The sequence below is a fragment of the Onychomys torridus genome, chromosome X (genome assembly GCF_903995425.1).
Source record: "Onychomys torridus chromosome X, mOncTor1.1, whole genome shotgun sequence".
In the NCBI taxonomy this organism is placed as follows: Eukaryota; Metazoa; Chordata; class Mammalia; order Rodentia; family Cricetidae; genus Onychomys; species Onychomys torridus.
Window position 1 is genome coordinate 124,436,511 of NC_050466.1, and position 144,179 is coordinate 124,580,689.

At 39.8% G+C, this 144,179-nt stretch overlaps 2 protein-coding genes across 8 annotated transcripts; both read right to left on the minus strand.

The window, feature by feature from the left end:
• Positions 1-408: 408 nt before the first annotated feature.
• On the minus strand, positions 409-2,567 carry LOC118574074 (protein phosphatase 1A-like). The gene has a single exon (XM_036174710.1). The coding sequence runs from the start codon at positions 2,379-2,381 to the stop codon at positions 1,239-1,241; it is 1,143 nt and encodes a 380-aa protein (XP_036030603.1). The 5' UTR covers positions 2,382-2,567; the 3' UTR covers positions 409-1,238.
• Positions 2,568-9,351: 6,784 nt separating this feature from the next.
• Acsl4 (acyl-CoA synthetase long chain family member 4) lies at positions 9,352-83,726 on the minus strand. 7 transcript variants are annotated; one of them, XM_036174475.1, is made up of 17 exons: positions 83,458-83,726; positions 73,866-73,897; positions 50,052-50,104; positions 40,359-40,598; positions 39,930-40,107; positions 38,060-38,169; positions 35,531-35,669; positions 33,778-33,928; positions 33,553-33,676; positions 32,018-32,089; positions 28,162-28,301; positions 27,800-27,972; positions 23,055-23,129; positions 21,666-21,857; positions 19,059-19,173; positions 18,127-18,284; positions 9,352-12,216 (listed from the first exon to the last, which is right to left on the minus strand). In XM_036174475.1, the coding sequence occupies exons 4-17, from the start codon at positions 40,584-40,586 to the stop codon at positions 12,059-12,061; spliced, it is 2,013 nt and encodes a 670-aa protein (XP_036030368.1). In that variant the 5' UTR covers positions 40,587-40,598; positions 50,052-50,104; positions 73,866-73,897; positions 83,458-83,726; the 3' UTR covers positions 9,352-12,058. The 7 variants fall into 7 exon arrangements, with proteins under 7 accessions (XP_036030368.1, XP_036030364.1, XP_036030365.1 ...); XM_036174471.1 differs by having other exon boundaries at positions 40,359-40,886; XM_036174472.1 differs by having other exon boundaries at positions 40,359-40,886; positions 50,048-50,104.
• Between the last annotated feature and the right edge of the window lie 60,453 nt (positions 83,727-144,179).

The window sequence follows — 144,179 nt, forward strand, 5'->3', positions numbered from 1 at the left end:
TATAACTCTCCCAGCTACTTTTTTGTGTGAATTGGAGACAAACAGGGAGTGGCAGGATGTGGTGCTGGATGAGCAGTGGACAAGACACCCAGACAGAATTCCTTTGACTGAAACTCTAAGCACTAGAGTGCATAGCCTTGTCTGAAGAAGCCTCCAGGCGGTCTCAGCTTGCTGTCTGCATCTTACCCTGCAGGCTCCTAACAGTACCATTTTGAGGGTCTGACCTGCCACAAGCCATCCAGTTTGTCAAGTCCTATATTGGTGATACCCATTCCTCATTACCCATCCCTCCACCAATGTTCCGTCATCTGATATCAGTACAATGTAAGCACTTGGCTCATATCTCAGTATTTACTCATTGTTTTTTCACCTTTTGAAATAAAATACACACAACCAACTATATAAATACTAATTGTACTCTTTTTTTCTTGTTTGTTAAACCAAGCTTTATTGATAACATGGAATTCAATATATAACTAGGAACAGCAGCAGGCCCAGCCAATCATGATAGGGAAAAAATGTGGCAGTCTCCTGTGTAGGAAGCTGCTGCTTACCAATTAGTAACTGAATGTAAGGACTCATAAAGAGGTGCAAAGAATCAAGGCATCTTAGTCCAAAACTAATACTCTCATGAATATATGGTCTCACCTGCAATGCTCTTGGCTGCAAGGAGAGAATTTCCTAGAGACAGGTAAGAAGGAATGGCTGTATCAATCCCTTGCCAGAACACAGCTTTCCCTAACTCCCTGGATAGTGAGCTCTGTAAGATTTTGGAAGTCTTCATTGCCGTGTGCACATGAACATCTAGCTATGTGGCTGCTGCTTTCCCTATCCGAACCCCAAGTCCAAACACAGCATGACTGACTATATCTGTTGTGTTACACAACAAGCCAAACATTTCCTTTATCATTGATAGTGATTTTAAAGCAGTTCATAATCAAATATGAGCACTTTGAACAAGGACCATTACACTTTACAAAGAAACAAAATCATACAACAAAAATTGCTGGAGTCTGTGATTGAAAATATGAATTACAGCTGGAAATCACGGTTACATAAGTCTCAAATTCACAATTAAAAAAAATCCGTTCGGGGTAGCTGTCCCACTGTTTGAAGCTCTGGTGTAGTCCTTCACCTATGTTGTTCCCCTTCCTTAAAGTTGGTGACAGATGTTAAAAGGTTGAGCTCTACTTTCCTTTGGGGGTGAAGACAAGTCCATTGCTAGGTGCGCAGCTTTACTACATATCATCAATTGTAGAATCAGTGTCATCACTTTTGTAAGAATTCAGTCTATTGTAAACAGCTTCAATTAGATTCCGCTTGCTTGCCAATTCACCCCCTGGTGGGAGGTTGGGGATGTTCTCACTTGCTAACACTCGCATCACATGGGCTAAGTCAGGGACATCTTCCCCCTGCTTCTTTATGATTTCCTCTACTCTGCCTTCCAGGAACTTGTCCAGCTCCACCTCCTTCTTCACCGCTTCCTCTGTGACTTTAGGTGCCTTGGGAAAACAGATCAAAATCACACTCATGTTGTCTCGACTTCCCTTGTACAAACAGGTGTCGACTATTTCATTGCAAACTTTCTTAAGGTCATCACTGACTTCAAGTCTGGATCTCACAAAGTCACAGAGCTCTTCGTTTCCCATGACGTCCCAGATACCATCACATGCAAGAATAATAAACTCATCATTCTCTTCAGACCTTTCAATATCATGGACTTCTGGCTCGGGTGAGACAAGCTGCTCCGTGGGGCCTTTTCCGTGGACACACTTGTAATCGAAATCCCCAAGGGCCCTTGACACAGCCAGAGCGCCGTTCACACGCTGAATCATCACAGAGCCCCCAGCATTCTGAATTCGTTCTTTTTCCAGCGGATTGCTTGGTTTGTGATCTTGTGTGAAGAAGTGAACTTTCCTGTTCCTACAAAGTAAACCTCTCGAGTCTCCACAGTTAATGAAATAAATATGTTGCGGAGAAATTAAGACCCCCACAGCTGTCGACCCACTTCTATCTGCACCATGTTTCTTCTCTGACATAATTCTCATGTGTTCATCAATCTGCAGAAAACCTGTTCTGATTCCATTCTTTACATTCTCCACAGAAGGTGCTCCTGCAGAGCCTTTAAAATCCTTATTATTGGTGATGTGATCTAACAAATGCTCACAGCAGTATTTGGCAACCTGAGAACCAGCATGCCCATCATACACAGCAAAGAATGACCATGTCTCAAGTCCACTTGGCAAACGAGTTACAGCTGTATGCGCATCCTCCATTTCGACTCGCCAACCTTGCATGCTGCTTAGGCCATATCGCAACCCATTTCCCTGTCCCGAGGCATTATGCTTTTCCATCTTTGGCTTGTCTAAAAACGCTCCCATTATGACTTGATCTTCTAGGTCCAGAGCAGCGGCGGACGGGTGGGTCCCTTGGTCGGCCCGGGCGGGGGCGGGGGCGGCGGCGGCGGCGGCGACGGCGACGGCGATGGCAGCCGGGCACGGGGTCCCGCGGCAGCAACCGGGCCCGGGTGAAGGAGGGGAGGAGCCCGGCTGGGCCCTGGGCTCTCGGAGCCCTCGCAGCTCAGATCATCCAGGCGTGGGAGCCGGAGGCAGAGAGAGGGACCCGCGGGAGGTGGAGGAGGCGCCCGGGACTCATCGCTCGCCGCCCGACCTGCCTGGGGCCCCCTTTCCCCAGCCCCAGCCACACGATCGCGAGCTGTCGACCCGGCCGGCGCTGAGACCGCGGCGTTCTTAATTGTATATTTTTTAAAAAACCTGACAAATGTGAACATGTCATGACCATCACTCCAAGTTCCTCTTTGTGCCTTCCTAAGCACTTTTCTCCTTCATCCAGAGGCAAATATTTTGTAAAGTTTCTCCATTGTTGATTAGTCTTGCCTGTTAATGGCGGGTCATAATAAGTAGAATCTTACAGCCTGAGTTCTTTTAGGTAAGCCTTAATATTCTAAGATGGCTACTGAGCACAGACTTAGAAACACAAACACTGTGTGTGAATGGGCCCAACATGTACACATGCCCGGTATCCCCTCCGGACTAGATAGACCCCCCAGCTTTTCCCCACCCAGGCTGTTCCCACCCGGTATCTTGCTGCTCTCTCCAGCTGTGTAGCAGAAGCTCCTAAAGCCCTGGCTCCCTTGACAGAAACGGAAAACACAGGCTCAATAAATGAAAACAAATTGTAGATTCCACTTTAGTGTTTAGTGGTTCCTGATAAAAACAAATCGTCTTGCTATACATTGCATTATTATTGAATACTTTTGAAGAGATGGACGATATAACAACACTCAACATGCACATATTTTAGTCAATGAAAATTTTATTGAGCACTTGCTAATAAGTGCCAGGCATGCTAAGACTGGAGCGTAGTTGCCAAAGTCCCTGTACTATATATATTAGAGCCAGAAGAGACACATCACACATGAGTATATGGGGGGGGGGGGTTGCTAAGTTATATGAAGAACAATAAAACAGATAAAAAACAATTTCATATACATATTATATATAAACACTTCTTTTGTGCATGTGCATGTATGTGTTTGTGTGTATGCAGATGCTCGTGCATATGTATGTGTGTGTACCACACCTAGCTTGTTTGTGGATCCTGGGAATGAACTATGGTCCTCACACTTACAAGGCAAGTGCTTTACTGAATGAACCATCTTCCTAGCTGAAAAATACTTAAAAAACATTAAATGATCCTAATTGTATGTACTGAAGGCATTTAGTGTGGTATTTCCACACTGCACATAGTGGACATTGATCACATCCATTCCTTTTTTTTTTTTCATTCTTAATTCCACCACCCTGCTCCAGTAAACATTATTCTAATTTTGAGGTCACCTTTCAGGCTCTACATGAGCAAGGGCAAGCAATACTTGTCCTTGTGTCTGCCTTCTTTGCTTTCATATGCAGTTCTCCAGTTCCACCCACGTTGCTAAAATGGCCTGATTTCACCCTTCTGAATGACCGAGTAGTAGTAAGTACTATACTGTGTGTGGCGGTGGTTTGAATAAGGATGGACCCCATAGGCTCATAGATTTGAAATGTAGGTTTCCAGTTGGTGGACTGTTAAGGAATTTGGAGAGACGGCCTTATTGGAGGAGGTTGTCACTGTGGGTGGGCTTTGAGGTTTCAAAACCCTTTAGACCCATTCTCTCTGGCTCTCTCTGCCTCTAACTTGCCAATAAGATGTAAGCTAGCAGCTATGGCTTCAGCACCATGTCTGCCGCCTGTCTGCTGCCTGTCTGCTGCCATGCTGCCCCACCATGACGATATGAATTCACCCTCTGAAGTGCTTCCTTCTATAAGTTGCCTTCATTATAGTGTCTCTTCACAGCAATAGAGTAGTAGCTAATAGTGTGCATACAGCATATTTTCTTTATGCACTCATTTGTTGATAGGCATGTAGGCTCGTTCCATATCTTAGCTGTAGTGAATAGCATAGATATGGGCAAATGGGTATCTCTTTTGCACACTGACTTCTATCCTTTGGCTACATATGCAGGAGTGGGATCATTGAATCATATGGTCATTATACATTTAGGTTTTTCCCCCCAAGTACCCCCAACTCATTTTCCACAGTGGTGGCACTAAGTTGCATTCCCACCAACAATGTATATAGTACTCTCTTTTAAGGATAAGACTTCTTTTATTCAGCTAAGTGTTTTCAACAGTCATCAATGCTCTTGCAAATATCTGCAGTCTGTTTCTTAGCATTGTTGAGCAGGACTTATTTGCTGGATTCCATGATTTTTTTTAAATTCATTTTTTTTACTGATGCACACATAGATTGTTTATATTTTCTGGCTATTAGAGACACACTACTGTGGATGGTATTATAGAAATCCTCATCAGGATATACGTATCCCTTTTCTTTAGACAAATATCTAGGGGTAGAAATTCTCAGTTGTAGCAAAGATGTGGTTTAGTTTTATAAGCAACTGCCAATCTGTTTTTGAAGTTTTATGCTCCCCCAAGTAATGTATGAGGAATTCAATCACATGTGACTACTTTTGCAGTCCTCTGCTTCATTCATATACACAACCTTGTCTTGCATTTATGACATGGATTTGCCTCTGTACTTCTAAGAAGGGAAAGTCTGATTTTAGGTCTTAGCTGCCCCCAAGTTTGATGATCACTACCTGGACAACCACACAAATTACCAAACTGTGAGCACCAGCCCTGTGGAGTAATCACTTTTATTGAAGTGTACATGTTCTATCACTGTGTTAAGCACTTTCCATGGAGAATCTTGGTCCATCCTTAATGATAACTCTATGCAGTAGGCACAGCACCACTCCCATTATATAGGTGAAGACAGTGAAGCCCAACAGGTGAGGAAACTGAGATGTTAAGTATCTTGCCCCAAATCACATGGGTGGCCAATCTGAAATTTGAACCAAATCTTCAGAATCCTGTTATTCTCTGTACCCAAAGGACAGCAAGGGGGAAGTGTTTCCAAGTAGGATGTCTCATCAGCCTTCGTATTTTACATATACTGAGAAGATGAAGGTAGACATAGGAGAAGAGACTTAGTTAATAGGAAAGCTACCAGAATCCAAATATGCCATCTCCCAGGCAGGAAATGTTTCCATTCCACTGCTCAACTTCTTTTCACGCTTTGGGTAAATCCTGATTGTACTTCTAGCATTTTAATGATGCCAAGGATCTACAAAGCACTTGGAGATATTTGAAAAGAGTCCATGCATCTAAAAGAATGAAGTAGGTTAACCTTCCCTTTGGGGCCAAGACATAGTTCATGAAATGAAATTTGTTATATTTGTGCCAATTTCTGCCTGGACATTATCTAGAAAATGTCTCCCCTACCAACTCAGTCTTCTCTGAACAAGAGAAGAAAACGATGTGCTGCTACCCTACTTTGGAACATTCAGTGGGAAAGGTGTGGGAACAGAAAGTGTGAGGGGCACTTAGACTCCCACAGCGCCATCTGGTGGCAGACTGGAGTTTTCACATTTCTTCAGGACTTTTGCAACTAGTAACTACTTCTAGTGGTTGGGGCCCAGAGAGAGGACCCTTCCTGGCTGAGGTGGAGCTAAAATTCCCAAGAGGGCAAAGGAATGACTGGTGCTAGCCAGACCATTATAACTGAGGGGTGCTGAAAGCACTGGCAGAGGTCAGTAGCAAGTCACAGTGCTTAAGAATAAATAGCAGATCCAAGGGCTGGAGAGATGGCTCAGCAGTTAAAAGCACTGACTGCCCTTCCAGAGGACCTGGGTTCAATTCCCAGCACCCACATGGCAGCTCACACGTCAGGAGCCTGCCGACAGTCAGCTTGGTATCTGGGTAAAGGCGAGCAGATTGAAGAGACAATGAAGAAGACAAAAAAGAGTCGAGAGGTCTGCCAGTCAATGCCAGACAGCCCCGGGTTTACTTCACAGCCAGCTTATATACAGTCTTGAAGGACAGAGGTAGAACAATGCACAGCACAGGCATTCAGCCACTATCTACTCCGCTTTGTGTCAAGGAGCAGGCAGTTTCATTTTCTATCTCAGTGTGCCTCCAGCTGGTGTTAACAGCCTGGGTCTAAATAGAAAGGGTGTTCCTTCTTATGGGTTAATCAGGACTTTCTCACAGCCTTCAAGGAGACTCTGTGGGCTCATCAGGACTTTCTCACAGCCCTGGAGCAAGCAAGCCTGAACTGTATTGACTCAGAATAGACTTCAGATTCAAAGTGGGAAACTGAGTCAGTTGTGGGCTCCCACACTCATAACTAACTGCAACTCCAGTTGCAGAGGATCTGACACTTTCACATGGACATACATGCAGGCAAAACATCAACACTATGAAATACATTGATTAATTAAAAATAGCAGATCCAGCTGGGTGGGGTTGATGCACGCCTTTAATCCCAGCACTGGAGGAGGCAGAGGCAAGATGATCTTTGAGTTCCATCCTGGTCTACCAGGAAAGCTAGAGCTACACCGAGAAACCGTGTCTTGAAAAACCAGGGGGAAAAATGAGCAGACCCAGTCTCATTGCAAACCTTTGAACCTGCGCCTGAGGTGCATCTTGGCCACCTGAAGATGCCACTCCAGTTTGCCTATCCATACAATGGCGAGGAACAACTGTTTACCATAGGAGTTGTGACAAAGGATAGGAAAATGCTTGTACTTAGCACACACATGCAGCCGTGGTTCTTCCTTTCTTAGCAGTAAGGTTGTGGTGCTATGGAGCCAACCAGGAGAGATGCTTTTTTCCCCTAATGTTTTATTAAGAAATTTGTTATTCATTTTACATACCAATCACAGATTTCCCCCTCTTCCCCCTCCTACCCTTCGAACCCCCCCCCATTCCCTCCTACAAGATAAGACCTCCCATGGGGAGTCAGCAGAGCCTGGTACATTCAGTAGAGGCAGGTCCAAGCCCCCCTTACCTTCTTGTAGGAGGGAATGGGGTGTGTGTGTGGGGGGGGAGGCTGGAAGGAGAGAAAAGGAGGATTGTAGTGGGTAGCCATTCCAGCTTTGATCTGGAAGTTCCAACCCCCATTGAGGATTCAGTAACTGTCACACCTACAAGGGAGGGCCCAGAGACGACCCTGGATGCTGGAGGTAGACGGAGCAGAGTTCTCCTGAGAACACCGCTGCACTGCAATACACCTTTCCCAGACCGTTACCTATCCCTTCACTTCTAAGTTACCCCACAAAATAAACCCCCCTTTTAACTATGAGGAGTTGCCTTAATATTTTAACCAATGGAGGATCTGTGATTGGTATGTAAAATGAATTAAAAAATTCTTAATAAATGCCTCCTGGTGGTCTAGTGGTTAGATCAGGAGAGGCTTTTAACTGAACCTGGGAAACACAGAGCATACTTTCCCTGAAAGTATAATGCCTTAGATGAACTTTGAGCTTTAACAGTCTCCCCTCTTTGTGCCTGAGGAATGCTGTATTTAACACATTCAAGGAACAAGCAGGGCTCACTTCCTTCACTTGTACATCAGTGGGGAAGGTCTCCATGTTGGGGTAGCGGGAATCTTGGTGAGTGCTTCTGCATTGGAAAATGATACGGGAACATTTAGGAATTAGTGAAATCAGGCCCCAGACCATGAAAGAAACTGTTCCCACAGTGAGTAGACAGAGCCTGCCCTGAAATTCAGTGCTGAGAGAAAAATGAAGACCAGTTGTGTCGACTGCCATCTGTCTGAAGTTTGACTTTGTTCTTGGACAGCAATGTGGCTCATGATTCATCCAGCAATATGTTAAATATGTGATGGAATCTGATGGTTTCCCATTGCCTCAAAGCATAAGCAATTGTGGGTGCCTCTGCTGCTCTCCAAACTTTCTGGGACACAGCATGAGCAGATCTGACTGTTGTCCTATTGTTCACCTCCCCTGCAAATCCTACTTCTTCCTCATATACGCTGTAGCCGGCACAGATGTGATGAAGACTAGCATAGCGCCTATTTGTGAAGAGCCTATGACAGACTGCCTGCGACAACAGAGAAGAAAACACCAGGTCGGGTGTTACCATGCTAAGAACAGAAGTCTATCTAAGAGTGCTTTGCAACTGTTTTCACTGCTCAGTAGATTTGATAATAAAAATTGATCCCCTGGGGAAAGTGGATAAGAATAAAAATGCAACCTGCCAGGACTTTGGGCCACCCTGAAGGCAGAGGGCATCAGTTATCTCAGGCACACATGGAATCTCATGGAAGAATCTCAATCTCTCTCTCTCTCTCTCTCTCTCTCTCTCTCTCTCTCTCTCTCTCTCAGATATTGAAAAAGGCCCTGGCCTTTTCTAAGTTCCTACAGAGGGAGACTCTTCAGCTCACAGTTGTGCTTCTAAGACACACTGTGTTACATGTGATGAGAGCACAAGACATCTTGTCTTCTGTAGCATCTGGCAGGACCAGACAAAGCTCAGGTTCACTTCCTAATTGATGTGATCTAAGACAGAGGGAATCTAATAGGATCGGCCTTGCCAGGACTTTAAAGCTGAAATGGTTTTGCTATCTGAAGGCAGCCCACTACTGCACTGGGCTTGTCTTTAAAAATGTCTAGGTGTATGTGGTGGTGCACATCTGTCTGTGTATCCCCATATAACTCACATATTTCTACATAAACATCAGCCTAAAGTTAATGATTATTTATTAGAATTTACCAATAACTCATGCACCATAACTATATTCTGTCCCACAGTTTTAGTATCACAAGATATTCTACTCTGGGTTCAAATAAACCAAACTAATGGGTAGGATTTATGTAAGCTAGGCTAACCACTTAATGCAACTCCACATACCCAAACATACTACTTAAAAGGCCTAGGAATTGTATGGATTTTTATGTCGACATGTAAGTAAGAACAAATTGGCTTGATAACAGGGGTGGATTTATTTCATAAGATTCAAGTGCAAACTTAAAAATAAGAATAAACAAAGCTTTTCAAGAGTAAACACAAAAAATCTAGGTAACAATCCTACAATCGTGCATTTAAACAGAAAGTACAAATATGAATACAAAATTTATAACTACATTCAAAATTAAAATTATTTCTCTCCAGTTCCCCAATGTCACACAATCTTTAACCTGTTCTCAGCTTGTCACTGTAGAAACATTTGTCATATGCTACCTGGAAACTATAGGCAAAGATTACTAATCAGTCTCTAGGAACAAAGAAAAAGGACTCTCCCTCAGTTCAGACTACATGAATCATTCACTTGTATTTCAGTTCTCAAAGGTCATACAATCATACCTTCAGTCTAAATAAAAAAGAATGAGTACAAATAAAGGAAACAAGACCCTTTCATGTAATTAAAGCAAAAATCATGAGTGTTCAACTTAGAAATGCTCACACTTATAATCAATATTAAGTACAACTTTATTTGATGGCTGACATGTAATAATAACTGTGAACAGTTGAAATAGGTATAAAAATGGAGATCAAAATCTTTAGGCTCAAATACTTAAAAAGTCACTATGAATATGGAAAATATTTCTGTTTACATAAACATGTATATTTCTGATGAAAAGTTAGGGGGCAGTGGCATCTCCCTGGTCCCTTAACATGTTTGGATTTTCATGAAGAATTAGCAGCACCCAACCTTAAGTGTTGTGTTAATTACGTGATTCTTAAGGACCTGGTCAACAGATTAGTTGGCAGTGTTCCAGCTTTTGGGAGATGGGGTGGGTGGGGTGCAAGTATCTGAAGTAACATAGTATGTATGCACTCACATTGAAAACCACCATTCCAAAGGGAAACACAGGTTGGAAAAGCCAAAGAAAACTGCCATTAAAAGGTTAACAGGGGGCAGGAGGAAATATAGAAGCTGAATAGTAGTCTACTTGATAATGTCTTTTCACGCTTCAAAGGCAAGCTGAGAAGCATGAGAATACTCACATATATCTTCAGGGAAAACTTGCCTCCAATTTTAGTTTGCAGAACACTGAAAAGAAACATTTTTATAAAAACCTTCGCTGTTGCTTATAATACCAGATGATTTTTTCCATATTACCACCATATACATAACATTTAAATAATTTCTTTATAAATATTTTAGAGCACAAAGAACTCATTTTGTTGCAGTGGTGGCCCACATCTGTACAATGCAATGTAAGCAACATATATATATATATGTATATATATATACACATGTGTGTGTATAAAATGATTACGAAAAAGTGCAAAGAATAACAGTATTAAGAATTTTTGCTTTTTACAGTAACTATGGTTCAAGTGTGAAGATCTATCAAGAATATATAATCCCAGACTATACTGAAGATTTAAAAAGAAACCCACACCCCAAGTTACTGCACAGACAGTCCTTAATCAAATAACTCTGCCTTCCTCCCCAATCTAGCATTTCCAGTCTCTGACTGTCCACAAACAGGAAAAGTGGTAACAGTGTTTTCTTCCCTTTTACTTCCCCAGGCTCATCCAAGACAATTAATCACCCGTACATAGGTTGGAATGAGATTCTGAGGAAGTAACTTATCATAACCCGCTTTGCTGAAATTAAAGCAAAATGAAAGGCCCTCTGAAATGCACACTACTGATCAAGAATCATCAAATCAGCGACAGCAAACAGACCATAAATTACAAATGTAATTTAATACAAGCACGTTTTAAAATCAAGCCCCCTTATCAAAGAGAAATTCAGAGTCTAAATCTCTTTTTCCCAGGTTCAGTGCTATGCCAGTATTCTATCTAATTCCGAATCTTTAGGATTCCACGAGCTTTCTAACAGAAAAACAATGTATCTTGCGGAATTTTGATGGACTCTGTGTCATTTTCCTCTTGGTCTCTGTCTTTCACTAGATCACACACAGAAAGGACACCTTTACGATGTGTACTTTCCTCTTAGGACATTCAGACAATTACAGTTGCTGATTTTAGTTCTCAGGCATCCAAAGGACAAGTTGAGCTTCCTTTCAAACATGTTACTAGATAGATATTTTTGGTATGTGTATGTTGTTTTATTCTTAACTTCAGGCACTGTAATTATTCACAATATTGCAATGATTCTACATCTAACCTATATGACAATTATGATCTTAAAATAATACCTTCTAGATGCTGATTTTTTTTCCCCTTCAAGGTAAATGGTTGGAAGAGAATTTTAAAGTCCCGCGGCACTTCTGCTTCGAGTAGTGTTAATACATAATTTTGTCATGATTACTATTGAAACTTCTCAACTAGGAAGACAATAGACACTGGAAGCTGTAATTTCCCTCAACTATATCTACTCCAACTCCAATTTATTGACTTTAGCATGAAGTATCTTCTCTTTCTAAAAACAAGTGTCTCTAAGGCTAATTTTTAAAAACAGAATTTCTGCTCTAAAATTAATAACACAGCTAAAGGGAAATGTCTTTTCAATTTCCGCTTCACTAGAACTATGCAAAACTAAGGTAAAGTAGTCGCAGCTATGTTAACCACTTCTGGTTGTTGTTGTTGTGTGTGTGTGTGTGTGTCTTTAGAAGATACACCTTACATTCTAACAGATCAACAAAGGCTTAAACTCTAGAACCGAAAAACCAGCAGGCCACCTCCTGGGCAAATGAAAGGATGAGAGCAAGATTTTATTTGCCCCCATACATCCGCTCAATGTCCTTGAGATAATGATTCTTCAATTCCTTCCTTTTCAGCTTGAAGGCATCTGTTACCAAACCAGTTTCAGGGGTCCATGGCTCTGGGCTTAACCGAACCTTGATCGGAATTTCAAATCGCTCCAATTTCACTGAAATAAAAAGAGAGAAGGGTAGGAGAGAGGCAAGGAGGACAGAAAGGAAGAGGAAGGGAGGAGAAAGGAAGATAAAAACAATGAATAAAACATAAATTTTTCAGAATTGACAGCCTAGAAGTTGCAATAAAAGAGAAAATTTATTTGTTGGTATGTCAGACAGTTATTAACAATATGACTACCTTTCTCAAGGTTTGTACAGGCAGTTTTGTTCACACAAACACACACCACATATTTCTCTTCACAGCCTTCATACTGGTGTTCCTTTTCCTGGGACAGATTTCTATCCAGATGTCCATTAACATCCAAAATTCCTCTAACTACTTGTAACAAGAAGACTAGATATTTCTGCCCCCCCCATACATCATATATCTATATATGTGTGTGTTAACGTATGTATTCTCATATTATGACTATACTTAGTTCAATGCCTGTATTTCTCTTTAAAGATATATTTGTCTCAACTAATACAGTGCAAGCTCCATGAAATAAGACCTTTGTTTTATTAACCAGACCTATAGACTAGGCCAAGAGCTCTCAATAAATATATACTAATCTATTAAATCATTAAATAAAAAGTTAAACCTCTAGAAAATTATTCCTTATGTTATGTTATATATTCAAATGGTATTTATTTGGTACAATGTTAGTATTTAAATGGTGTAAGACCAGACACAGTACATGTGCATATTTTGTAAGAGCTATACAACTCAATACATGTTTGGAGAAGTATAAGAAATCGAGAACATAGAAATAGATGGGTTTGACATATACCTCTAATCCCAGAACTCAGGAGGCAGCAGCAGGTGGATCTTTGTGAGTTCCAGGTCAGACAGGGCTACACAGTGAGACTCTGTTACATACAAATTAAAATATCAATAATAAGAGCTTGATTTACTTTATGGAATGACTTAAAAATAACACTTGTACATATTTACAAAGCAGCCGTGGTGACATTAAAAACCAAGAATATAATGTTGAATATGAAATAATCTCTCACATATTACTTAGCATAATGTTACTCCAAGTAAAGCCTAAGCAGGTAGCAAAAGACCATAAAACTTGCTTGAGTTAACAATGTCTATGCTACTCTTATATTGTGGCTCAGTTACAGAAAAGTACCTGCTGCCTGGCTCATATCTAGATCTCAAAGGAAATTTCAACTATAGATTTGGTTCCAAAAACTTCCATTTCCTTTTACTTTCACTACTCAAAAAGGTCTAATTCCAAAAACACTGACAAAATTGGTACACCATTTCAGTTGTAGACAAGGCAATGAATGCACGTTGTTAAATGTTCCTCCTATATTTCATCATTAGCTAAATTGCCATTTAAAGTATAACAAAAAGGGATGCTTCCAGGAGTTTCCCAGTCATTGTTTTATATTAAGGCGGGAAATGGACAATCACAGCTTCCCACGAGAAGAATGAAAGGACTGTCAGCAAATGAGGAAAGAGAAAGGAAGAAGAAATAATTTTACACGTGCATTTTCTCCGAATCACCTGCAGGTGGCAGCATATAAATGAGAGACAGAGAGAGAGAGAGAGAGAGAGAGAGAGAGAGAGAGAGAGAGAGAGAGAGAGAGCGAGAGAGCGCGAGCGAGCTAGAAAGAAACACATGTAGGCCAGTGAAAGGAACTGGCTTCCCTGGAGCTAGAGCTACAGGCTCATGATATCATTCAGTATCGAAATCACATATGATTTATTACATTATCTCACTCCAAGAACAGGAACGTTATGAAGGACTAGTGGGCCCTGGGGTTTTTCTTCTGCTTTCTATATACAATGCAGCTTTGTATTCCCTAGTTAACTTCATGCAGTTAACCACACAGTGATTTAAGTTACCTTCTACTTCATTAGAAGACTCACTGGAGGGACACCTGTAGTGGGCAGGCAATTGGTTGAAATAGTTTATGAAATATTATATTGAAATAAAAATCAAAAATCAAAATGTGTTATCAAAGGTTCTCGAAGCCCGGTGGTAATAAATATAAAATTTATTTTATAAAAAGGCAATAAAACTACCTTGAAGAAAGCATCAAGGCACATTATATACTTAAGCTCCTTTACAACATGACTGTTTTAATAGGAAACAGTTATTTAAATTTTTATAGTGCTCAGGGTTCAGAAAGTTCTTGGGAGAAAATAGATATATGGAGGTTAAAAAAAGCTATTATTATGAACTATGTTTTAAAACCAAAATGAAATCGAAGTTGCCTTTTACAATAAAGAGAAATGTGGCAGCACTACTAAAGAATATCTGACAGAAATAAAAGCCAATGGAGCAGTCAGGCATGGTGGCACACGCCTTTCATCCCAGCACTCCGGAGGCAGAGGCAGGCGGATCTCTGAGTTCGAGGCCAGCCTAGTCTATAGAATGAGTTCTAGGACAGCCAGGGATGTTACACAGAGAAACACTGTCTCCAACATTCCCCACCCCCAAAAGCTAGTGGGAGCTTTCCTGATTGATACAGAGACCACCTCAGTAACGAGGGAAAAAAAAAAAAAAAAAAAAAAAAAAAACCTCCTTTTGACTCCAGAAAACCTTTTGACTCAAAAAAAAAACCCCTTTCCTTTTGACTCCAAAATTCCAGTCTAGGAATTTACACCAAGAAAACAGTCTCACATATACAGGCTGAGAATATGGCTCAGTTGCTAAAGTGCTTGTCTCATAAGCGTGAAGGCCTGAGTCTGATCCCTAATACCTTATTGTTAAAGTATGTGCACTAGAAGGCAATCAGCCAGGGGACTTCTACTTACCTCCTTATAATTTTCTGTATTATCCAATATTTCACAATTACAGCTAACTGATGATTAGGAAAGTTACTTTTATCTTTTAATTAAAATAACAGATTAAAAATAAGTAAATAGCAACATAACATAGGGAATACAGGGCTCCTCACTACTGTTCCTGAAAAAGTGAATACCCTAAAAGAATTTCTTTCCTTGGGAGGCAGAGGTAAGGGGATCACTCCAAGTTCCAGGCTATCCCGAGTTAATTAGGAAGCTCTAGGCTAGCCAGAGATACACAATGGGACACTGTCTCAAATAACACTAATTTTTTAAATGAAAAAAAGCTATTGACTTCAGTGAGGTCAACGAAACAAGAGGAAAGAAAGGCACTGGATGGGAAAGTTCAAGTAAGTTTAGAGAACAAAAGAATTACTGGTAACTGACTCAGGGAGGGCCCAAACTGCCGCCAATCAGAAAGGGTGCCAAGTGTCCTCCATGGCAGACCGAGAGCAGGGAGCCCTGAGCATGTATGCCTCTGAAGACACAAACACTGGTAGAGTTGATCCTCACGTCCTCTCTCACCCCGTACTGCCTTTCCAGAACCAGCCTGTCACCTAGTATACCTTTGGATGCAAGGACATGAGGAACAACAGAGCTAGAAAAATCAAGAGGGTTAGTGAAGTTTTGCTATAAGAATGCTGGCCGTCAAACTAAGACCCTCTAGATGGCAGATTAGAGAGGCTGCATTAGAGAAAGGGAGTGGTCCAAAAGGGAGGGAAAAAAAGACGAACATGAGGAACTTTTCAGCAAAGCCTAGAAGGCTTTCCCAAGAGTTTTTAAGTAACCCGCTTTAAAATATGAATGAACACAAAAGCATCAACAGATGCCGGCGTTCTAACGGCCATTCACTATCCAATTTTCTGTGACTCAGCATCCTGACAACTGTTGGGTAAATGCTCTGCAATGTCTAGACAGACCCTAGGCTTCACCTACCCAAAGGTTTAGAATGTCATCAGACCCATAGCAGAGATTTGCCTACTTTGCTGTAAACCTGTCTGTTCAATGTGCTCATTAATATATGCAAAAAGTGCTTTGATTTATGACTTTCTTTGTTCTGTTACAATAGAACTTCGTGAAGAAGTGTTACCTCATTTGAACATATCTGAGATAACCTAAATCCATAATGCAGGACCACGGCCACTCATGTTTTGCTCTAGAATGAACAAGTCCTTATTCTCTTTGAACAGAAAAAAAGACTTCAAACCCTGTCTCAAAAAAAAAAAAAAAATTTCCCAACTAAAACTGTCCAGGTCCAGACAGATTCACTGATAGCTTTTACCAGACCTTCAAGAACTAATACTAATACTTCTCAAACTATTTCATAAAATAGAAAAGGAGCATAGCATTATCAAACACTTTCTATAAAGCTACTATTACCCTAATATCAAAATCAGACCAAATTATAGACTAACCCAAACACACCTAAGTGCAAAAAATTATCAACAAAAGACTTGCCAACCAAATTTAAGAACACATCAGGAGCTGGAGAGATGGCTCAGCAGGTTAAGAGCACTGGCTGCTCTTCCAGAGGACCAGGGTTCAAGTCCCAGCACCCACATGGCAGCTCACAACTGTCTGCAACTCCATTTTCAGGGGACCCAAAACTTCCCATGGCAAAACACATAGAATTAAAAAAAAACATTAAAAAAAAGAACACATCAAAACATTCACCATGATCCAGAAATACAGAGGTGGCTCAATATATGTACAACCATAAATGTTATAAAATGCATAATTGGACTCAGGGACAGAAAGGCTCTTGACATAATCCAACATTCCTTAATGTTAAAAAATGTGGCCAGGCAGTGGTGGCACACACCTTTAATTCCAGCACTCAAGAGGCAGAGGCAGGCAGATCTCTGTGAGTTCGAGGCCAGGCTGGTCTCCAAAGTGAGTTCGAGGAAAGGCGCAAAGCTACACAGAGAAACCCTGTCTCGAAAAACCAAAACAAAAAAGTGAAGAAACTCAGAATAGAAAGAACATATCCAACAAAATAAAGGCATGCTATGATACTGAACTGTCAGGCAAGATGTGCCCACTAGAGCAGTAGCGGCCATAGGGATAACCAACTCCCTTCTGATTGGATTTGAGGACTGCTCACTAGAAAGAATTCATTCCCAGCATCGTAAATCTGGTTGAAAACCTATGCATGTCACAGGCCCTAGGGGTAACCTACTGCTGTTTTGCTAAATAGGCATGCCTACATATTGCCTTCTTCTAAATATGTATGTTTATATCCACAGAATTGTTCTCAACTTTGCTCAGAAGCTTCTTTTTGTAGTAGGCGGTGATAAATGTACAGACTCATAACTGCTCCAAGAACTGAGTGACTGAGAATTCAGCTCTAAATAGGATGACTATGTCAAAACCCCATCCTTCCTGCCCAAGGCTCAAGGAACATTGTGGAAGGTAGTAAAAATATAAAAGATGGAGGTTGTGGGGAGGAGTGCTGGGAAAGACGGTCATCTATAAGAAACAGCCAAAGAACAGATGAACTCACAGCAGCTACAGCTATATTTGAAAAGCCTATTTAAGATCAAGCCAGTCAAAATGTCAACATGGATGCCAGAGGGTCTCCCGAAGCACCACCTTTAGCTGAGGAGTAATTGGCAGTTGATAGGTCTTTGGGGTGTGGCCACTGGTAGATTGCCCAAGCTTCAGTGATGACTCCATACTTGTGCGCCTGTAGGCAGTACTAACTGGACTTAGTAGGTTATTAAAAAAGAGAGAAGAGAGAACTCGAGAGGCATAGGCAGGCAGGTCTGTGTGGGTGGGTTCAAGGACAGCCTGGTCTACAGAGCTAGTTCCAGGACAGCCAGGGCTATACAGAGAAAAACCCTGTATAGAAAACCCCCCCCCAAAAAAAAAAGAAAAGAAAGAGAAGAGGACCTAGAGTTGGGTTCTTTATTTGGTAAGTTGATTTTATGTACACATAATACTTCAGTTGGGATTTTAAAAGCTGAGGGAGAAATGTTTTAAAGAGGCCAAATGCTCCCATGGCAGAAGTAAGGAGTGGATATGACCAAGATGCATTGTATGGATTTTTTAGTGTAATGTACAAAATATTTATTGGTGACTTCTATGGACTTCAACGGATTAGCAATTTCATACTTACTGGCATTTGCAGCTTCTCGAATTTCCTTCAGTATTTCAGCTTCCATGGCAGGGTTATTGCAAATATCAACCCAAGAGCCTTCTATCCCTTTCTGTTGGGCCAAAAGGGTCAACTTTTTCTGGTTAGGAACCACAAAACTGATCACATAGGACTGGTCACTGAAAATTGAGATATTTAAAATGCAAATCAAAATGAGCAAAATTACTCACAAGTTATTCACTATAACAGTAGAGTACAGGTAATTCTAAATACACATATTTTATATGATATTAACAAAAAAAAGTAAATGGATCAATCTCGTGTCCTTTTAGCTTAGAAAAACTTGGACTGAAAACTCACCACACCATGTATTACCTATGTAAACTTTTGGGGGATTATTCATGTTAATTAATTCTCAGTTGTTATGAATCCTACATGAAAGAACTTGTGGCATATGTTAAGATAGAGAGACACTTAGCAAGACATGGTAGATATCTAATAAAGAACAACAACAAAAATGTTGCTGAAATGATCTTCATGCTGTTAAATAAATTCAAGAACTTTCATGTTTACTTATTAAAGTTCTAAGAGGAGTTTGATGGTAGTATCTTACACACAATCAAATTTATTTTATAATGCTCCTAATACTGTAAGTATATGAAACACAACTACTCTTTGGCAGACAAGATAGCTATCAAGCCTGATACCTAAGTTTGATCTCTAAGATCCACATAGTGACAGGCGAGAACTCCCATCAGGTTGTCCTACATGAGCTCCCCAACAAACAAACAAACAAAACACTAAAACAAAAAAAGGTACCAGCCGGGCAGTGGTGGCTAACACTTTTAATCCCTGCACTTGGGAAGCAGAGGCCAGCTTGTTCTACACAGCTAGTTGTAGGATAGCTAAGGCTACCCAAAGAAACTGTGTCTCAAAAAACCAAGAAGAGTTACCTTTTAGCAAAAGCGCAGATGTTGTCAATCAGTGGACAGTTCTTCAGTGCTGCTTCTACCTTCCCAAGAGACACATACTCCCCTGCTTGTAACTTCACCAGGTCTTTCTTACGATCTGCAATCATAAAAAAAAATGGGGATCCTCAAGTTAAAACGGACTTTGGTCATTGTCACTTGGAGGCCCTGCTCTCTCCTGAAGGAAGATGGAGGGGAAGTGGATCCAGGGGAGAGAGGAGCAGGGAACAGCTGGGAAGAGTAGAGGGAGGGCAAACTGTGGCCAGCCAGATGTATTGTATGAAAGAAGAATCTATTTTCAATTAAAAAAAATTACAGATCCACAGTTTGTTTCATTAGGGCTTGAACAATTCTGATTTTCTCTCAATTTTATTGCCTTAGTCTTAGAAATACAAAGATATTTCCTCTAAAATTTTGCTATAAATATTATTTTTCAATGCATATCACTAAAAAGGTGCCTCAAATATTATACTTAAGAGATCCAGCAGGTGTGTAAGGCACGAGTATTTTAAGTTGCAGCCAGTGTGGTTCACACAGTGGGATCAAGTCCAGTCTGAAGTTTATAACAAGACTCTGTCTCAAATCAGTTTTCTCCTATGGAGTGTCACTGGGTGTTATCAACCACATACCAGGGCAGGCCCCATCCCTCGGAGTAATTAACCAACACAAAAAAAGATTCCGTGGGCTTTTTGTGCCCCCCTTTTGGAAGAGTGTGTGGGAGCACCAAGTGGGCTGGGTGGGGAGGTAGGTAAGATCTAGGAGGACTTGGAGGAGGTAAAAACATGATCAAAATACATTGCATGAAAAAGTTAAATAAAAATGATCTTCTCATACTCCTGATTACAGTGATGTTAAGGGAAGGAACAGAGCTTTGGAGGATTAGATCAGAATGGGAGCTTCATCTGGTACAGACTCCCGAAATGCTTGGCATTTCAGTTAACCTCCCCTCCCCTCATTTATATCATGGATAATGGTGCCTACCTCACCGAAGCATGTCATAGTATCTGTCTTGCATATAAAGCACATTCAACAAATGCTAATTCCCATCTTCCCCATTTGACATGTCCTTTGTAAAGTGACAGTGCTGTAAGAAAGTCCTGTCAGAGGATGGCTCAACTTGACAATGAAAACCCTTTGTGGGAAGGATGTGTTGCCACCAATAGCAACAGTAGGAGTAGGAGGATGATGGGGGAGGGTTTCCATCAAAATGCCCTGCACTCATGTATAAAACAAATTGGTATTCTAAAAAAGACTGTCAGGTACTTTTCTACAGAAGACCCTTTCTGACATTCTACTAAATCTAATGGCTTCCTTTTCCATTTTAAACCTGCAGCAATAGTGTGAAAACCTTGTGCACATGCATAGTTTATGTGCATATCTGTCTTAACAATATTCATGTTTAGATCAAATTGTTTACTTTTGTCTATAATGTACAACTGGAAGGTTGTATACATGGCATCAGCAATAACAAAAATAATTTTCCAACACACACACACACACACACACACACACACACACACACACACACACACTCTGAAGAGAGGCCAGGCATGATGACACATTGGTACAACTCCTATTAGGAGTCTGAAGCAGGAGGCTGTGGAGATCAAGGATAGGCTGCACAAGCGTGTCTCAAAAACAGTTGGCTCTTGCAGGGAATAAAGGAGAGCTTAGGATGTAGATCCATAATATAGTATTCCTCTAGCATATAGAAGACCCTAGGTTTGCTCCCCAATACATGGATAAGAAGAAGTATGAAGGAGATAACAAGCAAGCAAACAAAACGCTGAGCAGTTTTCAAACGAATCAATGTTAGAGGTGAATACAGAGAAGTTCCCCGGAAATCTCTAATTACATTCTGCTCAGATAATGTGAAGCTCAACAGTCGATTGTAATAGTCACTAGAACTATGACTGAAGGAATACATGACTAGAAGACAGGATAGACCCTACACAGTGCCACTTACAGCTAGACGGTGTTGAAACCTTTGCCTGCTTAAAGTGAACACAGTATTTCCTTTGGAGTTGTGTTTTGAACGTACATGTCTACTTCTGTAAGCCCAGTAAAGAAAATGCCAAAGGAACAACATTTCAAAAGAATACACTGGTTCTGAAGGTTGAAATGATCAAGGCCAGTGAGAGCCAATAGAAACAGGAAAACATGGATGCAAAGTGATCACTGAGAAATAAGGGGAAAGCAAGAACTAAAATATTGTACGTATGTCACAGTGAATAGTTAGAGTCCTGCAGAGTTAAGCAAGACTCATCTTTAGATCTTTTCTAAATTATTTTTGTTTCCCCATTACTGAATCAGTTATTCGTGTTTCTGTCCATTTTCCCCACCTCAACCACTGCTAGCACTTTTCTGAACCTTTTACATTTATGAACTCATCTCATGCTAACGGCTGCCCTGTGAGGCTGGGAGTACCCCTCTTTCAAAGATGGAGCTCGGACACAAGGGCATGAGTAAAGTTACTTGCAGAAAGTTGTAACCAATCAATCCATCAACCCTGCTGATGACCCGACCTATGTTATCCTTCAGACTCACTGAGGCACAAAATGACAGATACTATCAAAAAGAGAATGTACTGACCTATAATCTGCAAGCAACCATCAGGATGGAATTCTCCAATGTCACCAGTGCAAAACCACCTCTGCCCATTTTCATCCACAGAATAATCTTCAGCTGTTTTCTCTTCATTTTTAAAATAGCCCATGGAGATATTCTGCCCACCAATCACGATTTCACCTCTGGGGTTTGGCTTATCATGAACTGTATAGCCACCTAGAGATAATTTTTAAAAAAAATCACTTATTTTCCTAAAATAAAATTCATCTTCTTTTATAAATTTTTCATTACAATTACGTGTGTGCGCGTGCATGCACGCACATAGTTGGTTCTTTCCTTCCACTATGTGGGTCCTGAGGCCATCAGGCTTGGCAACAAGTGCATTTAACTACTGAGTCATCCATCTTGACAACCTTCATTAATTCTTAGTTTTTTTTGTTCTTCTTAATTTTATGGAAGACTCTTAGTTTACATTTAGTCCGAGGGACGTAGGAGAAAAACCACGATATCACCACTGAAAACCTCTTCACCAAACCTTCCACCACACACAGAGGACAATAAGTAAAGATGAAACCATCCCAAACAAGAGCTATGCTTAAAGCTGTTCTAAGTAAATAATCAATGTGCTGTCAGTAACACTTCTCAGATCTTAGGCTCATAAGTTTCAAGGATAACCAACAGCAAGTACCTACAGAAGGTAATTGCATTAAGCAAGGGAGAAGTGGAGGCCATGGGAAATGGAGGGAAATTTTAGGGATTTAAACAGTGGCCAGACAGTTACCATAAGGTAGTTATTATCAATTCCTTCTGGCATAGCAAGGTTGCCTAATTATTTGTTTATTTAATAATCCACTTTCCTGTAATTAATGTGTATTTACTATGCTTTATCATGTCCATCAGGGGAAAACTGGTTTACTTCTGTCTCCAGCTCCTTGTAAAAAGAATTATCAATAGTTTGTGTATGGTTCTTCTGGTTTCCCCTAAATGCTTTGCCTCTATAAGTATTTGTGTAAATATTTACTGTACACATAGCTACCTAGATGAGTCTTGACTATGGAAATCTGCTACGGTCAAGATCTTGTCTCTCTGTGACCTGAGGATGTGGTTTCTCTCTCAGCCCAAACATCATCACTAGCTGACTTGAGCTTCAAAAGGTGAAGCTCCAACCCCAGGAGAAGCTCCAACGAGAATCTTTTCCCCACCTGCCATCAAGTATTTCCTAAATTAAAAACCACAGTGGCTAAAATCTAGACATTTTCCCCACCGAGCACCGAAAAATCATAGGGAACGGGCAAAGCAAGGGATCACTTGTTAGGACTGACAGAAGATTCTCACTTCAATGAAACACAAGTCCTGAGGCTCCAGATGTTTCCAGAGCATCTAGAGTCCCTCGAGCTTGTGTGAAACTCTTACCTTCCTGCCAGTCTTTCAGCTTAATTTCGCAGCAAATAAGAGGAGCTCCAACTCTTCCAGTAGTATAGTCAGTAACTGTAGGAGAGAGAAAGGCAACCAAACCATTACTATACAATAGTTCCCAAGTGCACACCGAGCCTCAAAAGATGAAAGAAGAGGCCAGAGAGTACCAACTCTTCATTTTTCAGTGTTTGGACTCCCATTTCCTCAGTGCATTTGTGCTTTTCAGGGCTGGATTTTAGATAATTACATTTAAAAAAATCTGCTACAAATAAATGAAGGACTAGGTCCACCAGTACTACATAGAACTCTGCTAGGACAAAGTGAGATGGGTATTCCTGCCCTTTCGCTCACTTACAGCACATCTCAGATGAATCGTCTTTAGTCTCCATTTCTTCACCTATAAACATATCGACTTCATATAAGTACATGCTGTGAAGATTAAATGTGTTTACTAATCCTTGTCACTTTTTATTTGTTCTCAAACATCACCATCAGGGCATTAGCCCTTCCTTGGCCATCTGTGACTATTCTTAGCAATAATCACATCTTCACAGATGGCTTCTTATGAACTCAGTATGACAGTAAGCATCGTGAGCTAACATACATCTTACCAACAGAACTCCCAGGGAGAAATATATGTGAAAAAGCACTTAAGTGCTCATCTGCATGGACAAGTGATGACATAATGAGCCGAAGAGCTTGGATGTCAGTCCTGTAGAGAACCTATTACAAACCCCTGGTTCCAGCCTTTACAAAATAGCTTCGGTTTGAAATATTCAGTTATCTTATCCCACAACTGGACACTGAGGAGTGTCGAGAGGAGTTGGATATGAGATGACGAAGAAATACTAGATAATCAAGAAAAGTGTAGCTGTGTTTGGATACTGTGTCTCATGACAATGTCCTTTGTGGCTAAATGTCCTTGAGGCTGTTCAAGTTGTTCCCCTAGCATCAAAAGCTAAGTTGTCAGGGCATTCTCCCACAATGTGAAAAAAGAGGATCCTCAAAAGACTTTGGACTCACAATATCACTTACAATGTGACTTACACTGGGATGGCCCACCTCCCCCACCCCGTTTCGTGGCACACACTCTAATCTGTATTAGGAGTACTTCACTGCTTTCCTCAGTACTTGTAGATGTCTCCAGATGAAAGCACAACAAGCACTCTAGGACTCTGGATACTGGAAAGAACAACGTCAAGTGAAGTAGCCAGAAAAGACTTTATACAAGTTGGGTATTAATGACTGGCAGTGACTAGTCAACAAAAATGGCATCCCAAAGAAGAGAAAAGAAATTACAGTGAGGTTAAGAACCAAGAGAGATGACTGATTTGCCTCGAGAGGAAAGACAGGCGGGTAGGATAATGCTAGATCAAATACATCCTCAAAATAGATTCAATTCATCTGTCAGGTGGGCTAGACATGCCTAATAAAAGCAGAGGATGGACTAAAGGGCTGTCCTGTCATCTGAGAACCAAGTCAGGTAATAAAGAACAACCCAGTGAACCAAGGGGATGATCTGACTAAAGTTCAAGGCAGTAAACAGATTGAGGACTTCAAAGTTGATCAAGTCCTGGAATGATTTCAAAGACGTAATAATATTGATAAAAACAAGGAATTTAGCAGTAAGGTGACAGTTTGGAAAAACGACATTAATTTTGAACATAACCAGAGTGAAGTGATAGTAATCTCATTAAAAAAAAAAATTCCTAGGCTACAGAAATGGCTCAGATGTTAAGAATCCTTGCTGTTCTTGCAGAGGACTAGATTTTGGCTAAGCACCAATCTCAGGAGGCTTACATACAACCACCTATAAATCTAGCCACAGTGGATCCAACACACTCTTCTGGGCTCTGTGCATGCTCGCATTAACATGAGCATGCATACACACAAACACACATGATTAAAACAGAAGTCACTTTTTACTTAGAATTTTTTCATGCAGTATATTTTTGATGATATTCTTCTATTCCCTCCCAACTCCTCCTCACCTCCCTATCCACCCAACTCTATAAAAACAAAAAACAAAAAAATAAAACAAACAAAAATCACTGAGACAACCCCCTCCAAACACACACACACACACACACACACACACACACACACACACACACACACACACACGAGAGTCCATTTTGTGTTGGCCAACTTTTCCTGGTCATGGGACCTGTCCTTGAGTGTAATACTCTATTGAATGAAAATTTTCCTTTTACTAGCTGATTTCAGTTGGGCTAATTCACATATGAACTCATAGACTGGGACACATGTACAATACCCACACAGGTTTAACCAGAAAAAAAAAAATTATTCCCATATCCTCAGTGTTTCTCAACCTGGCATCATTTTATGTGCTAAAGAGATATGTGGCAATATTTGGAATATGTTTCATTTTGGCAGTGTGGGTGAGCAAGTTACTACTAGCAATGTGACTGATAACATTCTTCAGTGGACAAGAGAGAACGCAAAAACAAAGAATTATGTGGTTTAAAAATGTGAATAGGAGCCAGGCGGTGGTGGCGCACGCCTTTAATCCCAGCACTCTGGAGGCAGAGCCAGGTGGATCTCTGTGAGTTCGAGGCCAGCCTGGTCTACAGAGTGAGTTCCAGGAAAGGCGCAAAGCTATACAGATAAACCCTGTCTTGAAAAACAAAACAAACAAAAAAGTGAATAGGGTCAAAGACAAAGCAAAAAAGAGCGATGTAAGAGGGACACTTCATCCCAAGACCACCACTGTGTACAGTGTAGTAGCCATGAGAATTCAGCCATGGAGGAATCATCTATAACACGGGGTCTCCACCTCTGGGTCATGACCCTTTCAACAAACCTTATCCCCAAAAATATTTACATTATTACCCTTTCAATGAACCCCTGTCTTCAAAACTATCTATACAATGGAAGAAAATTATAGTTCTGAAGTAGTAAGGAAAATAATTGTATGGTTGGAGGTCACCACAACACGAGGAACTGTATTAATGGGTCACAGCATCAGGAAGGTTGAGGACCGCTAAGCTCTAACAACCTTCCTCCATCCAGTGCACCGGGAACATCTCATAAGAGGGAGTAGAAAGAATGTAGGAGTGTGTGCGTGCCTGCATGCGTGCGTGCGAGCGAAATGATATTTTCTGAACATGACATGGCTTGTTGCACTTATGAACTCACAGCAGCTGTACTTCCTACACAAGACTAACCCGGTCAAAATTCCAAAGGGTCCCCAATACCTCACCCTTGGCAAAGGAGCTACTGGGTAATAATAGCTGCTGAGATAGGGAAACGCATTAACCTTTGGGAACACAGACATCATCAGTGGGCTCACAGTGATCAATAATAAAAGATAGGGTCGGGCACTGGTGGTCCCAGCACTTGGGAGGCAGAGCCAGGTGGATCTCTGTGAGTTCAAGGCCAGCCTGGGCTACCAAGTGAGTTCCAGGAAAAGGCGCAAAGCTACACAGAGAAACCCTGTCTCAAAAAAAAAAAAAAAAAAAAAAAAAAAAAAGGGGGGGAGACAGAGCAAAGAGCCCTAAGGGAAGTTGGAGGGATGTAGTGGGATATGGATATGACCAAAATCCATTGCATTAAAGTACGAAATTTTGAAAGAATAAAAAATATTTTTAAAAAGTGCTGAAAGAAAGAAAATTAAACCAACAGGACAGAATTCTTAGGCTTAAAAATAAAGGGTACATATATGATACTTTAAACTATTTATGAAACTAATGCTAGGTAGGTTTATAACAAACCCTGCATTACTCAAAAGGAATCATAAAGCCAGGTGGTGGGGGTGTACGCCTTTAATCCCAGCACTCAGGAGGCAGAGTCAGGTGGATCTCTGTGAGTTCGAGGCCAGCCTGGGCTACCAAGTGAGTTCCAGGAAAGGCGCAAAGCTACACAGAGAAACTGTCTTGAAAAACCAAAAAAAAAAGGGGGGGAATCATAAGGTAAGTTCCTAATGCTGGAGACATTGCATTTCAGACAGAGGTCTGTGAGCTGGAACTGATCTGAAAGCCTCCTCCCTAAGGACTAGCTTTCATGGTACCAGAAGCTGCACTTAATGTTCAGGGAATATTGTGGAAGAGGAGCCAGAGGATCAGGGAATTGGCTGTGCAATCATGTCTCCTAGGAATGTCAGAAGCTACATCCATGAAAATCTCACCAACATGACTACCTAAACATGTGCTGATCCAGGACAAGAGGCATGCCAAACTGGACAGGGAAAAGACCAGGAGGCCTCAGCTCTGCATAACAGAGCCACAGGCAATACTGGGACTGGGAGAGGTAGAGTTCCCCAAAGAAGCATACCAAATGGATATCCCATACCGAACGGCAGGCCCTGGAAGCATCTGTAGGACTAACACTATACAGAAGAAGCAGGTTCTAATTGGGGAATGTGTGTGTTTATAACTGTAAGAAGGCAACAACAATTAATTTGTAATTTAAAAGAGGATTTGAAGGAAGCAAAGAGATAGGAGAAATGATGTAACTAAATTACAAAATTACAATCTCAAAAATAAAAGGATTTTTAAGCTGGGTGGTGGTGGCACACAGCTTTCATCCCAGCACTTGGGAGGCAGAGGCAGAGGCAGGAAGACCTCTGTGAGTTCAAGGCCAGCCTGGTCTATAGAGCAAGTTTCAGGACAGTCAGGACCCTGTCTCAAAACAAACAAACAAACAAAATAAAAAAAATAATAAAAAGGAGTTATACAATCAGCACGGTTTCTGAGTGATGCTGACACATGACCAATGCTTACCTTCAGTAACTGTGCCAGCACCACAGGTTTCTGTCAGCCCATAGCCCTGACCAATGGGGCAGCAGAAGCAGACATTCATGAATCGGTGTGTCTGGGGAGACAGCGGGGCCCCGCCAGAAAGCATCATCCGGACATTCCCTCCCAGGAGAGCCCTCACCTTTTTAAAGAGTAACCTTGATGAGAAGAGAAAGAAATAACAGTCATACTGTCACGCATTTTTCCTGGTACCCCGCTAACTTCTGAAAGTTCTCAAAACTGGCTGAACACAGCCATTTCCAAATATGACGGCAATGGGAGGGTGATACCATGCGAAAAAGAACATGATACAAATTCAAAATCCAGGGCCTCTGAAATGTACTTACAGATTACAAAGAGGTGCATCATATCCTTTCTTGATTTGTTCTAATTTGTAATCATAGCCTATTTTGAATAGAGTTTTCTGAATATAATTCATCTCTTGAACCTTGCTCATGACATTCTTATAAATTCTATCCATGATTTCCTGCAAAATAAATGAAATACTCAATAATCTGAAAAGAATTACAACATTACTAAAGACAGTCATGATTTGATGCACTGACATATTTGTTTGCTTCATTACAGAACAAATTTTACTGACTGGTTCACTACTTCTAGGAAACTAAAGATAATACATGGTAGCATACTATATACCATAAACAAACACAAATTAAAATAAAATAAAAATTTCATTTTAAAAAGACTCAATGCAAGTATAAGATTTACTTTGGTTCAACAGGCTAAGTTGATCTAAAATATTAAAAAAAAAAAAAAAAAAGAACCCTTAAGTGATTAACAGGCCCTCAACTGGTCAACAGGCAGAAAAAAGACTGAGGAGTATAAATGAGATATATACCTTCTCTCCTCTCTCTCTCTCTCTCTCTCTCTCTCTCTCTCTCTCTCTCTCTCACACACACACACACACACACACACACACACACACACAGAGGGGAGGGGACTCACAATGACTGTAACATGCCAAAAATCTCTGCAAAATCAAGCAAAACCAAACACCACCACGGAGGCAGAGCACAAAATCCCACTAGCAGTGTAGAAAGTACTGGCATTTGATAGCTGCTGGAAGACGGAGAGTCAGTTTTCTTTAATGGTGTGACCCTGGGTAAGTCAACCACATGGGTCCCATTCCCAAGAATAGCTGGGCACCACACAAACTGTACTCAATGGTTTAAAACAACAAAGTGAATCAAGATTGGTTGGCAGGGAGACAAGAATACCCAAGGTGGACCTGGAAGGAATTGGGGGAGGGAGCGAGTACGATCAAAATGTACTGTATTATTCTCAAAGAAATTTAATACAATTTTGTGGGAAAATCTTAGCACATAATTCATTCAGCTCTGATAATTTTTTCAAAAAGTTATTTCAAATAAATTCCCTTATTTTCATGTAGCAGCAAAATACCTAACTGTTGAATCAAATCATGATACTTTTCTCTTTATTACTATGACCTTGTGACTCTCTTACAACATGGCAGGGGTCTTAACCATTTCCTAAAAATCGTATATCTTTATAATTCAGGCATTTCTATGCTCTTTTCCTTGAAAAAAAAACTTCTTGCTAACAGTTACTTGATAAATTAGAAGAAGGGCAAGGTTTGGGATATACTGACTCAGGCTAATATGTATAAGGCAAAAGCAAACACCTCCTTCACTAAGTTATGATTTAAAAAAATGCTTAGCACAAATTATTACAATAAAGCACAACTGTTCCTAAATATCTGGTTCTAAACTGAAGTTATGCTATAATGAATAAATTTATGGATGTTTCTTCCACTATTAAAGCAGAGCCACGCCCCCTTCCCTTCTCTCTTTCTGCCCTCCGCGCGGTCTGTCTCTCTTCCTCTCTCTTTGTCTCTCTTTCTCTTTCTCTCTCTCCCTCTCTCCCAATAAAGCTCTAAAAAGGTTTAAAAAAAGCAGAGCCACATATATATACAAATGGAGGTCAGGAGAATCATTCCTTTAAAAAGCTGCCAAAATAGTGAAGAATGGTACACATAAAGTTGTCTTCTCCATTGCCACAAAAGGACTGACAAGTCTCAGGGTTTCCCTCAGAGAAACACTTTAACATACTGGACCACCCCTTTTATAAGCTCCATGGGCCCCACAATATGGACACAAAAGCAAACAGATGGGAAGAAGGTCAAGGTGTGGGAACCACTTCCACTGCTTCCTAATCGTACCCATGGATGGTCTTGTGAATAAGATGTGCAACAGTCACACAGTGACTTCTTATCTCAAGCTAACAATATACCATGTTCCATCTAGTTATTTGTACTTAGAAGTAGTGTCAATATCTACAATGCTAAAGCTTACATTGTGCTCTCATCTAGGAATGCAACGAAGTCAGAAAACAATCTATGGGGGACAAATCCGAATAAAGAGTTCTTTTAAAAAGCCCACCTATAGTGGAAGGATTATAGGAGCGAGAGGGGTCAGGATCATGATGGGAAAAACCACAGAAACAGCTGACCCAAGCTAGTGGGAGCTCATGGACTCTGGACTGACAGCTGGGGAGCCCGCACGGGACTGTACTAGGCCCTTTGAATGTGGGTGAAATTTGGGACCAGGACTTATCTCAGGTACATAAACTGGCTATGGTATGATGCCTTACTCAGCCTTGATGCAGGGGAAGGGGTTAGGCCCAGCCCCAACTTGGTATGCCAGCTTGTATTGACTACCCCAAGGCCTTACCCTCTATGAGAAGGTATGGGGGGGGGGGGGGGGATGGGAGCAGGAAAAGGGGAGGGAGGGGGAACAGGAGTTGGTATGTAAAAAGAATGAAAAAAATTTAAGTAAAATATTATTTAAAAAAGCCCACCTATAGAGCAACAGGAGGATTTAAGGAAATGTAACACAGACTATTTACTATCTTTCAGTTTGAAATAGATAAGGAAGTATCACTGTCGCTATGAACAAGGACAGCAGCCATGGAGGGGACCTGATAACCAATGGGAAAGAGATGATCCAACAAGTCCTGGATAGCTAGCTAATGGACTCATAGCCCAGCAGCAGTGAATAGGAAAAATGAACCTTTTAGGAGGGTCTTCAATTGTCCTAATCCAAACAACAGTCACAGGGACTAAGGGAAGCCTAGATTAATCTAGATGTGTCTGTGTTTTCCAGAGATCATGTGATCACGAGGGCCCTGAGCTAGCCAAAGGTTTAATCCACTAATGGATTCAAGTTTTGACTATATTACTGGAAAACTGTGGTGCTTTGGAATCATTTCCTCATTTATCAAGCCCAAAGCCTCTCCGTTCAGTTTGAAAACTGGGCAAATGCTACAGTACCTTTAAATAACAGGACAAAATCTTTTCTGGGCTACTCCAGCACTAATAATTTTTGTAGAAAAAAAATATAAGGACATAAAATATTTCACATCTGTAATGCTTAGAAAATTTGGACCGAACAAAATATCATCTAAATCTCAGACTTTTCATGCACAAAAATAACTTGTGAAGATACTAGGCTATGTCTAGAAGTTTGATTCTAACACAAGCAGTAGGAATAAACTCTCCCTGTGGTTTGCCAAGTGTAAATAAATGTGCTAGAACATAACAGATTTATGCACATCTGAAACACTGCATTAGACCTTTCAACTCATCGTTATATGGCTAAAGATGTAACCTCTGGGTCTTTTTAAAAGCAATATTTCAGTTAAGGATTTTACATCTATGAAACAGAACATTTCTCCTGTGGCAGCTTTTGGAAACTGATAGATGTCTCTAGGAAGTACTTCAGGAAGATGAGAGGTCAGACACTGTATCATGCGATGTAGAGAGTGAGAAGCGCGGCCTGCTAGACTCAGTTCTGTCACCAACCTGTCCCATAACCTCAGTTCTCTGGGATGACGCAGGGCCTGACTGCTTTTAATTATGATTAAACAAAATGATCTGGGGAGTATATTTCTACCTTAAGATATTATGACCATGCCTCAACTCTAGGTACTTTGAAGTAGGACATTTTCATCTTGAATTTCCAAGCATCAGCAAATACTCACAGGTATACATTCCAGCCTTGTTACTTCTATGATTTTAAGGATCATCTATGCCAATATTTCAAAGTAAAATTATTCTTTAAGTGTACACATATACCTAAAAGAATTACTTTTTAAAAATTAGAAGTGTAAACAAGAACTTGTATAAGTGACCCTTTTCTATTTGTATGACCAGTCTGTACTCACCGGAACAGCAGCCATGAGAGTGGGTTTCAGCACAGTACAATCACCCTTGCTTCCCTTCTTGATTTTGCTGGACTACATTCACAAAAAAGCACATACAACCAGGGAAACAGATGTTAGCAAAAATGTGTGGGGCAGGGGGGAGTCTAATTCAAGTATCAATAACAAAGACAGAATTTACACATAGGACTTAATCTCTTAGCATCTATTACAAGTCCGAAGAGTACGTGATTTTTCTATTTTATTCTGTTGGTTTGGTTTTGAGCACTGGTTTCTAGCACATCACAGAGTTCCTGAGAAAAGAAACTGGTCCAGGATAACAATAGAGTTGGACATGTTGGCGAGATAAAGATTTGTATTAATAATATACCATCAAATATAACAGACTGAATTTAAAACTTTTTATTTCGAGTCAGGGTTTCTTGTAGGCTTGGCTGTCCTAGAACTCGATCTGTAGGTGGCCTTAGAACTCACAGAGATTTGCCTGGCTTTTCCTCCCATGATGGATTAAAAGCCTGTGCCACCATACCTGGCACTTTGAAGGCATTTTAACTTTCTTTGCTCACTCAGTAGGCAAAGATGTATCTCAAAGTGACCACTATGGACATCAATTTACATCACACAGAAATAATTTGATAATTTTCTGATTGGTAGCATAATAAGGAACAAGCCAGTGGCCAAGTGGCCACATGCACATATATACATCAATGTGCACAATTTCTTGCATGCATAAAAACACTTGGGATTTCAAATGTCAAATTAATCACAGGTAGAATATTAATAAAGTCATTCACTGAAAAAAAGTAGATAAAAATAAGAATCTCCTATAAAATGATTTAGTCATTTACAAATTTGGGTAAATGATGCGTTAACCAAGCTAAAGGAGGAAAGAAAACTAGCCCAAGAAGCAGTGAAATCGACAACAAGTACCACACAGGCTCTGCTGGGAGAATCCAACTGTTTTCTGTGTGGAATTTCAAATGTGCTCAAACTATGAGTGAGTGCTGTCTTTATTTTATTATTGGGCTGGCTTCGTGCTCTGAACAGTAGAAAAAAAAATCCTGATTCAGTGTGAACCTGAGGCCTGGCCTCGGACAGGCTTACAGTGCTAGCCAACTGAACTTTCTGCAAAGGTGCAAATATCTTGGTCACATAGGTATCACGACCCTGAAATGTGACTAAATAAAACAAGAAATCAAAAAAAAAATTTAAATCTAATTTTAATCAATTTCTCTTTAAAGATAGGACTAGAGGCAGAGGTCCAGAATAAATCCAGAAGGAAGCTACACCTTTTCCCAAGAACCAGTTAATGGCCCTGAACAGTATGTCAATGGTTCAGTGAATATACTTTTCAGTATAAATTCTCCAGAGTAAAATCTAATACAGAAAGATAAAAGTAACTATTTCAAAAATACTTTAAAGTATGGGCCTAGATCAATGCTACAATACTATCATATTATTCATGGAAAGCTATGTCTGATGCCACGGGGACCTTTGTACTGAATAAATCATGAGCAAAGAGAAAGTTTGTTTGTCACCTGGTCAGATAATGTCAGTGGAGAAGAATACCCAATCCTACAGCCATAGGTAAAGCAAGATATCTCTGCAGTCAATTCCAGCACATGGGCCAAGGGTAGGTAACCAATGTAGGTGTCCTTTGGTCTAAAACACAAGAGGAACCGAGTAAGTGCGTAGAAAGGCATTTTAAAGTCACCCCTCATTATGAACTCTACTTGTAATAAAGCTGGGGGAGCTTCTCTTACCCGAGTCCAGGTATTCTTTCACACTGGCCTGTCATCCCAGCTATCAAATTGCTATGATGCATCACCACTCCCTTGGGTCGGCCAGTAGAACCACTGGTATACATGACAATGGCCATGTCGGAAGGAGTTGGTCTACTTGGAGGAATGTTCGCTAAATAAATGAAAAAGCACATTTTCTTCAGTTTGAAAGGTGAATTACTTGACAATAAGGTATTTTCATTGTACATAAGGATACAGATTTCAAAATTACACTGGATTAATAAATAAAGTCTAATAAAAAGTAAGAATAGGGGGGCTGGAGAGATGGCTCAGAGGTTAAGAGCACTGACTGCTTTTCCAGAGGTCCCGAGTTCAATTCCCAGCAACAACACGGTGGCTCACAACCATCTGTAATGAGATTTGGTGCCTTCTTCTGGCCTGCAGTCATACATGCTATATACATAATAAATAAATAAATGAATGAATGAATGAATGAATGAAATTTTTAAGGAGAAAGAATGGTTGTCATATTTCAATTGACTGAAATAAAAATTTCAAGCTCAATCGGTCTTTTTGCGGGATCAATACAGAATTGGGAAGAGTTTCTAAGGCTTTGAAAGGATAGATAGCATCCTGTGGAGATTCCTTAGCTCTAAATAACACTTCAGGGCCCAGCATGCTGGTACATGCCTTTAATCCCAGCACTCAGGGAAGAGGCAGGAGATCTCTGAGTTTGAGGCCTGACTGATCTACAGAACAAGTTCCAGGACAGCCAAGGCTACACAAAGAAACCCTATCTAGGGTGTGGAGAGCAAGGAACACCATTTAAATACCATTTAAATGACCAAAGTCAAAGTTATGTACTTAAACAGGCTATATCAAATGCCCCTTCGGGATGGTCATGGTCATTGGTAGGATTAAAAAAAAAGAAAGAAAGAAAATGGACTAATCTCAGATCAAGTGAAGCAGGAACAAACTGTTTCTTGCAGACATCTAATATCGTTCTCACACCAAGCATACGATGACAGTTCTCATCTGTCTACTTTGGAATAAGCATGCAAAAAGTGTACTGTCATTAACTATTTATTATAATTTAATAAATTTATTTATTTAATAATATTGAAATTACTAAATATATAGATATATATTCCTATCTATCCTGGAGACAAATGGATGCCAGCAATTCTTCACGTCAATTCTCAAAATTGTGAGAACCGATAAAGTATCTTTTAAGTTTTTGTGTCAAATGCTCTGATGAATCATCAGAACTGCCAGAAAGAGACCCTGCTGATCACAACTTCCCAGTCAAGCAGGCAACAACCTCACAGTATCAACCTGGTGTTACAGACAATTCTCCAGGGATCTCTTCTATTTTGGTGCATCAAGCCAGCAGAGGCACTGATTTGCTCTGGACTGTCTTTTCAAAGGATATACACTCTTCTAGAGTAAATAACAGGCCTGCTTACTGTTCGGAACATTAAAACGAGTAAAATATTTGGCCCCCGGCTTCTTTTCTATGGTAAAAATGCATATTCTGACTATTGTTTTGAAGAAAAAAATTGCCTCATCTCTAACCTAAAGACTGCTTGCAATCTTCAAGAAACTCAGCCAAGATTGCCTTCTTCAGGAGGAAGGAAAAGAAAACTTCAGTCATATACAGTCTTGTTTAAGCTTAACCAGCTTCAGCATTTTGACTAACGCCACTTCTTTTATTAATCTGCTAAAATAACAAACATGAATTTATGAGGACGTTAACTTGAACCGATTCACTTACAGTTTTCTGGCTTGGATCCCAACTCTTCTACTGATTGCATGCTGTGAATCTCCAACCCTTCAGGGTACTCTGCTTTATTGATAGTCTTATTATCCACATAAATGATATGTTTAACACAATTGATATCTAATAATGCCGCCTGTTGAACGGAAATAAAAGCCAGCTATTAAATTTGGCACACCCACCATCAAAATTAATACTAAATCATAGGACTGAAAATGTTTAACTAAGTAAATCTAACTGTGGTAATAATTACAGACAAATTCAGAGTGCTCTAATATTGTAATCACATTAAATAAACCACCCACATCTTTAGGATGAAAAGTACTAAGACCAAAACATTTAAAAACAATAGCAACTATATTAAGATGCTTTGAGACAGGCAATATAAAAATCTGTAAAACTTAACAAAAATTTTATACGGAGCAGGAGAGGAGTACATGTATATTTTCCTTACGAGTGTATTTTCTCCTTTTGTTTCTTATCATTCTGATCACTTACCTGTCTCTTAACAACTTAATGTAGCTTGTCACAAAACATATCTTTGTAAGCCCCATTATAACCACAAGGCAAAAACCCATGGTAGGCAAACAAAAATAAAAAGCAAGGGCCCAAAATGTCAGTAGAGTAAAGCACTTAACCACATACAGACTCAAAGGGAGGGAGATCAGACCTCACCCAAACTAGAACACATGCCACAGAATGGCTGTAGTAACCTACCTTCTGAGAGGTAAATGGAATGTACATAGATTAACGTTAAAAGACAGAACTACTGAATGGATTACTACAATTACCTAACTGGCCGGTGGTGGTGCACACCTTTAATCTGAGCACTTAGGAGGCAGAGGCAGGGAGATTTCTGTGAATTCAAAGACAGCCTGGTGGTCTACAGAGCTGGTTCCAAGATAGCCAAAGCTATCTTGAAACCCTGTCTTGAAAAATGAAATGAAAAAAAAAAAAAAAGGATTATCTAACTATATGGTGCATACAAGAAACTCACATTTCTAAGGACATGCCTATACTAAATATATGGTAAAACAGATTTTAAGACAAAAATATGTCAAAAGAAATAAGGAAGGCCATTCATTATAAGATGATAAAGGGACTGAGGTTAGCAATAATGACTCAGTGAGGTAAATGTGCTTGCCTCCAAGCCTGATGACTTAGGTTAGATCTCCAAATCCTACAGAGTAGAAAGAAAGAACCAGCTCCTTCAAACTGTTCTCTGCATGTACATGGTAGCATGTGTGCTCCCCTCCAAAGAATAAATACAAAACTGAAGCGATCAATTATGCAAGGGGAAAACAATTCTCAATACATATGCACCAAATATCTGAGCACCCAAATACAGAAAACAAGTATTCAGAAAGAGAATGATTGATTTCAATACAATGATAACCTAAAACTCCACTTTGAGCAATGGACATACCATCCATACAGAAAGTCAACAACAACAAAATCCAGAACAAATGAACCTAACAGGTACCTACAAAACTTCCAACAGCTGCCCAATAAACAATTTTCCTCTTAAAACATTTTTTTCATTTATAAATCAGTATATGTGTTTCATACCATTATGATACACTGAACAAAATGTGTTTTTGTGGTTCTCCACCCCATATCTCCCCCAGTCCTTCCACCATGTCCCCCACTTATAAACCTATGGAACATACTCCATGGTAGACAATTGGATAGGGCACAAAACAAGTGTCAATGAATTCTTAAAGTTAAAAGCATGTCAAATATCTATTCTGCCCACAGTACAATAATTAATAAGTCATAAGTTACACAAATATTTAAACTCAATGGATCAAAGGAAAAAAAAAATCAAAAAGAAATTTAAATTTTTCTTGAAACAAATGAAAATAAAGACATAAAATATTAAAACATATAGGTTACAACAAAAGTAATATCGAAAGTGAGGTTTATAGTAAATCAAATTCCACATTAAAAAAGCCAACTCATCGAGCCTCAAAAACCTGGGAAATCAACAACAAATCAAACTCAAATATAGAAGAAAAGAAATAACAGAACTAAGCTAACTAAAATAGACCTCAATACAAAAGATGAAGGAGACCAAGAACGGGTTCTAAAATGTTCAGCAGGGCCTGGGAAGATGGCCCAGGTTGGAAAAAATGTTGCAGGACATTGACGTGGAAAGGTTTTTTTTTTTTTTCATCGTTGCTGGTTTTATTCAGTTTTTGGATAAACCTCCAAAGCATAGAAAACAACAGAAAGAAAAGCAAACAGCATTAAGTGAAAGTAAAAGGTTTCTAACTAGTAAAGGAAACAATCATCAGAATGAAGAGAATGTACAGGGCAGGGTAAAATACTGCAAACCCTCCATGTTACACATGGTATACATCCATACATCCAGAAGCTCAGCAACAAGTCAAAGAACCCAAGTGACAATGGGCAAAATAGCTACCTAAGCATTTCTCAAAAGGAGACATACAAATAGCTAATAGGTACATGGAAAACTCCTCAGCATCACTAATCACCAGAGAAGTGATTATGTGTCATGCTTACCTTCAATTTGCTTTCCAGAAGTTCTACACTAGTAATCAGATATGAAGCCTCAGATTCATTTAATCCATGAACTACAGCTTCTTTGCCCAGTGTGGCATATAAAGTCACAACTACATAATAAAAAGGAAACATGAAAATTATACACTTAGCACTTGGGAGGATGACATGTAATTTAAGCTAGGCCTTACAGACAGCAACAGCAACAGCAACTTGATGATTTGATTTGATTTCACAGTCTCCGGGTACCTCAAACTTAGTCTTACAAATTCCCAGGAATCAAACTTAAGGTCCACCTCAGGTCAGAGGGCAGCCCAGCAACGACTTGGTCATTGACCAAAAGAATAGATAAGCCAATTTTCGAAAAACTTCAAGATCTCAAGTCAGAAGATGAGCCACAAATAATGCCCTTACTCTTACTCTTAAGCTTTTGCAGTGGGCTCAATTTCTAATCCCATTGGTTATCTCCGTCCCTTACCTGGAGAGGCTGGTAGATCCGTTTCAGAGGACGCACCAGACTATAACCTAAACTAACAGTACAATCAGTTGGAACTGAGTAACATCTGCTAAACTTCGAACAGACACGGAGATTCAGCTTTCAGTTGATAACCAGAAATAACCCATACATTCAGTAAGAGGCACTTTTCACTATTGCTTGTTGAAGGTGGGCAATTAAGACATATGGGAACATTTTTGTAGCATCTATCTTTGTTGGAAATGAAAGGCGATTCCTACACTTAACCTGCGGTACTCTATTTCCTGAAACAACCAAATACTTGGGGTGCAACAAGACATTCTTACGAAGTCAGTTTTTAAAAATTAGTTCCTGAGATTCTAGAGGCTCAGTGGCTAGGAGATTTGCTTGCTGTTCTTACAGAGAACAAGGGGTTGGTTCCCAGCATCCGCATGGCTGCTCACACTCCTGACGGTGCCAGGCCTCTGGGCATCAAGAACGCACACAGCGCATTTACATAAAAGCAGGCGTACACTCAGACACACAAAAATTGAAATGAAAAAATTTACTTCTTGTGCAACGGCCAAACCAAATGCTTGCTTTTCTGATTCTCTAGTGCCAGATCTAGCGGACGCATGACTTAGTATGCAAAATGAAGGCAGTCAAGTATGAGGGTTAAAAGTACAAAAGTGAACTCAGAATTTGTAAGTAATTACTTTTGTTGTACGGTCTCCAAAACCATATTTTAATTTCTAATTTTTAGGTTATAATTCATTTCTAATTGAAAAATAAAATTCTGAATTATACAGTTATGCCTCAAGTACCCAAACTAACTCTTTATTTTGTGTGTGTGTGTGTGTCTGTGTGTGTGTGTGTGTGTGTGTGTGTGTGTCTGTGTGTGTGTGTGTGTGTGTCTGTGTGTGTCTGTGTGTACATGGGCACAATGTCGGGTGTTGTTCCTTACTTTCGACTTTGAGAAGGGTCTCATTTCTTTTGTTCTGCTTTGTATGCAGGCCAGCTGGCCCATGGCTTCCAAGGATTCTCATGTCTCCACTTCCAATCTTGCCTTAGGAAAGCTACCACTGCCAGCTTTATGTGGGTTCTCGGGATTGGAACTCAGGTCCTGCTCCCACAGCAAGTACTTCATCCACCAAACCATCTTCCTAGCCCCTAGTCATGTTTTAGGGACATAATCATACAGAAAACTAGCTAAGGAACACCTTCTTTGTTTCGAATATTAGTATGTGTATGTGTGTGTGCGTGTATGCTGTGTAATTATTTTTTTCAGTGCTGAGGAACAAATCGATGATCAAGTATGCTATAAATATCAGCCTACTTTGAAAACAGAAGCATCTCAGAACATACTTCCTCTGGAAGCAAAGCTCTCCGTCTCCTCCATAAAAAGCACACGGCACTTACGGGGAAAGTTGTGCTTGAAGCAGGTCTGTGCTGCAATCATCCACTCGGCTCTGGTCTCACAGAAAATGGCAATGGTGTTCTTTGGTTTTAGTCCCAATGCGGTGAGGCCACTCCCGAAGTTATGCACTCTGCGGTTCACTTCAAGATAGTTTATCCATTTATAATTCCCGAGAATTAACTATTCAAAAAAGTGAGACATTTTCCACTATTAGAACGTTTATTCAAATAAGCAATTAAAATATTACTCAAAACATTGAACTCTCAAAATTCCCACTATGTGAACACTCAGAAACTACAAGGCCTCTGAGAATTCATTACCAAGCACTGTGACACAGTGCCAGCCTTCTTAAAAGCACACTAGATTTACAACAAAGAAAACTGTACCTCTGTCATTACAACAAATAAAAAAGACAAATACAAGTGCTTTACCTTCTTAAAAACCTTTCCATTGGGCTGCATTTCGTTTTCTTCACTTAGGATTTCCCTGGTCCCAAGGCTGTCCTTCTTTCCAAACTTGGCTACAGCATGGTCAAATAATTTATCCAGAGTATCTGCTCCAGGGATGTCTATGACAGCTAGTGAGTCGAAGTGCGTGACAGAGCGATATGGACTTCCAGGTTTGTCTGAAGTGGGCTTAGCTTTTATTCTCTTTGCCATAGCGTTTTTCTTCTTGGCATTGGTAAGAAAATACCATGGAATAAATATAAGGGCACTGTATATTGTTATTAACAAGTGGACAGGCAGCAATATAATGGTGAGCACATTTAGCTTAAGTTTCATAGTGGAAAAGCTTCTAATGTGGCGCTTATTTGTTGTTAGTCTTTGGCTTTTTAAAGCCTTAGGTTTCTGGAGAAGGCAATAATGGAAGCAGCGGTAAGAGCAGCAGTATAGCCAAGGAGTTCAATTTTAGTGCTACAGATAAGTTAGTAATCTTTGGAAGCCGACAGTAAAGTACACCTGTAGGTGAAGACAATGAACCAGGCAGAGAGTAGGAAAAAAAAACAACAAGAGAATATTAGCAAGTTGATAGCACCACTAATTTAAATATCCAGACCTTTATTAGTTTAGTTTATATAATTCATTTGATATGGAAAGAGGAAGTAACTGGCATGAAATGTTGGAATTTTCCAAGTTTAGTCATTATTGACATAAACATTGTTTAGTGCAAGAACTTCTGAATTTCATTTTTTTCTGTGTTGGGTTACAAGAGTATTCTGTTTTCTTCTCTAAATCAGGCAAGTAACAGTCATTTTGTGCTCTCATCGATGCACGAGGATGCAAAGAACACCCAAGAGATGCTATGCTTACTTCTTTACTAAGGTAAATACATTTCTGAGATATCACTCATCCCCATCTTTCCCAAATGGGAACAATACAGCTATAGAGTTCTTTCTTAGTGCCTGGGTGGAGCGTAGGTCTGAAATAGTGTTAAGTCCTAACCCTGACCTATTGTGAGTTAACATACTCATATATGCAGCCAGCACAGAAGACAGATCTAGTGTTTGTCAAAGTGGGGTGGGATGTGGGAACATGGGGAACAGCTAAACAATTTCCTTAAATAAAAACTCATGTGGAATGCCCATATGCCACCCTGCAGTTATTGTAAGTGAAGCTGAGGTTTAGAACATCCTATGATCTCAGAACTCCCTGGCACTTCAACTCCTAAGACACTTTCCCTGAAAAACACTGATGTAATACTCAACTACACTACAGTGTGCAGCACAAACAGCTGATGTAAGAAGAGTTCAGAGGAAACACCATAAAGTGGCCAAGAGCACATAAGGGATTGGTGATGGTTAGATGGAGGCTGAAGAAGAAACTTAGTCACTGGGTTTCAATATGTGCCTCTGCCACTACCTGACTATGCAACCTCGAACAATCGTTTGTGATCAGACTAAATCAGCAGGCCTTAATTTTCTGTCAGAAGACATCAATCGTTACCTTATATAGTTTAGGTCCACATGATTTATTTGGGACTTTCCAAGTTTAAATTCTGATTTACACGAAACCTAGAAATTGCTTTCTTGGTCTCTCTGACGTGTCTGTCTAGTTACTCACCTCTTCAAGTATCTGTCAAGTGTCTGTTGCAGAGCCCAGCCTTCAGACACCCAAGATCACACTTCCATCAGAAATTTCTCAACTACCTAAGTCTTTCCCAATCGTTCCTTCATCTACTTTCCAACATTACTAAAAGTAGCTACCCTTCTGCTACTTGACGACATCATTAGCTCCACACATCTAGGCAGCTAACTTACAGCACAGACCAGAAGTTCTAAACCAATGTCTTTTTGGAGACAGGGTCTCATTGTGTATTCCTGGCTCGCCCAGAACTCACGACATAGACCAGGCTAGCTTTAAACTCACAGAAATCCACCTGCCTCTAGCTCCCAAGGCAGGGACTACAGATATGTGCCACCAGCCTGGCTCCAACATTTCTTTGTTGCAACAGAGGTGTTTTGCACTCCTTGATAGGCTTTAAACTTAAAAGTCGGTCATCGCTACCACATGCATAAATTTTTAAAAAATAAGTTCTTAATGGATGTATAAAAAAGTACAAAAAGAGAACTAATTTGAAAAAAAAACTTGAGTATATACATCTTCAGGGACAATAGTTGAAGTATCAAATAAGAAATGTCCAACTTAGGGCAGCAAATACAAAGAAACAGAAGGTGGCCTCTGAGTCACTTATAATTTATTTAGCTATAAATTGACTATATGTTTTTAATCATTTGTAATAATAGTCATATATCTAAAATGTCTTTTATATACTGGCTCTACGGCTTGGTAGAAAGGAAATGCCTTCTACATCATCTTCAGTGCTCCATACAGAGATACAGATAAATAAATACTCTGCTCTTGTACTAGGGGAAAATGAACTGATATCTACGAACCTCTGATATCTCAGATAATGAGCACACCTGACTGAGGTAGCACCCACATGGCACCTCACAACTGTCTGTAACTCTAGTTCCAGGTGGTCTGATACCTTTAGATCAATGCACATAAAATGAAGCTAAGTAAGTAAATAAAAAAAAAAAAAAAAAAAAACAGGGAAAATCTTGCAAAGCTCTGTAGCAGCAGCCGCTTCATCTGGAAAACAGAGGGACTATCTGAGCTACTGACTTCAGTTTCCTTGGAGGAGCCCTTTGTCTTCCTTATTTCAATCCGTGAGCAATCAGAATTGGCCCCTGCCCTACTGTCAACACTCCTGCCACTCACTCAGATGGCTTTCTTGACTCAGCTAAGTCACATGCTAATCTGCACCTGCGCCGCACAGCTTAATGTGCAGGGCCATCTTACTGTGCTGGCGGCCTCACTTGATGGCACACAGAAACCATACACTCAACTAGTAGTGTAGGCTCTTCCCCTTCCACCACTGACTCCTCTACATCCTTACCCTCGCTCGGTTGCTGTCCTGAATTCTTGCCTATGGACTCACCTCCCTGTGCCTGTGGCCGTACGCTCATCTCTCTCCTAGGACTGGATGCACTGTTGATGTTCCTATCCCTTTATCGGACACCATGCCTTGGTCTCCGGGTGGCACAGTGGTGGTGCTCTGCCCATTCTTGCCATGCTGCTGCTCGACTGCATCACTGCCATTGGCGTTCTTCTAACACCCGAGCATTTATTTCACCTGAAAAGCCATTCCTTCTCTTGTCCCTAATTCTCAGCTATACCCCATTTCTTCTCTTTAGAAAGCCTTAAAAAGACACTTCCCACATTTGTTTCCTCTGGTACCTACTATCCTCTGATGAGTACCACCAATGACCTCCACACTATTAGACCCAAAGGTCAATTAAATCTCTGTTGCCATCCTCCTCCGCCATGGTCAGCCTTTCATACAGCTGGTTCCTTTCTTGCCTGAAATTCACTCCCCAAGACACCAGAGGTCAATTTTCTTCCTATTCCCTGCATTGCCAGCCTTCCTGACTTCTTCCTCATTTCCCTGATCCCCCAACATTGCAGTGGTCAATCCTCTAATTGCTCGTCTATCTACACTCATACCTGGGCCAATCTCATTTAGACTCACGGATGGAAATAATCACATATGGTGATGTTTCTTAAATAAGCCTGAGAGTCTCCCTTAAACTTGACATTTGTATAATCAATGGTTTCCTCAATGGTTAAGTAGAGGTCAATTAAGTACCTGAATTTTAGCCTGTTTAAAGCATCGCCACTGATCCTTCTACAGCTGTATTTCACCCAGCCTTGCCACTTGTATATGCCCTGATCCTCGAGTTTCTGAGCTCATCTCCTACTGTGCCCTCCCCTGGCACAGCTCTAGTCCCATGTGTTCATTACTGCTTGGGGGGGGGTACACTATGCAGTGACTCAGAGCTTTGGCATGTATTAGTCTTTCTGCCTGCAGTCTTCTAAGATATCCATGTATGTTATTTTTTGTCTACTTTCTCTATTTAATCAAGTGACATCATATTCCCAGTTAGATTTTCTCTAGCCACCCTATTTAAAACTACAATTGCAACACTCGATTTCTCACTTTCACTAATATACTACTGGGTCCTGTTTCTCACCGTTATTGTCTATGTCTCCATTAGAACCATGATGAGGCAGTTCGCTGCTCGCTGAAACCTTACCAACCAGCAGAGTGTCCACTGTTCAGTAAGTGTACTGAATAAGAACATCCACAAAACTTTAGAAACTGAAAGTATATACAAACAAAATAATCTGAATATACTTAACTTTAGCTATACTTGAAGAAAACATTGTGTCAAAGTTCTAGGAAACACAATGCTCTTAAAATCTTTGGCAACTAAACTGAACTGGAAAAGGTATTGATTGTTTAATGGGAACCATAAACTGAAATGCCTCCCCACTGCAGAGGATAAAGATCGCTGCTGTAAGAGCAGGGAGGTTCCACATCCTGTACTTTGTGACTGTATTTCTACTGATGCCCCTTATAAAGGTATGCTGCCATTTCCTGGATGAAAAGTATACTGCCCCCTCACGTTATTAGGATACAAACTGTGCTGTGTTTCCTGGAGGTCAGGTGACGAACTTCTGCTCCAGGATAGGAACCACTCTGGGGAATAGTTCATTGTACCCTTCAAACCTTTGCTAGTGCAGGTGGGAATGAGCTTTATAAATAATGACCGAGCATTTCCTGTGGGAAAGTTGTAGAGAGAGATATATTTTCACTGAATCAGTCAGTGAACCCTTCAAGGTGATTATCTTTACAGATATAAGAAACTCAGGTACAGTACAGTTTGCCAAAGTTAGCACGGCCAAGGAGAGGTTAGCCTGGCTCTATTCACTTCTAAGTCTGTCTCTCTGCCATCTGCTCATACTGGACTCCAAGTAGGTAAGAGCAACAAACCTCACATGGGAAGAAATACTAGCAACAATTGTGAGCGCTCACTTATCCTTCCTCCAAAAGCTTCAGAAGAGGCAAAAAGCCTTTCAGATGTCTAGAAAATCCAAGGAGGTTTAGTAAAGAATCAGATAGAATTTGATGTACTTTTGTTCTGATGTCAAATTTAGTTAAGTATTTCATTCCAGTTACTTCAAATACCCTGAGACAGGTTAAATGCAAAAAGCATTAGCCATACACTCAGCTCTAGGGCCCAAAGTAAACATTACAGACTGAGTGTCCACCAGAAGCACGTGACACAATACCAATTTAAGATGATTAAGGCCAAGATCCTTTTTACCGAAGTTGTAGAAATGAACAAAACCAAGCAAGGACCAATGCACCTGCCACCATAGTAACAAACCAGCATTTATCTTTTACACTAAGACAGTGGTTCTCAAACTGTGGGTCAGGACCCCACACCAGTGCCATAGCAGATATTTACATTACAATTCATAACAGTGGAAAAATTATAGTTATGAAATGGCGACAAAAATAACTTTATGGTTGGGGGTCACCACATGAGGAACTATATTCAAGGGTCGCAGCATTAGGAAGGTTGAGAACCACTGCATGAAGGTTTTATGAAAATGTTTAATAAATCATTTTAAAAATCAACAATCAACTATACAAATCACTTTAGTCGCATTTTCAAGTCATATTATTTGTAAGTAAATTAAAAATCAACTAAAGATAATTTGCCCACAGTTTTATCTACCAAACATTTAACCATACAATTATAAAATTTCAACAGATTAAACAGATAAGAATACCTGCTATACTTTAAAAGCTATTTCTAAATAAACGTTGCATCACCAAGATTTTTATGAAAGGGTGGAGTGTTTTATGAAAAAAAAATTCACATATTATAGACATTCTGAATTTGAAACATGAGAATGCTCACATCCTAAGTGATACTTGGCAAATAAAATTAAACTTTAAGGAGATGCATTACAATCTAATTTGCTTGACAACTTAACTTTAAAACTTACAAAATGTTAGTATTTTAAGACAATAAATGAGCTTAGATTAGCTAACAAGATCTCTTGCTATCAGATAATCTGAAGCACCATGATATAATATATATACGATATATATATATACATACACACACATATGAGATATATATTGCTCCTCTGATCAGTCTCACATTGTTAAACTGAAAACAATGGGCATTTTAACCAATACCAAATGATCTGTATAAACAAACTTAAAACTCAGTTATTAAAATAAAATAAAAACCTTGGAGAATGTGTGTGCACGCATGTTTGTGTCTGTGTGTGCACTCACATATGTTCTTGCACATGTATCTGTGTGTATAAAAAAGCACAGATATGCTCACACACACTCCCCTTCACCAACACAGACATACAACCAGTTATTGTTTTTCTTTAAAGTATTTCATGATTACAACTCATCTCTGAGAGTGTCTCTCACAAGATTAGCCAAACCTGTTTATTTCATCACCTGGAGAAGCATTAACTCCTGAAGTCGCCATTCTGCCAGCCTCTTCCCAGCTTTTCCCAGCAAAGCAAGCACCCCAGCAGCCATGGTGAAGGTACTCGTCCATGCACTAGCAAGAGCTCCCTCCCTCCCAATGCCTTCAACAGATCCCCAGCATGCATCAGATCTTGTATCTAGGTCATAGTTTAATATAATTGGGATCCTATCTCTCTCTGTATGTTGAAATATGGAGATTTAGGAGCCAATGTTATTGCCTACACACTTCACAGCTATACTGCGTAGGACTAGATGTCTAGTACTCATTCCAAGTGATAAGAGACACAACTGATTTTTAAATATGTATTTTTCAGCTGGTAATTGACTATGTAATTTAATCAAAAGTTTTAAGGAACTTGGAAAAGAAATTTATTAGAAGGTGGCACCACCTACTGGCCAAGCATAATATTACAATCCAAGTTCACTAACTATAGTGAAAAGAGAAAAAGAACCTGGGAGTTCAGTATTTGGAAAGAACAGAAATGGTTTGAGGCTGTAAAAGCAGAGCAGGTAGCACAAAGATGATGTCAGAGTTCTAGAATGGCAGCTAAGGAGTAACTTCTACAGGTTCCTGTACACAAAGTCTTGCTGCCAAAAGACGTGACCTACTGTGTAGACTTTCTTATGTCCATAAAGCCTTTGGTTCACTGCGAGTTTTTTCTCTGTTGGAACGTATTAGTTTTAATTTTAACACATGCTAACCAAAAATAAACAGTTTCAGAACCCAACTTTAAAGTTGTTATGTTTATGTTATGTAAAAACTGTTTTTTATCAAAATAAGAAATACAGTCTGTTGTTTATAAGCTATTCATCTCCTGTTACCTTACATATTTATTATAAAAAGTTTCGCAACTGATGGACAGTTGTCAAGCATTGAGTGTAGACTTAAAGAAAATCCCTGTAACCAGTAATATTTCCCACAGGAATGCTTTTGTGTTACAGGTAGAATTTTGCAACTAAGTAGTTAAAACAAAACACACACACACACACACACACACACACACACACACACACACACACACACACACACACCCTACCACCTGCCCTCTTTATTTGATAGAGGTGGAGGCAGTTTAACAGGCTGATTCTTAGCCAATATTGTTTTCCAGTACTTTCTACTGCTAAAAATTATGCAGCATAGTCTTAAACTATTTCTTATAAACAGGCCAAATACATCTTCAGTTTAGCTGCCTAAACATACTGATGTATAATTCTGTCATTTTTTAAAGAACATTTTGATCTTTAATGTTACATATATCTTATGAGTAAGACTAAAGAATTCGCTGGGCAGTAGTGGTGCACACCTTTGATCCCAGCATTTGGGAAAGAGAGGCAGGTAGATCTCTTGAGTTCAATCAAGGTCAGCCTGCTCTATAGAATGAGTTCCAGGAGAGCCAGGACTACACAGAGAAACTCTGTCTCAAAAACAAACCACAACAGCTAAAACACAAATCTGTTAAAATCTCATGGCCAATCAATGAGAGTAAAGGAGAAAAGGGAACAAAGAAGAATTCCCTAAGTACACTTTAACAGTTCATTATGAGTGCTTCCAACATGTAAAAACTAATGAATTCCCGACTGAGAAAAGAAATCATACAAAGTCAAATACTGAAAAAAAAAACATGGAAATATATTCCGAATGCCACCATTTCCATGTTAAGGTCAGGAATATATTATACTGCACTCTGTTCTTTCTTCTTACATTCACTTCACTTATCTGGCCCATGTCTCACAAAGGTGAGTGAGGCAAAGGCAGTAAGAAAATTGTTTTTATTTTGAAATCTATTCTGAGATAGCTGGAGCAAAGTTATGATAACTGATGGAGAGCCTCCAAATTGCCACGGGGCACTACCTGGATACTCTTGAAAATAACTGGCCAGGTGTTTTGCCAACTCACTGTCCATCCCTACTCTTCACCTTCAGAGTATTTTTTCTGCCAAAGCCTAGATGGGCTACACTTGGATTGGCCAAGATCAATTGTAGCAGGCCAGTTGCTATTAATACATACCTGTGTATGTAGGTATATATGCATGAGAACAGTATAGTACTTTCCAGAGAGATAACTACAGAGGCTTGAGATATTGATTGACCCAATGGTAACAGTCTATTTTCCAAAGGAAAAGCTAAGCTTACTGATATTTGTCAATCATGCAGTAGCACAGAGCCTGAGGAAACTGGATTCACAGATAGCTATTTCTAGCCTCATCTGTGGCCATGTTGAAGATTCTTCTAATACAAACTAACAAGTGGCCATTAAGTCTTTTGAATTTCTTCATGCTTGGAAATCAGTCATTAGCACAGAAAAGCTACTCCATCTTCTGCTTCAAATTCATAACTTAGTACAACGAAATCCCTTCTTAAAAGACCAGAAATACTAGAGAGGCCACATCAGAGCTGCTGAGCTGTGTCAAGTCTGAAACAAACGAGCCTGTCATTTCTCATCTGTAAAAGGTGGATTCAGATTTGAACACATCAGAGGCTAGCTCAGTTTTAAGAAAAAGGGTAATGACACAGAGGTGTTTTGTTGCCAGAGATGAGTGTTAAAGCACCCATACCATTTACTGTCATTGCCATTTACAAAATAAAAGTGCATGCTTACCTCTCAGAAATGAGACTGCTATATCCTTTACATCGAAAATGGCTAGCATTCAAGAGAATGCATGCCTACTGTTCCCTTTTGCCAAGCTTCAGAGTGGACAGGTAAAAATTTGTCCACTAGCTAGCACTGGCCTAAAAATCAGAGTCTCACACGTGATTTGAAGCGCTCTGCGGCATTTGTTTGACTCTCCACAGCATGGTCCAGAAATGAACACCTCAGTGAAGACAACGCTGGCATTTCAGTTTATGCACACCAGACAGCTACTTATTATCAGTTTGAGGGGTAGCCACACTGGGACCAGAAGCTTCCATTTCTGAAATGTGCCTAAGTGGCTACAACAAATCAGTGACTGTGTGCTTGCTCTCCAGACATTTTACAGAAAAGGGAGCTGTCCAGCCTGCCAAAAATAGCTCGGACACCTCAGTACTCAAAAACTGGAACTCTCATTTTGGGGACATGCCTCCGAGAAAGGATTTAGTCCTCCCTTTCTACAATTGAAATTCTAGAAGTTGCATAAAGTAAGTATGTTTCCCCATTTTATTTTTCCAAATACTGCTTTTTTTAACATCATAGATACTAGTAAGGTTTCTTCCTTCAGAGCCTCAAAAACGTGAATACAAGTATACATTTTAATTCCTGAAGGACACATACTTACAGATTTCTTCTTTCCCTTTTAAGAGGAACAGGAATATCTCCCGTGATAGGATTCTGCAGTGAGAGACAACATTTATGAGTACTGTGACATGGTATATGAATCCTTGCCAAAGAAAAACCAGGTGACAGCTCACATCTTCTATGCATCTTAGCTCAGGATAAGCCAAACTAAAGGCAAACTAAGATGAGCGCCTGATTCCAAGTAGTAACATTAGGAGTTCAGGTAAATTCATTGAGCGGGACTCACTCAAAAAATGACAGCAGCCAGGCTGGGCAGTGGTGGCGCACGCCTTTAATCCCAGCACTCAGAAGGCAGAGGCAGGTGGATCTCTGTGAGTTTGAGGCCAGCCTGGTCTACAGAGCAAGATCCAGGACAGGCTCCAAAGCTACACAGAGAAACACTGTCAGAGGTGGGGGTATGGGGATGGGGTGACAGCAGCCAAAACCCTGAGAAAATGCCAAGGGCAGAAATCAAGTTCTTAGTGGTTTGTTTGCACTTTGGATTCCTTCATTAGCAAAGCAGCTGCTGTTAACTGGAACCATTAGTTTTCTGCTGTGACACTCTCAATATGAAGGAAAGAATGGTTTTTAAGGGAACATGGAAGCAACCAGTGGTCACTTTTTCCAATTTAAACTAATCACAGTATGGGTCTACCTACATAAAAGGCAAGCTATTTGAGATTCTCTTATTTTGCCCTAGTTATTAACATGGGGGCAGCAATGCATGTACATATTAAAATAAAGTCCAAAGAGTTCACAAGGTGAATGTCGTAGAAGAAAAACTTCATTTTTATATACAAATCACATAATTCCCTCATAGAAAATCCTGGTAACTATAATATAATAGTAATAATAACAATACCCAACCATAAAATAATTTAAAGATTTGTAGGTGGCAGGAAGATGTAGGAGGAATGGGGTGGGGGAATACATTAAAAACTACCCACTACACTGCTTAACCTAGAAAATGATTCCATCAATAAATATTTGCAAATACTTCATCCTGGATACTCAGAAGCAGCAGCTGGGAATGTCAGTACCCATCAGAGCGTTCTAGGCGGATGAGCACTTCGGCTTTAACCCCTTGCTCACGTCCAGGACCAAACCGGCTGTGCTAAAGCAACTCTCAGTACAAACGGATATGGCTTAGGGGTTAAGAGCACTCGCTGCTCTTGCAGAGAACCTGGGCTCAGCTCCCAGCACCCATGTGGTGGCTCACAACCATCTGTAACTCCAGTTGCGGGTGATCCAATACCCTCTTCGGACCTTCAAAGGCACCAGCCATGTACATGGTAGACAAACACACATCCAGGCGAAACACTCATACAGATAAAGTAAGTATAGTTTTAAACATTCAAAAGGGGGAGAAAATATTTCTTAATGCCTACAACTTTAAAAGCCATTTCGTTCATCATAAGAAAAGGGAACTGAAGATGTAGCTGTATGGTAGAACCTGTGCTTAACATATGTGGCATTGGGTTTGATTCAAAACCGGAGTCGGTCGTGTGAGGAATTCTGAATGCTTGTGAAAACACCCCAAGTCTCGTGACCCATTTCTTCAAAAACACCAACTTGTTCCTGGAATGTGTTTTCATGCTCCTCCCAGGTGTAGTGGATAGGAGTGAGCTGACTTGAGCTGTTATTATTCATTGGCCTCTATGGAGAAAGATGTTTTTGCCACATGTGACTTGTCCTTGTGATTGAATGCCTTACTCATATGATTCTTTACCTTGCGCCGCTTTTTGTTTTGTTTTGTTTTGTTTTTTCGAGACAGGGTTTCTCCGTGTAATTTTGGTGCCTGTCCTGGATCTTGCTCTGTAGACCAGGCTGGCCTCGAACTCACAGATCCGCCTGCCTCTGCCTCCCGAGTGCTGGGATTAAAGGCGTGTGCCACCAACACCCGGCACTCATATGATCCTTAACCCTGAAGAGTAAAAATTGCCTGATGCTCTGATTTAAAGTTGGCTATTGCATGAGACCACCCAGTTTTTCAGCCCAGGTTTAGGATCCCAGCAACTAGGGTGGCAACGCCTAGCACCAAATAGGAAAATGAAGAAAACAATGGCTACCCAGCAGAGGAAAGGAAACCAAGTCTCATTTTCTAATCTAGCCAACCAGAGTTTCCTACCCAACAGAACTAATCTACAACACTCCCAGTCTCCCTCTGCAAAACAGCACCCCCCCACCTCAGTCATTCTAGGCAAATAAATTGAGACATAATGTAATACAGAAAACCTAAGCAGATTATCACAAGCAGGTTCAATTTAGACTATCAGAAACGGGGATGATTTTGCTAAAATTATAAAGCAAACCTTACTCAGAATTTTTTCATGAATGTACAAGTGTTTTTAATATAAGGTGTTGGGAGCCATGCAACCTAGTTTCAGACCAGTATATGAGTGCTTGTCCAATGGGTCTCCAGATGAAGCAAAAGCCATGGAGACAGCATCACTTGGCAAGAATCCCTGGGCTTCTGGACAGCGCAGAGTACTGCTGGGACCATGCAGCCTGTACACTCTCTTCTCTCTTATAATTGATGATTCTCTTGACGGTTTTAGTGTCATTTTGTCAATCATGCATTGGACACATGTGATCATTCCCGGAAAACCCATTTTTTCTCGAATATTTTCCCTTAAAATTCTTTGGGAGCTGATGCTTTTCTCGGGTTTCTTGTCTGGGGAAGCCAGCTGTCACTCCAGACCATGGGAGCTGTTCTGATTCAGGCTGACAGGATCGGAGGCAGATCACTCCTATTTCTGTAAATATGTTTTGAATGAGGTTGTTGTTCTTGAAAATGTGTGCCTGTGTCAATCACCTTTCCAGTTTTATAAAGACAGGATGTACCTGGCTCGGAATTTGGCCAAGCTAACAAAATGATAAGGGTTGTTTTGAGTTTAAAGACGTTTCGATGTCACAGTTGGGGAAAACACATTTGACATTTGTTTTTGCTAGAAGTTAACATTAGAGGATGGGAAAAACCTTGTTTGTTAGTATGGTAAAACATGCTTGTTTGTAATGTATAAAGAAAGCAGGCTGGAGCTATTTGTGTGAAACTCATCCGGTAGTCGGACAATTCATTTCTTCAAGCTGACGCCCCTTTCCTGTGTTTTGACCTGAACACAGGCTGAGGCTGGACCGCAGCAGTAGGAAGCTGAAAAGTCTTAGCTTAGAAAAAGTTTCACACACTGACAGCAGGTAATACAGTTTGTTTCTTCTATGGAATAATAACGGTAGCATGGAAAAATACGGTGACAAAGACGGACAATTATGGAAGAAACAGAACTGAGAAGTTCTAATTCCCCAAATACAAAGGCGAAAACCACAGCCATAAAGCTAAGGAGAGAGCGGAGTTAACTAATGAATTTTTCCAAAGGAGCTCCCCAAGCATTACAAATACATGGAAGTGTAGTTAAACTTCAGATAACCTCATAGTTGGGAACAGACTTCAAAAACAAACCATTACAGAGTGAGTCCCCTCTGTAAGTAAATGTGTCTCTTAACCAATCATTTTAAAACATTCTTTGAAAAGTCAAGTAAATAGCATCTGTGATAGCATCTGTTGGAAATGTTCCAGGCATGAGTTGCTGCTCTCCTGTACTTAATATCTCAAGCATCAATGTTAAGTTGAAAATAGGAGGTTTCAGAGATGAGTGGAAAAATATCAAGAAAATCAGCACATTGTGTTCAAACCTCAAAGTGAATTCGAGCTGGGCTAATACAAAACAATTTCCTTAGCAATAATGGTGTTTTATACATCTTATTAAACAGATAATCTTCTAGTGATAAGTGCTTGTGAATAAAAATCCTCCTGTACTGGAACACAGCTTCAAACTTTAAATATTGATCTCCAAACCAATTATGGTTCCTTTACACATGCATGTTTGAGTTTTACATAATCACAGCATTTACGTCAAATATTAAATCTAGCTGTTTTAATATTTGTATGCTTTTGTATTTTCATGCAAATTTAGTGTTTTCAATAAAATAAGAAATGTAGCCATGCAGTGTTGGCACACGCCTTTATTCCAGCACTTAGGAGGCAGAGACAAGGGGATCTCTGTGAGTTAGTTCGAGGCCAGCCTAGTCTACAGATCGAGTTCCAGGATAGGCTCAGCTACAGAGAAACACTATCTTGAAACTCCCCACAAAAAATGAATGGAAATGTATAGTTGGAAGTCCAGGGGTGGTGAAAGGCTCTTACTGCTCCTGCAGAGGACCTGAGTTTGGTTTCCAGAACCCACAGTGGGTGGATTACAACTGCCTGTAACTACAGTTGCGGGTGACTAACAATGTCCTCTTCTGGACTACACAAGCACTGCCCACACCCACAAACTGATGAATGCCAGCACCAACAGGAAAAACTGGGAAGTTTAAACTGGATATTGAATGGTGTCAAAGTATCCACTCAAATATGTATTGATAAAATATAATATAAACACTAATGTTTGCTATAAATATAAAAACAAAAGCCAGGCATGGCGGAATATGCTTTATGGAGGTTGGTTGAGGCAGGTGGATCTCTGTGAGTTCAAGACAAGCCTGGTCTACATGGCAAGTTCCAGGTTAGCCAGGGATACATAGTGAGAACCTGCCTCAAACAAACAAAAGAATAAAAATAAAAACATTACCCTAGAAAATCCCAGTTGACACTACCTTAATTGATCACAGCTACCTTCACTAGTTACAGGAACTATCACCATGCCATAAGTTCTCACCTGATAGAGAATTTCATTTCCATGGTGTTCTGAGAAATAACAAACTGTCATGGATAAAACACTGGAGAGGTCCAAACTGAGAACATTCAATGAGGAAATGAAGAATACCATCTACAAAATGATCAACTTTGGGAAGCTGGAGATGTATCTCAGTGGTGCATAACTTGCCTTCCAAGCATAAGGCGCTAGATCCAATCCCTAGCATAGAGAATGTTTTACAAGACATTTTTGTGGTAACAAGAGAGTAAGAGAGAACAAGGCAAGAACAAGATTCAAGACTATAAACTAAAGCAGAGAAAGATTAGCAGAGACGCTGCTTTCTGATCAGGTTGGTAGAGTATACCAACTTTAACTGTGTTGATGACTATACTATTGTATGCAAGATGTTTATATTGCCATCGACCCATACATTAGACATTTTTGTCACTACCTAAAGAGGATTCAGAAAATAAACAGGCTCTCTAACAAACAAGATGCCACTTCATGTTCCCAGAAATAATCTATCAGTGTGCTCCTTTCCCCATATCCTCTGACACTGAACCAAACTGTGTATGTTCTAAAGAAGTGTTCATTCAACACTTCATTTTGTTTTATATTAGGTTTTCGTTTCGCCCAATTTTCTATTTCTACTTAGGTATTCATTGTTGACTCATCAGGAGTCCTTTGCATATTAAGGAAATAGTCTTTTCTGTCTGAAATACTGTAAATGTTTTTCTCACCATAGCTTTTCTTTTCTTTTTTAAACTTTTATTCTTTTTCTAATACATTGCATCCCAACCATAGTTTCCCGTCTTCATTCCTCTCAGTCTCTTCCCATACCTCCCCTCTCCCCCAGATCTACGCCTTCTCCTCCGTTTCCCTTAATAAAAAGGGAGCAGGCCTCCCAGGGATATCCACCAAAAAAAGGTCCTACAAGATACAATAACACTGGACACAAACCCTCATTTCAAGGCTGGACAAGGTAACCCAGTAGGAGAAAAAGGGTCCAAAGCCCAGGCAAGAGAGACATGCCCACATACTCCCACCAGGCTACACTACTGTAAGTTATGTGCAGAGGGCCTAGTGAAGGGTCCGTGTTTATCGCTTCTGTCTCTGTGAGCCCCCATGAGCCCTGCTTAGCTGATTCTATGCGCCTTGTTCTGGTAGTGTCCTTGACTCCTCTGGCTCCTACAATCCTTCCTCCCTGTCTGCTGCAGGGTTCCTCTGGCTCCACCTAGTGTTTGGCTGTAGGTCTCTGTATCTGCTCCCATCAGTTTTAGGTTTTCTTTTCACCTTAGGTACTTTTTGGACAAAGGTGATTTTTTTTTCCCTAAGTAGTAAGATATCTCCTTTGTGATTTCCAGGTCATCTTCTCATTTCAAGAATGAAATTATAAAATTCTTCTCTGTATTTCCAGATCAAGATTACCAAGCCCAATATGTATCTTTTGGGGATAACAACATGAATGTGGGTAGTGAATCTATTGATATATACTACAAACTGCTTTGAAGAACTGTATCTACAGTTCTATAAGTAGTGCAAAATATTGTACAATAAAATAGATACAATACTTTGTTACTTTAATAAGCAAAAAAGCATCTACTTGTACCATGCCCCAAAGAAACCATTTATTACCTGAAAAACTGTTCAGATTCCCATTTTAGGAAAAGCTCTTGTTTTACAGACTTGACTTCATGGCCTTTCTACCCAGAATTGTGGTGCAAAGCTACCTTTACTAGGAATAACTTCATGGACACAAGTTAAAACGTCTGCTCCTCTTCGAATTCCTAAAGCTCTTCTCCCATAGTCCTTAAGTTGAATGATATTGCCCTGTGTTCTAATCTAAAGTGCAAGAGCCAGGTCTTATGAACACTGTGTCTCACTGTCTTGTAAATAGCATCAATTATTTCATATGACAAATAATGGAAACTAACTCCTGGTGGGAACCTGCTGTGGATATGGCTCTGTGTAAATAAAGTTCTGATTGGCCAGTGGCCAGGCAGGAAGTATAGGCGGGACAAGAGAGAAGAGAATTCTGGGAAGTAGAAGGCTGGGGAGAGACACCGCCAGCCGCTGCCATGGAAAGCAACATGTAAAGACACTGGTAAGCCACAAGCCATGTGGCAAAGTATAGACTAACAGAAATGGGTTAATTTAAGATAGAAAAGGTAGATAACAAGCAGCCTGCCACGGTCATACAGTTTATAAGCAATATAAGTCTCTGTGTGTTTACTTGGTTGGGTCTGAGCGACTGTGGGACTGGCGGGCAAGAGAGATTTGTCCTGACTGTGGGCCAGGCAGAAAAACTCTAACTACAGGAACCATTACTTTTCCCTCACACTTCACATCAACCTTCATTTGTTTGAAACTATTTTTCAGTTCGGATTTTTTTTTTACATTCTATTCAACAGACATTTTGAAAACATACTTAAGATAATAAAAGGTTACTGTTATATTTTAGAAAAATGAAAACTCATTTTAACTAAACAAAATCTTTAGTGTTGACCGACAAATTTTATTTTTCATGCTGAAAAAATATATATGTATTGCATATCATGGCAAAGTCAGTATTTCTTTGCATGGTTCAATCTGCAGTAAATAAAATTTGCGTTTATCAACTCTAAGCCAATGCTAGAGCTGCATCTATATTATCTCAGCACTACTGACAGTCTACTTTCAAGGCCAAAAGAAACACATCCTAGCTATTACTACCCATTATTTTACATGATTTCTCCCCCAACTAAATAGTACAGAGCTAGATACAGATTTGTCTAAGCTACAAAGCAAGTTCCAGACTTCAACTGTGACAAGAAGATAACTTTCTTGTAGACAAACTCCACTCCTTACAAACAATGTTAGTGACTTCAGAGACAAATAATACACTCTTTCTATGTAGCCCAAGCTAGCCTCAGACGTGGCACTCCTAATGCCCCAGCCTTCTGAGTGCTGGGATTACTGGCCACACAACACGTACAAAAAATATTAGAATAGAAGTGAACTCAGCTTTAAAAAGGGAATTCATCAAGGAGTATTATGCTAAGGCATAGAAATATGCTACGTCAGGCACAGAAGTACCAAATGAGACACTACTTACATACAGAATCAAAAAAAGCCACATTTATAGACACAGAGTATAGACCAGTGCTTTAGTAGGATCTGAGGGAGAAATAAGGTAGTAGTAGTCAAAGAACCCAAAGTTTCAGTTACACAAGATAATTCCTAGAGATCTATTCTGCAATATGGTGACTCCAGATAACAATATTCACTGAAAAAATTTGTAGAAAGAACTTTTGTGAAACATTCCAGTCAGCCATATGCAAATAAGATGAGAGGAAAATTCAGGGGGTGTGGGATTATGCAGACTGTGATGACAATTTTGTGGTAAACATTTATCTGTAAACTTACTAAACTGTACATATTAAATATGTTCAACTTTTATATCAACCATGCCTCAGAAACCTTAAAAGATGGGCTATTAAGTACTGTCCATTTGTAGAACAATTGTTGTGTAGCTATAGCCGCCGTCTAGCCTACAGTGAATCCAAATGCACATTTGCAGCAAGGAGGATGCCAAACAAGTCTACTCATTTCTCTTTCAAAAGTCTGTAGAGCACACTTTCCTTTAGACAGCAGTTTTAGACTCTGAGAGACCACCTTACACCTGTCAGAATGGCTAAGATCAAAACACAGAAGACACCTTATGTTGGAGAGCATGTGGAGCAAGGGGAACTCTCCTCCACTGCTGGTGGGAATGCAAGCTGTATAACCACTGTGGAAATCAGTATGGTGGTTTCTCAGAAAATTGGGAATCAATCTACCTCAAGACCCAGCCATACCACTCTTGGGCATATACCCAAGGAATGCTCAATCATACCACAAAGATACATGCTCAACTATGTTCATATCAGCATTGTTTGTAATAGCCAGAACCTGGAAACAACCTAGATGCCCTTCAACTGAAGAATGGATAAAGAAAATATGGTACATATACACAATGGAATACTACTCAGCAGAGAAAAACAGTGACATCATGAGGTTTGCAGGCAAATGGATGGATCTAGAAAAAGATCATCCTGAGTGAGGTAACCCAGACTCAGAAAGACAAACATGGTATGTACTCACTCGTAAGTGGATACTAGATGTAGAGGAAAGGATAACCAGACTGCAACTCACAGAACTAGGGAGGCTACACAGTAGGGGGGACCCTAGGATGAATGTGGCTATAAATTTTGGTTTTACTCAATAACTGGGCAAGCCTCAGTGAAACATTTCACTATTAGGATAAGAATTTGTACTGTATCAAGCTGATAATAGAAAAAAAAATAAATTTAAAAAAAAAAAAAAGACAGCAGTTTTACTTGAGGGAGCTTTCCTTGTTCTGCTATCAGTGGCAGATCTAGTATGACTGCTTTTAAGCGCCCGCTAGGTGACAGAAGCTTTGAAGAGATGAACACGGCCATCACTTCACAGCACCAACTCAATTATCTTAGACAGTAAACTGCAGAACAGCAGACACTGGGCTGCCCAGAAGTGTGCCAAGACTACGGATGGATGAGTCTGGACTTCCCAGGCTTTCGTGTGAAATATTAAAGAGCTGACTAATACTTCAAGGAATTGCTTGTTACTTAAGAGATCTGATGAGAAACTAGTACAATCATGACTTTCCACAAAATTTGTGGGTTTTTTTTAATCAAGAAGTTATAAAAAGTCACACACACACACACACACACACACACACACACACACACACACACAACGTGTCTAAATAGGTGTGATCACAGAAGTGACTAACATAATGAGTGTTTGTGGAGTAATACTTTTAGGAAAATGTTTGCAAATGTTTACTAAAACAGGTAAGAAGAGTACATTATAGTTTCAGCAAAAGTAGGGCCAAAAAAAAAAAAAAAAGAAATTGGTGCCATCAAAGTCAGACAAGAGGACCTTTATATAGTGTTTAAAAGGGCAGAAATTCACCAGGTATGGTGACATGTGCCTTTAGTCCCAGCACTCGAGGAGGCAGATCTCTAAGTTCAAGTCCAGCCTGGTCTACATAGTGAGTTCCAGGACAGTCAGGTCTACACAGAGAAACCCTGTCTCAAAAACAGAAAAAAGGTTAAAAAAAAAGAACAGTAAAAGATATTAAGTGTATAAATTGGCACATGTTAGAAAGGAATTTGGCAATGTGTGGCAACAACAGGCCTTAAGTCATTTTTCAGTGCTTATTAACTTACGACTATACTTCCCGGAATGTGTCTGTCTCTGTCTCTGTCTCTGTCTCTCTTTTGTTGTTATGGGGTTTTTTTGTTGTTTTTTGAGACAGGGTTTCTCTGTGTAGCTTTTGCGCCTTTCCTGGATCTCGCTCTGTAGACCAGGCTGGCCTCGAACTCACAAAGATCGGCCTGCTTCTACCTCCTAAGTGCTGGGATTAAAGGTGTGCGCCACCACCGCTCAGCCCGGAATGTCTTTAGGAAATAATGAGATGGAGATACACACATAAAAAAGAAAGTGAAATACAGCCACCACTGTGGTAGATATAGGAAAATTAGCAAAGACCTCAAAGGGAGACTGGGCAAATAGTACTATACTTGTGATATCAAATACTTACCAATCACCAAATGCACCAAATGTTAAAGAACAGTGTGTGTGGAGATGAGAAAAGATCCAAAGACATACATATGAAGTAAAACTGGCTTACCAAGAACTTCAAGTGCAGCACCCCAAAATGGAAATACCTAGAGATTGTGGCTTTTTAAATTTTTAACCCTAAAGTTTCCTACATTTTTTAAGGCTTCCACAGAGAATGTGTTCCTTGTATCCCTAACAGGGTAGAAACATGCTAACAATCTTTCTGTTTTTTCTAATGTATGCTGACAGGTGTGCGTGCTGACAAGTGACAATATGTCCCCAAAGTGTCTGACCCTACTCAAGGGAGTAAGTGATACTTAAAAGAGCAAAGATGACTTTGTATTTTTTTCGTGTGTGTGTGTGTGTGTGTGTGTGTGTGTGTGTGTGTGTGTGTGTTTAAGGCAGGGTTTCTCTGTGTAGTCCTGAATATCCTACAACTCATTTTGTAGACCAGACTGCCCTCAAACTCAGAGAGATCTGCCTGCCTCTGCCTCCTGAGTGCTGGGATTAAAGGTGTGGACCACCACTGCCCAGTGAATACTCCCATCTTTAAACCAGATTCAAAGTCAAGTAAACAGATTCTTTCTTTCTTTCTTTCTTTCTTTCTTTTAAACCGGAGCTGAGGACCGAACCCAGGGCCTTGTGCTTGCTAAGCAAGCACTCTACCATTGAGCTAAATTCCCAATCCCCAGATTATTTCCTATTGCAACTATAATACTGTTTGCTAAGACTAAGGACCCTTGCCATTCACCATGCTAAAATGGGAATAACAAAGGCACAAGGTGGCTGCAATTCTGTGGAGGAGTCTGTCAGCTGCCTTGGTTCCCTCTCTTAGCACAAATAAACAAATAATAGCAAAAAAGAAAAAAGAAAAAAACCCTACTGTTCTGGTTCCATATGAGTCACCCCCAAAAATAGTTTACCACTAACTGAAGAGATGGTATCAAAAAACCAAGACTCATTGAGCATCCCACACAATCAAAAGTGTAAATCGTTTCTGTGGATACCAGTTCCATTCACCTTTCCTATTAAAACAAACAAGAAGACAAGTGTCTAATACTCAACAGGTAGCACATCACACATGCCTTATTCCATACTGAAAACCTTCCTTGTTCAGCAGACTCAGCCCCTCTATCTAGGAAGCCTGTAAGAACTACTCTTTTAATGCCTGTGTGTATGTAGTAAACACAGACTGTTGCTTTCTACACTGGTAATCAGAGGGTCTTTAAAGAGAGGGGATTTCAGCAGTGAACTCTATTAATCCTCTCTTGTTTACATCTGGCCTCTGGGAACAAATATTACCTAACACAGAAAAAATTAGCTAACACAGTCTTGCTTCAGACACTCGATGCAGCTAGGAGACCTTACACAGACATGTGTACTGGCTGACTTCACAAAGCAGGACTCAGAAAAGGCTGAATTTCTTTCCCTCCAAGCTTTCATTTTAAAATATTCCGGGCAACAAGAAAGTATCATTAAGTAATCTCACTTCCTGTAAGGCCAACACATCTATGAAAGTGTCCTGCAATAACCTCGCCGGGCCTAGCGGCAGGAAGTTCACAATACTGACAATTATGAAAGCAATGCACAACAAGAGATTTACTCAAAACGGAATGCACATTCACGTTAAAGGAAACTGCTCCACTGCTTATATGTAACTGCACAGAACCAACATCGAGAGTGGAATAAAATTAGGGTGATCCCATTTCCCAACTTCTCGAGGACTGTCACTGAATTATATATACCTGTCATCCCAGAGAGTAGAATCAAACTTCCCCTCTTAAGATGTCTCTAGTTATCCCCTACGCTGGTCCCCACATACCAAATAAAGATGTATGGCCGCAGTAGCCAAAGCGAGCCTTCACTATATAAAACACTCCCAGGTACACTCTTCTTTGAACCTACAGTCATGTGTGATGCACTAGCTACATGTCATTAACCTCATTCTGTCTCTGTCTCCCCCCAACCCCTTCTCTCTCACACACATACTACAGTCTTCCAAAACCTGCTACTATTTTAGTTTATGTAAAACCGAACACTTGTAATCCAGCTAAAATCTAGAATAACCCATTAACTGCTGACTTCAAATTGAAGTAAATTTCTCATCTCAAAAGCTTATATTTTAAGATAAAATAAATCAGATGCACTAGAAGGAATATTTCCATCTATGGTTAGGTTTTTTTTTTCTTTTTTACATTCACATAGGTCAAAAAGACTATAGTCCTATTTTTGAAAGAGTTCCAATTTAACTTTAAAAATCAGAAAAAATATTGCCAAGTTAATTCTAGCAATCAAATAAAGGTTTTCCCTTTGCAAGTAATGCACATTTGTGCTGCTTTGTAGAAAATATAAGCACCAGTTATAATTTCCCACCTATAATTTTCTGGAAACCTTCGCAATGCACACCAAATAATGCTTGTTTGATGGTTAGCCAATGACAAAAGATTATAAAGCAAATCTGGATGTATAAACTAATGCAGACCCAATAGATGGAGTTGCTGCATACTAACAAACGAGAGAGGAGACGCCCAGTGAGTGCTCCACCCAAGATTAAGGCTCCAACATAACACTCCACCTGCTGAGAGGCGGGCGGGCAGCAATATGCCACCACTAGACAGCCTATCTTCAATTGCTGGAGGGAGGTGACCTCTTAGCTCCAGTTGCCATAACTAGAGAACGGAAAGAACATGACTAGCAAACGCTGTGGGTACAAGTCACTTTCATCCTTCACCTCCTTTCCCAGCACCTATTTTTGCCATGAGCATTCGTTTCCTGGCTTCCTTTAGGTCTTTAGTTAAGCAGTACTGGTAGAAAGCCTTGTTTATGTCATGTGCACTTGACATTGGGCCCCAAAGCGCCCTTGAGCACTGACTTAGAGCTCTAACTTTGTGTTCTCCTGCTTTGGTTCTCCCACTGAAGACGGAGGTCATGCTGGTCTTGATCACCACTGTACCACTCAGACACCATTCAGATGCAGTGCAGGCTCCCAGTAGATTCTCAGTAAGCACTCCTTAAATGAATACTGAGTGAAACTACAAGTCAACTGAAGGAAATCAAGGGAGGATTTCTAAGCTACAGCTTTCATACTAGGTTGAAGTCTGTGCCTCTTCGCCATCTTTATAGGAGTGTTGCTTCTCATACACTGAGAGGCTTTCCATAAAACACAGGAAGTGTCATATTCTTACCAAGTACAAAATATATTCCCTTTTAATGCAAAGAACCATAACTTCAGGGTTGGGGATTTAGCTCAGTGGTAGAGTGCTTACCTAGCAAGTGCAAGGCCCTGGGTTCGATCCTCAGCTCAAAAAAAAAATCATAAAAAAAAGAATCATAACTTCATAAAGCAAACACGATTCTGCTCAGTATGTTTACACTTACTATTAATATCATGTCTCATATCTCAAAGTCTTATTTACCTAGACTATCAGAGCCACACTGTACACCCAGTGTTCAGCTCCCTGAATATCAACTGAAACTTTCAAGTATTAGTGTCTTGAGTAGAGAAAAGAAACAGAAGGGGAAGCCACAAACATAGAAGAACGTACAAGAAAAAGTATTTGAAATGGCGGAAAGTAACTGAAGCAATAGCTGCATGTCTATAAACGGCCACCAGGTGGCATCATTGCCACTAGCTATCCAATACAAAAATGAACCCTGGAGAGAGAACGATCAGGCTGTTTGACAAAGCTGCATAATCTATTTCTATTATATTCATGGGCAACACATTCAAGTTCAAGTTCTCTAGTCACAGGAATATGTCTTAAGGACAATGTCCATCAGAGGCTTGTGTTAGCTCACCTGTAGTTTCATTCAGTATGACACCGGTTATTTTAAGCATTTTATAGACACATTTGTTTACGTTGTGTTTCTATGGAAAATAAAAATCCAGTAGAGAATCTGGATTTCCCTAAAAGATAGGCTGCTGAACATATTTTATATACATTTTTAAAATTTTCCTTTTATAGTTAAATATAACATTTCTGGTTTGTTTCTTTGGTAAACTTCTCATGTCTGCTGTTTTTAATAAAACTTACTCATTCTCCTAAGATACTTTGTCATATCTTCTTCTTTGTTCAGCTAATTCTTTTTTTATTTTTATTTTGTTTGTGTTGGTGTTTGCCTGCATGTGTGTGTGAGGGTTACAAGCAGTTGTGAGCTGCCATGTAACTGAACCCGGGTCCTCTGGAAGAGCAGTCAGTGCTCTTAACCACTGAGCCATCTCTCCAGCCCCGAATTCTTTATTCCTTTAAGTACAAGGCCAACTGTGTATGTGTTTTCCACATAACAAACCAGAGAAGCACGACTGTCAGCAGAACTGGCTTACTATATGTGTAAATTTGGACCATTTAAATTTGTGAGTTGTAAAAAATTGGTGTTTGCAAATGCTTTCCAGGTTTTTCTGATCTTCCTTTCTCCACTGCTTAAAATAACAGGTGTCTCTTAGTAAAAGGATCATCCATAACTTATTTTATAATTTTATCTATATTTTCTAAATATATATAATACTTTTGGATGCTGCAATAGAAAATAACACCTATGAAACACAAAGTGAATTCTAGTTTTCATAACTGCTTTGCCACTGGTATGTAGTGTTAAAATTAGGGGAAACAGTTCCAATTATACATGGACACTAGCACTATCTCTAATGCATTTATGCATAATGAGCTTAGTATTGTTCAAAAATTTTAAAAATGTTCATATATGGCCTGGAGAGATGGCTCAGTGGTTAAGAGCACTTACTGTTCAAGTCTGAGTTCAATTCCCAGCAACCACATGGTGGCTCATAACCATTTGTAATGAGATCTGGTGCCCTCTTCTGGCCTGGAGGGACACATGCAGGCAGAACACTGTATACATAATAAATAAATAAATCTTTTTAAAAATGTTCATTTAAAGCAATAAGATCAGTAACAATGTCACATTTAAAAATGCAGAGTATACATTAACTATTTTAACTTATAAGAAAGAAGCCATCAGGAGGCAGAGCCAGGCAGATCTCTGTGAGTCTGAGGCCAGCCTGGTCTACAGAGCAAGACCCAGGAAAGGCACAAAGCTGTGGGTACAAAGCTACACAGAGAAACCCTGTCTCAAAAAACGGATAAAAAAAAAGAAAGAAAGGAAGGAAGGAAGGAAGGAAGGAAGGAAGGAAGGAAGGAAGGAAGGAAGAAAGGAAGGAAGAAGTCATCATAGTTTCTACCATTATAATACAAAATTGTAGAGACAATGATATCATTGGGTCTCCCTTAAATACTCAAGTAATACCACAAGTTGAGTAGGGAAGGAATTAAAAATTAAAGTACAGTCAGTGAAAACACTCTTCTTTCACATTTAAAAAAACCTAGTTTCAGTTTGGGTATTTAGCTCAGTGGTAGAGGCCCTGGGTTCAATGGGGTTGGGGATTTAGCTCAGTGGTAGAGCACTTGCCTGGCAAGCGCAAGGCCCCGGGTTCGATCCTCAGCTCAAAAAAAAAAAAAAAAAAGAAAAAAAACCCTACTTTCTCAAATCCTTAGTTGTTATAGATGCATGTGCAAGCATTTGTTCAAGAAATATTTCATAAGCACAAACTTCTCTGCACTCATGAAACTTAGTGTTCAATAAACATTTTAGGGACACGGCAGCCTAATAGACATACAGAGGTACAACAGGACAAGGCCACCTATGAGGCAATTCTCTCATCCTACTAGATGTTTAGAGACTTTTAAGTTACTGGTAATAGCTAGTGAGTATCCAGTTACACCTGCAGCTGCTATATCAGGGGAGCATTATCTAACTGGCTCAAACTCAATTCTTATTTTAAAAGTTGTTTTAAATATCAGGCCATGGAAAACCATGCGAAACAAAGAATTCATGTGAAGTTCTAAAAGAGCAGAGAAGAATCTCAAAAGGCACCAACAGAAAGCTTAAAGGCCTGACCAATCTCATATATGGACTGGCCAACTATTAAAGACAACACTCCCGTCTGCTTAGATTATTTTAGCAACTGCAGAATTTGGAATAGGTTAGATCCATAGTGGAACATGTCCAAAGGAGGTTTTCGTACGAATGTATTTAAAATGCTTTACTAGAAGACATATATCTGGTATGCCAAAAGAAAAGCTCAGGGCTGGGGTTACAGCTCAAGATCATAGCATAACATTATCTCTGGCACTGCAAAGTAAAGTAAAATCTAAAGAGGAACAGATTAAAAGCCAAGTGGCAGATTACTAAAAGATGCCCAGCAGAGGAGAAGCTTTCTTCCATCTCAATGAAACCCTGTTCAAGGAAGGAGAGCTACGTATTCACATACAGTGGTCAGTAAGTGTTGGTATTTCATACCGGTGAATTCTGACCATAAACCCCTAATATATTTTAGCTTCTGCTGCAACATGATGAGAAGTCCCTTGAAGACATCCTTTCGCAGTCCCATCTGTGATTAATCTCAAATGTCATCTTTAAAGGAGGCAGTAATTCAACCGTCTTTGAAGCATCTGTAACCAACGTCAATGGCAGTAAAAGAAGGTAGCTTGTTTTTTCATGTGTGTGGAGCAATCTGTTGTTTACCCTTCTTCAAAAGCAAGGCCAAGGTCAGTAGCTCAAGAGGATATTGTGAAATGCTTTCTCTTACCATGCATCATTGAGCTCAGCTGGCTCTGTGAGAGTGACCTCTAGTTAGGATTTTTTTACTTTTTCTAGATTTACATTTATTTTGTTTGTGAGTCATTGGCCTGAATGTATGGCTGTACACTATTTGCATGCCCATACCCATGGAGGTCAGAAGAGGGCACTAGATTTCCCAGAATGGGAGTTAGAACTGCCCTGTGGATTCCGGGGACTGGGATCCTCTGTAAGAGCTCTTAACCACTAAGGTTCTCTCCAGACCGCAGACTTTTTAAAAGAATAGTTTAAAAAAAGTACCTTTTGATGTCTGTATTTTACAGTCCCCTATGCTTGAAAATAGAACACTGAGGTTGATTGAGCGCCAGGTACCCAGTCCAGGCAAAATCCTGGTCTTTCAGCATCACTGGGGCAGTGCCAGCGAAACCAGTGGGAAGGGGTGCTCTAGCAAGCACAGGACAGGGTTGCAGACCTGGCCAAGAACTCAACTCCAAGCAGGGTATACAGCCTGCAGCCTCTGGGCCAAATGTGGACAAGGAAAGCTATGAATGTGGACCAATATGAAAACGTACACATTATGAACTGCTTTTGCTTTGTTGCTGTATAACTCAACCATGCAGTTCTAAAACATGAACGCTGTCGATGACAGCATCTTGTCACGAGGTCAAATTCTCTAAAGACACACCTTACAGAATCAGTCTACAGGACAGTCATATACATACGAGCCAAAGGAGTCAACTGTCCAGCTCTGAACTATCATTTCTTTTCTTTAACCGAGAGGCAGAAATCAATCCTACAACTTAGGAGTATGAGGCAAAAGGATCACAAGTTTGACTAGTTAAAAAATGTTGGGGCTGTGGAGATGGTTCACAACTATCCGATATTGGGATCCGATGCCCTCTTCTGGTATAAAGTCATACATGCAGACAGAGCACTCATACACATAAAATAAACCTTTAAAAAGCCATCATGCCTCTCTCTATCAAGATATGGGAGGTAGTTGTGTAGCTGACTCTGTCTGAGGGGCCTCTGACAGTGTGATCAGGATCTATCCCTGGTGCATGCATGAGCTTTCTGGATCCCATGGGACACCTTGCTCACCCTTGAGGCAGGGAGGAGGGGCTGATCTTGCCTCAACTGAACGTACCAGGCTTTGCTGTCCATCCCCCCATGGGATAACTTACCCCTTTGGAGGATGGGATGAGGTGAGTGGGGGTTGGCTAGGCAGGGGTGGAGGAGGAGGGAGGAAGGATAAGAGGCAGATCTGTGGTTGTTATGTAAAATGAATAAAAAAATTTTTTAATTAAAAAGCCATCAGCAGCTGGGCGGTGGTGGCGCACACCTTTAATCCCAGCACTTGTGAGGCACAGGCAGGTGGATCTCTGTGAGTTCGAGGCCAGCCTGGGCTACCAAGTGAGTTCCAGGAAAGGCACAAAGCTACACAGAGAAACCCTGCCTCGTAAAAAACAAAAACAAAAACAAAAACAAAGCCATCAGCTGACCCTAAGTCTAACACTAATTTTTCACCTCAAATTTGTAGACATTCTTCCTAAATAAAAAGAAATATTCCCATGATTCTGTAATAAAATGTTATAACAGCCAGAAAACATTTTAAATGATTTAAAGTGTTTCTTAGCTAGGAACAATATAAAACTAGGGAAATAAATTGTTTTTCTGAGACAGGGTTTCTCTGTGAAGTAGTCCTGGCTGTCCTGGAACTCACTCTATAGACCAGGCTGGCCTCAAACTCACAACGATCCACCTGGCTCTGCCTCCCAAGTGCTGGGACTAAAGGCGTGCGCCACCACCTCTGCCCAGAGAGAAATGAATTTTTGCTGGGGGAAAAAAAACTATAGAGTCACTATTTCCAAATTACTTACTTGCCACCTATTAAAAATTCATTGCAGTTCCATTATGAATGTTAAATAACAATACTCTCACATTTGCACATTTTAAATGGAGACTGTGCTCATCAAGTTAAACTACATTGTAAAGCTTCACAACAGTCTAATTAGCTTAAGGAAGCTGCTCTACTCTGTTTTCTGTTGCTGTGATAAACACCATGACCAAAAGCAACTGGGAGAGGAAAGGGTTTATCTCATCACCCAGGGAAGTCGGGGCAGGAACTCAGGAAACAGAAGCAGAGGCCATGGAGGAGTGCTGCTTACTAGTTTGCTCCTCATGGCTTGTTCAGCCTGCTTTCTTAAACAATCCAAGACCACCTACCAAAGGGTGGCAATGCCCCCAGTGCCCTTCCTCCCACATCAATTATCAATCAAAACAATACCCCAACAGACTTGCCAATGGGCAGCGAGACTGAGGCAATTTTGTCAATTGAGGGTCCCTCTTCCCAGACGACTTCAGCTTGCGTCCGTCCGGCTGACACTTGTTCTTGAAATATCTTCAAAGAAACTGAACTGCAATGTTCTCGTTTTCACAATTGAAGGTACACTCTAGCACAGACCTTCATTGTCACTTCCTCCTTATCTTTGGTAATGACCTTGTACATCATCCACCTCCTCTTTCCTTCAGGGAGGGTCCGGAGCAATGTGATCTTTCAGCTAAAGACAAGGCACAGTCACAAGCCTCCCCATGTTCAAGACAGATAGCTGGAAACTTTACCCCACACGAATAAAACAAAGATGTTATAGTCCTTACAGTTAAAGTTGTTTTTGAGAAAAGCACACGCTATCTCAAACTTGCTAGTTAAGAACAAATCTCCCATTTTACTAAAATCTTTGAAGGCCAGTCATTGCAGAGAAATATTTCACACAATCAAAGTACACGGTAGAAATGAAGGGGCAGGAGCTGGTCAGCTATCCTGCAATGATTATGTTTTTCTCACAAATACCTTTTGTGGGGCCCTTATGTCTTTTTCTGCCCCACCCCCCCCCCCCACTTGTATATCCCTACAGTGCTGGGGACAAGTCCTGATATTTTGTACTTCAGGACTGGACAATTACCCATTACTCAGTTGTACCTAGGAAAGTCCCAAAAGAACTGTATACAGATGGCTCAGCAGCAAAAGTGCTGTTGCTTACACACAGGATTAGGGCTCAGTGAATAGAGGTACCCATGTGCCGGCCTGACAACCAGAGTGAGTCTGGTCCCCAGAGGCCACAAGGTTGCAGGAGAGAGCCAATTCTCAAGAATTGTCTTCAGATCTCCACGTGGGCAAAGGCACATGCACACAAATAATAAATAGGACATTCCAAGATAACTTCAGGAACCTTACCTCGAAACATAAATGAAAAAATAAGGAATAAAAAAGGGGGGAGATTCACTGCAAAGGTTTTCAATTTCATTTCTGTACTTTAAGGGGATACCACCTGTAAGGAAGTACAGTACCCACCCCTGTTACCATGGAGGAAATGTAAGACATTCCTTTCATGCCTGGAGTCGTGGATAGTACCATGCTTTACCTATACTAATCTTCCCCTGCATACACATCTCTACAATAAAGTTTAATTTAGAAGTTGGACAGAGAAAGAGATGAGCAGCACTAGGTATTAGCAAAATAATTATAACACAGTATGGTAGTAAATTTTATATAAACCTCATGAATTATTCCTTTCTGGAACTTTCCATTTAATATTTTCAGGCTGATTGTGGGTAACTGAAACTAGAAAGTGAAAGTAGAAACTAAAAAGATGAAAGGAATTCTTTGGAAAAGATACTCTGTATAAATAATTTAATATTTAATTGCATATAAAAATCCTGGCCTTATATACTTGACATAAAATGAAACCTAAGTAAAAGAGTCTAAAGGTGTCTGGGAGTTATTTTGAATTGTAACATCCTTAGGTATAGCATGTATAATTGTGTTTGAATGAAATAAACACCACATGGCTTCCCAATTAAGGGTTGCATAACTCACAAAAGGTGCACCTGAGCCATTCTGGAAACAACTTCCTTCCAAGAAATTCTGGCCTATTTTCGTGTGGTGGTTGCAATGAGAATGTCCCCCAGGGTCAGGTATCTGAACACTTGGCTCCCAGTCGGGGAAGGGGCCCAGTTGGAAATCTATCCCTCAGGTGGGCTTTGACAGGCACTGCTTTCAATTCACTCTCGATGCTTCATGTTCAAGGTCGAAGATGTAATGTTTCAGCTTCCTGTTCTCGCTGCCATGTCTGCCCCCTTGCCGCCATTCCTCCCTGCCATGACGATCTTCAATCTTTCTAGAACTGTCAGCTCAGCAAAACTTTTTCCTTAAATTGCTTTTGGTCATGGTATTTTATCACAGGAACAGAAAAGCAGTGAGTACATTTTGTAAAAAATTGTCTGGGCATAGAGAATCCCAATACTCTCTGAAACCTTTTTGTTCTTGTCTTGGTACTTGATACTCTCTGCACCTCAAATATTCTACCAAAGACCCTAAAGCCGTGCTAGACTAACCTTGCAATTAGCCAACTTTGAAAGTCTCTGGTTCCAACTCTACGAATATCATTATGCCTGGCCTACTTTTCTCGGCTCTGCTCTACTTTCCTGAAACATACTTACCTGGCAATGGTTATGACCACTACTTAGTTCTATCCTTTAGTAAAGCTATGGATTTTCATCTATTCGTCTAACTTACTTCTCAACTCCATGGCTTCAGTGGTCATATAAACACAGCATCTTCCACTTGGATCTATCCCAGTGCTATATTACTGTGCCTTCTATCTTCTCTTGTCAAAGCCAAGACTGGCTTTTCAGATCAGTCACCAAGTTCCTGTTTCCTGTCTGAGAGATCTTTTAAGTTTTCTGTTCAACTGAGAAGCAGAAATGTCGAAAACATTCTAAGCATAAGTAATGCTTACCAGCTTCTCAGCAGCAACTGTTGTACACTGTGTGAAGGTGTATTGCTCTATTGGTGTTATAAAAAGCTGAATGGTCAATAGCTAGGCAGGAGGTACAGGTGGGATTTCCAGGGAGAGAAGAAAGGAAGAGGAGGAGGAACAGGAGACATGGAGAAGAAACAGGAGGTGCAGGATGGAAGAGAGGTAACAAGCCACACGGCAGAATGTAGATTTCTATAAACAGGTTAATTTAAATTATAAGAGCTAGTTAGAGCCGGGCAGTGGTGGCACACGCCTTTAATCCCAGCACTAGGGAGGCAGAGACAGGTGGATCTCTGTGAGTTTGAGGCCAGGCTGGTCTACAGAGTGAGATCCAGGAAAGGTGCAAAGCTACACAGAAAAACCCTGTCTTGGAAAAAAAAATAGGAGTAGTCTCTCATTAGAAAAGAGAAGGTACCTGGCAGTGGTGGTGCACACCTTTAATCCCAGTACCTGGGAGGCAGAGCCAGGCCTGATCTCTGTGAGGTCAAGGCCAGCATGGTCTATAAAGCAAGATCTAGGACAGGCACCAAAACATAGAGAAGCCCTGTCTCAGAAAAACTAAAAAAGTAGCTATGCAGTGTTTCCATATGAAAATCCTTGTCCACGCGTAGTCTTTTTAAATAATAAAATGTCCTACTGAATTTGTGGAAAATGACTAAAGGAACAAAAAACATCATGAAAAATAATATGTAATATATTTTACCTAGGTTTGGTGGCATCCTCCTGTGATCCTAGCATTTGACATGAGTTTGAGGCCAGCCTGGAGTGCACAGTGAGTGAAGTTAGTTCTTGGGCTGTATAGTGAGACCCTGGCTCAAAAACAACAGCAACGAAAACAGGAGATTTGTGCTTCCAGGTCCCACAGCATCAACTCATGAGATTATAGTGGGTCTTGTCTGTTTAATTAATGCTTCATGAGAAAGCAAGGTACAAGCACGCATGCTCAAATCAATCAAATCAAAGTGGGTCCTCTAACATGTTTCGCACAATTCTCAATTTCATATACTACAGAGATAGACAAAGATTCATGTTGCTACAGATGCCTAGATTTTCTTTACTACTTTTCTAACCCGCAAACTATGCTACCATACAAAACTATCCAAAATCTAGATACCGCTCCTGTTTTCTTCTTTAAGCAAAATAAGCACACAAGTTCAATTTGAATACCTTTCCCTGGAGTCCAAGTTCACACACACACACACATACTGCACTTATTCCTCATCACTTTAGCAATAATTTTGGAAACTATGTATATGTGTGTGTATGGCATATTGTGCTCATGTGCATGTATATGCAGGAACAAGCCCATGTCTATGTAGAAGCCAGGAGACATCAGGTGTCTTATTCTACTCTGCATCTTACTTCCTTGAGCCAGGGTCTGTCACAGAACCTGGGAACTAGGCTTGTGACCAGGAAGCCAGTGAGCCTCCTGTTGCCATCACCACCCTTACTTCAGGGGGATCTGAACTCAGTCCTCATGTTTGTACAGCATTCACTCTTAGCCCTTGACCTATAACTACAATTTTAATACAGGTTAGGTCTGTATAGACATTACCATCACAACAGAATGCATACACATACACACACACACACACACACACACACACACACACACACACACACGTGTGCACACACACTATAATGAAGTTCACAAATTCCTATCGCCTAGTAAGGTTGTAGAAAAACCCATTAGTCACATTTGTGATGTTGTTGGTGTCAGCAAACCCACTGTGCTCCAGTCATATTTGAACCACAGAATGCACTACACATACAATGGGCTCTACCACCTAGCTTTGTATAAATACAACCTATGATGTTCATGCAATGATGAAAGCAGCCAATGCATTTCTCAGAATATAGTCCCGTCATAAAGTGACACACATCTGCAACTTGTTCATACTTTAATCCAAAACCATCTGACATTGAGAACATAAAACTTTGTTGGTTATTTACTTTTGGTGACTGTAACTTTTCCCCCATGATTACAGTTTGTCAAAGAAACCAGCTATTTTTACGAATATACTATATTTACACAGCACCATGTGGTATTTTTTTCCTCACAAGGTTATCTTTTTCACTTACATAGTCACCAATCCTCAGATGCCTCCAGTACACTGTGAAAAAAGGAAAGTTAAAAATCAGTATGTATAGTAAAAACTCATTTTGTAGACAGTATACATGTGTTTGTATCTATGAATACTAAGTGTCTGTATTCACGCAAATGTATGTACAAGCATCTACATCAGAAAGTTAACAATGGATCTGAACATGGTATTATATTCTTATATTCATATTTTCAAAGTAGAAAATGTCAAAGATTCTCCATGGGAGAAAAAGTTACGTTTTATAAAACACCTGAATGCTCACTCAGTACAAGCCATTAATTACATTTGCTATATAATAATCCTAAGTATCCTCCAGTGGGCAAATGTTTCTTATTAACTTGTACAACTCCCAATAAAATAGCAATTAAAATGTTAAATACACTATAGATTTACATAGGTTTCCTCTAAGACCACTCCCTTTTCCTCTTAGGATAAGTACTCTGCATACTCTGCAGTATGTTATCAATCATACCTTTTTTTATTATCTACACACATGATAAGGTTAGTTTACCTTTAGATAAGTGGATTCATGGTGTATAACATTCTGTGATTCCTTTATTATACACTCTAGAACTCCTGTGTCAGTTCATCTAAGTCTCTCTGATGGGAATTTCTCCATTTCTCCTTTTCTCTTTGTTCTAGGATACTATATACCACAGCAAAATATTTATGCAAATTCTCTTTTGGTTTTCTGAGACACTATGTAGCCATGACTGGCCTAGAATTCACTATTTAGTTGACCTCCAACTCAATTCACAGTGATCTGCCTGTCTTGGCCTCTAAATGCTGGGATTAAAGGCATGTGAAAATATGTGTATGTTCTTAAATGAGAAGAATCAGCTATTCTTCATCAAAAAGTTACATAGTGTGTTAGTGTCCATTTGCTCAAAGTACTAAGCCACGATGTTTCTTTCTCTCTGTCCCTCTTTTTGTTTTTGTTTTTGTTTTTTTCAAGACAGGGTTTCTCTGTGTAGTTTTTGGGTTTTTTTTTTTTGTTTTTTTGGTTTTTGTTTTGTTTTGTTTTTTGGTGCCTGTCCTGGATCTCTCTCCATAGACCAGGCTGGCCTCAAACTCACAGAGAGCCACCTGGCTCTGGCTCCCGAGTGCTGGGATTAGAGGCGTGTGTCACCACTGCCCTGTTTGCCGCCCAGCGACTTTTCTCTTGATTGTAAAGAAATTTAAACTGAATTCTTGGGATAAAAATGTCAAGGAGGCCAGGCAGTGGTGGCACACACCTTTTAATCCCAGCACTCGGGAGGCAGGGGCAGGCGGATCTTTGTGAGTTCGAGGCCAGCCTGGTCTCCAAAGCGAGTTCCAGGAAAGGCGCAAAGCTACACAGAGAGACCCTGTCTCGAAAAACCAAAAACAAAAAAAAAAAGGTCAAGGAAATGAAGAAACTTGCAAAGCAATGAGCTTGCAGACAATATTCAAATTTCTATATTTACATAAATTTTATACTGTCTTTACCTAATTAGTTATTAATTTTAGCAATTTTCACTCATCAACTCTTCCTAAAACAACTCAGTGTCATTCATAATAATGAGCCTAATGTGATTATCACCAGTTTCAACCATTATCCATGTTTTCTTCAATGTCCACTCCCCACTGCCATCCACCTGCCATATGATGTGAAGGAAATCCCACACACTGTGTATCATTTCACTTGTTTCAGTAAGAATGCCAATTCCGCCCATTCATATTTTATCAATTTATAAAATATTAAATCATATATTTTAAAAACACTTGCCTAGCATGTAGAAGGCTGTGGGTTCCATCCCCAGCAATACACATACATACACACTAATATGTACAACCAACTACCCAGGTGGAGTAGTAAAGCCTATATGCCCAGCTGGTAGGCATATAGGCACACTGAACTAACAGCAATTGTTCAGTTTACCAGGTCTTCTACCAAAAAATTAAGATCATCAATAAATAGTGAATCAGGTAAACAGAAGTCAAAGTTTCTACAGCATATTCAGAAGCCATCCCCCCTCAAAATCTGCCACTTGCCTTTTTGATTTTGTCAGAATATGCATTTATATTTTAAAATATATTTACTATATACTTCTGCATATGACAGGATGCACTTCCTCCTTCCATTTTCAGCATGACACTTAGGACGTTTAAAAGAACTAAAGTGCCATGTTAACAACAGAAGGAAGTTGTGCAAACAAAATAATAAAGAACAGTGGAAGTTCAACTTGGTAGCCTCATACTATGTACTTAAAGGTTACAAAACAGTTTCTGGTGCAAAACTGTAGCCATCCTAGCTCCCTCATTAGTGGTCTGGCTTGGACTAACCCAGCTAACTGCATAGGCCTCTATTAGACTTGTAATTACCATACAGTAAACTGACATTCACTCTGAAACAGCCCACACCTCAACAACAAAAGTCAACGTCTCTAAACTTCTCTAGTTCTCTAACTAGGCCTTAATTCTACTGTCAGGCTTTGAATGCAATCTTCAAAGAAAAGCAAAGGCTATAAAAATTTCCTTTGTAAAATAGGAGAAACTGGTCCTAGTTAAAGTTGCGTTATCCGGGAGTTCATCAAAATTTTTCTCTAATGGTCCACAGAGTAAACAGATCTAGGAGGCCACAGGGTCCCTGTGAATACTGCTAGACAATACATAAATGAGGCCATATGGCTGTGTTCCAACTGAAGTTTATTTACAGAAACAGGTGGTGGACAAGATTTGGCCACAGGGACTGTTTTTCTGTCCCCTGACTTACACCAGTTCGCTCTTTTTTCTAATAGGAATTTGATACCCTAACTGCACACTTACTGGGGCAGATATGGCAGCCACAAAGAGACAACTGATTACTACAGTACCACCATCAAAATGAATATTCTTAAAATTAATCACTAGTCTAGCAAGTTCTTACCATGATACAGGCACACACAATTTTTAAAAGGATAGAATAAGCATCACCAAAAACTAATATTCACTGTAGAAACCGTTAAAGGTTGGAGACGTTCGCTCGGTGGTAAAGCAATGTCCTAGTCTCTATCCTTACACCATACAAAATAAACTGTTCAAAGAAATGACAAGTAGTGACTATAAAAGAAAAATATACAGTTCAGACTAACATTAGTGTAAATAGAAAAGGCCTACTAAGAATATAGTTGAGATTTATAACTTCACTACTCAAAATGCAGGAATAAATTCTCAAACTGTGTTTAAGTAAAAGTAAAGTTTTGTTCTTTAGGTAACTTAAAAAAAAACTTTGCTGAACAACTATAATTTTGCCAACATATTTTTAATTTTAAAAGTAGAACATGGGGTTGGGGATTTAGCTCAGTGGTAGAGCGCTTGCCTAGAAGCACAAGGCCCTGGGTTCGATCCTCAGCTCTGGCAAAAAAAAAAAAAAAAAAAGTGGAACCCCAAATCTCCTTGGCACATTGTGTATCTGTTTAATTCTAGGGTGCATTTGAAGAGTTTTTGGTAAAACATATATTTTAGTTAAGGTAAGAACATGTATAACCAGATTCACGTGCTAAGTTCACAGCCACTTGCCACAGAACATTTCAGCTCTGGATCTATTAAAACAGTAAATGCATTGCTTGCAGGAAAAAATTAATGGGATGTAAGGCTGAACACAAAAGCGTACAATTGAATAATGTAAGTATATAAGACCCCTTGAAATCAGAAGCACAGGCCGTGTGTAAAAGAGGTTGGAAACACAAGCCACAAACTGAAATAATGAACTTTCAAGCCATATAACAAAAGATCAGTATTTAAAATATACAAAGACCTTTTAATACTCAACAATTTCAAATAATCCAACACAAAAATAGACAAAAGGATGACAGAATTTTACGAAAGACCTAGCAGTGGCTGGTAGGTTGTCCATACACCAGTGAATGGCACCATACCCATGCATCCATGGCACTCGGTGATTAAAAAAAAAAAGGACCTTGGTGTGTATTTTGGGGTGGGGAATCCAGGAGGAGTTAGCAGTGGAAGAAGGGAGGCAACTATGATCAGTAGTCAGTGTATAGATGTATGAAATTCTCAAACAATAAATTTTAAAAGACCTAGTAGTGTGTTTTCAGGGCTGACCATTTGGCACTGGACAACCAGTTGGTGTGCTCTTCCCTGGGGAGGACCACATCTATCCCTCCCAGCTTTCCTCAGTTGCCTGTAGTTTGTGTAGGATTGAGTCCCTAGTCTCTGTCCACTCTGGCATGTTTGTTGGTGTCCTCCTTCCTTGCTCAGGTCACATTTGGGTGGTCATGTTGGTGAGACTTTACACCAACCCTCTGGCTCATACAATCTTTCTGGCAATATTCCCTGAGCCTTAGGTGGGGGAGTGTTTTGTATATATTCACTGGGATTGGAAACATAAACACAAACTAACGATTATATTTAGTGTGTGTGTGTGTGTGTGTGTGTGTGTGTGTGTGTGTGTGTGTATACAAACACATATATTCATGCAATAACAAAATAAAAAAAGAGGCCATGTATTTGAAGGAGAATAGAAAGGGGTAGTTAGGAGGGAGAATTTGGAGTGAGGAAAGAGAAGGGAGAAACATTGTTATTAAAATACAACCTCAATGGGTTGGGGGATTTAGCTCAGTGTAGAGCGCGCAAGGCTCTGGGGGTTCATCCTCAGCTCAAAAAAAATACAACCTCAAACCAGGCAGACCACACCTTTTAATCCCAGTATCTGGGAGGCAGAGGCAGGCAGATCTGTGAGTTCAGGCCAGCTTGATCTACAGAGAGTTCAAGGACAGCCAGGGAGAGAGACCTACATATAGAGACCCTGTCTCAAAAGACAACAAAAAATTACAACCTCAGAAAGCTAAAGAAAACGCACAAATATAGTACACAAATAAAAACAAGGCCAAGTAGTAGCAAAGGCAGAACATGAGCCATCAGGGTATTATAAATTAAAACTATTAAGAGAGATCACGCAGAGCAGTGGTGCTTTAATTCCCAGCACTTGGGAGGCAAAGCCAGGAGGGATCTCTGTGAGTTCGAGGCCAGCCTGGTCTCCAGAAAAAGATCCAGGACAGGCTCCAAAACTACACAGAGAAATCCTGTCTTAAAAAAAAAGAAAACAAGAACAAAGAGAGAGAGATCACTACATAGTGAGTGATAGCTAAAGGGAAATTAGAATAATACTGCATAGACTAGCTAAGCAGAAAAAAGTAGCAACAATGCAAAAAAGCTGGCAAAGTCATAAAACAGTTACTTTGAAACCTAAACATGCAACTACTGTATAACCTGGCAATTGTATTCTTAGACAACTATCCCGGAAGTGAAAATTTATGCTCATACACAGAAACATCAGAGGTTCAATGATAGGTGAATGGTTAAGCATACATCTATGACAAGCCATACTACTCAATCATGAAAAGAAACAGATTATTGATTAAGAGTATATTCACTCTATAAATCTCATGGATCTCCAAGGAATTATGCTAGTGGTAGGAGGCAGTCTAAGATGGTTATACTTTGTGTTCTCATTTATATAGCATTCTTGAAATGACAAGAAAGGACATGGGAAATAGATCATTGAGAGAGAGATGACTGTAAGTATAAAAAGGAAACACACGGACGGAATCCTTGTGGGCTAGAATTGCTTGTGACTTGCCTGGAGTAGTCACAGAAAGCTACACATGTGCAGAACTAAACAGAGACAAACTGCAGCTAAAGGTGGCTTAGCAGTTAAGAATGCTTGCTGTTCTTGCAGAGAATGAGTTTAGTTCCCTGCACCTCTATCAGGCAGCTCATAATTCCTATGACTCCAGCTACAAGGCACTCAGGCCCTCTTCTGGCTTAGGTGGGCATCTGCACACATGTGGCATGCACACATACATATAAATCAAAAATGAAAAATTAAAATTTTAAAAAGAAAAAACTGGTGGAATGTAAATATGATGGACAGATTGCATCTATTTCAACTTCTTAGCTGTACTGTTATATAATTACTTATGATACTAACATTGGGTGAAATCAGATATAGGGTATTATTTCTTATAACTATATGACAACCTACAACACCAGAATTCATAATCAAAAGAGAAAAAAGTTAAAATATATACTATCAGCCAGTAGAAGTGGAAAACAAAGCTTATGTTTCCTAAGGAAAGTCAAGGAAGTGAGGATAACATGTAATGCCAACTGGAGAGCCTTTAATCCCAGCACTTGGGAGGCAGAAGCAGGCAGATCACTGTGAGTTCAAGGCCAGCCTGGTCTACAGAGCTAATTCCAGGACAACCAGGGTTGTTAGAGAAATCCTGCTTTGGAGAACAAAAACTAAACTAAAAAGAACCAACAGTCCTCAATATGATACAATTATCTCCTCCTCCCCTATTGAGGCTTAAGCTTGAGGCTATTTTGTTCATCTGGACTTTGATATTACTATCTTTAATAAAAATAGCTGGGCGGTGGTGGTACACGCCTTTAATCCCAGCACTCCGGAAGGCAGAGCCAGCTGGATCTCTGAGTTCGAGGCCAGCCTGGTCTCCAAAGTGAGTTCCAGGAAAGGCGCAAAACTACACAGAGAAACCCTGTCTCGAAAAAACATACATACATACATACATACATACATACATACATAAATAAAATAAACAGCATGTTCATGTCTCACTAAAACCACACCACCCTCTCAGACTACAATTTCATAGGTGTTCTCTTAAGCATCATATCCTGAAGGTCTTCCACAAAATACATGAGCCACTAAGAACAAGAGAGTAGAATGAATTTATAAATAGAATGAGTGAGATGTCTGCATATGCTTTTTAAATGTTTTTTAAATGTATTTTTGTTGTTGCTTGAGACAGGCTCTCTCTATGCAGCCTTGGCTGTTCTGGAACTTTCTATGTAGACCAGGCTGGCCTCACAGAGATCTGCTTGCCTCTGCTTCCCAAGTGCTGGGACTGTGTGCCACAACTCCCAGCTGAGTATTTTTTATTTTATGTACATAGGTGTTTTGTCTATGTTTGTGTACCACATGCATGCCTGGTGCTCACAGAGGCCAGAAGAGGTTGCTGGGTCCCTTGAGACTGGAGTTACAGGCAGCTGTGAGCCACCATGTGGGTGCTGGGAATTGTGGGATCCCTTCAGACTGGGGTTATAGGCAGCTGTGAGCCACTATGTGGGTGCTGGGAATTGAACCCAAGTCCTATGGAAGAGCAGCCATTGGTCTTAACCACTGAGCCATAAGTCCAGCCCCTCTGTAGATGCTTTTAAAGTTGCTAGCTAAATTACAATTTTCATCCTCCTGCAAATTTCTAATGGCCATGAATGTCTACAACTCAATATGGCACACACACTTTTCATTTGCATGTGGAAGTTAACTTAAGATTTGTGAAACTGCTTCGGAAATTATGAACTACTACATGCAGTAACTCATTAAGTCAAGATGAATTAAGAACTAAGCAAAGAGGAAGAGACCAAGAAATGAAGCTTCCCTCTTCTCTGTACATAGTGGGCTGCCTGTGGCCTCAGGTGGATCAGTCATTAAAATAAAACAAGCCTTTGTTGCAAAAAAAAATTTTAAAAAAGAAAAGAAAAAAAAGAACTAAGCATAGGGGCTAGAGAGATGGATGACTCAGTGGTTAAGAGCACTGGCTGCTCTTCCAGAGGTCCTGAGTTCAATTCCCAGCAACCACATGGTGGCTCTCAACCATCTGTAATGAGATCTGGCACCCTCTCCTGTATATAATAAATAAATAAATCTTTAAAAAGTAACAAAAAAAAAAACCCTAAGCATAACTTGCTATGGGGACCTTTGAGAAAATGTTCTAAACTGATGTAACAAGATTCAGCCATAACCTTAATGTTAACTACATTAAAATACATATATATTCATAAAAATCTCATTTTTTTCATAATACAAAATCCAGCATGAGGGATTTATGAATCATCTTGGCAAAAGTAGATTCATTTTAATTTATATATGTGAAACTAAGAAAAGTGCCTTGTTCAAGGTTGATATAGTTAGGTACAGCTGAGGCTAAAATCTGAACATCTCCAGAGTCTGGATTCAGGTCTCTTGACAAGATTCTTTGTTCTTCTCCACCAATCACATCCCTACCCAATTGGGTAACAAAAATTCTATATTTCATCTAGTTTTAAGAAAATTTATTTTAAAGAAGCTACAAAGCTGAAATCACTCAAACTTTTAAATTGGTACATTAAACCCTTCTGGAATTTTTTTTTTATGTCAAGGTCCTTTATCTCAATTTGCAAGTATACCAACAATATAATGCTGGTTCCTCCATGGAAGTGGCAGAGAAGGGCCATTTGAACAGGAGTCTAGCTTGTTTTCCACTTCTGCAGATTCAGCTGAAAAGATGAGCTAGTTTGCAATTTAAGGGAGGCCTTACATTTAAATTTTTGCTTGATATGCTCAGTAGCAGCACTGTAATTGATATCCATTTGCTGATTTATATATATCAAGAGCATGTGGGAGCCTGGATTGTTGGAAGTAAAAGAAGAAAAAGTAAAGTTCAAGTAAGCGGAGGAAACTGCTTTCTTAGGTTAAATGTCCGTAGCAATGTGTTAGTAAGCATGAATCTAGAGGTCCAAGAAACAAAACACAAGAAGGAACCTCGGTTATGCTTGAATCCAACTGCATGACAGCTGGACATATTTTCACAGAAGAGGAAACTGAGTGGTTGATTAAACCATTAACCAGTAAAGCAAACGGCTTACTTCTTCAGTGAGGTTCATTTCCCCTTATTCCGACTCTTAACGTCGTTTCTCTAAGTGAGGATTGACTTTTTTTTTAGGATGAAAAGTACAAAGGAGTAAATTAATTTCAAGAGAATGAAAAATAAATGTCTTCGAAGGAGATGCTGGTGTAAAACGGAGAAATGACGTCTGATTTCAAATATGTAACCAGTTAGGCAATGAATTTCCCTACGTTTTTCTGTCTATAGACATCAGCCACAGTTCTTTTCGGTACTCGAATGAGAGGAAGAGGAAGTGAATAAACCTAATATTAAATATACCTACTGAACGCGGGGATGAAGACGGGAAGAACACACCATGCATGCTTCAGCTAGGATCCAGCTGTTTGCTAACATACCTAAAGCTATGGATGCTTAGAGGTTCTCTACCGAAACCTAAGGTACCCCCTCAAATGCGAGAGGGCAGATGTTTCTAGAGCCAGAGAGACATCCCCCCGGCCAGCGCGTGCCCGGACCCTGTTACAGAGTGACTGGGAGGGGACAAAATGGAGCTGAGGTCTAGGGGAGCCCTAAAGGTCGTTTGGAGGTGCAGCAGGCACTCTGTGTGCTCATATCAACTGAGACATGGCAAAGCCCTGTACCTCCGGGAGGAAGAGTTCTCATGGCCCTCGGGTACTGGGAGCTGCAGGGAAGAACCAGGCGGGGTTCTGGAAGATCTCGGAGCGCATCCAAGGGGATACCTACAGCTGTTATCTCCCGCGAAGCCCAGGTGCTTCGGGAGCCAGCGGCCGCGGCCGAGAAGCCGAGCGCCCCCCGACCTCCAGCCGGCTCAGGTGAACAACGCGGTGCCCGCCAGGGATATGGGGGCGCTCCGGGGCACCGACCCAGCGGCCGCAGCCTCCCCAGACTAGGATCACTCACCTACGGTTGCTGCCTCGTCCACCACGTCTCCGCCGCTCAGTCCGGCCTTAAGGGGAAGGAAGCTCACGGAGAGGAGCCCGCGTGCCCGCTAGCTCCGGAGCTGCCTTGCAAGGAGGGGCGCGACGCGGAGGGCAGTGGAAAAAAAAAAAAGCCGCAACGGCGCGCGCCCAACCCGGACGGCCAGCGGAGGCGGGCCCAGCGCAAGCCCGGAAAAGACGCGCCCGGAGGGGCGGGCGGAGCGGGGGCGCGCGGTGGTGTGGCTGAGCCCGCCGAATCGCAGGCGGCCGCCGGCTCGGCCCACCCACGCGCCCGCCTCTGCTCGCTAAGGACGTCACCGGCAAAGAGGAGGAGCCCAGTGGGGCTCGCGGCTGCCGCAAAGGAGGGCTGCTATCTAGGGGTCGCGAGTCGCTAAAGGCTCCCCAGAGCCCATTGCCACAATGCTGGTCCCGCAGTGCTGGATTGAGCCGCCCGCGAGGGCTTGGCGCCCGACGGCGGAGAGCTGCCGAACTGGCACACGCCCTAGCGGGCTTCCCAGGACTCCACCCAAGATGAAAGTTCCCCCGAGGTCATCTTCCAGCTGCCCTAGTAGATACCTATCTTTTGATTGCCCTCGTGCTTCCTATAGGAGAGATCTTAACCCTGTTTGCTGGCTTCTAGCTCCTGTGAGCCTGAGCCAAAGCCACCCATCCTTTTATCTTACCTTGAGCTGTGTTAAGATTCTTGTTCCCTCGGGCTCATGAAATGTCTCTTGAAGGCAGGTTTTTGCACGTCAGTCAGTCAAGGCAAAAGAGCCCACAACTGATAAGAAAAAGTCAAGGCAGTACTGTGAGATCATATTGCTTCTAAGCCTGTTCTTGATAAAGCCTTTTTTTTTCTCTCCAAAGAATTGAGAAATTATTGTTCTAAATAAAATTCCAGAGACTATCTCAGGGCTTCAAGATACATTGTAATTGTGTATAAGCCACAACAAACTGCCAAGAATATATCGCCAAAAGAAATAAATGCCAGCTATTCTTCTAGTTCTGTGATGCATAGGGTGAACTGACTGTCTTTTTTCTGCTTATTATGGATGTTTTACTTACTATTTTTCATTTTCCTCATAGATTGATTGTATGTGTGGTGGGGACACACACACACACACACACACACACACAGATTGCTCATCTCAGATCGCTGGCTACAGTAGTTCTTAAGCTTTAATGTGTATCATAATCATCTGTTCGTTCAAATGTGAGTATCTAGAGAAATGATTCCCAGATGTTTTGATCTGGATCTTAAATAGGTGAAATTTTTGAATTTTAAGAAGCACCCTGGGGGTGGGGATTTAGCACAAGGCCCTGGGTTCCATTCACAGCAACGGAAAATAAAAAGCACCCCAAAGGACAAAAACTGTGTGCTTGGCTGAGAGCAGAGACTTTCAGCTTGTTTGAATGTTATTTTAAAGATGTAGTGCTCCTTTTTATTTTTATTTTTTATTTCCAACGGACCCACCAACTTGTATACAGTGTGTGTAAACACACTCATGTACTTCTCTTTTCTCAAGATTGACCTAGAAAATTCAGGACTTCAAACAACAAATTTAATTGTCATCTTTATTTTTATGAGATCTTGTTGTAATACCAGAAACAGATAATTATTAGCTGGCTATATATTCTACTAGGGACCTACAGTGTACAGAGACCTGTCATTTATCCGTGAGATAGTACAAAAGAAACTGGAGGAACAAACATCCACTCCTTCAACAAACTTCATGTTTAGTTATGGGATTCAAACACAGGCACCACACAGACCCAGTGTTCCACATAGACTAAGCAGGAAAAGAACTTGTAACTAATGAATCCTTTTCCTGGTTTCCTTCATCATGAATCGGGTAACCTAGACATTCTTAATGAACTCCTCTGAACTCAGTAGTCCTCCGGAGCTTACAGAAGCCCTTCCAGCTTTACAAGGTGTAAATAAAGGAGGGGAGCTATTGGGTTTTGTTTATATGGATGTACATACATGTTTGTGTGCCTTACAAATATATATATATACATATATATCAGACCAAGAAGCTACTTGTATTTTCAAAATCTTTATCATTTAAGCTATTAATTAGTGCCCACAATTCTGGTCACCTTTATTATCTACCAGATCTTTTCCTGCACAGTTTTTTTTGGGGGGAGGGGAGGGGGTTCAAGACAGGGTTTCTCTGTGTAGCTTTGGTGCCTTTCCTGGAACTCACTCTGTAGACCAGGCTGGCCTCGAACTCACAGAGATCCACCTGGCTCTGCCTCCAGAGTGCTGGGATTAAAGGCGTGTGCCACCACCGCCTTGCCTTTCCCTGCACATTTAATCAACCACATTCAGGATAAAGAAAGAAGAAATGCTACTTATGCGAGAGAAAACAACCAGGTGGGGTGGTGCACACCTGTAATCCCTGCATTCAGGAGGCAGAGGCAGGCGGATCTCTGTGAGTTCGAGGCCAGCCAAGGGTACATGAGTCCCTTCTCAAAAAACCATCAAACAAACAAAAATGCAACCGAATTGAAAACAAATATTTTCACAGTACTTCCAGAACTGCTCTTTTAAAATTTTTTTTTCCAAGAGCTAAGAGTAATGGCACAGGCCTGTGACGCCAGCACTCTGGAGACTCAGGCAGATCTAAGTTTGAGGCCAGCCTGAGCTACAAAATGAAAGCTTGTCTCAAGATCACACTGTATCTATTAACAATACAAGGAAAGAAAGAGGGGAGGGAGGTAGCAAAGGAGGGAAGGAAAGGAGGAAAGCAAGAAAAGATCTCTAAGACCTATGACCCGGGAGCAAAACATTTGTCCCTCCCAAGCAGCTGTCTGACATTTTAGAGCCTTTGCCGTTTGTTTTTAATGCCTTAGGAAAACGGAAGATTACTATCTTTGAAAGGTGAGGCAACAGATGTAAATGAAACAATGTCTCCAGTCACTAAAGCAGCGAGTCATAGAGCTTGGAATTCCAACCACTCCCAGGGACTCACTGTGAAGCACACTCAGTGACATCTTACCAAATTCTAATGAGAAACAAAGCGAGAGGTAGGAAAATATAAGATGCAGTTGTCAAGTTTCAAACTACAGTGTGAAAAGGGAGATCTACATGATAGGAAATCAGAAAAGGTACTGTGGGGAGTGGGTGGGGGACACCAGAGAGAGGAACGAGGGAGGGCAGTAGGAGAGACAAATAAGAGCGAAATATGTAGGAAAACGTCATAATGAAACTCGTTACTTTGTATGCTAGTGTAAAAATTCATTTAAAAGCTATTTTTCTTTTTTAAATAGGAAAACAAAGCCTCCGAAAGCTAAACAGAATTGAACAAGGCCGCTCTGTTAGCAGATACTGATATTTAGGCCCTGCTAGCTTTGCTCCGGTGTAATAGGAAGCTGAAACAGATAGCCAGGCTGCTCTTGCCATTACTTATTTATGGAAGGACAGAAAACAACTGTTCTTCACTGACTACGTACCAAGGCTTTGCATCTTAAACTTACTTCTTAGCTTACTAGAATAATTTCCTCCTGAAGCCCAAATGTAAGCCGCGGGACTTTGTAATAGTATTTGAATACACAAATTATGTTAGAGTTTGCCATTAACAAACTTTATTTTTATAGACTTGATAACCGGGCAAAATATTTTCTTTAGTGGCATGTATGAAACAACTAGTGAAATCAGAAACCTCAGAAGATGATCTCACTGTGAACAAAATAATAATCTGACTTTTCAAAACTGGTCAAAGACAGAGCTGGAGATGCAGTTCAGTGATACTGCACTGGCCTATTAATCCCACCGACCGAGAATAAGACCACTACCTCAGTTTCAGGCCAAATTTGAAAACAGCTTTAATTAAATGCTGGCCAGGTGAATGGGCTCTGGCCTGGTCCATACCCAGGTTCCCAGGAAATGGCCCAGAGTAACCATTTGCAGCAGCTTAAGAAGGAAAAGCCATAATTTGATGCATTTCCCATCTGGTCCAATCAGGGGCAAGCATACATCCTGAAGTACCTCCAGCCTATATCCAGTCAGGGCCAAGTGTATAATATCCTGACATATTTCCTGCCCGAGAGCCCACATGTGATCAAGCACATCTGGTGCAGATGGGGTCAAGCAAACTTGTTTAGGGGAGTGAAAAACATGTGGCTTATTATCTCCCATAAACAATAGCATCTATCATTGTCCTTGAGCAAGAGCCTTGCAAATCAGAGACATTTTTGTTTCATGGATCTCTTAGGCATAGTAATTAAAACTTAAAATGTAACTTTGGTTCTCACATTCTCCACTTGAATTGTGTACTGAGTCAAATCTTTGACTCTGTGATGGGTACCTGTTTATAATGGGATCTAATAACCATCAGCCTAATGGTACCCAGACAGGAGTTATCATTTAGTTATGGCATCAGTGATGCAAGAGCCAACAGAAATTTGCAGAAGCAGGAGGGCCAAAGGCCCTGTGACAACTGACATCAGAGATATTATCTAGAAGGGACCTGGAAACAAGAATGGGAACCAGTTATTTACTTCATCTCAGGTTCCCATTTTTGCAATGATTTTTTTTTTGCATACAGCCAGATTATTTCTAATGGTTCCTGACTGGTTTATATAGAAACAATAATTTTCTCTTAATGCTATATAATAATCTCTCTGTTTTACATAGAACAGGTTGAGTGCCCTGTCAACTATAATACTATTTCAGCTAATTATCTACCTGTTGATAGATCTGGGTCTATTTGTTTTAACAAGTACCTTTTTTGGTATGCCAATAGGCACAATAGGTAGCTATTTTATCTCCTATGTTAGGGAGTTCGCTTTTGATCTAGCATTCCAGCCTGTTAGGGGACAAAGGGCTACACACTTTCATCAGTAACTACTTCCCACTGAAACTAGGACGTTGTTGTCAGGGCCCAGGAAGGCTGGAATGTTAGGCAAAGGCAAGGAGGGAATTCAGGCTATGGGGCATTCATCATAAGCATCTTGTCCACTGACCTAGCTGAAGAGATAAGAAGCATCAGTTTTCAGGAAGTCCAGGGCTCACAGCCCTTTGGAATGGGTTGTAGTCAGTAGCTGAAGCTTGGATGGTGTCTCTCAGCCAAGTGGAAACCTGCTGAAAAAGATATAGACTAGGGACAGAAGTTAAAATTTAGGAACTTAAAGGAAAATGTTACATTTAGAACTTTCAGGCTCAAAGTCCTAGTAATTGTAGAATGGGAGAAGAGATACCATCCTTTTTTTTCTGTTTTTTTGAGACAGGGTTTCTCTGTGTAGCTTTGGTGCCTGTCCTGGATCTTACTCTGTAGATAAGGCTGGCCTCGAACTCACAGAGACCCACCTGGCTCTGCCTCCCAAGTGCTAGGATTAAAAACGTGCACCAACAATGCCCGGCTTATCCTATCATTTTTATTTTTAAAGTAGATTCAATAATCTACCCTTTCCTAATATCTAACCCCCCCTCATTTTGTGGGGGAAAAGATCCCTGAATCTAACCTCTGTTGTTTAGTTTCCTCCCCAGTCATGACCAATAACAACTTGCAACCAACACCCCCTAAACAATGACAAATATCCACTGAACGACCAGAAACTACCCATGCCACCTCTTGGGGATGTGGATGTCATGTTCTCTAGACTGCATTTTGTTGTCTGGGGGGTGATGATATCTCTAGGGCCCCTTGGAAAACTGGGATAATGGTCAATTCCTGGGAGAGCTGGCTGTATTATATTTTTGTTTAATCTCTGTCTAATGAGAAATGTAGAGCTTATCTGAAGTCTTGGCTTGAATAGTCTATGAGGCTGGACCATCTCAGCTAGCAGCTTTGAAACTGTTCTGAATGTAGAATTTTGAAGAAACTGTGACTAAGACATTCTGAGAGGCTGGAACATTTGGACTTGTTGTCTTGTCTTTATTCATTTTGGTCCTTTTTTTTCTGAAGACATACAAACTTTTAAAGGTAACATACATGTCTGTTAACACAGTATGGAATATGCAGTGTTCACAAGTCAGCTAAAGATTATTTGTTTTATGTTTCAGCTAGTAAAAGACATCTGTCATCTTTATAATTCCATTTAGACTACAAAACCAAACTGCTATGAGGACTCTATAGCTATTCCCATGTAGAGGACAAGCATACACGTAACCTGTCCTGTAGTCTTTCCTGGCTTCCTCCTTCATGTATGTAGCTAAGATCCTCAGAAGGTCTTCCCCAATCAATTCTGATCTTTATTCATTTCGAAGGAATCCACAGCTTCTCTTTTCCTGTGGAAAAGAAACACAACACATTTCCTGACTTACATTCTGAAGCCAAGACATCCCTAAAGTATCTAGACTGGTTTAATTCAGCAGTTCCTTCCACAATCCAATGTCTCTCAGCAGCTGCCATTTGCTCATCAGCATTTAAAAAATTCAAAGTAAGAAAAACAACATACAGGATCCAAGCACCCTTTTTTTTTGAGCTGAGGATCGAACCCAGCACTCTACCACTGAGCCAAATCCCCAACCCTTGTATTTCCCATCCTTACATGACTTATTTTTTGATATTGTTTTACTTTATTCTTTCTTTAAAGACTTTAGTCAGATATTTCTTAATTATTCTTAACAGTTTACAATAACTTATTAGCTTTCGTAAGACTAGGACTTGGTGGGTCAGGGCTTGTGAGAAGGGACTCAGGGAGCCTAGAGGCTAGCACTGCACTTGACAAGTTAATAGACACCACACTCATGTGTTAATAGAGGGGATCCAAGTTCATTTGCCAGAGAAAAAGAGAATGACTCCCGTTTTAGCAAGCAGGAACTTTCTTCAAACCCAAGGGAATGGAAGCTTTTTGTCTAAATTTCTGACTTTGGGAAAAGGACTTTATAGCTTTATCACTCACTGTTAAGTTTGAGCCTTAAAAAAAATTTCTGAATTGAAGCCCTTTTAGTATCAAAATAAACCTTTAAACTCATAAACATAGTCCACAGAGAGCCTGTAACATGAATTCTTATTAATAAAAAACCTGGAGCCAGATACTGGTTGAAAGCTGAAAAATCAGAGGAATAAAACAAGCCAGCCACAAGTTCTCACTTCTAGAAAATCCTCAGCCCAAGAGGGAGCTACTTCCTGTATACTCATGCCTATATACCTTTCTGTGCCCTGCCATCTTACTTCCTCTCTTCCGGCCAGCTCTATCACTTCCTGTCTGTCTGTACAGACCTACAGAACTCTAGACCTCTATGGTTAACTAGTGCTGGAATTAAAGGCATGTGCCACCAGGTCTGGCTCTGTTCCCAGTGTGGCCTTGAACTCACAGAGATCAGGATGAATCTCTGCCTCCCAAATGCTAGGATTAAAGGCATGTGTAAGCACTGCCTGACCTCTATATTTAATATAGTGCCTGGCTTTTTCCTCTGATCTACATGCAATTGGGAAATTTCCTGATCCTTTTATAGTATACCATTACATAATATAACAGTTTCTTTTTTTCTTTCTTTCTTTTTTTTTTTTTTTTTTTTTTTTGGTTTTTCGAGACAGGGTTTCTCTGTGTAGCTTTGCGCCTTTCCTGGAACTCACTTGGTAGCCCAGGCTGGCCTCGAACTCACAGAGATCTGCCTGCCTCTGCCTCCTGAGTGCTGGGATTAAAGGTGTGGACCACCACCGCCTGGCTATAACAGTTTCTTATATGACTCAGTTTATCAAAATAGCTTAAGCCTAACAAAGTTAACAAAGATAAGGAGGCTAGACATACACTCTTCAGCATGAATAGACCTTAGGTAAGGAGACAGTCTCTAAGCCAGTGTTTCCCAACTTTCCCAATGCTTTGATCCTTCAATACATTTCCTCATGTTGTGATGACCCCGCCCCCCCAACCACAAAATCATTCCTGTTGCTATTTCACAACTGCAATTTTGCCACTGTTATGAATCTCAGTACAAACATCTGGCAGGCTGGTGGTCCTAGGCTACCCCTGGACAAAGGTCTTTCAACCCCCAAAGGGTTGAGAAGGTGCTTCAAGGTTTTTGTCAGGTCATTGTCTTGCTGTACCATAAGATAGGAACATTCCAGTTTCTGGTGTTTAGTATTTGGTGCTTATAGCTGTGGCCTCAAGCTTTAGCTTTTTATTTATTTTTATGTTAGATATTAATAATATAAATCATTTTATAAATTTAAAATGTCCCATAGCCTTATAAATTTAATTCTGTTCCTTCAAAAATAGCCTTTAAAAAAATCAATTATTTTAAATTTAAATTCCATAAAACTCCAAACTTTCCTCTTAAAGAAGTTTTAAAACCTCAACAATGTGCCCCTACAATATCAAAATAATAAAGTACATTTTTTTTTTACTTCAAGAAGGAAGATATAGGACACAACCATAATCTGCATTAGACAAAAGTAAGGTCCAACAGTGCAAACAATTTAAAGCCCAATATCTGGGATTCATTCACAGTCCTTAGGGTTTCTGGAGAGGTTGTCTCACCTCTTGGGCCTATCCTCAGCAGTATATACACACTCTGCCATCTAGATCTCAGCTTGCTCCATTTCACTGTGGCTGGTGCTTCTGATGACTATCACATGCCACTAGCATTTCCAAAACTGCTAAGGTCCATCATTGCAATAGGGTTCTCTTTAGAAACTCTAGCCCGGTTACACATTGGCAAGCCTCAGCTGTACTCCATGACCCCTTAAAACCAACACCACCTAGAGGACTTTTTAAAAATGATTTATTTATTATGTAAACAGTGTTCTGCCTGCAAGCCAGAATAGGGCACCAGATCTCATTACAGATGGTTGTGAGTCACTATGTGGGTGCTGGGAATTGAACTCAGGACCTCTGGAAGAGTAGCCAGTGCTCTTAACCTCTGAGCCATCTCTCCAGGCCTCAACCTAGAGGACTTTTAAATTACAAAGTTTAGCTGCCAGAGCAAGGTACATTCTTGCATATAAAAGCATGGAAATACAGCTTCAACAATTTATTAAACAAACATTGTTTTTAAATCTTATCTTTCAGCAACCTTGTTTTCAGGACAGGACAGGTATTATCACACATAAATCCATCCTAATTCAAAAATGTCTTGGAGACCTCTTATTGCCTCCGTGGTAGGCCCACTCCATGTGGTCACTTTTAATCAAGATGGTAGTGAAACCACATAACATCTATCTTCTCTAACTCTAGCAAAGATGTCTGCCAGTCATGTTAGCTGCCCCCAAAACAGTGAAGTCACATGACATCTGCCCTCTCCAATCCTAGCAAAAATGGCAACCAGCCATGTGGCTGCCTAAAAATGATGGCAATCAAAAATGAAATCATTCCATAGTGTCCCGTTCCCCCTCTTTCCCCCCCCCCCCCCGCCGCCCCACCCTGCCCTTTTTTTTTCTGGAGCTGAGAACTAAATCCTCAACCCTGGCCATGATTCCTTTAAAATTATCCATGTATAGATTTTTAACTATCAACTCCCAGTGTTACTAGTTTTAACTTTTTTTTTTCAGATTTTACAGATATTTAACTATACCCAACAAAATAAAGTTATAAATCTCTAAGGTACAGAATATTCACATAAACCAGGTTTATTATTTGTTTGTTTTTGGCTGTTCTGCTTTGCTTTCTTTTCCCTGACAGACTGACACAGGACATAGAGGAAACTTTCAAATGTGCTTGGGTGAAGGAAGAGACATTAACCAATTCAAGATCCAGTTTTCAAATAAAATAAAACAGCATTAAACAATTTTAATGTTATCTAAACCAAAAAGACATCCAAACTCCAGTGACCAGAAAGCTCATCGATTAAATGCAGCCATGTGGGCACGAGCAGCTGGCACATAGAAATAGCAAAAAATATCTGACCCATTTCTGTCTTAGGTCTATGCTTGCAACAAAACGTAAGAATACATCAGAAGATGGGCAGTGGTGGCGCACACCTTTAATCCCAGGACTCGGGAGGCAGAGGCAGGCAGATCTCTGTGAGAAGGCCAGTCTGGGCTACAGAGCAAGATCCAGGACAGGCACCAAAAGAACACAGAGAAACCCTGTCTCGAAAAAAGAAAAAAAAAAAAAAGAATACATCAGAAAACACAAAACTTTCCAACAAAACAAGGAGACACAACTTTCAAGAGAAACAGACAAAACTTTCCAACAAGACAAACAATGCAACAAAACTTACCAACAAAACAGGGAGACAACTTTCTCTGGGAATACACAAACAAAACTTTCCCCAGGAAACAAAAACTTTCTAACCAGAACCAGAACCAGATGGGCAATGTTTCACTGTATGCCCAGGACAGGAGACTACTGGGGTCACTTCGGACCCCCTCCACCTCCCAGTTAGGTATCCCACAAAACAGAACCAGATCATGACGCAATCCTATTTTGAACACTGCTTTATCTTTTCTAATAATCACTTATTTTTATTCAAATATATTTCATTAGTTTTTAGACTCATCCAAAGACTCAAGCAAATGGAAAGCCTTCTAATGCCCTAAAATAGGAATTTTATTTTTAATGTGTTGATTTGTATAATGACTCAGGTCTTCCCAAGTTATTCTATAAAGACCCTATGTCTTCAAAATAGATAATATTTAATTAATTTTTGGAGCGTTTCATTCAATGAGTTTGTTCATATTCTCCCTCCCACTCTTTCCCATAATTCCCCCTGGATCTACCCCTCCACTCCCCACCCCTCTCCCAACTTCTTATCTTCTTTGTTTTTTTGTAACCCACTGATTCCAATTTGTGCCACAAATGTACTCATGGGGTGGGACCACCCACTGGAGCTTGGTCAGTTTACTAGAGCTTACAGCTTTAAAAACAACTAGCTCTCTTTTCCCTAGTATCTACCAATTGTCAATACCCCAGTGCATCCAACCTCAAGGCCAGGTGTGAATGTGTGCAAGCATCCACAACTGCTGGCACCAGAAATTTAATGGAGCTTCATTTCAGTTTCTCCTTCGATGTTCTTTTAAAAACTAACTCCTATGGCCCCCAAATAAATCTTGGTAGTGTTCCCTGAAAATTCTTTAGGAACCTTCCCAAAAAGGGAAAAAACCCTGTTGTTCATAAAGCCATGAGAGAAAGAGAGTGAAATATGCTGGTAGTTATCAAATCTAAGAAAGTTACCCTTGTGCTTCTAGCCTAGTCATGTTAGATAAAAAGATAGATCACCAATCTTGTAACTCATTCAAATCCTTTATCTAACATACAAGAAGATCACAGTAAGTCACATTCTTAAATGGACTTATTCAGAATCAACCATTATATCTGGGAGATCAATGACAGGCAAACTGGCAGAAGGGAAAACCATCAGGGATTTGGACTTTGGCCTACCATCCTACACCAAGTCATGTAACCTGTTTCTCAGTCTCAGCCTCTTCACCTATACATTGGAGGTATGGTGATATTTTATTTGTGCTGAAATGTGATTTTATTTGTATGTTAATAAATAAAGTTGCCCGGGTTGGGGATTTAGCTCAGTGGTAGAGTGCTTGCCTAGCAAGCACAAGGCCCTGGTTTCGATCCTCAGCTAAAAAAAAAAAAAAAAGAAAAGAAAATAAATAAAGTTGCCTGGGGGTCACAGCTAATAGCAAGCCATAGCAGAAGCCAGGTGGTGGTGGTGCACACCTTTAATGTGATCACATGGCAGGCCGAGTTTGTGTGTTCAAGGACATAGCCAGCTTGGAGACACATGCCTTTAATTTCAGTACCAACCATAGAGACCTGGAGGTCTGTATAGACAGGCAGTGATGAGGAGGCCATGTGGTTGGGTTTACAACCAATGAGAAGGCAGAACAGAAAGTCAATAAAAAGACAGACACACAGGAAATAGGTCTCTTTCTCAGGAAAAGGACGGCAGCGGGTGGTAAGAAGGTTGTTTTAGTCTCAGCTCTTAGCTACTGCTCTGACCTCTTGGGCTTTTAACTCTGCATTTGGCTCTGTGTTTTTTATTTAATAAGACCCTTACATCTATGTGGAGGTAATAATATACCTCCATCATAAGATTCATTGGAAGGAGGAATAAATGAAAATGTGCTCCTAAAACACCTGCTTGTTGCTTGGGGATTTAGCTTAGTGGTAGAGCACTTGCCTAGCAAGCACAAGGCCCTGGGTTCGGTCCTCAGCTCCGGAAAAAAACAAAAACAAAAACAAAAAAACCCTGCTTGTAACAGTTGTGTAGAAATGGTGGCTATGAATTGCTGTTACGGTTTTAATATGAAACATACCACACAGGGTACATTTGTATCGAACTTTGTCCCCTGCTTATGCCACTACTTTGGGAAGCAGTGGAAACTTTAGGCCACAGGAGCTAGCCAGAGGAAGTAGGTCACGAAGGGACTCGCCATTGGTCCTACCTGCTCCTTGGTCCTTTCCTCTCTTTCTCTGATTTCTGGCTGCTGTGAGGTGAGTAGCCTCTGCCATGCGCTCCTCGCTCCATGATATTCTGCCTTTCCAATGAGAATCAACAAAGCCTAGGACTATGAATGGAAACCATGAACCAAAACATGCCCTTCCTCTCTGTCAGGTGCTCTTCCACAGTGAGGGAAAGCCCGACACAATTCTCAGGTGCAACCTCCTCATGTTACACGGGAGAATTTAAAAATAAATAAATGAAAGCAGCTACAACAAGAACAGCAATGAACAGCAATTCTTCAGGCTAATTGCCAACTGACTTTTTAAAATTATTAAATCTAAAGTCTAAAATCCTTGAGCTATTTTCTTCACAAAATTTTGTCTGCCCATAAAGCTATCCCCTATGCCCTACAATGTCCAAACAGTCCCTTAGTTTATGAATTCTATGAAATAGACACCCCCCCCAATTATGTCTAAATTGTCAGTCTGCAGTCCTTCAAGTTAAAATACTATGATAAAAATTATCTGCTTCACTGGAGCCCTCTATGACACATGATAAAAAGAAAGTGTCTGTTATTCAAATAGAAAATATTTAGTCATATGTTTAAATAATAATAAAAGCTGCCATTTGTCAAGCCTTTCTATGGCAGCCACTGAACCAAACCATTAGTTCCTTTAAACCTCCCACAGGTACATGAGGTAGATACTGTTCTATGGTTTTATGGCTTTTTTGTTATTGTTGTTGTTCTAAACTTGACACAAACTAGCTGAGAAAAGTGAACCTCAATTGAGAAAATGCCTCTATCAGATTGGCTTGTAGGCAAGTCTGTGGAACAGTGTTCATTTATTTGTTTGTTTATTTTGTATGTGTCGGTGTAGAGGTCAGAGGACAACCTTCCATCATGGAGGTCAGGAGGTTGAACTCAGACTGTCAGGCTTGGCAGCGAATTCCCTTACCCACAGAGCTATCTCTTTAGCTCCGTTCTCACCATCCTCATGATTAATTGGTGTGGGAGGGCCCAGATCACTATGGATGGTGCCACCTCTGGGCAGGTGGGCCTGGGTGGTATAGGAAAGCAGGCTGCATAAACCATGAGGAGCAAGCCAGTACACAATACTCCTCCATGGCCTCTGCTTCAGTTCCTGCCTCCAGGTTCCTGCCTTGGCTTCCCTTGATGGTCTGGGAGCTGAAAGGAACCCTTGAATCCCCTAAGCAGCAGAAAGCAAACCAGGACACTCCTATTTCTAACAGTGGAAAATTGGGCAAATATTCATCAATTTAAAAAACAGGAACATGGATAAATAAGTATGTTTTAGATTATCATGACATGCAACCACCTAAAAGAGAAGCAAGGCAATCTTAACCGCTGAGCCATCTCTCTGGCCCCTAACATCCTGCTATATTAGACCCTTTTCATGAGAAGAAGTTTGAAACAAATGTTTTGAAGATAAACCTATACATTTGAAGACTGTAGTTAGAGTTTTCCTGCCTGGCCCACAGTCAGGACAAATCTCTCTCACTGGCCAGGCCCATAGACGCTCAGGCCCAACCAAGTAAGCACTCAGAAACTTACATTGTTTACAAACTGTATGGCTGTGGCAGGCTTCTTGTTATCTACTTCTTCTATCTTAAATTAACCCATTTCTATTAATCTGTATTTTGCCATGTGGCTCGTGGCTTACCAGTACCTTATCTCTTTTCTGTCATGGCGGTGGCTGGCAGTGTCTCTCCTCCCCCAGCCTCCCACTTCCCAGAATTCTCTTCTCTCTTGTCCCGCCTATACTTCCTGCCTGGCCATTGGCCAAACAGCATTTTATTTATATAGAGCGATATCCACAGCAGAAGAGAGTCATTTCTAACCCAGGTTACCTAGGCAGGTAGCTTTCAGAATCTGTGGATAACCTCATTAGTCTGAGAGCAGCTCATTTAAATATGAACATTTAAGATTTCTGCCTGAACCAAAAAAAAAAAAAAAAAAAAAAAAAAAAAAAAGCTGGGCAGTGGTGGTGCACGCCTTGAATCCCAGCACTCTGGAGGCAGAGGCAGGCAGATCGCCAGCCTTTGCTTCCCAAGTACTGGGATTTAAAAATGTGTGATACTACTGCCCAGCTCTGATTGTGGCTTTTAATAGCTCCTTTTTCTGATGAATTGGGAGTTGGGGTGGAGGAAGTAACATGATCAAAATATTGTATGAAAAACATTGTATGAAAATGTTTTTGTATGAATATTGTACAAAAATATTGCATGAAAAATATTTTTAAAAACAAAGAGGTGGAAGACTCTCAAATTGGGATTAGATCCTACCTAATATGATGACCACGTCCATTACATTCAACTAAGATGGTCTTTCCCATTGGCAATTGGAGCCTCTGGTGAGCAGTCCAGAAGATGCAATATACCTAGGCAGGATTATGTTACATTTAGGTACAGCAGAGCATAAGCTTGTTTATAATCTTGCATTGGAACAAAGAGTAAATGGTAATGAGTTGACTATGATCTATAAGACCTACATCCGAAAGCCTGCAGAGAAGCCTCAATGGTGGCAGGGGAGGATCACATTAGTATTAATGACTTTTCCTACAAGCAAGAAGGGATGGGAGGAAAATTCGCATTTCAAAACCCAGTACTCCCTGTAGAAAACAAAAACACACTATCAGATCATAGGAAAGTCAAAGTGACATCACTTTAAGTCATAGAAGTTATGGAATGAGGACTGGAAAAGTTCAGAAGACGCCAAATATTTTACCCACTGACTAGAAAATAGAACTACATCTGCACCATGTTTGATAAACAAACAAACATGACACATATTGCAAAACGCAGATTAAAACCAAATGGCAAAGGGCAGATCACCGATAACAATTTATCAAGTCTCTCTGCTAGTATACACAAAAAAGTTTTCAGTACTTCAAAGTCTGTGTTCCTAGGCTTGGCGCTTTGTTGATCCTGGTTTAACTGAAGCAAGCTTTCACTTACTACGAATATGAACAAGAGAAACATGCATTCACCTTTGAAATGTGAAGTAACTAACAGTAAACTTTTTAAATGTAATTTTAGGGCTGCAACACACTTTAAAGAGTGTCTACAGTCCAAGTCCTTTATTCATTTACAAAGGAGACTCCAAGAGAGTCAGTAATTTAGGCAAAGCTATAAGCTTCTTATTTCAGAACTGGAAAAGGAAACAGTCATCTCTGCATTCTAGGCTCAACATTCATCCTACTGGGCCAAATTACCTGCCTCCTCATACTAATATCCCAGAGGTTTCACAATTTAACCATAAGCAAAATTTCTACAAGCACATTTGTTATAGTAAGCTTGCTTGAATTAAAGAAAAATACAGAATATCTAAAGAAAATAAAATCTTTTCAATTTATGTGGCATGTGTCAGAGGAAGAAAATACTTTGTGTGTGTGTGTGTGTGTGTGTGTGTGTGTGTGTGTGTGTGTGTGTGTTTTGAGACAGGGTCTCTCTATTTTGTGTATCCTGGGTTGTCCTGGAACTCTCTATGTAAACCAAACTGGCCTGAACTAAGAGATCTGCCTGCCTTTGCCTACACTGTGCTAGGATTAAAGGGGCCACCATGCCCTCATGAAAGGAAATAGAGTTTTTGAAGGAAAAAAGATTTCTTCTCCTTGATATAATTTTAGGAATCTCCTCCAAAATTTCCCAGTTTATTCATACTTTATTTGCTCAACAAAGGTTCATTCCATGTTTCAAAATTCCTTGCGTGCAATGGATTTATCTGCTTCATAGTCAGTTTGTCCCGGCTGCTATTGCTTTTCTTAATCTCATACATTTCATTTTATTCTTGGTATTAGTTTAGCTGTATCAGCAAACAGTCTAAGCCTGTATGCTTAATATCAAGAAGGGATTTTTTTTTGTTTGTGGCATTAGGGACAGGAGGCCATTTGAGCTTCTGTAAATATAATTTTTCACTCTTGTTTGCATCTCATCTTTTGATCTGCTGCACTATATAAAAGAATTTATGAAATTTCAGAAGTGCTCTGAAATAGGAAGTCATCTACACTGAAAATGGTAAAAAAAAAAATCATGTAAGAAGATGTTGAAGATCATTAATCATTAGAGAAATATATATCAAAAGGACAACAATGGAAGACACCATTTCAGATACACATGGATGGCTAAAAAGATGTAGAAAAATATCACCTGACAAATAACAAGAATTGGCAAGGATATTTTCAAACTGAATATTCCCACATTGCTGCTAGGAAAGCAAATTGGTACAGCTACTTGGGAAAGTATTTCAATATTTTCTCAAAAAGTTAAACCTAGAGTTACTGAATAACCCAACAACCCCATTTCCAAATGTTTACCTAAAATAACTGAAGATGGGTATGAAAACAAATGTACACACTGAACGGATGATAATCAGCGCTGGCGGCTCTGGTTGCAGCGTGAAAAGGTCATGGTCATGACAGAACCCAGTATCAGTATTCAGAGCTTTATTAGGAGGAAAACGGGGGAGAGAGGGGACCAGGCCTGGTGAGGGAGAAAGATAGTAGGGTGGGGAAAGAGGGGAGCAGAGCAGAGCAAAGCAGAGAGCAGAGAGAGAGCATGGAATCTGCATCCAACTTTTAAGGCACAGATTGCGTGACCATGTCACACATACATAGTCGCCAGCGCACCCTTATGACGCAAGATGCAAGACCCCCAAGCTGTGCATGTGCAGGAGTGAGGGCAGGATCCTAACACACATATGTTCATAGCAACACTATTTCCAAGAGCAAAAATGTGGAACTAAGTCAAATATTTTTCAATTCAAATATCCATCAGCAGGTAACTGAACAACCAGATTTGTTATAGCCATTCAATGGAATATTCTTATTTATGGAAATGAAAGTAAATGCTGATCCATGCTATGAAATGGATGAACCTTGAAAGCAGTATGCTAAGAGAAAGAAACCAGGTACAAAAGGTCACATAGTATAATTTCATTTATAGAAACATCTAAAATAAATTCATATTGACACAATGCAAAATGGTGGATGCTAGGGGCTAAATGAGGGGAGGTATTGCCTAATAGATTAGGAGGTTTACTCTGGGCTTCTGGTAAGGGTTTTTTTAAATTTTTATTATTTATAGTTATGTGTATGTACATTTATCTGTGCGGCGGAATGTGCACATGAATGCAGATGCCCACAGCAGCCAGAGGTGTGATGTACCTCTGGAGATGATTGTGAGCTGACTTATGTGGGTGCTGAGAGCTGAACTCAGGTCTTCTGGAAGAGCAGTGCAGCTCTTAACCACTGAGCCATCCTTCCAGCTCCATTGGGAAGGTTTTAGAATGAGAGGTTTGGTGACTTATAACATGATGAATGGACTGAATATTATGATACTGTTTACTTTAAAATATTTAATTTTATATTATTTGAACTTCACCTGCATAATTATGAGTTATGAAAAGAATCTGCATTGAAATATTACAGCTAAATATTTAAAACTTTTATTTTCCAAAAGATCTCAAAAAGTCAGGGTATGATGGCACATGCCTATAATCCCAGCACACTGGAGGCTCAGGCAGGAGAATTGCTGTGAATTTGAGGACAGCCCGGTTACATAGCAAGTTCCAAACCAGTGCTGGCCACAAAGTGAGACTCTGTCTCAAAAACAAATAGTTCTTGAAGCATCCCAGAAGATATTGTTGATAATAATACCTCATAAAATAAAACTTAGACTAGCTTTCTTGAGATGAAATTGTGGTTGATAAGTTCTGCTCGTTTACCTTGGCTTATTTCTCATTTATATCTATGTGTGACTGTAAGGTATACAACACAACAGATAAGTGTAGTAATTTATATTTTTATTTACTTTTTCCATATTAATGTAAGTGTGTTATGTCTACACATGTGATTGCTTACATGAGTATGGGCACCTTCAGAGGCCAGAAGAGAGCATTGGATCTCTTGGTGCTAGATTTACAGGTAGTTGTAAGTCACCCAATTGGGTGTTGGAAATAGAAGTCTTGTCCACTGCAAAAGCAGCAAGAACTCTTTTAACCACTGAATTTATAAATACTTGAATCAATTCTTCATTCACACAATATCAAATACAGCTATTTTGTGGTCTAACAGAAATTGCATATTACATATAATGTTCCTAAATTATGTACTTCTAAATTCATAAATGATTTTAAAAAAATAATCAATGCATTGAAATTTACTTTAAAATTTCCTTTTTGTTTTAACTGCCACCAAGCCTGATGAGCTGAGTTTGATCCCCCACTAACACAACACACACACACACACACACACACACACACACACACACACACACACACAAGTGAGTATGCCCATACACACAAATAAATAAATAAAATAAAAATGCTTCAATTAATACCAAATATCCTTGGGGATGAATATTTTCCCTTTGTTTGGACTCACATATTATGTCATTTTCTTTTTCATTATAGTAACCTTGACAATATTTTTACTAACTTCAACTTCTCCATGTTGTCAAAAACTCTTGATGTTCAAGAATTAATTATTTCTTCCAAGCCCCTGTGTCTCCTTCAATCACAGCTTCAAGACCATTCTCCCTTCACTTTCATCTAGCCCTTCACAATGGTAGGAGCCAGTGATTCAGTGTCATTTCTCTTGTGGCTAATTCTATCTGTCTTAATTCACTTTCTGTTACTGTGATCAACACCATGACTGAAAGCAATTTGAGGAGGAAAAGGTTTATTTGGCTCATACTTCCATATCACTGTTCATCATCGAAGGAAGTCAGGACAAGAACTCAAACAGGGCAAGAAGCTGGAGGCAGGAGCTGATGCGGAGGCCGTGGAGGAATACTTAGTCAGCTACCATTCTCATATAGCCCTCACAGACCTGTGCAGGAATGATTCTAACCTCAGTGATCTGAATACTCACATATCAATCAGGAATCAATAAAAGCCCCAAAGATCAGTCTGATGGAGACAATTTTTCAATTTATGTTACCTATTACTATGTGACTCCAGTTTGTGTCAACTTGACAAAAAACTAACCAGCACACTAACAAAAACAAGTTTGTAAATTTGTCTACTTCAAGGTATGACTTAATAGTTCAACTTTTTTTTTTCCTATTTGGGGAATCTGTATAGTGATATGACTGACTTTAAGTAACTTCTTATATTTCATTGACTTTGCAATGATTGCAGTTTAAGAGTGGTACTATCTTTCTGTTAATGCTTGTTTGTCACAGAAAGACAGTTCATTCATTTATGGATGAGAAGGCTTCAAGTACAGGTATAAAATAGAATTCATTCAAATCAATGATGTCTGCCAAACCCAGCAATTTTCAGTCCATTTCTGTAGCAGTTTGTGCAGAGAAAGCAATCTTAACTAGTAGTTAAGGTTTAACTTAACTCAAGGTTATGGAGTAATGTCTCCTTTTATATTATTGTTTCCCTCCATTGATTTGCTCTTCCTCTCTCCCTAGTATAAACAGCCTATCTTTTATTCCGTGTGGTGCAATGTTTGTTAAGCTGAAGCTTAACTGACTTCAAGAAAAAAAAAAAAAGGAAAAAATAAGAAAGGAAAGAAGAAAAAAGAAAAAGGAAAAATACTGTGTGTCTCTTGAGCCATCATTCTCTATGAAATTTCCCTTGAAAAACCTTTAGCCTATCTTGCCTGACAGCATAATAACTGGCTATTGCTCTGATCCTCTGTAAATAGCCCTCCATTAGAATTTGCCACATAGTCTCTCAAATCAATAGGGATGTTCTGCCCTCAGAAAAGTCCTCTAGCTTATATTTCCTTTATCCCCCTTCATAAGTTCTGAGTACCTATCTACAAACACACCCTTGCTTCTTTCAGTTCCTAGTATTTCATTTGTGAAAGCTGATATCTTAGAATGCAGAGTTTTGCCACTTAGATATAAGCAATTTTTTATCTCATTTTCTTTGGCTTATTTAGCTAATTATATTTTTGAGATGTGTCTCTCTATGTAGTCATGGTTGTCCTGGAATCCCATATGTAGACCAGGCTGGCCTAAAACTTGAAGAGATATGCATGCCTCTGTGTCTTAGGGTTTATATTGCTGTGAAGAGACACTATGACCAGGGTAATTCTTATAAAGGAAAATATTTAATTGAGGTGGCTCTCTTACATTTCAGAGGTTCAGTCCACTATCATCATGGTAGGACATGGTGGCATGCAGGCAGACATGGTGCTAGAGAAGTAGCTGAGAGTCCTACATCTTGCAGGCAACAGAAAGTTATGGTGAATAATTGTGTACCCCAATAAAGGTTACCTGGGGATCAGAGGACAGAGCCAGCCACTAAATTAGACATAGAGGTCAGGTAGTGATAGCACACACCTTTAATCCTATCACTCAGGAGGCAGAAATCCATCTGGATCTCTATGAGTTCAAGGCCACACAGTGTTACATGAGAGAAACAGAATCAGGCAGTGGTGACATGCCTTTAATCCCAGGAAGTAATATGGCAGGTCACAGAAAAGTATATAAGGCATGAGGAAACATGAACTCACTCTCTTTAGGCTGAGGATTTCATAGAGGTAAGAACTAGTGGCTGGCTGCTCAGCTTCTCTGATCTTTCAGTTTTCACCCTGATATCTGGCTCTTGGTTTTTTATTAAAAGTCCATCTAAGATTCAAACAACAGGAAGTGCTCTGAGTGTCACACTGAGCATGGCTTGAGCATATATGAGACCTCAAAGCCTACTACCACAGTGGCACACTTCCTCCAACAAGGTATCACCCACTCCAACAAAGCCACACCTCCTAATAGTGTCATGCTCTTTGGGGGGGGGGCATTTTCTTTCAAACCACCACATTCCACTACCTGGCCCCCAAAGGCTTGTAGCTATATCATAATGCAAAAATGCATTCAGTCCAACTTCAAAAGTTCCCATAGTCTTTAACAGTCCAAAACTCATTTAGAAGTCTAAAATTCAAAGTCTCTTCTGAGATTTGTGCAACCTCTTAACTGTAATCACCTGTAAAACTGAAATCAAAAAGCATATCACATACTCCCAACATATAATATCACGGGATATACATTGCCATTCCAAAATGCAGGGAAGGGAGCACAGCAAGGAAATACTAGACCAGTTTCAAAATAATCAGAGGCTTAATATTACTTATAAATGCTCAGCTGGTAGCTCAGGCTTATTACTAACTAGCTCTTACACTTAAATTAACCCATAATTCTTATCTATGTTTAGCAACTTGACTTGGCACCTTTTCTCAGTAAAAACGTTGTCATCTTGGTTCCTCTGCATCTGGCTGACTACTCCTTACTCTACTCTCCTCCTTCCTAACATTCTCAGTTTGGCTTTCTCACCTAACTTCTGGCCCAGCTACTGTCCTGTCAGCTTTTTATTAACAATGAGCATAATCCTCAGCAACTTTTAGCAGGAAAAAAATCTTATAGAGATTAAAATAGCATCTGATTCTCTAAGAAATTGTGTGAATAAAAAGTGAGTACACTGGGGCTGGAGAAATGTCTCAGAGGTTAAGAGCACTGACTGCTCTTCCTGAGGTCCTGAGTTCAATTCCCAGCACTCACATGGTGGCTCACAACCATCTGTAATGAGATCTGGTGCCCTCTTTTGGCTTGCAAGGACACATGCAGGCAGAACACTATATGTAATAAATAAATCTTTAAAAAATAAAAAAAAAAGTGAGTACACTGAAATACTTAAATGTTGGAAAAAAAACAAAAACAGCAACCTAGAATTATTTATTATGAAAAATTTCTGTCAGTGCTAAAGGTGATATAATAACTTCTCAGACAGACAAACATTAAGGATATTTGTTAAAAGTGATCTGCTTTTCTTTCTTTTTTTCTTCTTGTGATTGGCTTTTCAAAAAATGTTAAATTAAGTTCTTTAGGGGGCTGGAGAGATGTTTTTTGGCTAAGAACACTGGCTGCTCTTTCAGAGAACTCAGTTTTGATTCCCAAGGCCCACATGGCAGCTTATACCATCTATAATGACATTACTAGTGGATCCGATGCCCTATTATGGCTTCTGTAGATACTAGGTGTGCATATGGTGTACAGACATACACTCAGGAAAACCACTCATACACATAAAATAAGTAAATAATATTAAAATAAGCTCTTCAGAGGAAAGAGAATTATATGTATATAAAAGTTATATATACAAGAATCATATATATATATATATGAAATTTGGAACTATGTAAAGAAATGAAGAACATTAAAAAGGAATAAGTGAAACTGAATAAAATCTTTTCATAATCTTAATTAATCTAATAGATGACATACTTGTTCAAAATAATAATAATAGTAACAGTATATTAAATTATATCTGCATATATAATATATTTCTACCTATGCATAATACATAATGGTAGTCATAAAAAGGCTATAAGAGCCGGGCGGTGGTGGCGCACGCCTGTAATCCCAGCACTCGGGAGGCAGAGGCAGGTGGATCTCTGTGAGTTCGAGGCCAGCCTGGTCTACAGAGCTATTCCAGGACAGCCTCCAAAAGCTACAGAGAAACCCTGTCTCAGAAAAAAAAGGCTATAAGATAATGAAAGAGTAGAGGATTGTTTGAAAATGGCTTGAGCAAGGGTGATGGTGCATACCTGTAATCCCAGCATTTGGGTTGATGATGACAGAACCAGGAGTTCAAAGCAACCTCAACAGGAAAACAAAAGTAATTATGTATATAAGCACACACATAAAGGAAACAGAGTTATTTATAAAACTATGTTGTAAACTCCAAGGCAACCACTGAAAGTTTTTTTTTAATGTAATTGATATGCTGAGAGAAAAATCTGATATACTCACATAAAACACTCATTTAAAACAAATGACTGGGGCTAGGGAGATGGCTCAGCAGTAAGAGCACTTGTTGATCTTGCAGAGGACCTGGGATTGATTTCCAGGACCCACATGTCAGCTCAAAATTGTCTGTAACTCCATTCCCAGGGGATCCAACACTCTCTTCTGGCCTTTGTGAACACCAGGCATGCAATAATAAAATGTAGTTTTTTTTAAAAGGAAGTAAAAAAAAATTTAACATCAGAGAAAGAGTGGGAGTCAGCAGTCTGCACAAAGAACAATGAATAGAAAATAGTAATAGATATAGTAAATGAATCCAATAATATCAATAACTAATGGTCAATGTTCCAAATACACTAATTAAAAGAGGTTAGAAAACTGGATGAAAAATAAGAATATACTATATTTTGTCTGTAAGAAGCCTACTATGATAATGATACATATATATGAAGCTACCATAATGAAATCTGTTACTGTGCATGCTAACTTTAAAAATTAGTTTAGTTGGGCGGTCGTGGCACATGCCTTTAATCCCAGCACTCAGGAGGCAGAGGCAGGTGGATCTCTGTGATTCAAGGCCAGCCTGGTTTACAGAGAGAGTTCCAGGACAGGTTCCAAAACTACACAGGAAACCCCATCTTTTTAAAACACTAAGAGGGCCAGGCATGGCAGTGCATGCCTTTAATCTCAGCACTCAGGAGGCAGAGGCAGGTGGATCTCTGAGTGTTCAAGGCCAGCCTGGTCTACAGAGCAAGATTCAGGACAGGCACCAAAACTACACAGAGAAACCCTGTCCCACCCCCCAAAAAAAGTGTGTGTTTGTGTGTGTGTGTATGAAGTCTACTGCAAATACAAGAACACATAAATTTAAAGTGAAAGTATGGAGAAAGATATCACACTAACACTAATTTAAACAAAATCTTGAGTAGCTATGTGCCTATGTTAATTTTGGACAGAATGGACATCAAAGATGGAAAAATTATCATTTTTGTTTGTTTGTTTGTTTTGTTTTTTGTTTTTTTGAGACAGAGTTTCTCTGTGTAGCTTTACGCCTTTCCTGAAACTCACTTGGTAGCCCAGGCTGGCCTCCAACTCACAAAGATCCATCTGGCTCTGCCTCCCGAGTGCTGGGATTAAAGTCGTGCACCACCACCGCCCGGCTAATTACTATGTTTTTAAAGGTCATTACAAAATAATGAGTCAATTCTCTGTGATTTTATGTCAACTTTTAATGTGTATATGCCTGTAATATACAATCCCTTGGTAAATTGCTGTATGCTGTTTACACTTATTGAAATCAGGGTGTGGGAGTGAGGGGACCCTCCCTGATTTTAGACTCAAACATGTTTATGTCAATCCAAAGTCTTCTATCTTGCTGGCCCCATGACTCCGGGAACCCAGGGAGGGAAGACCAGCAAAACAGCCTAAGAAAAACACTCATGCCTTTGAGAACAGCTAGGAGGAGAAAACATTTCCAACAGAGTTTATCCCTCAGCGGAAAAATACCCATGTTGGAAACAGAGTGTCAAAAAATACCCATGTTGGAAACATTGTGTCAAAAGCTTATCCTTGAAGAAGAAGCCCAATGGGGAACTCTAGCTGACTTCTTTAATTTCTCCAGGCTATTGCTGCTAGATGCTTGTGAGCCTTAGGTTTGGTGAAGTTATGTTTTCTTGCTTTCTCAATCAAGCTACTCCAGCTGTCTCTCCTGGATGGTGTTTCGTTGTTGTTATTGTTTGTTTTTGCTTTTGTTTTCTGGTTGTTTTTTTTTTTCAAGACAGGACTTCTCTGTGTACCTCTGGTTCTCCTGGGACTCACTCTGTAGGCTAGGCTGGCCTCAGACTCAGAGACCTGTCTACCTCTTCCTCCCAAGTGTTGGGATTAAAGGCATGCTCCTCCACTGCCAGCTTCTGCTGGGTGTTGTAAACTCCCAATTTGAGGATCTTTTGCTATCTATCTGCTGTTTTTTTTTTCTTTTTAATCTATCAGCTATGCTAGCTGTTCTTTAATTTTGCTTGCTATAACACCTAATACATCCATTCATTCAAGATCGATAAAACTACTACAGAAAACAGTGCCTAACAAAATTGCATTAAAATACATGCACCAAAACTGACAGGGCTATAAGGAGAAATAGTTGGACACTTGAAAACCTTTCCATCCGAAATAGCCGCATGCAGCATGCAGAAAATCAGTAACCATATGGTTAAATTCAGTGACATCATCAATTCGTTAGCTACAATTGATATCTACAAGGCAGCCATGGTGACAAAAGCCTGTACTTCTAAGCACTTAGAAGGCAGAAGCAGGAAGATTCTGATTTTGAGGCCAGCTTGAAATTCATAGCAAGACTATCTCAAAAAAGTTGATGCCTATAAATTATTTCACTCAATAATATTAGGTTATACACTTTTAACAAAAGCAGGTTTAATATTTTTATAAATATAATGTAATGATTTACATTAGAAATTTTAAAAATTTAAAAAATGCTGAGCATATACAAAAACCAGACCACATTCTGAGCTATTTAATACATCTAAACAAATTAAAATAATAGAAACAACAAAATGCTTTCACTCAGACCACAGTAGAATTAAACTAGACATCAATGATTGAAAGAAAGTGAGAAAATCAAAAACATCCAGAGATTAAACAACACATTTCTAACAATACATAGAGTAAAGAAGAAATATGGAGAGAAATTTATGAGTACTTTGAAGTAAATGAAAATGTAACTATTAAATTTGTGAGATGGAGTAAAAGAAAAAATTATCTTTGTTCCTCAGAGAGGAATTTCTAGCAATGAATATGTATATCTTAGAAGAACAAAAATTTGAAAACAGTGATCTAACATTTCACCTTGGGAAACTCAAAAACAGAAGATGTAATTAATTTCAAAGAAAGATGAAGAAATAAAATAATAAGGATTAATTAATAAAATTTGAAACAGGAAAACAGATAAACCAACCAAACCAAAAGCCAGTTCTGTGGATAAGTTAGATATGTCTCCTGATACACTGAAGAACAAAGATGACACAAAGTGCTATATTAAAAATAAAAGTCTGTGGACATCAAAAGGACAGTAATGGAATACTACAAAAAGTGTGGGATCTTAGAAAGAACGGACTGATTCCTAGCTTCTGCCAAAATTCCTAAGAAGAAATACCCAATCAAAAACGTGGACAATTTTTAAACCTACTAACATTAAATCAGCAACCAATAATGTTTCAAGATAGCAGTGGGGCCAAATGTGTTCATAGAGAGATTGTACCAAGAAATTAAAATAATTTTTTGTTTTCTCCTTCACAGGCCAGCATTTTCCCAATATCCATATCAAACCAACATTAACTGAAAATAAAACTACAGACTAGTCTTGTATGGACATGGATATAAATCTCTTCCATAAAATATCATCAAATAGAATGTAACAAAAAGAATGATACAGTGGATTTATATTAGGTCTGGTTCAATGAAAGAAAATCAATCAATGTAATCCTACAACAAAGTACAAACAAAAAAGAAATAAAGGGGTTGGGGATTTAGCTCAGTGGTAGAGTGCTTGCCTAGCAAGCCCAAGGCCCTGGGTTCCATCCTCAGCTCAAAAAAAAAAAAAAAAGAAGAAAGAAAATGAGTTAATCATATTAATAGGTACAGAGAAAGCAATTTTGATCTCATTTGCAATAAAAACTTGCAGCATACATTGAGTAAAGAAACTGTTCAACACTGTAAGTGAGCCCTAATGTGAACTGTTGACTTTGGACTATAATGAGGCTTCAGTGTAGATTCATCAATTGTAACAAAGCTTGACTTAGGGGCATGGTATTAGTGGTGGGAGACTGTGCACGTGCAGAGTCAATGTGGATGTAAGAGCTCAGTATTATCTGTTCACTTTTATTCCAAAGATAGATCTGGTTTTTTAAAGTAGATTTTCTATTAATAAGGGAAACACAATTAAAAAAAGGTCAACAAGTTATTCCAGAGGCACTATTAGACTCCAATATTTCCAATGGTTTACATTAGAAATTCCTGTTACACAACTGTTTATTCCTCTCCTTACATGGTATTTAAATTGGCAGGAGCAGTCTGTTTCAGTCACAGAAAATACCATTGTAAAACCTAGGAAATGATCTGAATTAGGGCATGGATACGTAATTCAGTCCGTAGTTTAAGGAAGAATTAAAAAGCTTAAAATTTCCATTACTTAGTAATCTGTGAAAAAAATTCAGACTCAATTTACTGGAACATAGTCATTCATGCCACAAGTGTTTCTTAGGAGCATGGCTGTGTGCTTTTTGGTAAGCACTGGGAACCCCATGGTGAAATCTTGCCTCAAGGAACTCACACTTTGTGAGTGGAGACAGAGTAAAGTGTGAAGATCCACACCACCAGTCAGTGAGGTCATCTATACCTTGGCCTATCCTTGGAGGAGCAGGCCCCTGAAGGAAGGTGTCCAGAGCGTAGGCCTCCTAAGTCTGTAGGCAACTTGGAAGGGCTGTTTTTCAGATAGACTAACAACCCCTTTACTGTGGGACTTGGCAGAGCAGGAAGTGACCTGAGATAGGAATATTGTAAGTTTTACGCCAGCTAGTTTGGGGTATAGAAGAGGCTTGGTTTTTTTTTTTGGGGGGGGGGTTGTTGTTTGTTTTTTAATGTTTTTATTTAAGATAGTGTGGAGATTGAAGGAGCTCAAGATGAGGCTGCAAAGCAAGCATACATCAGACCACAGGGGGCCAGGAAGAACACATTCAAGAGTTTTGTGCCTACGCCAGAGCACGGGAAGAGAAAGCCATGGTAGTTTTACCGTGAGGGTGCCCTAGCAGTCATCACAGAAAAACTGCCTTTTAGGCAGTGAGATCAGATTCAAAAGGAGTGAACATCGATGTGGGAGGACAAGGCAGTAAGTACAGGTGACAGTCCAGTAGAGTCTATGGAGACAGAAAGAAGTAATGGGATTTTGAATACTTTCAGGAAGTAAAAAGCTTTAACAAACCACAGGTTTGGGGCTATGAAGAACAGGGAGATAGTCAAGGATCCCTAGGTACAACTGTATAGGACAAGACTCAGACAGGGAAGGAAGCTATTTGAAGTCTGACCATGCTTTGTGACATCCCACAGAGGAGGCCAAGTGTGCAACAGGAAATAGGATTCCAAAGGTCAGCTGAGAGGTTTGATTTGGAAATACAGGATGCAAAGTACATCTGTAGCTGCCCTAAAAGTAGAGATGAAATTGGAAGTAACTGAGAATTAGGCCTTAGTTTTCGTCATAAAAGAAGTTTCCTGACTCATGGTTTATTTCTCCACTTCTGGAATTTAGAAATCTGGAATTCTTTGTTCTCCTTGGTTACCCAATTTCTTGGCAGTGTCCAAAAATGACTCTCCTGTGCAAATCAGCATTTCAGTTGTTGAAGGGGACCGTGCCAGTATTGGGGAGGGTTCCTTTCCCTTTTTACCAACTATCACTAGGAAAATACTAACACAAAAACCAACAGAACTAGGACTCAAAGAGAGCTGAGCGGCTGCCCTCTTTCAGAGTGGTGTCTGCCAGGGTCAGAAATGGATCGAGCAGTCAACGATTGTGATCTTCAAGGTGGTCAGTGTCCTACGCACCCAGATCTTCTTTGAGACTAGAGCTATGCTTTTAAAATGACATGCAGGCATCCTGTCTATGACTCTGCTCTGGGGAAAATTTTTTCAGAATTAAAGGAGGGGGAAAAAAAAAACAGGGACTCCTCCTCCGTTGTTAGCTCACATGTTTATGCACTTGGGAGGTAAGAGAAACAAGTTAATAATTTGGTAGATTCAGAATGTTGACCTCTGAGTCAAAAAGTTACTCAATGATCCATTTTGGGGGTGGGGGCAATGAGTGTGTTTAAAGTCAGGAGTCTGAATCTTGTATAATGACTCATGGGCTGAATAATTGCGGGCTAGGCTAAACTCTACAAACCCCCTCCATTTCCACACCAGCATGCCACCTGTCTTCCCCATGTCTTGGGGTTTGTTATGAGAGTCCGATGACATCACAGATCTGAAAGCACTTCTTAAATGTCAGACATTATCATGCCAAAAATCAAGCCATCTTCTGAGAGCTAGCCTGTTTCAATGGTAACAGTTGCACCATACATGCATCAATTCCTGTTCTCATATTTTATTTCTGAATCATATTTCCTGTGAAAATGAAGACTTCTGAGCTAATTCAGATCCATGCAAGCTGTTTCAACAGCCACAATTAAATATCAAGATATCAAAATAAAACGTTCCTAATTAATCATCCAGTTCACAAATGGAAACTCTAAAACAAAAAAAAAAAAGTGTAAAACCAAGACTAGTTTTTATCATACTATAAACTCAAAAACTTTGCCCCAGCGGGTAAGCCACAAAGTGTCTCTAGCTGTCAGATGTCTTTTGGATCTTACTTCATTTCATTTCATTTCATTTCATTTCATTTCATTTCATTATTTCATTTCATTTCATTTCATTTCATTTCATTTCATTTCAGTCCCGTCTTCCTTCAGTCTGCTTCAACCCTTTCAGCTTCTGTGCTGTTCCCTGCAAAACCTCAAGAAGTATCTCACCTCAACCGTTTTCTTTGATGCTGTTTCCTTTGCATTCAGTTCCCTGACATCTCTCACTGCACTAAGATCTCAGTGACTGTTATATGCTACATGAGGCTTTCCACAGCTACCCTCCATGGCATTTAGTATTCTTTAGTAGTATTACTTGACATCTTTTTTTTTTTTTGTTTTGCAGTGCTAAATATAGAACAACCCTCCCCCCTCTCTGTGTAGCCTTGTGTCTTCTAGGCAAACATTCTACTAACTAAATATGCCCCAGTCCCTGTGTTTGCTTTTCTGTTGTTTTCCTAATAAGAATGTGAGCTCCATAAGAGCAGAGTTTTCTCCCATCAGACTGTTCCACTGCAATATACTTAGCACTTAGACCACAGGCTGGCACACAGTCGGCACACAATAAATAGTTGTGGAATGAATGAATGATATTTCTACTGTTCCTTTGCCTGGAAAAAAATGTCCCACTTTATACAGTACCTGACAACCAGGAACAAGAGAATTCAAATAGCCCATTAAGGGGCTGTCAAGACAGCTCAGTCCATAAAGGCACCCTGCCCCACAGCCTGACCTGAGTTCAATATTGAGGACCAACATGGTAGAAAGAGACAAATGACTTCACAAAGTGTGCGTACACACACACACACACACACACACACACACTCAAAGTAAGGTAAATAATAGAATGGGTCAGTAAATAATATATTTCTCTGATATAATAATTTGCAAAAATTTGGGGAGCAACATCAGCGTTGTTATATGCTTTCACATAGCAAAAGCACTTTATGCCATCATTACAAAAGAGCGATGGAACTTATGAGTAAATCCAGTCATGTTGAAAATTCCTGTAGTTTTACAAGTTCTCTGTCATTAAAATAATCGGAGGCTGTTGGTAGGGATTGGACAAATCATCTGCATGCTCCTTAAACTAGTAACCTTATCAAATCACGTATTGGAGGATAGCGACTAGCATAGTCAGAATAGAGTTCTCAATAACCAAGTCTCATAATAAACTACAAGTGTAAATACAAAGTGTGTCCATTGCAACTAACAGCAGAGCACAGAGACCATGAGAACTTAGTGTCGCCAGTGCTGACTCCAGGTGGTACAACGACTGTCACAGAAAATAGAATAGGAACTGTGTGTGACCATCAAACAATATGGCTTATCTGATAGTAGAGGAGGTCTTGAGTTTGGTAGAGTTTAGATAACTACCTTGTTTTTTTTTTTTTTTCTTCTGCTCCCGTATCTTCAGATTGGGATTGTCTGTCAGAATACACCATTGAACTAACTGGAGCCCATAATAACTGTGATTAAAGCATAGAAAGAAGTCAAGTAGAGGCAACCATTGGTTTTGGATGAAGTCCTAACAGAACTGTTCTGAAGAGGTCTGTTAAATCCTATGAGAAAACTGAATAAATTCTGTTAGATGCTGTAGTCATGTTTCATTCAATGAGCGTGTTTTCGTTGGTTTTAAACGTATGAAATATAGTTTTAGCATTAATTGATTACTGCTTGCTTCTGTTCTATTTTAAAGAAGCAATGAGCAAAGAGATATCTATACTTTTACTTAACTTGTATAGGTAACCAGATCCCCAGACTATGAAACCAATACTCTGATAAAAGGCTGTGATTATGAAACACACCTGGTAAAGACTTCTTTGTCTTCTCTTCTTCTTCCCCACTGTCATTTAACTTCCAACAATAATAAAGATATTCATCAGTTGAAATATATGGGTGTGACACTCCACAGAGCATTGGATTTGAAAAACCTTTATATGTCTTAACCTCAAACTGAGTGGTATTGTTTAAAAATTATACCATGGTAAAGTACCTTTCTATTTCAAAGTCATGAATAAGATGGCTCTTTTAGAGAAAAGGTTTCAGGCAGATTGGAATACACAGTGGTTAAGAGTATGGAGTCTTGTCTTGAGCAAGTTCTCATGTCAAATTATTTGTCTCAAGTACTTGCATATAATCAATGTGACAATAGCATAACCATTGCTTGGGTCTTACTGTTTTAATCTGTGTAAGCAAAAACAACAATGCTCAGTACACTATAGAGGCAGGAGGAACAAATGAGGTAATCTGTGCAAGGTACAAACAACAGAACCTGGTGTACATTAGGAGTGCTTGCCTGTTATGTATGAAGTGGGGAAGGGAAGATTACATCTAAGTACTGTAAAATGGCAAGGGAAGGAAAGGGAAAGGAAGAGAAAGGAAAGGAAAAAGAAGAGAAAGGAAAGGAAGGGAAAGGGGGAGAAACAAGACAGATAGACTGATAGAAAGGAAGGGAGGAAGGAAGGAAGGAAGGAAGGAAAGAAGGATAAAAAGAAAGCATGAAAAGAAAAAAATTAGTTAGCTGTTATTGTGCAACAGAGTAAAAAATTTCAGCTGTGAATGGGGCAAGTCTGTCCACAAATCAAAAAGAATCTTTGGTGACAATGGCATGGAAAGATTGTCAGCTGCCCAATATCACCTTTGTGTCAAGCTCCCATACACAATGACCATTTTATATGCGAAACTAACTAGAAAGTCCGGGATGTGTAGGAAGTTAAACACAGATCTGGGGCTTTAAAAATGCATTTTTGGTAGGAATGTTGTCAAAAAGGCAGCACTTGAGTAGTAGAGGAAGGAGGAACAATAATTCCAGGTCATTCTTGGCTACCTAGTGAGTTCAAGACAAGTCTGAGATACCTGAGATGCTGTCTCAACAAATACATATATTGGCAAACGTTTTCTGTGAAGAGCTTTTTCCTGTAAAACTTCCATTGCAAAAACAAACTGGAAGATGGCACATGAGTTTAGCCATGCTTGAAATACTTATTCTAGCCTGTCAGAGATCTAATGGATACTCTAGGTGAATTATCACAGAGAATAAATGAATTGCAGAGGAGATATGGGGAGTGAGAAGAATTTAAGAAATGTAAAGATAAGTGGATTTCTCCACCTTTGTTATCTAAAATGGTGTTAGAGACCTGTGACAGCAAGAGAAAACATTACAAGAGTACCATTTTTCCTCTCCTTCATTTGACACATAATTGCAACACCCTTATCGTGGCCAGGTGCTATGCTCTGATCTATAATGCCATGAGAAAACAGATCTAGTCCCCTTTGTATAATTTATAATCCCATCAGGTGAGGATAGGGACAAATATTGGTCAAATAATTACAAACAAAAAATGAAAACCTATACATATGCAAGGTCCTATGAAAGTCTCTAAGTGGCTTCCCTTAAAATGTGAATTTCAACCCATAGCTGATTTTATTCCTGTGTATATACCCAAAGAAATCTAAGTCAGGATACCACAGAGATACCTGCACATCTGTTTTTCGTGTGACACTGTTTACAATAGGCAAAATATAGAACTGGCCTATATGCCCACCAACTAATAAATGAATAAACAAAATATGAATAAACAAAATGTTACACACACAAACACACACACACACACACACACACACAGGAGTTTTATTCAGTGATAAAGAAAAGATAAAATGTAAAATTATATCATTTGAATAGAACTGAAGGTCATCATGTTGAGCCAAATAACCCAAATTGGGAAACACAAACATCGCAATTTTCTCTCTTTCTTCCTCTCTTTTTCTTTCATGTGGAAACTTTAAGAACAATAACAATATTGACTTAGAAACATAAAATGGATGACTATGAAAGGGTATTGGCATTGGAGAAAAGAAAAGAGGTCTGGGTGGAGAAGGAAAGATTGAGAAAGAGTGTAGAAAGTGTAATATCATCAAATCAAGACTCTGTGTGTGTGTGTGTGTGTGTGTGTGTGTGTGTGTGTGTGTGTAACCCATCAGTCTTCAACATTATTTCATTGCAGTGGTACTGTTTCACTCTTCACTCTCTGGTCCAATTGTTTTTTTATCAAAGAAGGAAATTAAAGTATTATGGAATGATTTGTCTTGTATAGCTTAGTCTCATTGATCAAATAAATTACTTAGTAATCTCTATTTCAGAAGTTTTGATTCTCAACATGTAGCCCACAGACAGAGATATCCATGACTTCTTAAGGAGTAAGAAAGATCAAAATAACTTCCCCAATGGTTTTGAAATGATATTTTCTCTTTCTAGAATGTTGGCACTCATACAAATGATGAACAGTGATGGGTACTCTGGCATAGGCCTGGGAAACGGCGCTAATATATATTGCTTTTCACATACACTGGCAGAGAGTGAAATGCATTTCACTTAAGAATGTCCTTGACTAGGTGATAGAAATAGTGATTGTTTTTCATTACAGTGCTATTTTAGGAACTAGGGAGATGACTCTGTGGGTAAGAACACTCACTTTGCAAGCATGAGGACTGGAGTTCGAATAACCAGTACTCATATAAAAAGCAAGGTGTGGCTGGATGCTCCTGTAACTCTAGTACTTGAGATGGCAGAGAGAAGTAGACTCACTGTAGCTGGCTTGCCACCCATGTAGCCTAACAATGGCGAGCTCCAGCTTTACTGAGAGATTTTGGTTGAGAGAAGACACTACTTCCTGTCTACCCACACCTATAAGCCTTGCTGTTCTGCCATCTGATTTGCCCTCTCTGTCCAGCTACATCACTTCCTCTTCCTGCCCAGCTCTGTCACTTCCTGCATGTCTGTACAGACCTCCAGACCTCCATGGCTAACTAGTGTTGGAATTTAAGGCATATGCCACCACTCCTGGCTCTGTCCCCAGTGTGGCCTTGAACTCACATAGATCCAGACAGGTCATTGCCTCACAAGTGACAGGATTAAAGGCGTGTGCTACCATTGCCTGACTTCTATATAGTGGCTGGTTTTTCCTCTGATCTACAGGCAAGTTTTATTTTATTGGGAGACACAGTATACTGGGGGACACAATACATAACCACAATAAATGTTTGCATCTTAGTTTTAATTCCTGTCTTCATAACCTAGCTATAACTCATATAACAAAATAACTGGCAGGAGTGTAAAAGATTTGTCAGTACATACTTCTCAGCTATGATGCTTATCAAAAGAATTTTACATTTTAAATTATGCATTATATGTAATTTACTTTTAGTTTACATTATTATATGTAATTATATTTCTAGTTATGTATCTTTTTGTGGCTTATAAAAAATAATGGCTTTTAAATAGCCTTCTAACATTCCTTAAACTAAGGACTAGAGAGATGGGTCAGCATTTAAGAGAATTTGTGGCTTTTGCAGAGGATCTGAGTTCAGTTCCCAGCACCCACATGACAGTGTAAAATAGTCTATAATTCTAGTTCCTGAGGATCTGACATGCTTTTTTAGAATCTCTGGGTACCAGGCAATACATGCAGACAGAAATGCACATAAAAACAAAAGTAAATCAATCTTTAAAAAATTCTCAAAGCCTTCTGTATGTTCAACCAGTTTGTTTCTCCTCGTGCTCCTTCAGTGTAACATTTTGAATTCACAAACCGGAATTTTCACAATTTTTGTTTGGTAGCCTGTGATGTTTTTTTTTTCTACACCTCCACCGCATTCCCAGTGTTCCATTCTTACATTCTTCCCTCCCTTTATTGGTTCTTTATCTTCTTGGGAAGCAAGAAATCAGCTGACTGCCAAGGTGAGAGCACAGAGTCCAGGCCCTGTCAATCATAGCATTGCATTTCCTAGGAAAAGGGAGTTGACCCAATGAATTTCACACATGGTGTAAGCTAAGCAACTTGGAGTCCTTACCAAAAGGGTCCTAAGTAAAGACAGCTCTCACTTTGATCATGCTGTAAGAACATATGAGAGGGGGCACTCTCCACTCTAGAGAAAGCCTATGTACAGAATGAATCCAAGCGACGACAAGAAGAAATAAAAAAGAAAATAAAAATAAGTGGATATGAAGAAAATTCTGGCAATATTGGCTATATTCCCAGGTTAGGAAGATTTAGTAAGACAAGTTAAAATGCATGGATGTTTAGAGGTTCATTCTATCATCAGGTTTGGGTGGAGAAGTGTCTTTTTGCAGTGGGCAATGATGGAAGACTCCTACTTGATCAGAGTGCCAAAATTCAGAGACCTAAATGCTCAGCTATAAACGGGACACGCCTCTGTGATGTTCGAAGGCATTTAATGGCTATTGGTGAGGTAGAGACATTTCCTTCAGTATTGTGGTCACTGGTAGTTTGTCTATACTTCTGTAGATAATCCCTCACCCATGCTTCAGCAAGCAACCTTATTAAATCTTTGATACACACACACACACATACACACACACACACACACACACACACACACACACACACAAGAAACAGAAAAGTAGGTAAGGAACTAGTTGAGAAGAGGAAGGTAATCAGCAGAAGCGAGAGGAGCACAAGAGGGTAAGGGGGTATAAATGTGGTCAAAATACATTATATCCAGGTATAAAGTTGGCATAATGAAATTCATCACTGGGTGTAATTAATATATGCTAATAAAAAATTTGAAAACCACACTGTTGTGGGATATTTGTACACTGTATGGAGATATATTGCTGTGATTGGTTTAATAAAGAGCTGAATGGCCAATAGCTAGGCAGAAGAGATAGGTGAAATTTCCAGGGAGAGAGAGGGAAAGCAGGAGGAATCTATGTGCATAGATTACACCAGAGATGTCAGGAGACTCAGAACAAGTCAGACATACAAAAATGGGCAAGAGGTAAAAAGCCACATGGTAGAATATAGATTAATAAAAGCAGATTAAGCTGGGCATTGGTGGAGCAGGATTTTAATCCCAGCATTTGGGAGGCAGAGGCAGGCGAATCTTTGTGAGTTGGAGGCCAGCCTGGTCTACCAAGTGAGTTCCAGGAAAGGTGCAGAGCTACACAGAGAAATCCTGTCTCAAAAAACCAAAAAAAAAAAAAAAAGCAGATTAATTTAAGTTATAAGAGCTAGTTGGGGGAAAGCCTAGGCTAAGACCAAGCTTTCATAATCAATACTAAGTTTCCATGTCATTATCTGGGAGCTGGCTGTGGGAACAGAGAAAGACTCATTGGGAACAGAGAAAGACTCATTACACTACACATTGGAAAATATAAGGCATTCTATATTATAAAGTATTGAATATAATTAATTTTTTTCTATAGCCAAATAACAAGCTGGCTTGTCTCTGCTGCCTAGAATTAAATGTTCTATCTCAAATCCTTGGACCTAAGAATAACTTGAGAGACCTTTGAATTTCTTCTAGGAATCAGATGAAGTTTAGGAAGTCTTTCTACCATGGATTCCCTATCTAGGGGCTTCACCTCTGAACTATGGTAAATCAAGAATCTTGAGGCTCCAGGAAAATACTGACAATTCAAAGGACCTGTTTGTATGTCTGAAATTAGAGGAACTCAGAATGTCCAGTCTGAAAGAGGAGAGAGAGAGAGAGAGAGAGAGAGAGAGAGAGAGAGAGAGAGAGAGAGAGAGAGAGAGGGGCTTGTGGGGAGGGAGGAAAGAAAGAAGAGTGTTTGATTTGATTGATTTTAAACCACAAATTTCTCCTGGACTAGAAGTTTCACTCAGCTGAAAACAAAGGCTAGCAAGGCTTTATGCAGTTACCACATGTTAACCCAAAAGGACTCTCACACAGCCAAATGCTCTGTGAAGGTTAATTTGGCTGGCTTGAGAAATGCCAGGGATATTAGAAAAGCAAAGCTCTGGTTATTTCTATGAAGGAGTTTCCAGAACTGATAGATCATGAGGGCTGTGAACAAATGCATGGATTAATCCCTTGATGGCTTCCAAGTATGATGGCATTATAGGGAGGTGCTAGACAGTAAGAAGTAAGTAAGTCACTAAGGGCAAGTTGTTTGGGGCTCAATGTTGCTCTGGGCTCCTCCCTTTTCTCTGCTTCTTGCTACTCTACCCATACTTCTTGTCACAACACAATGAATACTCTGAAACCCTGGGCACAAAAAAATGTTTCCTCCTTTAAGCTGTTTATGTTAGGCATTTGGTTACAATGACAGGAAGAGTAACTAGTTCATGCCACTTGGTAGAAAGCATATGTGAAGGAACCCTTCACACATACACACATACCACCCCCCAAACCCTCAAATAATAGAGAAAGAAAGTTAAGTGATTCATCTGTAACATATGGTATTAGGGGTGTAGGTGGGGAATAAATGCCACAGGAACATTAGCTGCTTCTACAGTATGCATGGTGGCTCTAGGTTTCAAAGGTATTTTAGCCACACACTCTTACTGTGGCCAAAGCTGGGGAAGGCCTCTTCTGAAGCAGAACCAAGGCTTTATGTTAGAAACTGAACAAGGTAATATGGCACCTCCAGAGAGAAACCGTTTACCTCCACCTTATCAAAATGCTAACTTCTGCTGGGCGGTGGTGGCGCATGCCTTTAATCCCAGCACTTGGGAGGCAGAGACAGGCGGATCTCTGTGAGTTCAAGTCCAGCCAGTTCTACAGAGTGAGTTCCAGGACAGGCTCCAAAGCTACACAGAGAAACCCTGTCTCGAAAACAAACAAACAAAAAGGCGAACTTCCCCTTGAATGACTATTCTAACATTTCCCAATGTTGGAGTTATATTTGAATATGTGGCTGGGGAGAGCCAGATTTTCCAGGTGAGGCTCCCCACTAGGAAGTGGATCATTTTAATGCAAATGCATAATAAAGCACACAGCAAGAGGCTGATAGCAGCAAGAAAATCATCTTATTCCAATTGTTAGAATAACAATCCTTTCCACTCATCTCAGCACCCCCAAGGACAGTCAGCTTATACTAGGTAAATGTCTAGATGTTTACTCATTACTAAAGAACAGGAATGATTCTTAATTAACAATGAGAACTTTCTACTTAATATTCTTTGCTTCATGCTCAGTTCTGCCAAGGATCTGCCAGATGGCCTTGGTTTGGGAGGAAAATGCCTTATTCATCACTCAGCTTTCGTTTTTGGTTGTGAGCCTAGCCTTTAACAGCTGAGCCATCTCTCCAGGCCTGCTTTCTTTTTAATATAACAATGTAATAAATCTCCTGCCATTCTTATTTCTTATGCCTTCTTTTTTCCCTCCCATCCACCTACCATCCATGAAAAATCATGGTGTCTAATAATTATTAAAATTATAGGTGAACAAAATAGACTACTTATTGATGCCCTGGATTTACACCCTCCACCCCTAAATGTCAGCAAGCGTATTCCCCCATTAAAACTAAGTTTAGCCAGGTGTGGTGGTACACCGTTCATCACAGCACTAGGGAGACAGAGGCAGGGGAATCTCTGTGGTTTGTTGGCCAGCATGGATTACATAGTGAGACTCAGTATTAAAAAAAAAAAAAAAAGACCATGCCCCAAAGAAACAATAATATAAAACTGCAGGTAATTAAGGAATGCTGAAAGCAGGAGAAATAGTCTTCCCATGGAATCCCTTAATTATTTATCCAATACCAGTGGCCAGCCCTGAAATAATACATGCAAGTAATGCTAAACAGACTAATCAAGTTGTATGTACATATTTAGATACATGTATTATATAGTTATATACATAAGCAACAATTAAAGAGACAGAACAAGGGGGGGGTTCACAGGAAGAGTTAGAGGAAGCAAAGGAAAGTGGAGAAGTGATACAATTATATTTTAATTTCAAAAAAGTAAATTTCAAAATAAACGAAAAAAGTTTAATATCTGAGGAATTTTGGCTCTCCCATGTCAAGAGATACAGCACTCCTGTGCTCCAAACTGCCTCCATTTTGATTCTAAAGACAGAACAGCCCAGACAACTGAGAGCAAAATTTCTATTAACTCTGCCTTATGGAGAAGCACGATTACTAGACCCTGGGAAATAATTAGTTAAAATTCTATGCCATTCAGAAATCATTCTATCATGTTAATATGACCTTTTCTTTTTATAATTAAAAGATGTGGATTTAGCTGGAAGCAGACCATTAAAGAATAGAGAATGTCAAAAGGGGCAGAAACTGGAACAGTTAGCTATTTCTCTGACAATTATAAAGCTTTGCTTGACCCTGTTGCAAGGCCATTTGGCATGCTTTACTTCCCAGTCTTAGGTACATTCTGTGCTCCAGGGCATCCTCTATTTCCCTCCACCTCCTCACCTCTGAGTTAATCTAGTATTTTGAATGAGTTCTAAGACTTTTCTCTTACGAAGGAACATTGCAGATGTTCACAGAGACCTACTCATTAATTAATGACTTTGACTACTTAGTGTGTGTGGGCTCTACAATTTATCTGGGAGAGTCACACCTGTTTCTTAAGGATGACTCAATGCTATCTGGGGGTTCAAAGTTTACAAGGCACTTGGTTATTTGCATAGATTTCTCCAGTCTCTGGATGAAAGAAAATACAAATACCCAGTTATTCCAATTACTAGAAGATAATGCAGTCTGATTTATTCAAATAACTTAACAGCTTGAGAGTATTTTTGTTTTTGTTTTTTTGAGACAGGGTTTCTCTGTGTAACATCCCTGGCTGTCCTGTAACTCACTCTGTAGACCAGGCTGGCCTTGAACTCACAAAGATCTGACTCCAGAGCGCTGGGATTAAATGCATGTGCTACCACTGCCTGGCTCAGTTTGAAAGTATTTGAAAATAAAAACTGAGGGAGAAAACAGGCAAAGCAACACTGAAAAGACATTACTTGCTCCATACAACACTATGGTACTTATACTTGGCTATTGCTAAACTTGGCATGGCATTTATTTGGAATCTTGAAATAAGTGTTTTTAGAATGCCAAAAAATGATGCCTGAATAATTGGATAAAAAACAACACTCAACAATTTCCTGCCTGCAAAATAAAATGTCACCTCAGCCACAGAGACATTCCCAGACTGAAAGTGAAACTATGGAAAAAAATGATATTCCATGCAAATAAAATTAAAAAACAATCTGGAGTAACTAAACAGTGATGCAACAAAACAGATTTCAAGCCAAAATAAATCAGTCAGAAGCGAAAAAAGAAAAGTTCTCTATTTATTGGTAAAAGGAAAAAATCCATCAAGAAGACATAATAATATAAATATATATGTGTGTGTGTGTGTGTGTGTGTGTGTGAGAGAGAGAGAGAGAGAGAGAGAGAGAGAGAGAGAGAGAGAGAGAGAAAGAGACAGAGATACATATATATGAACATTATAGTCCAATATCAGAAAATAAGCATCTAAAGGGACAGATAGACACTAATATGATAATATTGGATGACATTATCCATAGATAACTAATACTTGACTTTCATCAAGAGGTAGGTCAGGGCCTGAGATAGCTCAGTGGGTAAAGTGATTAAACAATCATGCAGACCTGAAATTGGATCCCCAGAATCCATGAAAAAACATGGTGCTATGTAACTGTAGTCTCGGCATTGAGGCAGAGACAGAAAGATCCCACTGGCATACTGGCCAGCTAATAATGAAAATCAGTAAGTTCAAGTGCTGTGGGATGTCTTTCTGTATGCTCTGAATATGTGTTGCTCTCACTGGTTGATAAATAAAGCTGTTTGGCCAATGGCGAGGCAGACTAAGGTTAGGCAGTACATTCAAACTGAAGACAAGACAAAGAAGGGTGGAGCTGAGAGAGATGTTGCAAGTCCCCGCCAGGAGAAGCAAGATGTGAGAGAATAGGTAATGCCATGAAGCCGTGTGGCAAAACATAGATTAATAGGAATGGGTTGAATTAAGTTGAAAGAGCTAGCTAATATAAGCTGGATCCATAGGCCACACAGTTTGTAATTAATATAAGCCTCTGTGTGTTTACTTGGGATGGAGTGGCTGTGAGACTGGGCCCTGACAGTATGTACTCTGTCCCTTCTGGATGAGCAGGACACAAGGAAAGTGGGGCTAGAGAGGACCAAGAAACTTCCCCATACACTCAAGGTTCAGTGAGAGACCTTGTCTCAAAAACAAAAAACAAAAAACAAAAAACCAAAAAAAAAAACAAAAAAACGTGGAGCCAGGCACACGCTTACGCTTTTAATCCCAGCACTTGGGGAGGGCAGAGGCAGGCAGATCTCTGTGAGTTCCAGGACAGCCTGGTCTACATATTGAGTCCAGGACAGCCAGAGCTACATAGTGAGAACAAACACACACACACAAGGTGGTTAGCAATAGAGGCAGACATTCAATGTCAACATCTAGCCTCCAAACATGTGTTCATGAATGTATATTCCCCACACCGAGTATACCACAAATACACACACACACAAAGGAGATAAACCAGGTTAAATTTAAGACTATATAGTTAAATTACACTGTAGACCAAAGACTATAGACCAAAATACATCTACGGAATATTCTATCCAACAGCAAAAGGAAACAATCTTACCTTCATCTGCACATAGAATAGTCTCCAAAAGAGATCATATTTTTAATCCATAAATAAACTGTTGTAGTAGAACTCTCATCCAATGACTGATGGAAACAGATGCAGAGATCCACAGCCAGGCCCCAGGTGGAGCTCCAGGAGTCCAATTGGCAAGAAAGAGGAGGGATTGAATGAGAGAGAATTGTTGAGACCATAAAAAAAAAAAAAAAAAAAAAAAAACAAAAAACCACAGGGACAAATAGCCAAACCAGTGGAAATACATGAACTATGAACCAATAGCTGAGGAGCCCCCAACTGGATCAGACCATCTGGATAAGCGAGAAAGTCGATTAGCTTGAGCTGTTTGGGAGGCCCCCCAGGCAGTGGGGACCTGTACTTAGTGCATGAGCTGGCTGTTTGGAGCCTGGGGCCTATGCTGGGACACTTTGCTTAGTCTGGGTGAAGGGAGGAGGGGACTGGACCTGCCTTGACCGAATCTACCAGACTGAGTTGAAACCTCAGGGGAGTGCTTGCCCAGGAGGAGATGGGAATGGGGGGGGGTGGACTGGGGGAAGGACGGGGGTGGAGGGCGGGTGAAGGGAGGACAGGGGAATCCGTGGCTGATATGTAAAATTAAATTAAATTATAAAATTGAAAAATAATAATAAAGCTGGGCGGTGGTGGCACACGCCTTTAATCCCAGCACTTGGGAGGCAGAGCCAGGAGGATCTCTGTGAGTTCGAGGCCAGCCTGGTCTACAAAGCGAGTTCCAGGAAAGGCACAAAGCTACACAGAGAAACTCTGTCTCAAAAAAACCAATAATAATAATAACAATAATAAAAAATAAATACTTGACAAAAAGCAAAAAATAGTCATTTCTGGTATCTTATTAGAATACAAGAGAGTAAAAAAAAACATAGCTAGAGGGCTTGAGAAATGGCTTGAGGGTAGGGAGTAAATTGCTTACCACATATATTAGTTACCTTTCTGTGGCTATGAAGAAATTCCATGACTCAAAGCATCTTACAGAAAAAAAAGTTTATTTGGATTCACAGTCCCAGAGGAACTGGAACCTCCAATGGGTGGAGTTTTACCTTCAGGGATTATTTTTTCAGATTAAAAAATTTTCTTATTTTATGTGTATGAATATTTGCCCAAATCTATGTCTGTGTGTCATGTTCTTGGAGGCCAGAAGAGAGCATAAGATCCCCTAGGAATTACAGAGTGTTGTGAGCCACCATGTGGATGCTGGAAACTGAACCCAGGTCCTCTGGAAGAATAGCCAGTGTTATTACCTGCTGAGTAGTCTCTCCAATACCAAGGGCACATTTCTTACCTTTCAGGTAAGAGGGAGAGGTTGTTTTCTTTTACAGCACTAATCCCAATGGGTTGAGGTGGCAGTAGTGGTGCACACCTTTAATCCCAGCACTCGGGTGGCAGAGGCAGGAGGATCTCTGTGAGTTCGAGGCCAGCTTGGTCTACAGACAGTGAAAGCCTGTCTCAAACAAAACAAACAAAGAAAATAAATTTTTTATATCATTAATCTCTAACAATTATAGGTGCTAGGTGCTTTCTTTCTTTCTTTCTTTCTTTTTTTTTTGGTGGTGGGGGTGGGGGTTCGAGACAGGGTTTCTCTGTGTAGCTTTGGAACCTGCCTTGGATCTCACTTTGTAGATCAGGCTGGAGTCAAACTCACAGCGATCTGATCTGCCTGGCTCTGCCGCCAGAGTGCTGGGATTAAAGGCGTGCGCCACCACCGCCTTATCTACACTTTTTGAATCTCACCAAATTGAATATTTTTTATATCTTTTTGCTCCGTCTCATTGTCAGGCTAAGAGTAGTGATCCGTAACTATACCAAAACCTGAATGTTATGCTGTTTTGAACTTTCTTTCAACCAACAACTAAGTGCTTTGCTTTTTAATTTAGCCTCACTCAAATTATCAGGACACGGACAGAAAGCAGTCATACTTCTTTATTTTTCTTTTTAGCCTCTAGTTCAATTTCCAATAGAGTCCTTGTTCTCCTCTGATACCCTGTAATTAGTCTTTAGTGTCTGACTTTTTATCAGCAACCTGGTCTTCCCCAAAGTCATTCATCGCCCATGAAACACTAGAGCTTCACATCCAAACTCTTTCAAATTCTCTCTAAAAAGCAATTCCAAAGGCTACAAACGATATGCTCTGCTAGTCACCCAGATACCCCTACCTGGGGGTGCCAATTTTTCTGTATTAGTTATGTTTTGGTTTGGTTTTGCTGTGGCAAAACCTGAGCAAAGCAAGTCATGGAACGAAGGTTTGTTGACTAGAGGTTTGAGAAGATATAATCGTGACCTGGAAGGCTTAGCAGTGGGAACATGAGACGGATGCACCTGCAGTCAGAGAGCATTGCCATTTATCCCCCCCCCCTTTTTTTTTCCGAGACAGGGTTTCTCTGAGTAGCTTTGTGCCTTTCCTGGAACTCACTTGGTAGCCCAGGCTGGCCTCGAACTCACAGAGATCTGCCTGGCTCTGCCTCCCGAGTGCTGGGATTAAAGGCATGTGTCACTACTGCCCAGCTCATTTATTCCTTTTAATTAAGTCCTGGACCCTAATTCATGGAACTGTACTTATTCATATTCGGGATGGGTCTTCTTTTCTCAATTAGACTTCTCTAAGAATGCCCTCACAAGTACACCCCAAGGTGTCTCCTGGATCATTCTAATTCTTATCAGTTGACAATCAAGAGTGACCATCATATTCATGTTTATCATGGCACTAGAATAATAGCCAAGCTCAGTGACAGACAAATAAAGTGGTATCTACATATAAAATGAGGGAACCACAGTCTTTGCAGGAAAATTAGTGGAAAGTCATGTTAAACAAAACAAACCAGAGACAAAGTGTATCATGTGTTTTCTCTCATATATGGGAACTAGAATAAAAAATAAATTAAAGAATGACATGAAATTAGTAGAGAAAGTACTAGGAAAGGGAAAAGATGTGGGAGGAGAGAAAGACCAGAAGATAGGGAAAAGTCATAAGGTGGGGGATGACCAAACTATGATGCTTGAAATGTCAGAGTGAACCTTATTAATGTGTACAGTTACTATACGTTATCAATATTATTTTTTAAAAGTACCACTTCATAGGAGTTTGCATTTTTTAGTAAGTGAAAAAATGTTCCTTCACAATAGCTTGAGAAGCCATGGGCAAAGTCGCATACCCTAGTGATGAACACTGTGGTAAGCAAAACAGAGCAGTGAGGTTGGAGCTTCTACATGAGGTTTGTGGGAATTTTCTGCCTGTACCTCTTATCAACTATGCTTCTGATAGGACACTTCTCATTACTCTGCTGAGTTTTAAGAGAACAATCAGTAACCCATCTTTTCTTCTTTCTAATTTGAAAGCGCCTGAGACATGGATCCCAGAGTCACATAAGGCAGTGAAAACATCAGTTATAAATCAGGACTGGAGGACACTGCTAACAGGTATGACCTCAACTCTTTTTGATACCTTGCCTCACCCTTAAATTAAGAAGTCTCACCCACCTAGGGAGCAAGCTTAGGCCTGTCCCACAAGCAAAGAGCAGACCACAATAAAAACCTTAGGAACAACGCCTGCCAATGACAGGCAGAGCAGCACATTCTCTGCTTCCTCTCAACCCATTACTCAGATGTCTCTCTTTGCCTGCTTAGGGTATGAAAGAGGGGCCAGGACACAGAGATACAGTGTATCTTTAACATACGCTCCCTCAAGGAAATGTGAAGGACACTAGTAGGTGGCTGCTTATGTGGTAAGCCAGGTTTATGCATTACTCCTTGTATTAACTCCCATACATATATAATTATATTTTAAAGGATGAGCCACATATTCACACATTTGGATATAAATGGAACTTTCCTAACTGCATGTCAGTATAAACCCTTCATTAAGACTTTAATAAAAATCTTCTCTGCTTTTCTAGTGGCCCGAGTTTCTGCCAGTAAGGAATGTGTATACATGTTGACCTCATAAAATTAATTATGACTTTCTGTTTTTAAAAAAGTTATGCTAGATACATTAATTATGGTTAATTAACACATCATCAGAATTTCTGAACATCCGTGGCATATCTGCACAGTCTAGATTCTTCCCTCAACTCTCTGGTAAATGCACTTACCTTCTTGTTTGTACTCAATGACAAAAATGTAACTTCCTAAATTAACATAAATTATCCATTTTTCCAGTTCTGTCTTTGCCTTCTTTACTTCCATCATGAGATTACAAATGGCATGTGGACAAAGCCTGCTCATTTGCTCCAACCCAGTGCACCAAGAGAAATTTAATGACTACTTTGATTCTCAAGATGATGAAGATTCAAATGGCATTAAAGACGGCTCTCTTGGTTATTTGATTTACATTCCCAATCTTCAATGATAAACCGGTTTTTCAACAGGCAACACCTGATTTCTAGCTCTTGTTCCAGAGTATCAGTGCTTAGCCAATACTCTTCAAGCAGATACAATGGGTGACTTGGTGCTTTGAGCCTCAGGTCTTCTACAGTATGTATTTTTTTTTTTTTGACACAGTCTCTTGCTCTTTTGGCCTGATGTACCTTTAACTTCTAGGCTCAAGTTTTTCTCCTGCCTCAACCTTCCAAGTAGCGTGGACTACAGGTGTGTGCCACAGAGATCTGCTCAGGGTAATTCTTAATGTGTTTGTATCATTATGTACGGCCACAAGGCCAGCACAAATTTGTGCAATAGTCAACTTTTTCTTCTTATGCCTCTAATCTTCCTTTCCTGCCCTTCTTGCTCCTGATCCTGCTTTCCAGTGGCTTTCCTTCCCGTGGTATTTCTAAGGCTTTCTAGAACTTCCTATAGGGAATCCTTCTCGAGCCTGTCATCTCTGCATTCTAGACCTTATATCTCATTCTCGTTAGCCCTCTTTCAAAGAGTCTGTTACATTTTAAGAACATTCTAGAGCTCTTTCCCAAGAGCAGCAGTATTAACAATGGTGGTATCAGAAAGAATAGAACATGAGGGGGCATCTGGAAGCAGGAAGGCTTTAAATCACCTCTCAGACCATATCATGTAGGTAGCTTCATCCACGGGAGGCCTATTTTTATGCGTTAATATATGCATCACCTCGTGTAAGTAATTATAGTTTAAAGGACAAGCAGTATTTGTATGTAAATGTGACACTCATGAATGTATGACTGCATAAACCCTACATCAGGACCTCAATAAAATGTCTTGTCTGCTTTCACAGTACCCCTAGTTTCTGGGAGTAAGAAAAATATATTCATGTTGATCTAAAATAATTCATTACAATTTCCTGTTTTATTTTTAAATCTGTGTTAGGTATGAGTGTAAACAAATAGGGATTTAAATCCCTAGGTTTGCGGCTCAGGAAATTGCTCTGGCTGGAAAGTACTCATTCCTCTAACATTTAGCAACCTTGAAACCCTGGCTTAGAGCAGCCCTCCCTGAATGACTTTGTTACATCAAACTGATCACAAGGAACACCAGATTAGTGTGGGGAACAAAGGATGTTCCCCACTCTCTCTCTAACTCCCACCTTCAAAGTTTTGGCCTTGTACTTTTTGCTAGCTCACCATTTGTATTTTGGTTATATCTGTAGCTCAGTGCATAAATCTCTTCATTCCTATGGTGATGCTGTAACAAAATACCACAGACAAGAGTTCTGGGCAAACTACAAACAATGGACATTTATTTGACTAATAGCTGTGGAGGATGGGAAGTTGAAGCTCAAAAGGGCCACACAGAGGTAGGAGAAAGAATAAACAGGAGCTGATCAGAGTGGACAGTTCCAGGCTATCCAACTCAAGTCTTTCATTTCATTGAGCAACTTTATAATTCTCGACATTAAAGAATATAGTCTTCTGGGAGCTCAAATGACTTTCTTCTCCCCTGCCATGGAGAAAGATACTTTCCTTCCCATTTACAAATTCATTTCAACCTTTCTATCTTCAATATACACATAAGCATTGTAAACTACGCATATGAACGGGCTGTGTATGACATCTTGTTGGTTCTCTCATTAACAATGAATTAAATATAATCTTTTAAAATTTATATTGCTGGGCATTGAATTCAGAGTCTCAGGCACATTAGGTGAGTTCTCTACCAGTGAACTATATTCTTAGCCTCTAAATATAAATTTTAACACCTTGTTCATATCTTATATATTTGCTTGAAAACCATGATCAGCATGTATAAGCTCCTTCCAGGGAGAGATTCTGGGGAGATGGAATGGTTAATGGCTTTTCCTTACTGGCTCTAGAACTACTCTATCAGGATTCACCTATGGGATAAAATAATAAGAATTCCTTTTAGACTGTCTCAAAGGCTTGCCTTAAATTAGGACGAGTCTATGGAAAAGAACTATACAAAATAGAAAGTGTTAAGCAAACATAGTCCTTTCCTCCCTTTCCTAAGGAAATGTTGCCAGTACTTTAAGACCTTTTACTTCTACTATATAAAACTTCATAGCCGGGGGTGGTGGCGCACGCCTTTAATCCCAGCACTCGGGAGGCAGAGCCAGGCGGATCTCTGTGAGTTTGAGGCCAGCCTGGGCTACTAACTGAGTTCCAGGAAAGGCGCAAAGCTACATAGGGAAACCTTGTCTCAAAAAAACCAAAAAAAAAAAAAAAAGAAAGAAAGAAAGAAAACTTCATTTGTCTGCCTAAGTAGTTACACTACTCTCACCTTTCTATGAACCAACAATATACTGATAGTAACTCGTGATCTGTAGAGACACCTGAATTTCCTTATGTTCAGCCTGAGTTGGGGATAAACAGGTCACTTGCTGATATGGAAACTAACTAGAGAGGAACATGGTTTCCTAAGCACAGAGTTGATGCAAAATGTGATGACAGAGGATAGAGACTGAAAGAAGCTATGCTTTGCCAAACTGCGTTTTCTAAGAAAAATGGCTGTGATCCTGAAGTGGAGCCCATTAGGTCAAGATGTGCATTTTATTTATGTTGTACCATGTTGAAGTTGGTATCTACTCAGAGGCTCAGGATGGTGGAAGAAAATGGAAAGGGACTTCAATGAGCTAATTTTGTCAGTTAAGTTTGTTCAGTCTTAACTGGAGTTGTTGGATGACATAACCTTGCTTTGTGGTTATTAGTTCAGGGTGTGGTCACATAAGTTCTCCTTTGCAGGTTATTAAAAGTTAGTTGAAAAAAATAAAGAAATTATTTAATGCTTTATTTACTGATTTCATCTCCTCTAGTAGACTGTAATGTTTTTACTGGTCAGGGCAGTGCTTACATTTTCTTTGAATTACTTGTTACACCTAGTAATGGTAGGTCCCTGATAGGGTAGATTCTTCTATTAAAATGGCATATTATTCTCTTATAAGCACAGTATCTACATTTTGAATGATATGCATTCAATTAAAGATGATGATAATGAGATTGAAGGTAGTTGGCACAATCACCATCAAGTGGGTAATTGTATAGCAGAAAAACCCAGTTTCAGAATTATTCTGCTTTCAGAAACATGAGATTAATAGCTAATTCTTATTGGACTATTACTGCATGTTTAGCACTGTTGTAAATTCTATACGTTTCATTAACACACTTGAGCCTCATAACAATCCTAGGAGATACCTGTTATTATCAAAACTGATCTGACAAAAAAAAATAGAGACAATGAGAGATTAAATCATTTTCTCAAAGGTCACCCAGCTAGTGACTAGAGGCTGGCTCTAGAGTTTGGGCTATTAACAAGTATGCTGAGAGGAAAAATGAGATGTGAAATAATTTGTAGCATTTGGTAAGTTTATATTATTTTTTCTTTTGTTTCACATTTTCAAAATGATGATCCTTTTGAAAGTAAGAATAAGGAATGACAATAAGAAGTTCTAAGTAAGGATAATGGATGATTTGTCAAGGAAGAAAGAATAGTAACTGTATTGGTTTGAATAAGATGGCCCTCATATGTTCATGTAGTTGAATGCTTGGTCACCAGGGAGTGGAACTCTTTGATAGGGTTAGAAGTTTTAGGGGATGTTGCATTGTTGAAGGAAGTATATCACTGGGGGGGGGGCGCTTTCAGGTTTCAAAAGTCCATGCCAGGCCCAGTCTCTCTCTTTCTGCCTGTGGAACAGGATATGGCTCTCAACTACTTCTCCAGCATCATGCCTGCCAAGCCTGCTGCCATGCTCCCTGCCATGATGATAACGAACCTCTTAAACTTTAAGCAATTCCCCAATTAAATGCTTTCTCTTTGTAAGAGCTGCTGTGGTCATGGTGTCTCTTTCCAGCAATAGAACACTGACTAAGATAGAAGTTGGTACCAGGGACTGGGCTATCGATCGTATGGTTTGTTGGAGGAATATGGTTGGACACTTTAACCAGAGCTTAGAGTTTCATCCTAGTAAAAGCATAGAAGACAGTACTGAGGATGATTTAAACTGTGGAGACACACTTCAAGAAGTTTGAGAGGGAAGAATATTAGTAAGTAGCCTAGAGACCATTCTTGTGATGTTTGGGCAAAGATTGTGACTTCTTTCTTCTCTTGTCCAAAAAGTCTGCCTAAGACTAAATTGAAGAGTTTTAGATTAATGTCTTTGGCAGAGGAGATTTCAAAACAGCCCAGTATTGACTCTGTCATGAGGTTATTAGTGCTCACTCTTATGCATCTCTACAATGAAAAGGAGTACAGTGAGCAAAGAAAAATATAAAATGTGAAGTTTAAGGAGAAAAGAAGTATGAGGAAGCATAATGTAGCTAAATTCAGTGTTCAAGGAGATAAAAAGTTTAAAGAAAAGCCTGAGGCTAAATGAAATAAATGGAGTGGTGACCTCAGGGCAAGACTCCACCCAGCTAAGGTTCCAACTTCTGCAAAGGAATTAAAGAAAAGCTAAGGCAGTAAAGGAAACCATGGTGAAAATGTATTTGAACAAAGGGGCCAAGTTCCAATCCCAGTAAGTAGCAGAACTTGGCAGTCTCAGCCATGTGGTTCTGGCTTTAGAGGCCAGGATAGAAGAAAGGGGTTATGGAATCTCCCTCTGTGGCTAAGGAAACTAACTAAGGCCAGGTGTAAGTCAGGGGTGTCCCTACACAGAGGCCCAGAGAGGGCTGTGTGAAGCTGTGAAGGATGAGTTGCCTGGGTAGCCCAAAGATATTTGAGATGCCAGAGCCTTGGGATATCTGCCAATGAAAGCTGTAGACTGGTGTGGAACCAGATCAAGAGAAAGAAGTGTGTTGCAGTCAACAAAGATGGAAGGGTCAGAGATCTGAAGAGCACTTTGACAACAGATATGGAAATGCAGAATTTGGAGTTTGTCCTAATGGATTTTGGTCTTGCTTTGGTCCAGCACTTCCTCAATATGTTCCCGTTCCTCCTTTTTATAATGGTAATGCGTATTCTGTGCCATTGCAAGTTGGAATTGTGTGCCCTGCTTTTTAATTTTGATTTTACAAGGGCTTACAATTAAGAGATTGCCACAAGTCTCAGAAGAAACTGTGGACTTTTATATGAGATTGTGATAGACTATGGGACTTTTGAGGTTGGACTAAATTCATTTTTGCATCATGATATGACTATAAGCCTATGAAGACTGGGGATGAATGTGGTGGTTTGAATAATGGTCCCCCACAGGCTCATATACTTGAATGCTTAGTCACCAGGGAGTGGAATACTTTGATAGCCTTAGAAGGTTTATGAGGTATGACCTTTTTGAAGGGTGTCACTGAGGGTGTGCTTTAAGTTTTGAAAAGCCCATGCCAGGCCCAGTTTCTCTCTCTCTCTCTCTCTCTCTCTCTCTCTCTCTCTCTCTCTCTCTCTCTCTTCTTGCCTGAAGATCAGCTCTTAACTATTTCTCTAGCTCCATGCTTGCAATGATGATAATGGACTAAGTCTAATGAAACTATAAGCAAGCCCACAATTAAATATTTTTCTTTAGAAAAGTTGCTATGGTCATGGTGTCTCTTCGCAGCAATAGAACAGCAACTAAGACAGTAATGAAAAATGATAAATGGTCATCTTGAGAGTGACCTTTGGAAATCCATTTGGCTTCTTAGTAAAAGTTTGTGGGCCTAATGGCACACATCTTTAATCTCAACATTCAGGAAGCAGAAGCACATGGCTCTCTGTGAGTTTCAGGCCTACTAGAATGACACGTTTGAACTCTGTCTAACAAACAAAAACAAAACAAAACAAAAAGGGAAAAAGAAAGAAAGAAAGATGAAAGGAAGGAAGGAAGAAAAGTTTATGAGTATTGAATGAGATAATCTGTGTAAAGTACATAAAATCATGCCTCGCACATCACAACTTCCTGATAAATGGTATTTTTTATTTTAAATTATTATTATCTGTTTCTATGTTTGTCAGAATAGATGGCAATGAGATTTTATTTTCAGCATCTGGGATTTTTGTCTATGTGGAAGCTAACTCATCACAAAATCATGGCAGAAAGCATGAGGTTACTTTCAGAACAGTCATTAGCACAAGCTTCAGCATTTTTGCATTGGTTCCCCTTGCCCTCAGGTCTCACACAAATGATACATGGGAACCCACATAGACGTTGAACATTCAGTGAATGTGCAAACAAATCAAGGAACACAGACCTTGGGAAATGTATTGCCTACACAGCAGGTAGTGAGCAACCCAGTTATTTGTCTAGAAAGACATGTTGCCTACTTTTTCAAGGTATGCGATTTTGAAAAGATGTACTTATTTTTATTGCATGTGTTGCATTCCCTGGAACTGGAGTTGATGCATGGTTGTGTGCTGTCGTGTGGGTACTAGCAGCAGTACTTACTAGCTGGCTTTAATGTTCATTTTATACAAGCTAGAGTCATCAGAGAGGAAGGGGCCTCAATTGAGAAAAAGGCTCCATGAGATCCAACTGTAAGGCATTTTCTCAATTAGTGATCAATAGGGAGGGCCCAGCCCACTGTGAATGAGAACAACCCTGGGCTGGTGGTCTTGGGTTCTGTAAGAAAGCAGGCTGAGCAAGACAGGGGAAGCAAGGCAGTAAGTAGCACTCCTCAATGGCCTCTGCATCAGCTCCTACATCCAGGCTCCTGCCCTGTTTGAGTTCCTGTGCTGACTTCTTTTGGTAATGAACTATGATATGGAAGTGTCAGCCTAATAAACCCTTTCCTCCTCCCCAACATGCTTTTTGGTTATGGTGTTTTGTTGCACCAACAGAAACCCTAACTAAGACAGATAGAGTCAGACCTGAATCCTCTGCAAGAGCAACAAGTGCTGTTAAACACTGAGCCATCTCTCCAGCACTGATTATATGCTTCCTACAAAATCTCCGAGAAAAGGCCCAGCTAAAGATAAGTGAGGGCTTTGCATTCTTGGTATACTCATTAAAAGTATGCAGGGATATTCAGAGACCATGACAGGATGTGTCTCACAATAACTAAATAATTATAATTATTAACTAGCGTTATGAACCAGAACAAAAGAAGTCTTCATCTATTTTCCTATTTATATCCATATGCATTCTATGCTATATCTTATTTCAGACATTGAATTTGTTCTTTTGGGGAATTACATAATGCTTCTAAGAACAAGAAGACTATTTTCTTACATCTTCTGGTTTCCTCTTTCTAGCTGCCAACTGTTTTCTCCTTGCTTGCTTCCTGTTTTACTTCAGCCTGAGACATGTAGGTTATTTGACTCTTTTTTTTTCTCCTGCAAATAAGCGTTTTGATCCCCCTTTGGATCAAATGTGCATTTTGAAAGGCATTAATTCGTGAAACGTGGAGCAGTGTCTCACTTGCCAGCACAGAATCTTGGGCTGGAGGCATTGATTTTTTTTTCCACATGAATCAGAATGAAGTATCAATTATTAAGCAAGCACTGACAACTTAGGATCAACGTAAGTTCCACTGAACTGCTTGGAGTACTCATTTATATTTCACTGTTTTATTTCTCCCTGATGTGATGAAACCTTAGTATCTAGCAGAAATGTCGGTGTGGACAGAGGGCTTAGATGTTGACTGTTCATTTCGGAAGACTTCCATGGCAAAGCCTCACATGACAAGAGGGTTAAATCAACAGCTCTGGAGGTTAATCATTCAACATCACCACGCTCTTTTTCTGAGAAAGGGGATGTTCTTTCATCTTGCAGCTTCAGGCAGGCAGCCCCAGGCATTTCTTGGCTTGTGTCTGCGGGACTCCAATCTCAGTGTCTGTCTTTACAGAGTGCTCTTGTTTGTCTTTGAGAGAGAGAGAGAGAAATCATATTTCTATACGGGGCCACCCCACTCTACTACTATCTCATCTTAGCTAATCACATCTGCACTGAGCCTTTTTTTTTTCCAATATAAGGTCACATTTTGAGGTGCTGATCAGAGTCCTGGGACTTTGAAACATCTTTTGGGAGGATACAGCTGAATTCATAACTGATCAACCCAACCGATTTACAGATGATAAAGTGAAAGCCATGGTCACTGCTCTCCAAATTCTTTGTCATTCTTTTTTTTTTTTTTAATTTATTGTGTTTATTTATTTCTTTTTGAAGGCCAGAAGAGGGCACCAGATCTCATTACAGATGGTTGTGAGCCACCATGTGGTTGCTGGGAATTGAACTCAGGACCTCTGGAAGAGCAGTCAGTGCTCTTAATCTCTGAGCCATCTCTCCAGCACCCCTCAGTCATTCTTGATTTGGGATCCCTCCCTATCTTTCATTTAAGAATTACTGGAGATTCTTACTTTGTTTAGCTCCTTGAACTTCTGATATGTTTTCTATGTTGACTTTAGTATCTGATTTCTCAACTCCCTGAGCACTACTCTATTGGATGACTCCTGCCCTGATATCACTCATGTTCCCAAAATAGTCTATGGAAACCAGTCCCTCTGTCTCTGGATACTTGAGGGTAAAGAAACAGTAGATTTCCATCTTTACTCCAGAAGAATGACTGAGAATGAATCTCTTAGAGTTCGTGTAAGTCACTAGAAAATTAATGTAAGATAGTGCTATAGTTTGGATCTGAAACATAGTCCAAAATTTCACATATAGAAGCTTGGTTCCCAACATAAGAATTCAGATCCTGGTCTTCAGGAGATGATCATGAGGACTCTTATCATCAATGGATTTGTGGTTTAAAGGGATATTGGGAAGTGGTAGAAACTTTATTAGACAGAGTGGTTCGGAGGAAGTAGGTTATTCAGGACCTACTCTGAGAGGAATATTTTATTCCTGCACCCAATCCCCGTTGTTAACTGTGAGGTGAACAGTATTGCTGTACCACACACTCTTTACATGATCTCCTGTCTTTATAGACCCCCAAAACAACTGAACCAAGTGATAAAGGATTGATGTCTCTGATTTCCTCAGGTACATTGTCATCACAATAGAAAGCTGATTAAAAAACATAGTATTCATGTATGAGAATGCTACACATGCTTTGGCTATAACCCAATACTTTCCTGAGTGAACCATCCAAAGCTGCTGGGGAACATATACATAGTGAGATCATTCTAATGCCAATCTTATATTTATTTATTGCATATTGTTATACTTTATGAATGTTCTACCCACTGGTCAAAATGTCCTCTCCTTGGATCATAAATACTATTGAACTGAAAGTACTGGAAACTTCCCAGATCACCTGCTCTGCCCCAGTGGGTCTGGCTCTCCCTAGTGTAGTTCAAGGGTTGCTAGGTTTCTGGTTTAGACAAAAAGGTCTATTATTTTAAGTTACTTGTCCAGAGAAAAAAAGTGATACACAATTGTCCTTTTCATGCAACTAAGTAAATTGTAGTATTATTGTACTGCAATATAAACAATGCAATATAGGGAAAGGTAGACATTGTTTTAAATGCATTTCTATGTCATATCTCCTTAAAGCTAGGCTACTTATATAATGGGCTCAGTTATTTTGGAGATGATAATATTCAACAATACTATCTAGCCTATTCTTCCACCACCCCCATCTTAATGTATGAAAGATGACAGAGCCAAACCTTCAGTCTGTTTGTACCCAATAATTAAGTTGGATGGTTGATAAGAGCTCCATTTCTAAAAGTGAAGAAAAAAACATAAACTGTGGCCTTATCAACAAGGGACCAGGAGTACAGGGAGTAGCTTACTTAACACAAGTATTTGCATGTGTAAGACATTGGGTATTTTTGTGTGTGTTTTTGTTTTTGTTTATTAAACAAGGCATTTTCGTATATATATATGTAAAATAAACATGGTCAGCCTAAAATTACATGGAAAAAGAATTGGGATAGGTAAAATAATTTTGAAAAAATTGAATCTGTTTAATTACAAAGTTTATTGGATATCTACATGTATTATAAACTTCTTATTGCTTCTGGAACAAGTTATCATAATTAATGATTTTAGACAACAATCACAGTTCAGGAGACCAGAAGTCTTAAACCAGTGTTGTTGGGCTAAAAGTGTTGGCAAGGCTGTATTCTCTTTGGAGAGGCTCTTGGGGAGGATCTAGTTCCTTGTCTCTTTCAGCCAGCTGTGTTCCTTGGCTTGTGCCCACAGTGTCATCACTCTCATCTCCAATTCCATCATTAAATGTCTTCTCTCTGACTGAATGTCATTCCTCTTGGATAACCCAGGACAATCTGCCTGTCTCAAGGTATCTAACTTACTCACATTTGCAAAGTCTTCTTCACCAGGTTAATTAACATATTCCCAGGTAATGGTGTAAACACCTATGAGGCATCAGTTTTCATCCTGCCATACTACAGTAATTAAGCATGTGTAGGACTTGCTGCTGGAGAGGTGGTTCAGTAGCTAAGAGCATTTGCTGCTCTCTCAGAAGAGCCTGGTCTAATTCTTAGCACCACATGATGGGTCACAAGCAACTGCAACTCCACTGTCATGGGATGTAACACTCTTCTGCGGCCTCCATGGGCACCAGGCACAGTTGTATATGCAGGCAAAACACCCATATACATAAAATAGTCAGAATTAATATATAAAATTTGCCAGATATGGTGGTATTCATGTGTAATTCCAGTGCTCGAAAGGCTGAAGAAAGAAAGTTGAGATTTCCAAGTCAGTCTATCGTCTAATGTGAGAGACTATCTCAACACAAACAAACAAACAAACAAACAAAACAAAACCAAAAAAAAGCTCACAAAGAATGTACAGTATTAGAAAAGGAATGGACACAAAGATCAATAGAACAGAGCAGGGGACACCCCCCTCAAAAAAATATACCCAATTTACTTTTGGCCATGGAATAGGAGTAATTCAATAAAGGAAAATACTGTTTTGTTTTTTCAATAAATGATGTCAGAGTACTAGATATTGAAAAAAATCCCTGTTGACATCCAAAAAATTATATAAGTTAAGTAAAAGTAGACAATAAGCTTACATTTAAAATGTAAATTTATAAAGCTTTTAGAAAATAGTGAAAGATCATTGGGATTGAGAACTAGGCAAAGACCTCTTAAACTTGATATTAAAGCATGGTTCATAAAACTAGAAGTAAAGTAAGCTTCAGCAAAAATATTAATGTATGCTCTGGGGGAAAAAACGAGTTTCATTCAGCCAAATGCAGTGGTGCATGCCTTTGATCTCAGCACTTAGAGGCAGATGCAGGTGGTTCTCTATGAGTTCAAGGACATCTACATAGTGAGTTCTGGGACAGCCAGAAATGTTTCAAAAAAAATTAAAGTTCCTGTAAAGAGGATTAAAAGATAAGTTACACAGGAGGATAAAAATATTTATAAACTGTATATTTGACAATCACTAGTATCTTAACTGTATGAAGAACTCTAAAAACACAAAAGTAAAAAAATAAGGGGGGGGGCTGAAAAGATAGCTCAGAGGTTAAGACCACTGGCTTATCTTTCAGAGGATCTGGCTTCAATTCCCAGCACTCACAAAGTAACTCACAACAATCTGTAACTCTAGTTTTGGGAGATTCCAATTCCGTCTTCGGGCCTCCGATGACACTAGGCACACATTTTATATTTAGGTAAAACGCTCATACACATAAATTAATAGATACAAATTTTTTTAAGTGGCCAAGTAAGTGAACAGATGCTTTGTTATAGTATGCAGATAATAAATAAAGCCATGAAAAATGTTTAATACCCATTAGCCACTATAGAGTTAGAGGTAGAAATTAAAACCACCATGAGATATTGCAGCAATCAGGATGGTTAAAATTTAAAAATAGCATCAAATGTTGACGAAGATATGGTGAAACTAGATCACTACTACATTGCTAGTGGAAATGTAATATGTAGACACTCGGGAAAGCAGTTTGGCAGCTTCTTATAAAGCAAAATTACAGCTATCATGTGACTGAGAAATTCCACACCTAAGCATTTATCCCAGATAAATGAAGACTTACATTCATACCAAAACATGAAGATGAATGTTTCTAGCAACAGTATTCACAATAGCACCCCACTGGAAATAATGCTTGCTGTGTGAATATTCGCTCTGTGGCACATTCATACTATGGATTACTAATCAGGAAAGAGCCATTCATAAAAACAACAAACCACATGAATCTCCAGAGAACTATTCTGAATAAAAATGCTAACCTCCCCCAGGAATACATATTGCAAAATTCCATTCATGTAAGTTTTAAAAATTGAATTATTATTTTTACTTCTAGAGACAGGGTCTTTCTGTGCAGACCAGGCTGATCTCAAATTCATGATTTTCTTGCCTCAGCCTCCAGAGTGTTGAGATTACAAACATGTGCCGCAATGCCTGGATATTTAACATTCCTGAAATGACGATTTAGACATGCTGAAATTTAGTGGTTGCCAGTGGTGAATCACAGAAAGGGCTGGAGACGGGAGGGAAGTGGGACATGGAGGATCCTTGTGGTAATGGAAATGATCTATTGTGACTGTATCACTGTCAACTTCCTGGTTGAAATAGTGCTCTATATTTCTACAGGATGTTACATTGGAGAAACTGGGCTATGGCTGCATGAAGATCTCACGGTGTTAGTTTTTCTGAATCTAGGTGAATCTAGGTGAATGCCAAAGTTAAAAGCTGTATTGCAAACTAAATAGATGAAAGTCAGAGAGACATTACAATTCACGAATAAAATAGAAGTACCCAGACAGTAGGGATGTTGGTCAGTAGTAGAAAGCTTGCTTAGCACATGGGTCTGATCCTCATCACTGTTAAAAAAAAAAAGAAGAAGAAGAAAAGAAAAGAAAAAGGGCTGGGTGGTGGTTGTGCACGCCTGTAATCCCAGCACTCGGAAGGCAGAGGCAGGTGGATCTCTGTGAGTTCGAGGCCAACCTGGTTACAGAGCGAGATCCAGGACAGGCTCCAAAGCTACAGAGAGAAACCCTGTCTCAAAAAAACAAAAAACAAACAAAAAAAAAGGAAAAAGAAATGGTAACAAGTCCATATTAGTGAAGCATTTTAAAAAGTATATAATGGTTGGTGGCTGGAGAGATGGCTCAGAGGTGAAGAGAGTACTGGTTGCTCTTCCAGAGGATGCTAGTTTGATTCCCAGCATCCACATGGCAGCTCACAACTGTCTTTAACTCTGGTTCCAGGGGCTCTGGTGCCCACTTCTGACTCTGAAGGTACCAGGCATGTACATATAAACATACAGGTAAATATTCACACACATAAAAATAACTTTTTAAAGTACCTAACGGCTAAGTAGAGTTCATTCTAAGACTGTAAGGATTGTAAAGCATTAAAAAGTCTACCAACACAATCACCACATTAACAGGTTAAAGGTGAAAAACATTACTGTTTCAATACACGCAGGAAATATTTAATATGACTCAACACTTAATTCCGATTCAAACACAGCCCCCACCTTCAGAAAACTATGAATAAAACTGAACTTTAACTGCCAGAAGATATCAATCCAAGCATTAAAACCAACATCGTATTTAATGGCGAATCTTTTAGACCTCCTCAAAAAAAAAAAAAGAAAAAAAAGAAAAGGCCCTTGCTTGGCTCGCCATAGTTGCCAAGTGTAGAGAAGAGGAATGCTGCTTCTCATCCTAATTCTTTCTGCGGTGCCTGATCTGTGACTACAGGTGCATTGCTTTGATTTTTAAAAATGTGTTTACATAAAAACAATTAGGAATGAGTTTATAGCTGTTGCATATTTGCTTCACTCCCTGTATGATTTAGTTAAAGTTTAATCAGCAACGTATCATCCAATTATAAAGTCACTCATAGAGAAACTCATTAACCTACTTCCTAATGATCCTGCCTTCATGTGGTTTCTAGGAAAACAACATGGTGAAAAGTAAAGATGGCCTGGAAAAAGGACGTAAAGTTCCTGACATTTTATCAGTCACCTTCAGAGCCTTCTGGTCAGCCAGTAGTTCATGAAACAAACTAGGATTCCCTAAGCTGGAAGGCCACAAGAGTATTTTTTTTCCAAGATATCATGGCGTACTGAAACACAGTATTCCCTCTGTTCCTAAGTTTGCTTTTTATATAATTCAATTTATATAATTAAAATATTTTAAATTAGCAGTAGCAATGATTGTAAAATGAATAATAACAAAGACACTGCCTGATTTTGTGTTTTGTATAAAATATAGTTGTACAAAACACAGCTGTGTATTTTGAAATATACTTAACAATGTGTAGGCATTTGATAATTCTGTGTCATCTCATTTGATAACTCCTTGTAAATTCCTTAGTAGTGACAAATGGAAAATACTTTTGTAATGGGGAACTCTGAGACATATGACCTGAATGAAGTAATGAAAGTTAAGACTAGCAGTAATGGCACAATCTCTTACATTGTGCTTCTTTTTGTTGTTGTTGTTGTTTGGTTTTTCAAGACAGGGTTTCTCTGAGTAGCTTTGCGCCTTTCCTGGAACTCACTCTGTAGCCCAGGCTGGCCTTGAACTCACAGAGATCCGCCTGGCTCTGCCTCCCGAGTGCTGGAACTAAAGACGTGT

Excerpts from the sequence above, each read along its gene's own strand:
- LOC118574074 (XM_036174710.1), bottom strand. The coding sequence starts at position 2,381 with ATGGGAGCGTTTTTAGACAAGCCAAAGATGGAAAAGCATAATGCCTCG.
- Acsl4 (XM_036174473.1), bottom strand. The coding sequence starts at position 40,709 with ATGAAACTTAAGCTAAATGTGCTCACCATTATATTGCTGCCTGTCCAC. Across the intron at positions 33,677-33,777 it reads GAAAGAATACCTGGACTCGG|ACCAAAGGACACCTACATTG; the intron begins GTAAGAGAAGCT and ends CTTGTGTTTTAG. Across the intron at positions 28,302-32,017 it reads CTCTCATGGCTGCTGTTCCG|GAAATCATGGATAGAATTTA; the intron begins GTGAGTACAGAC and ends TTTATTTTGCAG.